This window comes from Macaca fascicularis, chromosome 11 (assembly GCF_037993035.2).
Source record: "Macaca fascicularis isolate 582-1 chromosome 11, T2T-MFA8v1.1".
Classification (NCBI taxonomy): Eukaryota; Metazoa; Chordata; class Mammalia; order Primates; family Cercopithecidae; genus Macaca; species Macaca fascicularis.
Window position 1 is genome coordinate 78,624,194 of NC_088385.1, and position 121,896 is coordinate 78,746,089.

At 37.8% G+C, this 121,896-nt stretch overlaps 1 protein-coding gene and 1 pseudogene across 4 annotated transcripts; one reads left to right on the forward strand and one right to left on the reverse strand.

Annotated features, from left to right (window-relative positions):
* Nucleotides 1–30,737: 30,737 nt before the first annotated feature.
* TBC1D15 (TBC1 domain family member 15) lies at nt 30,738–118,530 on the forward strand. 4 transcript variants are annotated; one of them, XM_005571550.5, is made up of 18 exons: nt 30,738–30,790; nt 70,783–70,881; nt 71,641–71,715; nt 77,309–77,447; nt 81,636–81,846; nt 89,763–89,865; nt 90,863–90,913; nt 91,225–91,422; nt 92,483–92,611; nt 93,209–93,312; nt 94,381–94,475; nt 103,578–103,694; nt 108,579–108,679; nt 112,417–112,516; nt 113,176–113,273; nt 115,449–115,565; nt 116,091–116,177; nt 117,735–118,530. In XM_005571550.5, the coding sequence occupies exons 1-18, from the start codon at nt 30,761–30,763 to the stop codon at nt 117,954–117,956; spliced, it is 2,076 nt and encodes a 691-aa protein (XP_005571607.3). In that variant the 5' UTR covers nt 30,738–30,760; the 3' UTR covers nt 117,957–118,530. The 4 variants fall into 4 exon arrangements, with proteins under 4 accessions (XP_005571607.3, XP_005571608.3, XP_073863527.1 ...); XM_005571551.5 differs by lacking the exon at nt 90,863–90,913; XM_074007426.1 differs by lacking the exons at nt 81,636–81,846; nt 90,863–90,913.
* Nucleotides 40,166–45,109, reverse strand: LOC107126683 (magnesium transporter MRS2 homolog, mitochondrial pseudogene; annotated as a pseudogene).
* Nucleotides 118,531–121,896: the final 3,366 nt, after the last annotated feature.

Consider the following 121,896-nt stretch of genomic DNA (forward strand, 5'->3'; position numbering starts at 1 on the left):
CTTTTCCTCTTACCTTTTTGTGTTTGACATTCACCACAGATGTTTCACAAAAATCACTCTCAAAGCTGTTGACAAAACCTGCAGTATTCCTTCAAGAAACCCAGAACACACTCCTTAGAAGGGAAAGATTTGCAGTCTTGTGAGGAAAAATCTTTTTAATTTTTTATTTTTTTTAAAAAAAGCTTGTATTCTATATGGATGAACATGGTGGAATTATGTTAAGTGTAATAAGCAAGGCACAGAAAAACAGGCTGGGCACGGTGGCTCACGCCTGTAATCCCAGCACTTTGGGAGGCTGAGGTGGGTGCATCACCTGAAGTCAGGAGTTCAAGACCAGCCTGGCCAGCATGGCAAAACTTCGTCTCTACTAAAAATACAAAAATTTTCTGGGTATGGTCATGGGCGCCTGTCATCCCACCTATTGAGGAGGCTGAGGCAGATCACCTGAGCTCGGGAGGCAGAGGTTGCAGTGAGCTGAGATTGTGTCCCAGCATTCCAGCCTGAATGAGAGTGACCCTGTCTCAAAAAAAAAAAAAAAAAGAAAGAAAGAAAGAAAAAGAAAAAGAAAAAGAAAAAGAAAAGGCCCAGCGCGGTGGCTCACACCTGTAATTCCAGCACTTTGGGAGGCTGAGGTAGGCGGATCATGAGGTCAGGAGTTCGAGACCTGCCTGACCAATATGTTGAAACCCCGTCTCTACTAAAAATACAAAAATTAGCCAGGCGTGGTGGTGGGTGCCTGTAATCCCAGCTACTTGGAAGGCCGAGGCAGAATTGCCTGAACCCAGGAGGTGGAGGTTGCAGTGAGCTGAGATCGTTCCACTGCACTCCAGCCTGGGCAACAAGAGCAAGACTCTGTCTCAAAAGACAAAAAACAAAAAAAAAAAGGGAAAAACAAAATACTGTGTGATCTCACGTGTAGAATCTAAAAAAGTTGAACACATACAAGTAGAGAGAAGAACGGTAGTTACTAGGGTTGGGGGAAAGGGTACTGTGGAGATATTGGTCAAAGGGTACAAAATTCCAGTTAGATAGGAGGAATGAGTTCATGTGATCTATTGCACAACATCTTGACTATAATTAATAATGTAAGGTATTTTGAAAATCCCTGAGAGTAGATTTTGAGTGTTTTTATCACAAAAAAGATAAGTATGTGAGATAATATGTATGTTAATTAACTCAATTGAACCATTCCACAATGTACACATATTTCAAAACATCATGTTGTACACCATGAATATATACAACTATTTGTTTCTCAATTAAAAATAAACTAATTTTCTAAAGAATTTTTTAAAAAACTTTTCTTACTCCCTTAGTTCACCCATGTCCTGTCTTACTTTCCTTCATATCATCTTGACTTTCAGAGATCAGAGAGAGAGAGCGTTCCAATTGCCTGCAAGCCTGAGGAGGACAAGAAAACTGATAGAAGGAAAAAGATTGACTACATTTCTCAGCAACTTTTCACATCAGGGAAAGCTAGTAGAGCTCTATTAAACCAGCAAGGCTGTTAAACGGGGACTTGAAAGTTTACAAGGTACACTGGTGTGTAAAGGATGCGCAAACTGCCATAAAGTGGCTAAGGTATACATTACTGTCACTCTGGGCATCTGACAGATCCAAATCTAAGATTGCCACAATCATTTCTGTTCTATGAAACTGGCATTTTAGTTCAAATGCCATTCTATAAAGTGAGATTTTGCTATGAATTTTATGAGAAAAGCTTAAAGATACTAAGTGTTCTAAGTAGCAAAACTTTTAGAGCACTTGGCAAGTGAATAACTGTCCCTTTATTTCTGTTCAGTTGTCACCAAACTCTGGACATCACAAAAGATGATCACGAAAAGAAATCCATGGGCTGGGCGCAGTAGCTCACGCCTGTAATCCCAGCACTTCAGGAAGCAGAGGCGGGTGGATCATGAGGTCAGGAGATCGAGACCTTCCTGGCCAACATGGTGAAACCCGGTCTCTACTAAAAACACAAAAAATTAGCCAGGCATGTTGGCAGGTGTCTGTAATCCCAGCTACTCGGGAAGCTGAGGCAGGAGAATCACTTGAACCAGGGAGTCAGAGGCTTCAGTGAGCTGAGATCATGCCACTGCACTCCAGCCTGGAGACAGAGTGGGACTCCATCTAAAAACAAACAAACAAACAAAAAACAACAACAAAAAAAGAATTTATGAAGAAAATCACAGAACAATGTAGTTTGGTCTTATTTTACAAAATAAAAAACAAAGACCTAGAGAAATTAAGCTCTTTGATCAAGCCTTCTTGGCTTTGATTCTCCATTCAAACCTTTTTTGAAGTAACACATAAAAACCTGTTAATAGCCACTCTGCTAGGAGGTGGCAGAACAGAACCTGGAACTGAAACAAGGATTCAGGTTTCCTTGTTTCAAGAATAAGACTCTTCGTATAACTTCATAGAAAACCACTGTGGCTGTTAAAGCTCCCATGCCCTAAAGGTAAAGAACTACACATCAATAATGAAATCTTCTGTAGACTCTCCTGCTGTATTACACCAATAAATGAGTAGACAAATTCCATGGCCAAGAAATAACACGGCTGAAGCAAATGTAATTTGAGTTGTTTTATAATTTCCTTGCTGTATTACATAGGATTCCTTGGTTTCAGTTGGAAAACAATCTCAAACTCACTTAAAATGTATATAATTTGGCCGGGCGCGGTGGCTCACGCCTGTAATCCCAGCACTTTGGGAGGCCGAGGTGGGCGGATCACAAGGTCAGGAGATCAAGACCATCCTGGCTAACATGGCGAAACCCTGTCTCTACTAAAAATAGAAAAAAATTAGCCGGGCACGGTGGTGGGCACCTGTAATCCCAGCTACTCAGAAAGCTGAGGCAGGAGAATGGCGTGAACCCGGGAGGCGGAGCTTGCAGTGAGCCGAGATCGCGCCACTGCACTCCAGCCTGGGCGACAGAGCCAGACTCCATCTCAAAAAAAAAAAAAAAAAAAAAAAAACATATATATATATATATAAAAATTTTTTTTTTACAGGTTTATATAACTGAGAAGTCCAGTGTCCCCAGGACCTTGCTGTATCTGCCAAGTCTACCCACCATTTGACTTTCTTCTTGAACTCAGTAATGAGGTAGTGGTTAGCGATTCTGACCCAATATTCCAACAGACTCAAATCCAGCGAGAAGGTGACGGGTTTTCCGGGTTTCTGTTACATCAAGTCCCAATTTTGCCTCTGATTGGGCAAAACTGGTTATGACATGTCATTCCTCTATTCAAAATCCTCCAATAATAGCTCCTTATCTTCCTGAGAATGAAAGCCAAAAGGTCCTACACAGTCTGGTGCCCAATATTCTCTGAACAAACCTCCTTCTGTCCACCCTTTGCTCATTCTATTCAGTCACATTTGACCCCTTGCTATCACTTGGACACACCACACATAACCCCACTTTAGGCCTTTGCATTGACTTCCCTCTGTGCGGCATGTTCTTTTTTTTTTTTAAGTCCAAGGAAACATTTTATTCTGGAAATAAAGAATTTCTACATGCATAAAAGAACAGAAACAGAAAACATTCACTAGGACAAGGTAGATCTAATGCATTCTTACCAGGTGTTCTGGTAAGGCTTTTAATTTTGCACCCCCCTGCCCACACCAAAGCTTTATTAAGGTGTATTTGACAAATAAAAACAGTATATAATCAAGGTGTGCAAGGTAATGATTTGATACATGTATACATTGAGAAATGATTACCACAATCAAGTGAATTAACATATCCTTCACCTGACATAGTTACTATCTGTGTGTGTGTGTGTGTGTGTGTGTGTGTGTGTGTGTGTGTGTGGTGAGGACACTTCATATCTACTCAGCAAAGTTCAAGTATACAATGGAGTACTATTGCCTATAGTCACCATGCTGTACATTAGATCCCTAGAACTTACTCCTCTTATAACTGAAAGTTTGTACCCTTTGGCCAATATCTCTCCAACCCCACCCCCCACCCCTAGCCCCTAGAAGTCACCATTCTACTCTTGGCTTCTATGAGTTTAACTTTTTTAGATTCCACATGTATGCAAACCATATAGCATTTGTCTCTCTGTGTTTGTCTTATTTCACTTAGCATAATGTCCTGCAGGTTCATTCATGTTGTTGCAAATGGCAGGATTTCCTCCTTCTTTTACGGCTGAGTAACATTTCATTGTGTGTGTGTATGTGCGTCTACCTATCTATCTATCATCTATCTATCTATCTATCTATCTATCTATCTATCTATCATCTGTATAGATGGATAGATATAACATTTTCATTATTCATTCATCTGTTGACAGAACTCTTAGGTTACTTTCATCTCTGGTTATTGTGAATAATATTGTGCTGCAGTGAACACGGGAGAGCAGACATCTCTTTGAGATACCGATTTCATTTTCTTTGATTATATTCCCAGAAGAAGGACTGCAAATTATATGGCAGCTTTATTTTTAATTTTTTGAGGAACCCATACTGTTTTCCATAATGGCTGTGCCAATTTACTTTTCCACCAACAGTTTACAAAGGTTCTTTTCCATTCTTTCATACCCTTGCCAACACTTGTTATCTCTGGGGTCTTTTTTGTCATAGCCATCCTAATAGGTTTCAGGGTATACTCTTCTTCTAAATATCCATGTGACTGTATCTCACCTCCTTCAAGTCACTGCCCTAGGCACTTGGCCATAAAATAGACGTCTTTTCACTTTTCTTTATTGTCTTAGTCTTTCTTCCAGGCTCCCGTGTTCAATCCTCCAGACCCCATACATGTCAGAAAGATTCTTGAATTTTGGTGAGTAGGTCAAGGAGGTTTTTTTCTTATATGTGTGTGTAATAGGCATGTTCATGAGCCACTGCCTAGCCCGGGGTCTTGAATTTGCTCAGTTCAAGGCCCCCTATACTCCTCATGACCTTGTTAGGTATCTGGGTCATAAGGGAGGTCCTTGTATGGGATGGACTAAGAGCAGGACAAAATTGAATCATCTGACTCGGCAATCAGCCAGTGCTTCTCTATGTGGAGCGTAATTCTCTACAAGGCTTAGACTGAAGACTAACTCCCCTAGGCTCTGGACGCAGCAATGAGAGACTTCTACTCATCCACAGGCCAGGAGTTCAACAAAATAGCACACTTTACCTGGCACTTTTTAGGCAATGTAAGCCCTTTGTCTTGGGCAATTCTGTAGGATCTGTTTCCACATCTAACTATCTCCACCCATGTGTCCACTCACCTATACATCAGTTTTCACCTGAGTTCTTGCCACATAACTTCCATATTTCTATCCTACATCACAAAATTCGTATTTTATTTATTTATTTATTTATTTATTTATTTATTTATTTGAGACGGAATCTCGCTGTCACCCAGGCTGCAGTGCAGTGGCATGATCTCGGCTCATGGCAATCTCCACCTCCCAGGTTCAAGTGATTCTCCTACTTCAGCTTCCCAAGTAGCTGGGATTACAGGCACCTGCCACCACACCTGGCTAATTTTTTGCATTTTTAGTAGAGACCGGGTTTCACCATGTTGGCCAGGCTGGTCTCAAACTTCTGACCTCAGGATGATCCACCTGCCTCAGCCTCCCGAAGTGCTGGGATTACAGGCATGAGCCACTGTGCCCGGCATGTGCAATTTTTTTTTTTTTTTTTTTTTTTTTTTTTTTTTTGAGACGGAGTCTCGCTCTGTCGCCCAGGCTGGAGTGCAGTGGCCGGATCTCAGCTCACTGCAAGCTCCGCTTCCTGGGTTTACGCCATTCTCCTGCCTCAGCCTCCCGAGTAGCTGGGACTACAGGCGCCGCCACCTCGCCTGGCTAGTTTTTTGTATTATTTTTAGTAGACACGGGGTTTCACCGTGTTAGCCAGGATGGTCTCTATCTCCTGACCTCGTGATCTGCCCGTCTCGGCCTCCCAAAGTGCGGGGATTACAGGTTTGAGCCACCGCGCCCGGCCCCATGTGCAATATTTTTAAGTGTTTAGTTTTTATCTGTATTCTACAAATGGAAGGTAACATACCTTGTGAGATTTTTAAGTGTTCTTGGGCCGGGTGCAGTGGCTCATGCCAGCATTTTGGAAGGCCAAGGCAGATGGATCACTTGAGGTCAAGAGTTCGAGACCAGCCCGGCCAACATGGTGAAACCCCATTTCTACTAAAAATACAGAAATTAGCCGGGTGTGGTGGGGCAGCCCTGTAATCCCAGCTATTCAGGAGGCTTAGGCAGGAGAATTGCTTGAACCCAGGAGGTGGAGGTGGAGGTTGTAGTGAGCCAAGATTGGGCTACTGCACTCCAGCCTGGGTGACAGAGTGAGACTCTGTCTAAAAGAAAAAAAAGGACCAGATGGTTAAAAGATATTTAGGATCCTTTAAAGGCAGCATCCTCATTTGTCTTATTAGTAGTATTTACCCCATGTAGAAGAGTTGTCAAGAAATATCAACTTCCTTACACATCAGACTGGGAGTAACACATTTTATCAGCAACATAGTTTTTCATTATTCTTTTACAATAGCATTTGCCAAAATGCATTTATGGGACTCCTGTCCTATGGGGCACTGAGAGATCTAAAGGCTAGTCCATGAAGGAAAGGTTTTATAGTAGGATTTCTCAGGACAATAATGTGCTAATTTTCATAGTAAATCTCTGGGAGAGTAATAGTATAATAAGAATTTCCCAAATGTATTTGACTACCAAACACTAGTGTTAGTGAAATACATTATGGGAATATGTGTTTTCTCCAGATAAAGGCTCAATTTTTAGATAAAGTGCTTTGTACCTGACACTTAATGCTCAACATAATCCTGTTCATACAATAACTGTTTCTGTCACTTGAGCTAATTCAATCTTGGCCATCATTACAAGTATGAATATTGAAGGGAAAAATTAAGGATTCAGAAGGGCTAGAATTAGGCCTGGAATTACCAGGTGCAATAAATGTTCATCTAGATTTATTCTAAAAAATAAACTAAGGCTATCAATAGTTTTACTTATCATCAGGTTTTCCTAGACACACAGTTCTCCTAGACAGCACAGTTATGCTCAAGCAACGAATAGCAAGATACTTTTAGGACACAAAGAAATGCTAGAAATTTTGTTATATTTACACTTTAAAATAAAATTTGAAATATTTTTATAAACGTTTTACAAAAATTATGTATTATTTCTTTGGACTTAATCCTATTTCTCTCAAGCTCTTAAAATGGATTAACTTCCAGATTTATTTGTACTTCATTGGTTATTCTTTAGAAATAACTGGGAAATTTCACTCATCATATCAAGAAAGATTAGGGATCCTTGCACTTCACAACTGGACACTGACTAAACCATACAATTTGAGGCATTGCCAATCACATAGAAGGTACTTGAGTTCTCCAGGAGCATCCACCCTCACAGACTAACAAACACACCTGAGTTGTGTTTACAATAGCCAAGATAGGCTGGGTCTGGGGAATCAGGACTGCAGAAAAGGAAATCAAGATGCAGCAGCAGCAAGTCTGACCAGCAGGTAATCTACCTAAAAGACCGAGAAGTTAAGGGCCATGGTTGCTGTGTCCATATACCAACACTGCTGTGGAATACTGAATTTGGGAATGCTGAACCACAGACTTTAGCACCAGCCCAAAATGTCAAGAACAGCCTGTAGGGGTCCTGACTGGTGTACTCTAACTATAGGAAAAATTAACTTCCTGGAAGGAAGCTTTCTAAAGTTTCTTGTGAGATTACAAGGTATTTACTATGATCTAACTGTGCCCTCCAAAATTAATATATTGGAATATATATTAATTCAGAGTCTCGCTCTGTTGCCCAGGCTGGAGTGCATAGGCATGATCTCGGCTGACTGCAACCTCTGCCTCCCAGGTTCAAACAATTCTCCTGCCTCAACCTCCTGAGTAGCTGGGATTACAGGTGTGCACCACCATACCTGGCTAATTTTTTTGTATTTTTAGTAGAGAAGGGGTTTCACCCTGTTGGTCAGGCTGGTCTCAAACTCGACTTCATGATCTGCCTGCCTTGGCCTCAGAAAGTGTTGAGATTATAGGCGTGAGCCACTGTGCCCGTTCCAACATGTTGGAATACTAACCCCCAAGGTGATGGTGTTAGGAAGTGGGGCCTTTGGGAGGTGATCATATCATGAAGGTGGAGCCCTCATGAATTCGGGAATAATGTTCTTATAAAAGAGGTGTGAGGGAACTTGTTTGCACCTTTTGCCATGTGAGATGCAGTGAAAAGGCACCATTTATGAGAAACAGTCCCTCAGTGGACACTGACTCTCCCCGCCACCTTGATATTGGGTTTTTCGGGTCCCAGAGTTGTGAGAAATAAATGTTTTCTGTTTATAATCTCCCAGGTTATGATATTTTTGTTATAGCGGCCAGAATAGACTAAGACAACATTTAAACAAACAATAAGTTCACAGACAGAAAATACAGAATACACTAAAAGTCAATCCATCTTGAGATAGAGAATAACAGATTTAGACTCATAGATTTTTGATGTTGGAACTGTCAGTACAGATTGTTGATAATTAGTTAACAAATGTTTAAAAAATATAGAATGCAGTGACAATGATGAATGTCCATAAGAAATTATCTTATAAAAATATAAAAAATTTTAAATTAATATAAATATACCATTACAAACAAATGAAATGTACATGAAAAATACATAATTGTTGAAATAAAAATCACAATGTATGACTTTTTTTAAAAGTAGGTGAGACACATTGAAGACAAGCTTAGTGAGCCATTAGTAGAGCCACATAGAAGCCAAAAGAAAGAGAGAAATGAAAAATACGGATAAGTGACTGGGAGACATGAAGATTAAAATGAGGTGTAACATAGACAATGGTCATAAATTTTCCAGAACTGAATGACAATACGAATTCACAAATCCCTGAGGCACAACATATCCCTAATAGGATAAATAAGACATTTATTTCTGGGCAAATATTTTTGAATGTTGTTGTTTTATTTTCCTCTTCTGTTTTTTAAAATAACAGCTTTATTGAAGCATAATTTACATACCATACAATTCATCTATTTAAAATGTACAATTCAATGGTGTTAGTATGTAGATTTTTTAAAAATTAGAGTTTGTTTTTTAAGTATTGAAATAAAACAAACTTTTAATTGAGACTATGTACTCTACAAAAATACTATGCAAGAATGAAACCAAAATGCCAAATCAAGCCATAAAACCCCCAAATAACAACAAAGGAATTACAAGCAAAATAAAAGAACAGATTAGAAAAAAGCTTGCAACTGTTATCACAGACTAAGATTTAATATGTATATGCTGTTGTAAAAATTCTAACAACAAAGGCGAGCCCTACTTTAAAAAGTGGACAGAAAGGTTGAATAGGAAGATCACAGAAAAAGAAATACAAATGGCTCTTAAACATATTAAAAGATGTTAAATCTCATTCATAACAGAGGAAGTACAAATTGTAATAAACTGAAGTACTAGTTCTTATATATCTTCTTATATACCAGATTGACAAAAACCCAAGGTTGACAAGTATATCAGATAAGGTTCCACCAGAAAAACTGACAAGTAGGGTATAAACATAAACAGAAATAGAAACAATACACACATTCCATAGACATACATAGATAGGTAGATTTATTGCAAGGAATAGGTTTATGTGATTGTGGGGACTAGCTGGGCAAATTCAAAATCTATTTTGGCAGGTCATCAGGAAAAGCAAGCTGGAAACTTTGGGGCAGGAGCTGACACTGCAGTTCACAGGTAGAATTTCTTTCTAGAGAAAACATCAATTCTGGTCTTAAGATCTTTCAAGTGGTTAGATCAGACCCACCCAGATTATCCAGGATGATATTATTTACATAAAGTCAAGTGATTGTAGATATTAATCATATCTACAAAATACCTTGGAAGCAACATCTAGATTGATGTTTGATTGCATAACTGAGTACTGAAGCCTCGCCAAATTGACACAAAAAACAAGCCATCACAATACACTCTGTTGGCAAAGTTATGAGAAAATACACACTCATATATTATTGGTAGAAACACAAAATGCTAACATCCTTATGAAGGGAAATTTGGCTATATCTAGCAAAATTACACAACATTTATCCTTCAATCTAATATTCCCATTTCTAAGGTTATATATCAAAACATGCTGAAGAAAATGTAAAAAGATGTGAGCACAAGCCTATTTATTGCAAAGCTATATATAATAGCAAAAGACTGAAATCAACTCAAATATACATCAATAGAAGACTGGCTGAATAAATAATGACAAATAATGGTAACTACAATATAAATTATAAAATGATGATAACGATGTTTTCTTAGGGTTAAAACAATGTTTTATGGATTAAAAAAAGAAACAGAACTGCAATATTGGTGAGAAATATGTAAACTGGGTGTGGGGAAGCTGAAGTGAAATTTTTCTGAAATTACTGTAATGTTTAATTGTTCTGTTAAATTATGTATGCAGGGTACCATTTTAAGGATAATCAATAAAAAAGTGAAACATAAATCTCAAACCAGTAGAGACAGAAAAGCAAGAAAGAAAGGCAAAAAAAAAAGAGAGAAAAAGAAATGCAGAACAAATAGAATTAAGAAAGTAAAGCAGTAGAAAAACAGACAAACCTTGCCAGTTAAAAGACAAAGACTGCCAAATTAATTTTTTCTTAAAAAGCCGTATTTCAATGACAAGATACACATCTAAAGCATAACACAAAAAAAGTCAAAAGTAAAAGAATGGGAAAATATATATCTAGCAAACACTGACCAAAATAAAACTGTTATCAGTATGCTATTATTATAACAAACACATTTTAACATGAAGCACTTTATACAGAAGATCATTACATATTGGTAAAATAGTTAATTAATCAAGAATATATAGGCTGGGCTGGTGGCTCATGCCTGTAATCCCAGCACTTTGGGAGGCTGAGGCAGGAGGATCACTGGAGCTCAGGAGTTCGAGACCAGCCTGTGCAACACAGGGAAACCCATCTCTACAAAAAATTTAAAAATTAGCTGGGTGTGGTAGTGCTTGTAGTCCCTACAACTCCAAAGGCTGAAGTGGGAGAACCGCTTGAACCCGGGAGGTTGAGGCCACAGTGAGCCATGGTTGCGCCACTGCACTCCAGCCTGTGCAACAAAATGAGACTCTGTCTCAAATAATAATAATAATAATAAAGTTAACACTTTTAAACCTGGGTTCATATCTATTAAGATAATCTCAAGATATATAAATAAAAACATTTTTAGAACTATAAAGTTAAATTGACAAACTTACACCACAAGGTGATACTTAAATTATTGATATGTCAAGCAGACATAAAAATATAAACAAAGATTACACAATTAATATATTAGATCTAATGAAATGATATAGAATTCTGCATAATTAGATAATATACATTTACCTCAAACATACAAAGAACATTTACAAAAATTGATTATATACTAGTCAACCAATTTCAACGAATATGTTTCAAAGACACCATATTTTTTACTATAACACAATTCAATTAAATTAGATGTTATTAGCAAAAGGTAATATTTAAAAATGTTTCAAAATATGAAAAATTTAAAAACACACAAAATAACTCATGCGTCAAAAAAGAAATCATAATAAACTAAAAAATACTTAGAACTGGATAGTAAATGAAAACACTATGATACTAAAACTTGTGAGATGCAGCAAAAGTGGACTTTTTGGGAATTTATAGATTTAAAGTTTGTATTAGAAAAGAAGAAAGGAAGAATATTAATGAGTTTAACTTAAAAAAATTAGAAAAAGAACACCAGAATAAACCCCCAACAAAGTACAAGGAAGCAGATAGTGAAAATAAAAGCAGAAATCAATGAAAGAGAAAATCTCAAGAAACAATAGAGAAAGGTAAGTTCAGAGATTGGTCCTATAAAAATATTAGCAAAATAAATTAAAAAAAAATTTCCAAGGGAAAAAAAGCACAAATAACAAATGAGAAAGAAAACATAACTACAGTTACCTTAGAAATGAAAAATGAAAAAGATAATTAAAACAACTTTTCAACAACTATTATGCCCATACAGTTGAAAAAGATTAAGAACTGAGAATAACTTCAATAAGGCTGTAGATTACCTACATCAACTTGACTTAGCTGTTTGTTCAAGAAAATTTTACCTGGAAAGCATTATGCTGTAAACAATAAATTACTTCACTGCTTCAGAAAATTCCCACAGATCAATTTTTCTGAGACAACAGACTGCTCACTTTGGCAACTGGTTTGCAGGTATCATCAACAGTTTACTTATCAAGAGTCACTCCAAGACCCTCTCTTCTCTGTGTGCACCAATCCTAAATGATTACATCTCAAATTTGCACAATCCTAATCAGTTCCCTGCCTTGAAACACTTTGACTCAAAAACTGTATCAATATTCCACTTCTGACTTCCCCTTCTGAGACAGTGCTGAAATTCTGTCAAGGTAGTGTTCTTTTATTGCAGTAAGTTCTAGCAACAGCTTTGCTCATATATATATATTATATAAAATATATATTATATAAAATATATATATTATATATTATATAAAATATATATTATATATTATATAAAATATATATTATATATCATATAAAATATATATTATATATTATATAAAATATATATAATATATATTTTATATAATATATATTTTATATAATATATATTACATATATATTATATATATATATAAAATGGAGTTTTGCTCTTTTTGCACAGGCTGCAGCGCAATGGCTCAATCTCAGCTCACTGCAACCTCTGCCTCCCAGGTTCAAGTGATTCTCCTGCTTCAGCCTCCCAAGTAGCTGGGACTACAGGCGCCCACCACCACGCCCAGTTAATTTTTGTATTTTTAGTAGAGATTGGGTTTCGCCATGTTGACCAGACTGGTTTTGAACTCCTGACCTCAAGTGATCCACCCGCCTCGACCTCCCAAAGTGCTGGGATTACAGGCGTGAGCCACCATGCCCGGCCCAGCTTTGCTCTTTAGTGACAGGTTTGGTGATGTTTGGGGAGTTCAAAAGGATATATTTCCTCTTTTTGTGAAACTCTTGGTATAAAAAATAAAGACCTTAAAGGCTTTCAAATTTCCCCACATATTTACCTTTTCTAGTGCTCTTCATTCTTTCTGATGCATTCTATACGGCAAAGCAAGTCACAAGGACTGCCTGGTTCAAGGAATAAGGAAATATTAATAAATGTCACCTCTTGATTCAGGAAGCTGTAAAGTCAGTTTGCAAATAGTCATGCATGTAGGAAGGCATGAAGACGTGTGGTATTTTTGCAATCTACTACAGGGATGAGAAAATCATCTAACTCAATCCCTGGCTTTCAGTGGTGAGGAAACCAACGTACCTAGCTTAGAGATTAGTTGATTTGCCAAAGGTTACACAACAGTTAAGTGGTAGCACTTCCCTTGAATCTGTTTCTAGATGTTCCTCATCAGGGCCTCTCTCAGGTGTTACTGATTCTCACAGTGTGTAGTGCAGTATATTGATACAGTAGATATTCAGCAAATACAGCATTAATGGATATCTACGATTTAAAGGGAAGAGCTAAACCAATTATTTAGAATATTTTACTCTGGTATTCCACTCCTCAAGTGAAATATTCAGATTTATTTATATAGAACAAATGGTGTGAGGGTTTGGGGGCTTGAATCCCTTGATTCTCCTCATAAAAGAAGATACAGAAAGAATCACCAAGTATAATGTCTTCAAAAATATTCTGATTATTTTATTATTTGAAAGTAATACAGAGGCACTGCCATAGGAGCCTTTCTCCAGATTCTTCTTTGTTTTTTGGTTATTTTTTTGAGACGGAGTCTCGCTCTGTCACCCAGGCTGGAGTGCAGTGGCGCCATCTCGGCTCACTGCAAGCTCCGCCTCCCGGGTTCACGCCATTCTCCTGCCTCAGCCTCCTGAGTAGCTGGAACTACAGGGGCCCGCCACCATGCCCAGCTAATTTTTTGTATTTTTAGTAAGGATGGGGTTTCACCGTGTCAGCCAGGAAGGTCTCAATCTCCTGACCTTGTGATCCGCCCGCCTCGGCCTCCCAAAGTGCTGGGATCACAGGCGCGAGCCACTGCGCCTGCCTCTCCAGATTCTTCTTAACCTCTGACCCTATGGGAGCCTCGTGGGTTTCCTAGAGGAAAAGCCCAGGGTGGAGCCGGTAGGGCGAGACCTCCCTTTATTGGACCCTCCAGCAGCTTCACACTCTGGAACTGGCCTCTGGTTGGCCTGCAGGAATTCATCAAGATTTCTGGTTTGAACTTCCTGGTGGCTGTGCCCCTGTTAAGATGCTGGCCTCCTGACTCCTAAGAATAAGTTCAGGAGCATATAAACCATCACATTTGAAGGCGAAGCTTCTGATAGACTGAGGAAACAAATGTCAGAAGATCAAGTTTCTTGCCCAGCATCATATTATCACAGCCCAATGGGTTCTTACTGCCTGCTGCCCTGAAAAAAACCGGTAAGAACAGCAGGTGTTGCAGCAAAGAAAGAGTTTGATAATCGCAGGGCCAGCCAAGCGAAGAAAACAAGAGAAACTTCTGCAACTGATATCTCCAAGAATTCAGAGGCTAGGTTTTTTTTTTTTTTTTTTTTTTTTTTTTTAACTACTTTGGTGGGCAGGGGCCTGGGGAACTGAAACAATTGATTGGCTGGGTATGAAATCACAGGGTTGTCTAAAACTGTCTTTGTGTAGCTGAGTCAGTTTCTGGGAGGGGATCTCAGAACCAGGTGGTGTCTCTTGGTCTGCTGAAATGCTAAGTCTGAAAAATATCGCAAAGACTGGTTTCTTAGGTTTCACATTAGTAATGTTATGTATATGAGTAGTTGGGGAAGTTATAAATCTTGAGACCCCCGATTACGTGACTCTGGGGCAGTAAGCGACTTAGAGAAAAATAAATTAAGCAATGGCAGGTCATCGTTTAGCTATGCCTATTCTTTAGCAAAGTTCCAGCCCCTGCCATAATTCTAACCTTGTCTTATGAATCCAACTTCAGTCTCTGAACAAGGAGAGGGTTAAGTTTTACTTGTCTCAAAGTTTAATTATAAACTAAATTATTCTCATAGTTACCTTGGCCTCTGCCCTAGACTAAGAAAAAAAAAAGAAATTTAGCCTATAAGTTCAGAAGCAAGATGGAGTCTGTTATGTTAGATTTTTCTCATTACTTAACATTCTGCAAAGGTGGTTTCAATACTGCTGGTAAGGATTCACACAATATTGTCTCCAGATACCACCCTCCACTGCCAAGAAGGAATCTGACTTCAGTATAATACAATGAAAAATTGTCTCACGATAGAAAAGCAATGTAGACTGATAGTTAAAGTTTCACACAATATAAACTGCCGACAGAGTGGAATTCCTCAGTTCTAGGAGCTTGGTGTTTGGTATAGAATCTACTACACTGCAAATCCTTATGGCTTTTTATTTTTTCTCTTTTATCATATTATGCCCCTAACTTGTAAGGAAATAAAATAGTTTACTTAAGTCATTGCTCCCATGCATTCTTAAATTCCAATAACAGGCTTAGATGGCAGAATTCTCAAATCTTATCAACTAATTGAATCAGGTTCCTTGTTTACTGTATGTCTTCTCTTCATGTTTAATATTAACTCAACATTGGGGATGTGGAATAGGGGAAACTACACAAATTATGCATGCGTATGCTGTTATGTAGGGAACATTCATACCATGCTTAAATAGCCTTTTTCAGGAAATATAACCCCTTAAACTTTGTATGGAGTAATTGGACTGTAACAGCTATTATTTTCAAGGGTTCAGCTTACGCTGAATTTGAATTCGTTAGTTTTGTCTTCTCTTAGCATTATTAGAGGACAAAATGCTGTAGATTCATGCCAATATAAATTTAAATGATTACATTGATATTCCGTTTTATCCTAAAATAGCTTTTAAATTTCCCTTTTCCTTTTTTTCTTTCTTCATTGTATACAAAATTTAAAAAAAAGCTTTTAACGTAAGGCTTCATGACATACTAAAGGAGAGAAAGATGTGAGTGGGTAAGCAATAAAGTTGAAAAGGACAAATTTGATACTGGAGAATATGTGCTTGATAAAGAAAACAAGAATACCTTCACAGGCTTGAAGAATAACTCCATTTCTCAATAGTTAGCTATGGTATGATTCAGAGAGAGTGAAGCGAAACATTTCATATATAATCAGCAGTTTTGGAAGCTATTTTTTTAAAACTATTTGTCTAATAGGTCTTTCATTTCCAAAACATCATAGCATCAGACAAAAAAACATGGTATGTATAGGCCGTCACTGAGATACAATTGACATTCAAAAATTCACTACTTATGTGGGTTTGAAGTTTTTGTTACTTTTTTAATAAGTCTTTATTGCTTCTGTAGCTAACTCCTACCATTCCATCAGTGGAGATTCTTTTGCTAGTTACTACTGTGATGAAATAATTGTGTAGGATGGAATTTCTTTCTTCTTTTGAAAAGGAGAGTGAAGATAATGGAGGGATTTTTTTCCCCCCTTAAAATCACATTTCCAGGCTGGGTGCAGTGGCTCACGCCTGTAATCTCAGCACTTTGGGAGGCCGAGGTGGGTGGATCACGAGGTCAGGAGTTCAAGACCATCCTGGCCAAGATGGTGAAACCCCGTCTCTACCAAAAATACAAAAATTAGCCGGAGGCAGTGGCAGGCGCCTGTAATCCCAGCTACTCAAGAGGCTGAGGCAGGAGAATCGCTTGGACCCCGGGCGGCAGAGGTTGCAGTGAGCCAAGATCACGACACTGCACTCCAGCCTGGGTGACAGAGTGAGACTCCATCTCAAAATAATAATAATAATAATAATAATAATAATAATAAATAAAAATAAATAAATAAAAATCACATTTCCAGTTTTTACATCTTATTCCAGTCTTCCATTTATTGTTTAAATAGCTATTGAATACTTACTGTGTGGTTGATATTAGGATCAGAAATCACCACCCTCAAGGACATCAATGTCTATATAGCAGAGGTATAGAGACAGATTTTCAGATTAATTGAAAATATCCAGCCCTAGTTAGAAATGTGGACATTCGCATTTATATATTTAATTCTTCAATAATTGGTATTTATTTTTCAATTTGAAAGTTTTATAACTTAACTTTTAAGGGACAGTGATCTTATTTCAGAGTTTTTTTTGAATGTTGAGAAACTTGAATATTTGCACTCTACGATGTTCGTTTACTGGAGAGACCACAAATATTGGGTGTATTCACTTCCTTATTGGACACCTGACAACCCTAAAAGAAATAGGTACAGGCACGGTGGTGGTTGTGAGGAGGAGCACCTGATACTTTCTGGGGACTATGTCACCAGAAGCCTTGCAGGAGAAAGATTAATGTCCAGGCTGATTCTAAAGAATGAGGAACCATTTCCTAGTTGAAAAGGGTAGGTTTGGGAGTGGAAAGCAAGGGCATGCTAGGCTGAAGGAACCTCATAAGCAAAGAAACAAAGAGCACAGAAATCCAAGAACCACAAACAGTTTAGGGTCATTAGAGTATAAAGTCCTGCAGAGGATGGTGGAAAATAGACTGAAGAGTTAGGCTAAAGGAGCCTGGACTTCATCAGTCAGTGTTGACAGAGAAGTAGGAAATGATCTTAAGGGGTTAACGGTCATATTTGTGATTTAGATAATTTTGTTAAAAAGCATAAAGGCCGGGCGCGGTGGCTCAAGCCTGTAATCCCAGCACTTTGGGAGGCCGAGACAGGCGGATCACGAGGCCAGGAGATCGAGAGACGATCCCGGCTAACACGGTGAAACCCCGTCTCTACTAAAAAATACAAAAAAACTAGCCGGGCGAGGTGGCGGGCGCCTGTAGTCCCAGCTACTCGGGAGGCTGAGGCAGGAGAACGGCGTAAACCCGGGAGGCGGAGCTTGCAGTGAGCTGAGATCCGGCCACTGCACTCCAGCCTGGGTGACAGAGCAAGACTCCGTCTCATAAAAAAAAAAAAAAAAAAAAAAAAAAAAAAAAAAAAAAAAAGCATAAAAAGACCACTGTGCTTCATTGTGGAGAAAGAATTAGAAAGGAACAATATTTTAGCCAGGAATTACAAGGAAGCTGCTGCTGTCATTCATGGGAGAGATGATAGTGAACTTAGATATGATGGATAACTGTAGAGCTATTATTTTTCAGTTGCATTAAGGGTTAAACAAACTTTGAATCCCAGCTGTTTATATTGTGTTGAAGAGGTATAGATTGTTTACCCAATAATCACTCTCCACTCCCTTTTTTTTTTCTTCTTCTAAGTATTCCCTGGTATTAAGTGACCATCTGCTTCAGGAGAGACTGGACATTCTTGCCAGCCACATGGGGGCAGGGGTAAATCTTGATTAGTTGAAGCAAATAATGATATTTCCATTCCCAGAAGTGTACTAAATTCGAGTATGAGAATGAGATGCAATTCTGGCCAATAAAGATTTGAGGAAAAGACTCCTGAGGTCTTTTCATTAGTCTCAAAAAGGAACTGTCTCTTCTGGATTTTGAACAGTTTTGTAGATGTGATGAATGGGGATGCTGCAACTATTTTGACAACAAGAGTGGACAATTTTAGGATAAAAGGCGGCATTCTGCAAATGAAAGAGTGGAAATATAGTGTGAAGCTGGGTCTTTGATTACTATGTTGAAGTGGTGAATTAGTCAACCCTAAAACTGCCCTCTCTTGAATTGTTATGTGACACAAAAACATCTACTTATTATTTAATTCATTTTATTTGGATTGTCTGCAACCTTTAGCCAAAGGCATTCTAAATGATACAAATGTGAAAAGATGTAGCTGAATTTCAAACATATCCAACATAAGTAAACATTGGAAAGCTGCAAAAAAAAAAAAAAAAAAAAAAAAAAAAAAAAAAAAAAAGGACAGGGAGATCCCATGTAACTCCAGCCAGTTTTTCCCAGTGATAGCATGTTAGATAATGATAGTACAATATCAAAACCAAGAAATTAACATTGGTACAATCCACAGAATTTAATCAGATTTTAAAAGTTTTATACGCACTTACTTGTGTGTGTATGTGTGTAGTGTGTAGAGTATCCAATTTTGTCACATATGTAGATTCATGTCACCACAAGGCTCCTTTGTGCTCTCCCTTTATGGCCACACCCATCCTCTTTTCCTTGATCCCCAATCCCTAACTCTTGGAACCACAAATCTGTTCGCTATGTCTATAATTTTGCTATTTTGAGAATATTATACAAATAGAATTATATAGCATGTAACCTTTGGGATTTTTTTTTTCACTCAGGATCTTTCCCTTGAGATCTGTCCAAGTTGTTGCATGTATCAACAGTTCATTACTTTTTATTGCTATGTGATATTCTGTGGTATGGATATACCACAGTTTATATTAAGCACATACCTCTGTTAGAGGATGTTTGGGTTGTTTCAAGTTTTGGCTACAATAAGTAAGGTTTCCGTGAGTATTCATGATTAGTTTTTGTGTGAACATAGTTTTCACTTCTCTGAATAAACGCCCAAGGGTACAATTACTGGTTCATGTTCATGTTTAGTTCGGCAAGACACTGCCAAACTATTTTCCAGAGAGGCTGTATCATGTTTCATTCTCACCACAATGTATTATTGATTCAGTTTCTTATGTCCTTGCCAGCTTTTGGGGTTATTATTACTATTTTTGATTTTAGACATTCTGATAGTGTACAATTCAGTGTCATTAAGTGCGGTCACATTGTTGTGTGACCATCGACCCCTATTCATCTCCAGAACTTTTAAATTATCTCTAGAACTGTTATCAATTTCTAGAATTTTTTCATTATCTCAAACTGAAATGGTAGAGTTAAACAACAACTCTCCATGCACTCAGGCCCTGGTAACCACTATTCTTTCTGTCTCTATGAATTTGACTTTTCTATGCACCTCAGATAAGGAATCATACAATATTTTTACTTTCGTGTTGGCTTCACTTAGCATAATTTTTTTTTTCTTTTTTTTGAGACAGAGCCTCACCCTGTCGCCCAGGCTAGAGGGCAGTGGCACAATTTTGGCTCACTCCAACCTCCACCTCCTGGGTTCAAGCAATTCTCCTGCCTCAGCCTCCCGAGTAGCTGGGATTACAGGCACATGCCACCACGCCCGGCTAAAATTTTTTGTATCTTTAGTAGAGACAGGGTTTCACCATGTTGGCCAGGCTGGTCTCCAACTCCTGACCTCGTGACCCGCCCACCTCAGCCTCCCAAAGTGTTGGGATTACAGGCGTGAGCCACCGCGCCTGGCCAGCATAATGTTTTTAAGGTTCATCCATCTTGTACATTTTGAAATGTACAATTCATTTTGAAATGAAATAAAAATTTCATTCCTTTTAAAAGCTAAATATTATTCTGTTGTATGTGCATACTACATTTTGCTTATCCATCTGTCAATGGTCACTTAGCTTACTTGCACATTTTAGCTATTGGGAATAGTGCTGCTATGAACCTGGGTATACGAATATCCTGCTTTCAGTTATTTTAGGTATATATTTCAGAAGTGGAATTGCTGAATTTTATGGTAATTCTAGTTTTAATTTTTGAGGAATCACCATACTGCTTTCCACAGTGGCCATACCACTATTCTACATTCCCAGCAACACTGCCCAAGGGTTCCCATTTCTTCACATCCTCACCAACACTTGATATTTTCTTTTTTTTTTTTTTTGGTAGTAGCCATTCTAATGGGTGACAATATCTCTAATGAGATAATATTTTGTTGAGGTTTTGATTTATATTTCCTTAACGATTAGTAATGCTGACCATCTTTTACATGCTTTTGGCCATTTGTATATTTTCTTTGGAGAAACATATATTCAGATCCTTTGCCTGTTTTTGAATGTTTGCTTCTTGTTGTTGTGTTTTAGGAGTTCTTTATAGATATTTATAGATATTAATTCCTTATCAAATATACGATTGCAAATATTCTATCTCATTCTTTAGGGTGCCTTTTAACTCTGGTGATAGTGTCTTTTGATGCACAAAAGTTTAAAATTTTTATGATATCCAATTTGTGTATTTTTGCTTTTGTTGTCTGTGCCTTTGGTGTTATATCTAAGAAATCATTGCAAAATTCAATGTTGTGAAATTTTGCCCTATGTTTTCTTCTAAGAACTTTATAGTTTTAGCTCCTATGTTTAGATCTTTGATCCATTTTGAGTTATTTTTTTTTTTTTTTTTGAAACGGAATCTCACTCTGTCGCCAGGCTGGAGTGCAGTGGCGCGATCTTGGCTCACCACAATCCCCGCCTCCCGGGTTCAAGCGATTCTCCTGCCTCAGCGTCCTGAGCAGCTGGGACTACAGGCACGTGCCACCATGCCTGGCTAATTTTTGTATTTTTAGTAGAGATGGGGTTTCACTGTGTTGGCCAGGCTGGTCTCAAACTTATGACCTCGTGATCCGCCCGCCTCGGCCTCCCAAAGTGCTGTGATTCCAGGTGTGAGCTACTGCGCCTGGCCCATTTTGAGTTAATTTTTATATTATATAAGTTAAGGGCCCAATTTCATTCTTCGCATGTGGATAGCCAGTTTTTCCAGCATCATTTGTTGAAAAGATTGTTCTTTTCCCACTGAATGGTATTGGCACCCTTGTCAAAAATCACTTGATCATATATGCAGAGGTTTATTTCTAGGCTATCTACTGTATTCCATTGATCTATATGTCTGTCTTTATTCCAATACTACACTGATTTGATTACTGTAGATTTGCACTGTGTTTTGAAATCAGAAAATGTGAATCTTCCAACTTTGTTCTTCTTTTTCAAGATTGTATTGGTTATCTGGGGTCCCTTGAGATGCCGTATGAATTGTAGAATGGGTTTTTCTATTTCTGCCAAAAACATCATTGAGATTTTGATATGGAGTTGCATTGCATTAAATCTGTAGCTTGTTTTGGGTGGTATTGACACCTTAACAAATATTAAGTCTTCCAACCCATGAACACAGGATATCTTTCCATTTATTTACATCTTTAATTTCTTTCAGCAACATTTTATAATTTCCAGTGTACAACACTTTTAAGTCTATTTTTAAGTATTTTATTTTTTGATGCTATTGTAAATTGAATTAGATTGTTCATTGGTAGTGTATAGAAATGCAATTGATTTTTTAATGTTTTATATCCTCAACCTTGCCAAATTTGTTTATTCTTTCTAACAATTTGTGTGTGTGTGTGTGTATGTGTGTGCAGTTAGGATTTTCTAAATATAAAATCACGTAATGTTAAAACAGAGATAATTTTACTTCTTCCTTTTAAATTTGGATATACTTTATTTCATTTTCTTGCCTAATTCATCTGACTAGAACTCGCAATACTATGTTGAATAGAAGTGACAAAAGCGGGCATCCTTGTTTTGTTCTTGATATTGGGGAAAAGCTTTCAGACTTTTACTATCGAGTGTGATATTAGCTATGGGTTTTTTCATATGTGGTCCTTATCATATTGAGGTAGTTTTCATCTAGTTCTACTTTGTTCAGTGTTTCTTTAAATCATAAAAGGATGTTTAAATTTGTCAACTGCTTTTTCTTAATCAATTAAAATGATAATGTGGTTTATTCATTCATTCTGTTAAAGTGGTGTCTTACATTGATTGATTTTTGTAGGTTGAAACGTTTTTGCATTTTTCCAAGAATAAATCCCACTTGGTCATGGTGTATAATCCTTTTAATATGCTGCTGAATTCGGTTTGCTAGCATTTTTTGCAAATACTAGGATTTTTGCATCAATATTCATAAGTGATATTGATTCACAGTTTTCTTATAGTGTTTTTGGCTATGTGTATTAGGGTAATGGTGGCTTCATAGAATGAGTTTGGAGGTGTTCCTTCCTTTTTTATTTTTGGAAGTGTTTGAAAAGAATTGATATTAGTGCTTCTTTAAATGTTTGGTAGCATTCTTCATCTGGTCCTGGGCTTCTATTTGTTGGGAGGGCTTTGATCACTGATTCAATCTCCTTACTAATTACAGGTCTATTCAGATTTTCTAGTTCTTCATGATTCAGTATTAGTAGCTTGTATGTTTCTAGGAATTTGTCCATTTCATCCAGGTTATCCAATTTGTTGGCATAGAATTGTTTAAAGTGCTCTCTTATCCTTTTCATTTCTGTAAAATCAGTAGTAATGTCCACATTTTTATGTCTGATTTTATTCTCTATTTTTTTCTTAGTCAATTTTGTCAATGTTATTATTTTTAAAGAACCAACCCTTTGTTTCATTGATTTTCTCTATTGTTTTTCTATTTTCTACCTCTCCTCTGATCTTTATTATTTCTTTTCTTCTGCTAGCTTTGGGTTTAGTTTGCTCTTCTTTTTCTAGTTCCTTAAGGTGTAAAATTAAGTTGTTGAAATCGCTTATCTTTAAATTGATGTTGATTTTTATCAAGGGTTGTGTATGTTTTGGTGTGTGTATTTCACAGATTCTAAGACACTTTTTCATGTTATAATCTTTGAAGTCTGGATGTATTTTACAATTGAAGTGAAAGAAAATATGTCTTCATTTAATTGGCAGAATTTTATTTCTTAGAATATCATTAAAATAATATAACAAAATAATAATATACCTTTCAACTGTGGCATCTTAGATTTGATAAATACAACAGCTATATGAAGCTTATCATGAAAAACATCAGTCACAAGCTTTTCCCTTTCCACTCTGGTTTCTGCTTATCAGGGGCAACCACTTAGAAGTTGTTTTGCTGCTAATTCTACTTATCTCTAGACTTCCAAATGACATCATCATACTGTTATTTCTTGATCTCTCAATTATCCATTGACAGCGGAAGATTAGTTAGGTCATTTATTTTCACAGCCCTACTATATAGATGCATTCTCCCCTTTCAGTGTATTTACTATACATTTTTATTAGACCAATATTTGGTGTTTATGTCATTATGACTATGGTAATATTGTTCACAGCTGAGACTTGTTACATATTACAAAAACATTCTTTTCTCTTTTGTTTTCCCTGTAGTTAAAGTTGTCTTGGTTTTGTTTTGCTCAGTTTTTGGTGTACATATCACCAATTCATCTATAGACTCCACCAAAAGTGTAAATACATCAGTATACTCAAATTAATTAAGTAATCTATCTCTATTTTCCCCCTTGGTGACATCCTTCTTGGAACCCCACGTTTCTGTTCCAATCTGAACTAGCTTCTCTCTATTCCTGCCACACAGCTGTCACCCAGGGATTTCTCTCTGCTATTGTCTTTGGTGCAAAGAAAAGTTAAAATTTAATTCACCAATTTTCTTAACTTTTCCCCCTTATTTCTATAACTTTGTCTTCTTGCTCTAATTTATGGAAAAATTTCTGTTTACCTTCCAATCCATTTAGGAATTTTTCACATATATTATCTTTTTTGTTTGTTTGTTTTTTGAAGCAGAGTCTTGCTCTGTTGCTCAGGCTGGAGTGCAGTGGAGCAATCATGGCTCACTGCAACCTCTGTCTCCCGAGTTCAAGTGATTCTCCTGCCTCAGTCACCAGAGGACCTGGGATTACATGTGCGTGCCACCATACCCGGCTAGTTTTTGTAGTTTTAGTGGAGTTGGGGTTTCGCCATGTTGGCCAGGCTGGTCTCGAATTCCTGACCTCAAGTGATCCGCCTACCTTGGCCTCTGAAAGTGCTAGAATTACAGGCATGAACCATTGCACCTGGCCTATTATCATTTTTTTTTTTCAAGAGTCAAAGCAGAAGTTTATTAAAATTCATTTATATAGTGTTTTACAGAAAAAAGTAGTCGTCAACATTCAGGCAATGACCTCTATTTTCAGAAGCACTTCATGAGAAGATAAATTTCTCTGCCTTCCCCACAGTAAGAGATTTCTGTTTATATTTCTAAAAATGATGCATTTAATTACACCACCTGCATAAGAAAAATCCCTTTGTGATCCCAAAATCTTTGCAGAGAGTGAAAACAGACAAACAGAACCTTTTCTAAAATGCAAGTCCTTATGACAGAGGTGTAATGCAAGAGATTTATAAAATGGCAGCTCTTCAGGGGAGTGTGTGGGCACCCAGCAGGTAGGCCACTGGGCAACCCTTAGCTGCAGGGTGTGGCCAGCCAGGACTGCAAGGCCTCCAGAGCCTCTTCTTCCTCCTTGTCCTCTGAGGCGGCCATCGCTCTTGAAGATTCTGGCTCCAGAAGGACATCAGTCACTTTACTTTGCCCAAGGCCCCTGCTGTAATTTCAGATGAAATCAGGTGCATTCAGGGTGGTATGGCCGTAGACCCCTGTAATTTCAAACAGCATTTTGTCAATTTCTATTTCTGCTTCTTCCTCTATTTCTTCCTGATTGTCCATGCTTTCAAAAGTGCCTTCTAACATCTCCTCTATGATCCCAGCCTTCACCATTTCTTTGGACAGCTCCTGCATGGTGGCCTGGACTTCTTTAATCTTCACAAGACTTAGCATCATATTTTTAGTTTCTAACAGCTTACTTTTGTTCTCTGAATATTCTTCTTTCATGGAAGTAAAATCTCCTCTTACGTCTCTAAAGACATTTATTCTAATTAAAAAGCTTTCTTCTTCTGTTCTCTGTGTTGTTAGTTTGCTTTGAATCACCTTTTTTGCTTGTTTTGGTCCCTGATTTTCAAATTAAAGATTTTCTTAAATGTGGAATGATCTATGGTTAGATGTTCATGTTTAATAGTTGGGCACCTCAACTTCTTCTGTTCTGAAAAAAAAAAGTTGGGTACTAGAGGCTGATTGGAAGTTTTGGATATAAAGGTGGGAACTTTGATCTTCACTGTAGCATGATGTGGTTGTGTCATTTCTCTCTCTCTCTCTTTTTTTTTTTTGAGACAGTCTTACTCTATCGCCTGGGCTGGAGTGCAGTGGTGTGATCTCGGCTCACTGCAACCTCTGCCTCCTGGGTTCAAGCAATTCTCCTGCCTCTGCCTCCTGAGTAGCTGGGATTACAAGCACATGCCACCATGCCTGGATAATTTTTTTACTTTTAGTAGAGATGGGGTTTCATCAGGTTGGTCAGGTGGGTCTCGAACTCCTGACCTCATGATTCGCCCGCCTCAGCCTCCCAAAGTGCTGGGATTAGAGGTGTGTGCCACCATGGCTGGCTGGTTGTGTCATTTGAATGAGGACCCCCAACTGTAACTAAAGGTCTGATTTCCTATTGGGGGAACCAGCCCCCAATATTTCAACATAGGTCCTTTCTATTTTCCCTAAGTGTCAGCCGGTCTAGAAATAAAGAGAAAGAGTACAAAGAGAGAAATTTTACAGCTGGGCCTTCGGGGGTGTCATCACATATTGGTAGGAACATGAACGTGATGGTGACACCGAGCCGCAAAACCAGCAAGTTTTTATTAGGGATTTTAGAAGGGGAGGGGTGTACGAACAGGGAGTAAGTCACAAAAATCACATGCTTCAAAGGGCAATAAAGATCACAAGGCAAGGCAAAATTAGAATTACCGATGAGGGTCTATGTCCCACTATGCACGCACTGTTTTGATTAACATCTTAACAATCTTAACAGGAAACAGGGTTTGAGAGCAGACAACTGGTCTGACTAGAATTTACCAGGCAGGAATTTCCCAATCCTAATAAGCCTGAGGGTACTGCAGGAGACCAGGGCGTATTTCAGTCCTTATCTCAACCGCATAAGACAGACACTCCCAGAGCAGCCATCTATAGACCTACCCCAGGAATGCATTCCTTCCCCAGGGTCTCAATTATTAATATTCCTTGCTGGGAAAAGAATGCAGCAATGTTTCTCCTGCTTGTACGTCTGTTTATAGGCTCCCTGTAAGAAGAAAAATATGGCTCTATTCTGCCTGATCCCACAGGGAGTCAGACCTTATGGTTATCTTCCCTTGTTCCCTGCAAATCGCTGTTATTCCGTTCTTTTTCAGGGTGCATTGATTTCATATTGTTCAAACACACATATTTTATAATCAATTTGTACAATAGTGGTCCTGAGGTGACGTACATTCTCAGCTTATGAAGATAACAGGATTAAAAGATTAAAGACAAGCATAAGAAATTATAAGAGTATTAATTGGGGAAGTGATAAATGTCCATGAAATCTTCACAATTTATGTTCTTCTGCCTCGGCTCCAGCCGGTCCCTCTGTTTGGGGTCCCTGACCTCCAGCAACAATTTCCTCAGCTAATCAACTCTCCAGAAACGAATCTTGTAATCTCTTGGCTTTCATCGAAATCCATGCTCTCTCCATGGTACTATCTTGATAAATTAAGCACTAAAAGTCTGTAGTCTAACTGCTTTAAGAATTCAAGAGAGGTAGAGATCAATTAGTGGAAATGCTGGGGAAAACTTAATAGATCAAGTGGGACATGGGATAAGCTCAAAAGACAAATAGGCCAGCCAGAAACTGAGGTGAGAGAGAATCAAAGAGAACAGTAATTAAATGCTGTAGTTCAGAAATAGGAATGATCACATTTAGCTGATAATGTAGCACAGCTAAATAAGACATGTATATGGAATGAAGTCTCTATTCAGCCATCAAGCAGCTTGTGACTTCTGCAAGGTATTACTCTAAGACACTCAATTTCTTCACTTGAAAAAGTTGGGGAGATTATCTTCAGAGTCCTTCCTAGGCCTAAGGTTTCTTTATGGCATTTACTACTAAGATTCTTTTGCATTATATGACTTTTCCAGTAATAAATTATAATTAGTGACTATATAGTTTATGGGAGTGAATCTAGGAGCTTTGAAATTACTGTCATGATAATATTAATTTATAGGGAACTTAAGGACTTTATTTACATTGAATCTCTTATGCTTTAAATCTCATATCTCATACTGCTTTAAAACAATCTGTCCACTTGCTATATGTAAGTGTACTCTGATTATTCCCTCTAATAAAGTAAAAAATTAAAACCTGAAACTAACCCTTCTGAAATCCTGACCTTGTTTCTTCCCTTTGCATGTAGACAGAGGATATCATTGAAGAAGGAAAATAGGTCTCTTTCCTCTATTAATGTATAACTGTTCCATTCCTAAATGGGATAATTGATTCAAATTAATTTGTAACACATGATAGCAACACTTCCTTGACAAATTGAGTTCTAGCTACATCTCTTGTACAGCAAAGTGTACTAATTTTCAGAGAACAAAAGCAAAATAAAATTTCACTTAAGACTATGCATCTCAAAGTTTAATATACAGACAAATCAGGGATCTTGTTAAAATGCAGATTTTTCTGTAGTTCTGGGGTGGGATCTGAGATTCTGAATTTCTTTTTCTTTTTTTTTTAGACAGAGTCTAGCTCTGTTGCCCAGGCTGGAGTGCAGCGTCATGATCTTGGCTCACTGCAACCTCCACCTCTGTCTCCCAGGTTCAAGCGATTCTCCTGGCTCAGCCTCCTGAGTAGCTGGGACTACAGGCATGCACCAACACTCCAGGCTAATTTTTGTATTTTTAGAAGAGACAGGGTTTTACGATGTTGGCCAGGCTGGTCTTGAACTCCTGGCCTCAAGTAATCTGCCTGCCTTGGCCTCCCAAAGTGCTGGGATTACAGACATGAGCCACTGCGCCCAGCCAGATTCTGCATTTCTAACAAGCTTCCAACTGATGCTGGTGCTGCCGGTCAGTACACGTACACTTTGAGTAGTAAAGGCTTATACTTTTTTGACGCATGATTAGGTCATTCAAGTCAGGAGTCCAGTGGCAGTGGACACTGGGACTAGAGTTTAGGAAAGAGAGACTTGGGCTGGGAATACTTGGGAGTCATCAGCACATAGGAGATTTTGATGCCAGAATATGAGGATAATGGCCCAGGAATAGTGTTTGGAGAAAAAGGAAGAGAGGCCCAAGGCTAGCCCATGGGTAGCGCGATTATTTATGGCGCACTTGGAGAATGAAGCGTAAGAAGGTAAAGAAGTAGCAGATGAACCTAAGAGGGGAATGAGGCTTTTCAATGAGAAGTTTGTAGTTCTCAAACTTAATATATTAAAATATAAGTAATAACTACCACTCATTGAGCCTTTTATTCCTGGCATTGTGCTAAGGGCTTCAACGTTTCTCTAAAACACAGGGTGTAAGAAATGTGACGTCACATTTGAATTTTTCTCTAACCACATCCCAATGCTCTGATCTGGTGGAAAATGTAATTTGGGTCATTAGTAGGATTTTCCCCTCCACACCCAAGATTATACGAAGATTCTAGGGGTTTTAGTCTCAGTCCAGTACATGTGGAAAAGACCCTCTAGTCTTCACTCAGTGCTGATTACTGCTAATATTCTCATTTTCTCACCTCATTCATCCCTTGTAGGTAAGCTGCTTTCTTGATTCAATGCCAAGCTTGGGCATAAGGATCTCAGTCATGGTTGGAATCTCAGATACCTAGGATGCAATCTCCCTAATATGCCACACATTCATTCCCACCTAAGGTTCCACCACTTTCCTCACCTACTGGGTTCCTGATATTCACATAACTAGCAACTCTCCTTTTCTGTCGTTGAGCTTGTTGCCACCTACCTCAACCAAACTCAAAAGCCTCTAACCTCTCCTCACTGTGTGAAAACGTAAAGTACCTCAATGCGCACAAGTGTTTTTGGTGAAAGGGACTTTTTATTCTGCCCTGGAGCCAGGGAAATCCCAGATCTGTGCCAGAGTTATCAAAGGGGTAGTACACAATCATTCTCTGCATTCTTTTACAGCACTGAGAACAAATACAATTCTTATCTTCTTATCTTTACAAATCATTTTACCACACATGTATTGTCCTATGAAATCTCTACAACCACTCCACGCAGGAGTAATTCCCAGTTTACATCCTGAAGCTTTGATAAATTTACAAACCTGCTTTAAGTCACAGAGCTATTAAGTAATGTGTAGGTGCTATAAACTATGTGCCTTGGACTCTGCAGCTATGAGGGCATGGTATTATCACAGTTCCCATTGAAATACCTTGCTGGAGGTCATGTGTGAGTGGCAGTGACCAGACAAATAGAGAAACCTCATATATAGAGGGGAAAAGTCTCCATGTTAGTTCCTGGAATATCTCCTTGTTAGTGCTGGGCTTTCTTGGATCTTCACGGCAACGCTACTATCTTTATTTTACTATAAGAAACTGAGGTTTCGAGCGTGTTGGTCATTTGCCTACTGCCACAAAACCAGGCGAATGGGTCGGGCGCGGTGGCTCAAGCCTGTAATCCCAGCACTTTGGGAGGCTGAGGCGGGCGGATAACCTGAAGTCAGGAGTTCGAGGCCAGCCTGGGCAACATTGGCGAAACCCCCTAATTTAAAAATTCGCTGGGCGTGGTGACGCGCGCCTGTAATCCCAGCTACTCGGGAGGCTGAGGATCGAGAATCGTTCGAATAGGGAGGCGGAGGCTGCAGTAAGGCGAGATCGCGCCACTGCACTCCAGCCAGAGCGAGACTCCGTTTCTACAACAACAACAAAACAACCAGGACAATGCTTGCGCGCTTCCAGTATGGTATTCTTTTCATCTCACCAAAGCGACGTGGCCTGCGCTAGCTTCAGAGTCTCGACAAACTCCAATACAAATAAGGTACACGTTATTTTAGGAATCTTCCCCCGGGAGGACGTGGGGTAAGCACAAGCGTAGCGTTGCGGCTGAGACTCAGCCCTACCCGCCTCTGAGCCCAGCTCAGCACGCCTGCGTCTGGCGGCTTTTTCCGCCGGGCCACGTTCCTCCACGCCCTTCCCGCCACACCCCGCCCCTTTCCCGCCCGGATGTTATTCTAGTTTTGCCGGATGTTGTTGTAAGTCCGAAAGACACGTGAGGTTCTGCTACGTCATTACCAGGCACGCGCAGGAAACATGGCGGCGGCGGGTGTTGTGAGCGGGAAGGTAGGTAACGGCCTCCAGGAAGTCCTCGGCTTTTCTCTGGGACGGGGATGCTTTTGCTCTTTGGCAGTTGGCTGGGGGAGGGACACGAGGGGATTTCTATGTCCGGACAACCCGTGGTGTCTGTAGGAGAAGATTGGGTGGTACCAGCTGGTTTCCCGTGAATGCCAGTTCAGCCGCGGAGTTACAGAGCCGGCTCCTGCTCCAAGGCCAGCTAGGCCTCGGCGCTCTTCTGCCCCAGAGCAGAGAGGCTTTTATTCGTATTACCTTTATTAACGGACAGGTGGCTCTCTAGTTCCTTCCCCCCCCCCCCCGATTCACTTTTTCTTGACTCTAGTTCTTTGTGTCTACTCTTCTGACTCCAGCGTCTTTTCAGTCTTTGAAGCGTTAACCCGACTTGCCTCTTGTCTTCTTTGCTACACTCTGTTGAAGATGTTTATGCTTCCTTCGGGAGGACCTGAATAGGTGCTAGGCAGCTAGCCGTGCTTTTAGAAGAAACGAGTGTACTGGGTCTGTTTTTACCAAGGTGCTGAGTTGGTTGGTGGTGTGAGCAGCGGGACTGTTTCCTGAGAGAAATGGAGATTTACACCGTCCTCTGCTTGTCTAGGAAGGCTTCTATTCAAATATTTATTTTCTAGGCATTTCAGTGGGAGTATTGGTCATGCTGGTTTACGGAGGTGGTCAGTGACACTCCTAATTTCGTTGGAAACTAGGATTATGTGCGGAGATTTCGTCGAATAGTGCCTATTCGCGTTCCGAGGGCACATCTTATGTATAGTTAGGGCTATCAGCTTTATGATACGCCACGGGTAGTATTTCCCAGTGAAGGAGTATTTCATCAACAGCTGAAATCAACTGAAGTGACTCATGGAACACTAAGTGTTGTTTACTTATTGCAGATAGCGTCCTCTGTTCCTTGAGTTTCACTCATGTCTCCCTGTTGCCTTCCCTACTCTATTTTGAGTTGTTTAACAGCGTTTGTGATTTGGTGTTTGGAGTATTAGACTAGGTGGCCGAATAACAAATATGGGATTGGTTTTGCTGTTAATCTGAAGTATGACCTTGGAAAATTGGGCAGTTGTGACTTCTGTGTCTTTCACGTTCTTTATCTGCAGAATTGAGGAGATGGCAATCATTATTTCTTGTATTTCTTGTATTGGAGTTGTTAGGGTTATATGAATTTTTTTTTTAAACATAAAATTACATACTTGTACGTGCTGGCTCTTTTAAAGGATAGGTGGGCATCCTTTTTTGGATTATTTGTGCTCTTGGTTTTCTTGTCAGTTTTTTACTTTTTATGTTCAGGGTGGATGCTGATATTCTGCTTGATTTACTGCATATTTGAAGGTTATCCTGTTTGATTTTCCACATAAACTGATCCAGGCTAGGACTTTTCAAGAGGGGATCCCTTCCATTTAAACATCTCCCCCTTTCAGGTTTGGATTGATTTTGAAAGAATCCTTGAGGCAATGAAGCAGAGTTGTGAAATGAAAAACATTTTTCACTCTTTGCAGCCACTACCTTTCATAGTCTGACTTCTTAAAACGAGACTTACATTTAATAATTCTACTTCATAACCTCATTTATTCTCATTCACTGCAAATTCACACCTATTGCCATCACTCCACTGAAACTAGTTTTCCATGTGAAAAGCTACTCCTCTCCGAAGTAATACTATCATGACCAACAAAACCCACGGTTCTTCTCTCAGTATGTTCAGATCTGGTTTAATGGCGTCATCTTTCACCTGTTGCATGTTAAACATACTTGGAGACATTCATTCTTATAATACTCTCTAATCAATAACCATGTCCTACCAGTTTTACCTTAAGAGGTTTCTTAAATTTGCTGCATCTTTACTATCAGTGCATAGTTCAGGCCTTTAGTCTGCTTCTATTCTTGATTTTTTGGCTGATTTTACTCCTTTTCTACAGTCTCTGCCCTTAATCTTCTCTACACCACCACTGGAGTTATTTTTCTAATGCGCAAACCTGATAATCTCTTGATTTAAAAAGCAAATGAAAACTCTATACTTTTTTACCATCAGCATTATAATAATAATACTAATGAAAGCTGGTTAATGTAACATTAAAAGACATGTTACCTTTATGCTTCCCTACTTCCTAATCTTTTTTCTTTAGGAAAGGGGATGGGGAGAAAATGTGTGCGTATGTTTATTCATCTCCCCCTCCCTTCACCAAGTTTTAGCTAAGAGTTCAAGTTTAGAAATACAGGGGAGTGAATGTTAACCAAGGCGCACAAAAATCACTTGTGATACTGTTTAATAGAAGTACAGATGCTGGGCTACCAGCTCCGTTGAATTAGAATCTCTCAGTGTCTCCACCTAGGATGTAACTTTTCTTACAACTCTACTTGCTTTGAACTTGGAGTTTCAGAAAGTGATGGAGGAAGTTAATCTCTGTCTTGTAGGGAAGCAGCAAAAGGTAATGGTTAAGAGCTTGGTCTTTGAAGCCAAACTAGTTTCAGAAATTATTTTCACACATTTACAAGCAACTTCAGTAAAATTACTTAACCTCTCTGTGCTTCAGTCATCTGTGATATAACAGTACCTACTTTATGCTTGGTATGAGGATTAATGAGTAAATATATTGGAAACTGTAGACTGAACTAATCATCATAAGGTCGGATCCTGAAATGTTTCATCTGCACCTAACATAGATTCTGGCACATAATAGCTATTCAGTGAAGAGGAAGAAGCAAGAAGGTACGAGAAAATGAGGAACCAGGTGCAGTGGCTCACGCCTGTAATCCCAGCACTTTGGGAGACTGAGGCGGGAGGATCACTTGAGCTCAGGAGTTCAAGACCAGCTTGGGCAACATAACTAGACCCCGTCTCTATGAAAAACAAAAAAATTAGCTGGTTGTGGTGACACGTGCCTGTTGTCCCAGCTACTTGGGAGGCTGAGGTGGGAGGATTGCTTGAGCCTGGGACTTGGAGAATGCAGTGAGTTATGATGGTGCTACTGCATTCCAGCTTGGGTGACAGACCAAGACCCTGTCTCAAAAAAAAAAAAAAAAGAAAAGAAAAAGAAAATGAGGAGGGATTAGAGTGGGAGAAATGGGTCCATTAATAGCTCTTTTGTTTCAGAGTTGTAAAATCCTATTATAGTACACTTCCATTCACTCTAGGTTTTTCTATTAATGTATTAGAATTTTTTTTCTATTGAAAATTACTGGCCGGGCACGGTGGCTCACACCTGTAATCCTATCACTTTGGGAGGCTGAGGTGGGTGGATTACTTGAGGTCAGGAGTTTGAGACCATCCTGGCCAGCGTGGTGAAACCCTATCTTTACTAAAAACACAAAAGCCAGGCATGGTGGTACATGCCTGTAGTCGCAGCTCTTCAGGAGGCTAAGACAGGAGAATCGCTTGAACCCAATGCAGCGAGCTGAGATTGTGTCACTTGTTCAGACTGGGCCACAGGCAGACTCTGTCTCAAAAAATAAAAACGAAAATTACTTGAAACAATAGGGAAATCAGCTGTTTTTTTCTTAATTAGAATTTGTGATGTCATTTTTAATAAGAATTAAAATTGGCCCTAACCAATTCTTTTTAAATATGCTCATAGTCCTGTGAAATTTTTGTGCTTTGGAAAGATGAGTATTCTTAGTATCTAGATCTTCCTGCAGACTTGTTTTCCTAGACTAGATCTTTTAACATGGTAGTTACCCATGGTATAATAGGAGTATGTCTTATTTTTAAATTTTTCTGCCATTCTTTAGTTCAACAAACGTTTTAGTACCTGCTATGTGCTGAGTTCTTTGGACACAAGGGTGGTTAAACAGAGACTTGTATTGTTATTATTAGTGTTAATTTATTTTGGAGACAGCCTTGCTCTGTCACCCAGGCTGGAGTGCAGTGGTGTGGTCATGGTTCATTGCAGCCCTGACTGTGTATCTCCTCCAGCACCTGAATTATTCCTGTCTCCTATTTGACTTTGCTTGGCACACTAATATCGTTGAGACGCAATAATAGTTCTGCCAGTTGCCCTTCCTTGAGAGTTGTACCATTCTCTAGATCTCAAAGGCTCACTCTTCACTTCAGACTATCCATGATGTATTGCCCTTACAACCACCTGTATTCTGCGTTTTTTTTTTTAGTTCCACAGTCATTACTCATTAACACATCCCAAATAAAACTCAGTTTGCTTTCTTCTTTCTGTTCTCCCTATCTCAGTAAAAAACCTCATCTACACAGTTTTGTCCTTACTGTTCTTCCCTTCACCTTTCACATCTAATCAGTCACGAAGGCTTGTCATTTTGATCTTCTAAATATCTTTCTAAGCCACCTGCCTTTCCTCATCCCCACTACCATTGCCTTAGTTCAAGCAACCATGAGTCTCTCCCTCCCTGGATTACTGCAGCTGTTCGTTCTTGGTCCTGCAGCCACTTTATTGGCTTAGAAAAGGCAAGTTTCTAGTTGCTTTTGTCGGTCTTCAGGATAAATTTCAAACTCCTAAGTTCTTTAGCATGGCTTATGCAGCCCTTTATGATCTGATCTGGTCTCTGTTTTTGCTTCTAAACTATGTAGACTCTACTCTCTGGTATTTGGGTTTCAATCGTGCACTGAACTACTGCTCTGTATAAAACATACCCTCTGCTAAGAACATACATCCTCTGCTTCCCTACGTTCTCTACTATTTAAAATTGCCATTATTCAGATCTGAGTTTATATGTCGCTCCAAGTAAGTTTTCCTCATTCTCACTCTACCTGAGGCTCCTAAATCTAGGTAAGATAGCCTTTATTAGGGCTTGCTGTGGCAGTCTGTTAGTACTTACATGTTGTAATTGTCAGTTTTCTTGTCATCCCCAGTTAGATTGTAACTACTGTGGAGGCAGTGACTGAATCTTACTTATTTACACCTAGTAACTTGCTCTGTACCTGGCACATGGTAGGCATTTACTGTGTATTTATTGAAGAAGTAACTGAAAATGGTATCTCATTCAGGAGTCTCTGCATTCCTCTGTCACACTCTACTCTATACATTGATTTACTGGTTTACATGATACTGCTAGTTTAGTCAGACACTTTTCATTGTGTGTGTTTTTTCCACTGACACCTTTTTATTTCCAGCATCTGGTTGGTGCTCATACATGTGCTGAGTGTATGAGTAAAGAAACTTCTAAATCAGATTAAGTGGAATGGGGAGTAGTTCAAAGAGTTTGGGCAGGCTATTGCTTATGTTCTTTTTTGAAGGGTTTGGTAGAAGTTATTTGCAGAGAGAAAGGACAAAAGGGTGTTCCAGGTAGATGGAACAGAATACACCTGAAAAAAAGCACCAAGCTTTTGGGTAGCAAGAGTTCACAATGGCCCAAGGCAGAAATGTTTTATGTGTTGGGAGTATCAGGAAGTATAGCCTCACTATAGAGGTAAAGGGTGAAGACAGAAGATTTTTAATCCCCTATGTGGTGTAACCAGACGGACATTTTGTAAAGGTTAGTTTGGGCCGTGGTTATACATTATGCACCTTAGATTATTGGAAGGTAACTAGATCACGAGAAGAGAGATCAGAATGTTATTTTAGTGACTTAGGCTAGAAGCGATGAGGGGCCAGTGCTAGAGGAAAAGGTTTGAGGGACTTAGGATATAGGGTCTGGATGGTGAAAGAAGCATTTAGGATAACTGGGTGGATGAGATATCTTTGACAGAATTGGGAATATCGAAGAAGAGCCGGTTTAGATAGAACACATTGAGTTCAAGATGCCTTATTGAAATAGAGATATCAAGTAGGTGCATAGATATTTGAATGTGGAACCTGTTAGGATGCTCAGTCTCGCATTTCCTGGGGATGCTTTCTGAAACCATACGCTCAAATTATCATCTGTATGCCAAATAGTTTTTAAACAAACTAAAGTTTTGAAACTTTGGTTGTTTTATTAGCCTGTAAGTTCACATAATTGCTAAAGTTAAGAATGTATGTTGTGTATGGTAGGTGAAAGGTTTCCAAGTTTGGAGAATGATTTAGGGCAATAATTTTACCCTAAAGTTACGGGTACATGTAAAATATTTGGGTTGAATTTTTCCTTTATCTTCCATTTTTGGAAATAAAGATTATAATAATCATAATGTAAGTAAAAATTCAGTCTTAAGTGAAGGCACAGTATAAAAGTTACTATTGTGAAACTTCCTTAGTTTTTCTAGCTCTTTGTGTCAGGAAGGATGTTCTTGAGTTGGATTGTGCAAAAGTTCATTCTGTCTAACAGTTGAATTTATCTGTTTTTCTGCCTTATTTTTGCTTTTAAATTAAATTGCTAAATTAGGGGTGAGAAAATTTATTCTGAAATGTTTGCTGTGGTCACCAGAACTCTTTTAATAAGTTATATCTGATATAGCTCCTTTGCTAGAGGAGAAAAACAAAATGCAGTTTCTGTTGCTTTTAGCAGGCCATCATTGGAAGTTTTATAAATGTACTTACCTGCTTGGGCATCTTAGCAAATATTTAAGAATAGATAAGAGCCTGGAGGGCATGAGACATTTTTATCCCAAAAGGAAAACTTTCCTCCTTTTTTGTAGTACTTTTACACTTAGCATATTCCTTCTTGTGTAAATATTTTACCTTTTTAATAATTTTGCCAGGTACAGACAAGCAAGGAACTCTAATACCTTTTAATCTCTCTGTTCTTTATGATGTCTGGCACATAATTGCTTCATAAAAGTTTGTTGAATTGAGTTTTATACATTCAGTTTAGCACCACCAAGTGGCAAGTCTTTGAATGCTCTTGATATATTTTGCTTCCTATGGACATCTGATTCCCAATTGAGTGGGAGTGTGATTGTTAATTTTTTTTGAGGCAGAACTAATTTCTTTTTTTATTTTAGTTCTTTATTTTCTTTTTAGTGAGAATGTCCTCATATATGTATGTACTTATTTTTAGTTAGGTTTTTACTGTTTACAACAAGAGACTTTCCATGTAAATTATTTTTTATACAGCTTGTTTCCCTGCCCCCCGCCCCGACATGGCCTTGGTGTGTGGCCCAGGCTGGAGTGCAGTGTGTGATCTTGGCTTACTGCAGCCTCCACCTCCTGGGCTCCAGCGATCCTCCCACTCCAGCCTCTTGAGTAGCTGGGACTAAAGGCATGCACCGTCACACCCAGCTACTTTTTGTATTTTTTGTAGAGATGGGGTGTTGCCATGTTGCTCCATCTCGTTTGGACTCTTGGCCTTAAGTGATCTGCTCACCTAGGCCTCCTAAAGTGCTGGGATTATAGGTGAACCACCGTACCTGGCCTATACAGCTATTTTTGAGATACAATTGATGTGATAGGCCACATGTATTTAGAGTACACAACTTTTGACTTTTGTGTATACCATGAACCCATGAACACAATTAAGATAATGATGTTTTCACCATCTCTGTTAGTTTTCTCATGACTCACCGTACTCCATCACTCCATGTGTCCTCAGGCAACCACTGAGCATTTTTTTTGTCACTATAAATTAGTTTTAATTTTCTAGAACTTTATATAAATTCAGTTATATAGTATATACTTTGGTTTTGTGTGGCTTTCTTTATTTAGGATAATTATTTTGAAATTCATTCATGTTGTTGTATGTATCATTAGTTTTTTTTTTTTTTTCCCCAAACAATATCCATTGGGCTGGGCATGGTGGCTCACGCCTGTAGTCCCAGCACTTTAAGAGGCTAAGGCGGGTGGATCACAAGGTAAGGAGTTCGAGACCAGCCTGACCAACATGGTGAAACCTTGTCTCTACTAAAAATGCAAACATTAGCTGGACGTGGTGGTATGTGCCTGTAATCCCAGCTGCTCGGGAGGCTGAGGCAGGAGCATTGCTTGAATATAGGAAGCAGAGGTTGCAGTAAGCAGAGATCGTGCCACTGCACTCCAGCCTGGGTGACAGAGCAAGACTGTCTCGAAAAAAACCCACAAATAATATTCATTGTATGGGTATATCACATTTTGTTTATCTGGTCTTGTGTTTGATAGATATTTGGGTTATTTCCACTTTGAGTGTTACAAATTAAGCTGCTCTTAGGCCGGGTGCAGTGGCTCACACCTGTAATCCCAGCACTTTGGAAGGCCGAGGTGGGTGGATCACCTGAGGCCAGGAGTTCAAGACCAGCCTGACCAACATGGAGAAACCCTGTCTCTACTAAAATACAAAAGTAGCTGAGTGTGGTGGTGCATGCCTGTAATCCCAGCTACTTGGGAGGCTGAGGCAGGAGAATTGCTTGAATCCGGGAGGTGGAGGTTGTGGTGAGCCGATATCTTGCCACTGCACGCCAGCCTGAGCAACAAGAAAGAAACTCCGTCTCAATAAATAAATAAATAAATAAATAAATAAAATAAAGCTGCTCTGAGCATTGGTGTACGTCTTTTATGAAAATATACTTTCATTTTTCTTGATTGGATACCTGAGAATAGAGTGGCTGGATCATATATATTAGTTGTGTGTGTAGCATTCTAACACAGTGGGAAATTGTTTTCCAAAGTAGGTGTAGTGTTTTACGTTTCCACTGGCAGTGTATGAAAGTTCCAGTTGCTTCATATTTTTGCCCATATTTAATGTCAGTCATTTTAATTATAGCCATTCTAATAGGTGTGTAATAGTGTTTCATTATGGTTTCAGTTTACATTTCTGTAATGACTAATGGTGTTGAGTATTTTCCATGTGCTTATTTGCTGTCCTTGTATCTTCTTTGATGAAGTGTCTGTTTAAATCTGCTTATTTTTTTCAAACTTTTTTTTTTTTTTTTTTTGTTACTGAGTTTTTAGTGTTCTTTTTATGTCCTGGATTTTATGTTCTGGATACAAATCCTTTTAATACAAGTTCAGTTGGGTCTTTTTAAAAAAGTTATTTCTTTTTATTCATCTTATATAAAAGGGGGGGCAAATATAAGAAAATAATGTTATGTCAAAGTTTGGTTTTTAAAGCACAAACTTCCAGAATTTGTTTTAAGGTTCATGCATAGAATGGTAGCTTTTAGTCACCTGAGAATCAGGAAATTCACATGAAGGTAATTCCTTGTAGTGACAAAGAACTATGGTTTCCTATGGGTTTGTCAAGCTCCTATGCTTCATTCAGCCTGAAATTGTACTTTTCTTGTTATGTATAAATTAAATAAAATTTATACAACTCTCTGTTCTTGTGTTGCCTCACATCATGTCTAAAAACAGCATTTAAAGTTTGCAGGAAATAGAATTTTAGCCTGTTACAAAGCAAACACTTTGTTTCTTTAACTCAGAATTCTGGAAATGCAATCAAGTTCTAGTATTGTGACTTCCAAAATATTTTGTCATCAGATATTATTTTTTTTCAAGTGTCTGACTCCATACAAGAAAATAATAAAAGTATCAGAAGTTATTTGTGATTATAAAAAAAAAAAAAAAAACTTCAGTGTCCACAGGGTTGTTCCTCATTGTTTGTTAGGATACTCCTGCCTGATCCAAGTCCATGGGGTCTGAGGCTGTTTTTTGTTCCACGCTTGTATCTGCTAGAAGAGTCTTTTTAGGTAAGGAGGCCGTCATGCGAGGCAGTGGAACTTCTAGCTGTTGTCCCAGGAATGAAAGCGGGCGCCTCCAGATAAGGCCACTTCCCATGAACGTAATTCCTATAATCAGCCAAAACACTCGTTGGGCCTCTTCAAGGGGAGATTCCAAACTCATTCCAAAAGCAACTCCCATTACTCCAAAGAGCAAAAGAGAGAAGGTTCTTACGGTCAGCTGTAGATTCAACTTCATTATCACGTTACGGTGGCTGGCAGGATTGATGAAAATAATACTTTGTGAATCATCAATCAGTACCCTAAGCTCCTAAGCTGCATTGGAGTGATCGTCAGCCAGTTGGTGGTAGTTTTCCATCAGCAACTCCATCTCCTCTGCATGGTCAGTCCCAGTACTGCTCTTTTCAAAGACTTGTGGGTCACTCCATTTTGATAGAACTCTTCTAGCAACTCTTCCTCATCCAAAATCTCCAAGATTGACTCTTTGAAAATTTTAATATCTGTTTCTAACTCTAGTAGACTTTTGCTGTTCTGTAGTAAAATGTGGAGTTTGCTTCTGTCTACAGAAGAATGTTTGGGGTCCACCAAAGCTTCCAACGTCTCGAGGATCAGTGGCTGGAAAATGCTAAGTTTCACCTGAAGGGTGTTGATCAAGTATTGCGGGAGCGCTTCTATAGCTCTAAACTCAAAAAGTTAAAGGGTTTATAACAAGTTGACCCTCTCCAGACAATTGTGAAGAGAGTTCTCGGAACAGCCATTGCTGTGAGTTTAAATTATGATAATCTAAAATCAGAAGACACTCTCGAGTTATCCCAGCTTTCAAATACTCCATTCTCATGATAATCCTATTATTTCTGGCTGTGATACTCATTACATGGTGAAATCTCACATCTCTGGCTTGAAGACCTAACTCTTGGTATAACTCAGTGTTCTTCCCTTCAAAAGAAGTAACATTTCTCTGTCAAATTTTGTCGTGGTAAATACTGGGGCTACACTGGCTAGAGTGGTTTGAAAGACATCAGAAGTTCTAAACCAGTGCATTTCACTTGCCACGTGGAGCTGGCGGGTTTCGCACAGTGGTGCGACCCAGCTCCTTCTGAGCAGGTTGGCTGCACAGCCACAGGCAGCAACGGGAGAAGCCACAGAGTTTTTGTTCTGTGCCCGGGCTGAAGTGCAGTGATATGATCATGACTCATTACAACCTTTAATTCCTGGGCTCAAGTGATCTTTTCGCCTCAGCCTTCCGAGTAGCTAGGACTACAGGCATGTGCCACCATGCCTGGCTAATTTTTTTGTTTTGTAGACATGGGGTCTAGCTGTGTTGCCCAGACTAGTCTTGAACTCCTGCCCTCAAGGTGATCCTCCTACTTGGGCCTCTGTATTAATCAGTTTTCACACTGCTATAAAGAAATACCTGAGGCTGGGTGCAGTGGCTCACGCCTGTAATCCTAGCACTTTGGGAGACCAAGGTGGGTGGATCATGAGGTCAGGAGATCAGGACCATCCTGGCCAGCATGGTGAAATCCTGTCTCTACTAAAAATACAAAAATTAGCCAGGTGTTGTGGCACGTGCCTGTAGTCCCAGCTACTTGGGAAGCTAAGGCAGGAGAATTGCTTGAACCTGGGAGGCAGAGCTTGCAGTGAGCCGAGATTGTGCCGCTGCACTCCAGCCTGGCGACAGAGCAACGCTCCATCTCAAAAAAAAAAAAAAAAAAAAGAAATACCTGAGACTCAGTAATTTATAGAGAAAATAGGTTTAATTGGCTCATGGTTCTACAGGCTGTACAGGAAGCATGATGCTGGCATCTGCTCAGCTTCTGGGAGGCCTCAGGAAACTTACAGTCATGGTGGAAGACAAAGAACAAGCTAACAGGTCACATAGAGCAGGAGGAAGAGGGAGAGGGAGATGCCACACACTTTTAAACCAGATCTCATGAGAACTCACTGTTGTGATGACAGCATAAAGAGTGGATGGTGTTAAACCATGAGAAACCACCCCCACCATTACCTCCCCCCAGGCCCCACCCTCAACAATGGGTATTGCAGTTCAACATGAGATTTGGGCGGGGACACAGATCCAAACCATATCATTCCTCTTCCGGCCCCTCCCAAATCTCCATGTCCTTATCACATTTCAAAATATAATCATACTTTCCCAGTAGTCCCTCAAAGTCTTAACTCATTTCTAGCATTAACTCAGAAGTCCAAAGTCTCATCTGAGACAAGGTTAGTCCTTTCCACCTATGAGGCTGTAAAATGAAACACAAGTTAGTTACTCCCAAGATCCTAGTTATAGGCATTGGGTAAATACTCCCATTCCAAAAGGGAAAAATCTGCCAAAAGAAAGGGGCTATAGGCCAATGCAAGCCTGAAACCCAGCAGGGCAGTCATTAAATCTTAAAGCTCCAAAATAATCTCTTTTGACTTCATGTCCCACACTTAGGGCACACTGATACAAGGGGTGGGCACCCAAGGCTTTTGACTTCATGTCCCACACTTAGGGCACACTGATACAAGGGGTGGGCACCCAAGGCCTTGGACAGCTCTGCCCTGTGGCGTTGCAGGGCTCAGCCCACATGGCTGCTCTCAAGGGCTGGCATTGTGTGCCTGTGGCTTTTCCAGGCTAAGAGTGCAAGCTCTTGGATTTATCATTCTGGGATCTGAAGGACAATGGCCCTCTTCTCACAGCTCCACTAGGCAGTGCCTTTGTGGAGGCACCAATCCTACATTCCTCCTCCTCACTGCCCTAGTAGAGGTTCTTCATGAGGACTCTGCCCCTACATCAGGGTTCTGCTTGGCTTCTCCATACATCCTCTGAATTCTAGGCAGAGACTCTCAAGCTTCAGCTGTTGCGTTCTGTGCACCTGCAGGCTTAAATTAACATCGTGTGGAAACTGCTAGGGCTTATAGCTTGCGCCTTGTGAAGCAGCAGCCTGAGCTTTACCTGGAGCCTTTTGAGTCACAGCTGGAGCTGGAGTGTCTGGGATGCAGGGAGCAGTGTCCTGAGGTGGTGCAGGGCAGCAGGATCCTCGGCCTGGCCAGGGAAACCATTTTTCTCTCCTATGCCTTGGTCCTGTGATGGGAATGGCTGCTGCAAAGGTCTCTGAAATGCCTTCAAGGCCTTTTTCCCATTGTCTTGGCTATCAGCACTTGCCTTTCTGGTAGTTATGCAGATTTCTGCTGTGGGCTTGAATTGCTCTCCTGAAAATGTACTTTTCTTTATTGCCACATGGCGAGGCTGCAAATTTTCTAAACTTTTATGTCCTGCTTACCTTTTAAATATAAGTTCCAGTTTCAGGTCATTTATTTGCATATGCATATGAGCATAGGTTGTTAGAAGCAACCAGGCCACATCTTGAATGCTTTGCTGCTTAGAAATTTCTTCCATTAGATACCCTAAATCATCCCTCTCAAGTTCAAAGTTCCACAGATCCCTAAAGCAGGGGCACAGTACAGCCAGGTTGTTTGCTAAGACATAGCAAAAGTGACTTTTACTCCAGTTCCCAATAGTTCCTCATTTCCATCTGAGACCTCGTCAGCCTGGCCTTCACTGTCATATCACTACCAGTATTTTGGTCACAACCATTCAACCAGTCTCTAGGAAATTCCAAACTTTCCCTCATCTTCCTATCTTTGAGCCCTCCACACTCTTCTAACCTCTGTCTGTTACCCAGATCCAAAGCTGCGCCCACATTTTAAGGTGTCTTTATAGCAGTGCCCATTCCTGGTACCAATTTTCTGTATCAGTCAATTCTCACTCACTGCTATAAAGAAATACCTGAGACTGGGCAAGTTATAAAGAAAAGAGGTTTAATTAATTGGCTCATGGTTCTTCAGGCTGTACAGGAAGGATGATGCTGGCTTCTGCTCAGCTTCTAGGGAGGCCTCAGGAAACTTAAAATCATGGCGGGAGGCAAAGAGTGAGCCAACACTTCACATAGAGCAGGAGGAATAGAGAGAGGATACGTGCCACATACTTTTAAACAACCATCTCATGAGAACTCACTACTGCCAAGACAGCACCAAGGGGAATGGTGCTAAACCATGAGAAACTGCCCGCATAATCCCATTACCTCCCACCAGGCCCTGCCTCCAACATTGGGGATTACAATTTAACATGAAATTTGGGCAGGGACACAGATCCAAACCATACCACCCTCCCACAGTGCTGGGATTACAGGCATGAGCCACTGCACCTGGCCAAGTTGTGACTTTAGTGTCTTGAACATATGGGATAGACTTAAAATAATACTTTAATATCCTTCATTACTGATTATTTGTGTTGCTTTGTGGTCAGTGGTAATTGATTACTTTTTCTTGTTATAGATCATATTTTCCTGGCTCTTAGCATGGCTCTTAGCATGCCTTAGTGGTAAATTTTTTACTGGAAAATGTCAGATATGTTGAATTCTCTTTTTTTGGATGCTAGTTATTTTTGTGTTCTGTAAAATATTATTGAGCTTTGTGTTAGAAGGCACTTAAGTTGCTTGGAGTCAGTTTGGTGCTTTTGGGTCTTGCCTTTAAACTTTGCTAAATGGTATCAGCACAGTGTTTAGTATAGAACTAATTTTGCCTCACTGATGAGGCAAGGGAGTGCTTTGTGAATTATGAAATTTTCCACTCTGGTGCAAACAGCTATGTGAGTCTGCAGATAGTTTCTTCTAATAGTTTCCCTCTTGCCTTGAGGAGTTTACTGACAAACATGCACTGTTCCATACTCTGCTGAATACTCGAGGAAGACTGCAGATTTCTTGAGTTCCCTGTGTGTTCTTCTCTTTTCTCTGGTACTTTCTCCTGTGAACTCTAGCTGTATTGGCATCCCCTATTTCCCACATCCCTCTCCTCACTGGACGCCTTCTGAGTTTTCTCTCCCTTTCCCATAGCTGGGAACTCACAACGGTAAGCTAGACAATTGTATTGCTAACTTCATTTGGTTCCTTTCTCTCAGTAGTCACTATCATTCATTGTTTGATGGGGGGAGTATTGTGAAAACCATTGTTTCATAGGTTGGTCAGTATTTTTAGTTTATTATTATTATTATTATTTTCCTGGTGGGAGGTTAAATCCAGCCTGTCATTCCATCTTGGCCAGAAGTGGAAGTTTTTATATAGGGTTTCTTTTTCCTTTCTGTTTTTGGTGGAATTAATACCTATCTCTTCTGTACATCTTTTTTCCCCTTCAATCGTAGGCTGAATGTTTTCCAAATTTGTTCTTTTTGTTGTTATGAACTCTTAAGATGGCTTTTTTCTCCCAAGATTTTACTATTTCCTTCTTGTTGGTCTGCATTAATTCTCTTTTCTGTTCTGTACCTTCTGACAGGCAACATTATCAGCAAGATAATTCAAGAATTTTAACAGATGGTATGTGTTTAGAGAATGTGCCAGTAGATGTTTGAGTAGCTGAAGGTCATCATCATATACATAGAGTGGTTTTATACTAGTTTGTAATTTGTATTTAAGTGTCTTTTTTTCTCCCATCTCATTGATAGTCTGTATAATCTTCCAAAACAATAGCATTCCTCTCCCTCCAACCTTTTCTTTTGCACATTAACTTGGTGACAGGTGGTGCTACTTCCTCAAATCTCTGCTTGATCTGTTCTTCCCTTTCTTCTTCTCGAGGTATATTTTTTCATTGTTGAATTTGTGTCATGTTTTCCATCAGACAAAATTCCTTCAGTACCGTTGAGATTGATTTAGATCCTATTTAAGACTTTACATTTTGTGTATTACTTTGTTTTCACACTGCTATAAAGAAATACCTGAGACTAGGTAATTTATAAAGGAAAGAGGTTTTAATTAACTCACAGTTTCGAATGGCTAGGGAGGCCTCAGGAAACTTCACGGCAGAAGGCGAAGGGGAAGCAAGGCATGTCTTACATGGCAGCAGGAGAGAGAGAGTGCTCAGGGGAAACTGCCACTTTTAAACCATAAGATCTTGTGAGAACTCCCTCACTATCATGAGAACAGCATGGGGGAAACTGTCCTTATGATCCAATCACCTCCCATTGGGTTCCTCCCTCGACATGTGGGGATTACAATTTGAGATGAGATTTGGGTAGGGATACAGTTAAACCATATCATTTTGTGTTTATCATCAGTAATTTTTAGCATTTTTATTGTAAAACAAAATTCAGATACTGAAAATCACATTTACCATATAGCTCAAAGAGTCATAAGGCAAACCTTCTTGTAATCACCACTTAGATTAAAAAATAGACCTTTGCCAGGAGATTGAGACCATCCTGGCTAACATGGTGAAACTCTGTCTCTACTAAAAATACAAAAAAATTAGCTGGGCGTGGTGGCGGGAGCCTGTAATCCCAGCTACTCAGGAGGCTGAGGCAGGAGAATGGCGTGAACCCTGGAGGCGGAGCTTGCAGTGAGCCAAGATCACGACACTACACTCCAGTGTGGGCGACACAGCAAGACTCTGTCTCAAAAAAAAAAATAGATCTTTGCCAGTAACTCCAGATGACCTTCCATGTACCACCCCTTGTCTCCTAAGAAAATGTTACCCTAACTTTTATCATAATCACTTTCTTGCATTTCTTTATTAGTAGTAGTATTAAAACATAGCTATTGTGTCTTTTTTTAAAAAAAAAGATCTTCCATATCTTTTACTTCGTGTTACTGGGTACTTAAGAGTGTTGTTTTCCTTGGCCAGGTGCGGTAGCTCATGCCTGTAATCCCATCACTTTGGGAGGCCGAGGCGGGTGGATCACGAGGTCAGGAGTTCGAGACCATCCTGGCTAACATGGTGAAACCCCGTCTCTACTAAAAATACAAAAAAATTAGCCAGGCGTGGTGGCAGGTGCGTGTGGTCCCAGCTGCTTGGGAGGCTGAGGCAGGAGAATGGCGTGAACCCAGGAGGCAGAGCTTGCAGTGAGCCGAGATTGCGCCACTGCACTCCAGCCTGGGCGACAGAGCAACACCCGTCTCAAAAAAAAAAAGTTTTGGTTTTCTTAATCAGTTGCACCTTTTGCCTTTTTATTGTATGTGATTTTTTGGGGGGTTATCTTGTTATTCTCTTCAAATTTCAATTTAAATTCATTTACCGAAATACATTATTTCTTGATTTTAAAAGATTGGACCATATAGGAATTATGGTTCACCCCGCCCCCATATTGCCAAACCAACCAAATCTTGATTTTGACACTATGTATCCTTCGAGCAGTTTTCATATTCAGTGTGCTCTGCTAGATGAACTGGAAGATGAAATGAAAACATCATTTATACCCCCATTCGAGATGTATTTTAGGTAAGTTTTTGCCATATAATTTGGTCCCTTGTAAAATATCTCAAATTAGTAAGTTGTTAGGTTTGGGGAGTAATATCTTAGATATGGTTTGGGAAACTGATTAGGCTGTTCTGTTTTTACATATTGATGCCTCTGTATCCCTAAGGTAACAGTCATGAGAATGTGTTGCCTATACATTCTTTTACTATTTGAGATGCATGGTGCTGATTCTTTGTAGAATTTGGCTTCTTATGGAAGGAGTCTCAAACATGTTGCACATCTCTGGTAGTGTAGACTTTTGTTTCGATCTTTTTCTTCTTTTAGGCTTCAGTTTGCCAGATTCCTGATTGTAGTTTCCATTGACCTTTACCTTCTTGGGATATATATTTTTTCTTTTTTTTCCTGACTTGTTTTTTTCTACTGTTCCTATGACCTCTTCATTTTCTCTCAAATCTTAGGTAGTAGAAAGGAAGAAAGGGACTGCTGATGCTCTTTCTTTGCTTCCTGTAGTACAGAGGACCTACTCATGTTCACAGCACTGGTAGTTGGTGAATACTACAGATTGGGATGCAAACAGCATGTAGGATATTGGAACAGTTTTGTCAGTGTCCATATATGCTGAGCCTTAAGTTGATAGCCTTTTTCATTATGTACTCTTTGGACAAATAAAACTTGTAGAGTTGACCTTTCAGTCTCAGCCCTAGAGTAGTAGAAGAAGCTTGAGCAAATCACTTGATTTTCTTGCAGTTTTTTCAGTTACAAGATGGGAATGATAATATCTATCTAACTGAATTTTGAGGGTCAGATTTGATAATGTAGAAATGTTTTTGTAAAGTAATGGGTAATAAAAATATTACATAGCAGATAAAAGCATTTGAAGCTTTCTTTAAAAATTTAATTTTTTTTTTCTTAAAAGATGGGGGTCGGGGGGCATCTTGCTTTACTGCCCAGGATGGTCTTGAACTGCTGGCCTCAAGTGATCCTCCTGTGTTGGCTTCCCAGTGTCCTGGAATTACACTGCGTCTGCCCAGAACCTTTTAATTTTGCGTTAAAGATCATGAATAAAACCAGAGTGAAGCAATTGAAAGCTTATTCTACTAACAAATGTTATCTGAGGTGAAATTATTCACATCATAATTGCTCCCTATAGCAAAATAATTTTTTTGTAACAAATATGCCTGGAGATAGCTTTTCAAATGTCAGTTATTACAGTTGATAAACATAAGAAGCAGAATGTTCTATGGCAGGATACTAAAGAATCAATTCATGATAGAGTCTAAGAAATATCTTCGTTATTATATATTATTGAAGTTTTAATTGGACTTTAAAAAACCTAGATTCTGCTTTTATTTTTTAATTGGCACATAATTGTACATATTTATGGAGTACAGTGTGATAATTTGATATATGTATATAATGTGTAATCAAATCTTAGCCTATCTATTGCTTAGAACATTTATTATTTCTTTGTGTTAGAAGCATTCACAATGTCTTCTATTTGAAAATATACAATAAATTGTTAATTATATCATGTAATAGTGCTGTAGAACATTAGAATTTATTCTTCCTGTCTAGCTGTACTTTAGTATTGATTAACCAACCTTTGTCTACTTCCCTTCCCCCAACCCTTCCCTGCCTGTAGTAACTGCTATTCTCCTTTCTACTTCGATGAAGCCAACTGTTTTAGCTTCTACATATGAGTTAGAACATGTGGTATTTATCTTCCTGTGGCTGGCTTATTTTACTTAACATATTCCTTGATGCTCATCCATGTTACTGCAAATGACAGGATTTTTTTTCATTTTTGTGGCTTAATTGTATACCATTGTGTATATATACCATATTTTCTTTCTTTTTTTGTTTTTTGAGACAGAGTTTCACTCTTCTTGCCCAGGCTGGAGTGCAATGGCGTGACCTTGACTCACCACAGCCTCTGCTTCCCGGGTTCAAGTGATTCTCCTGTCTCAGCCCCCTGAGTAGCTGGAATTACAGGCATGTGCCACCACGCCTGGCTAATTTTGTATTTTTAGTAGAGACAGGGTTTCTCCCTGTTGGTCAGGCTGGTCTCGAACTCCCGACCTCAGGTGATGTGCCCACTTTGGCCTCCCAAAGTGGTGGGATTACAGGTGTGAGCCACTGTGCCTGGCCACCACATTTTCTTTATCCAGTCATCTGTTGATGGACTCTTAGATTGACTCTGTATCTTGGCTATTGTGAATAGTGCAGCAGTAAACTTGGGAGTGCTTCTTTGACGTACTGATTTTCTTTTTTTTTGGATATATAGTCAAAAGTGGGATTACTGGATCATATGGTAATTTTTTTTTTCTTTTTTTTGAGATAGAGTCTCACTTTGTTGCTCAAGCTGGAATGCAGTGATGTAATCTTGCCTTACTGCAACCTCCCAATTTCTGGGTTCAGGCAATCCTCTCACCTCAGCCTCCTGAACAGCTGGGACTACAAGCATGTGCCACCATGTCTGGCTAATTATTTTTGTATTTTTGTAGAGATAACGTTTCACCATGTTGCCCAGGCTGGTCTTGAACTCCTGAGTTCAAACCATCTGCCCTCTTTGGCCTCCCAAAGTGTTGGGATTACAAGCGTGAGCCATCACGCCTGGCCACTGTTTTTAGTTTTTTGAGGAACCTTCATACTGTTTTCTGTAGTGGTTGAACCAATTTACATTCCCACCAGCAGTGTATAAGAGTTATCTTTTCTCCATATCCTCACCAGCATTTTTGTTGTTGTTGTTGTTTTGATGACAAATAATTAGTCATCAGTTAATTAGCCTTTCTGGGATGAGATGGTATCTCATTGAGGTTTTGATTTGCATTTTCTTGCTAATTAGTGATGTTGAACATTTTTTTCATATACCTGTTAGCCATTTGTATGGTTTTTTTTTTGTCATTGTCATTTTTAAATGTAGATATAGAGTTTTATCGAGGGAACCAGCCCCCAGTATTTCAACGTAGGTTCTTTTCTATTTTCCCTAAGTGTTGCCTGGTTTGAGAAATAAAGAGAAAGAGTACAAAAGAAATAAATTTTACAGCTGGGTGTCTGGGGGTGACATTGCATGTCGGCAGGTTCCGTGATGCACCTTGAGCTGCAAAACCAGCAAGTTTTTATTAGGGGTTTCAAAAGGGGAGGGGTGTACAAACAGGGAATGAGTCACAGAGATCACATGCTTCAAAGGCAATAAATATCACAAGGGCAGAGGGGCAGAGTGAGATCACAAGTTCAGGGCAAAACAAGAATTACTGGTGAAGGTCCATGTCCATTGGGCACACATTGTCATTGATAAACATCTTAACAGGAACAGGGTTCGAGAGCAGAAAACCGGTCTGACTAGAATTTGCCAGGCTGGAATTTCCTAATCCTAGCAAGCCTGAGGGCACTGCAGGAGACCAGGGCATATTTCATCCTTTATCTACAATGCATAAGACAGACACTCCCAGAGTGGCCATTTTGGAGACCTCCCCCTGGGAATGCATTCGTTTTCCCAGGGTTATTCCTTGAAGAGAAAAGAATTCAGTGGTATTTCTCCTATTTGCTTTCTGAAAGAAGAGAAATATGACTCTGTTCTGCCTGGCCCTGCAGGCAGTCAGACTTTATAGTTATCTCCCTTGTTCTCTGAAAATCACTGTTATCCTGTTCTTTTCAAGGTGCCCAGATTTCATATTGTTCAAACACACATGCTTTACAAACAATTTGTGCAGATAACGCAAGCATCACAGGGTCCTGAGGTGACATACATCCTTAGCTTACAAAGATGATGGGATTAAGAGGTTAAAGACAGGCATAGGAAATTTATTATAAGAGTATTGATTGGGGAAGTAATAGATGTCCATGAAATCTTCCCAATTTATGTTCAGAGACTGCATTAAAGACAGGTGTAAGAAATTATAAAAAGTATTAATTTGGGGAACTAACAAATGTCCATGAAATATTCACAATTTATGTTCTTCTGCCATGGCTTCAGCAGGTCCCTCCATTCAGGTTCCCTGTCTTCCCTCAACAGAGTTTATTTGTGCCAAGATGGAGGATTGCAGTCCGGAAGCACAGATTCAAGTTGCCCTGAATATAAACTTCCTGTATGTCATCTTTTGAGAGATACCTATTTAACTTATTTACCCTTTTTTAAATTGGAGTATTTTTTTTTTTCTGTTGAGGTTTTTGACTTTCTTGTATCTTCTGGATATTGAACCCTTGTTGGATGTATAGTTTGCAGGTATTTTTTCCCATTCTACAGGTTGTATCTTCATTCTCTTGTTGCCTATGCTATGCAGAAGTTGTTATTTTGATGTAATCCTGTTTGTCTGTTTTTGCTCGTTTCCAGTGCTTTTGCAATCTTCTCTATAAAATCTTTGTCCTGACCAGTGCCCTGAATAATTTCCTCTAGTAGTTTTTGAAGCATTTTCTTACAGTAGTTTCATAGTTTTGGATCTTACATTTAAGCCTTCAATCTTTTTTTTTTTTTTTTGAAATGAAGTCTCGCTATGTTGCCCAGGCTGGAATGCAGTGGTGCGATCTCAACTCACTGCACCCTCTATTTCCCAGGTTCAAGCGATTCTTCTGCCTCAGCCTCCCAAGTAGCTGGGATTACAGGCACCTGCCACCATGCCCTGCTGATTTTTTTTTTTTTTTTTGTATTTTTAGTAGAGATGGGGTTTCACCATATTGGCAGGATGGTCTTGAACTCCCAACCTCAGGTGATGTGCCTGACTCGGCCTCCCAAAGTGCTGGGATTACAAGCATGAGCCACCATGCGTAGCCCTTCAATCCATTTTGAGTTGATTTTTGTATATGGTGAGAGATAGGGTTCTAGTTTCATTTTTTCTGCATATACATATTTAGTTTTCCCAGCACCATTTATAGAAGAGGCTGTTTCTTCCTCAGTGAATGTTCTTGGTGACTTTGTCAAAAATCAGTTGGCTCTAAATTTATTTCTGGGTTCCTTATTCTCTTTAATTGGTCTGTGTATGTTTTTTATGTCAGCACTATGCTGTTTTGGTTACTATAGGTTTGTAGTATATTTTGAAGTCTGGTAGTGTGAGGCATCCAGCTTTGTTCTTTTTGCTTAGGATTGCTTTGGCTATTTGGGATCTTTTGTGGTTCCATATGAATTTTAGGATTGTTTTTCAATTTCTGGGAAGATCGTCATTGGTATTTTGATAGAGATTGCATTGAATGTGTAGATTGCTTTTGGTATTGTGGTCATTTTCACAATATTCTTCTAGTCTATGAACATGGATGCCTTTCCATTATTTTATGTCCTCCTTAAGTTTTCATCAGTGTTTGTAGTTATTCTTGTAGAGCTCTTTCACCTTGGTTAAATTTATTCCTACATTATTTCCTTTTTGTTTGCTTGTAGCTATTGTAAATGGAATTGCTTTCTTGGTTTCTTTTTCTGTTCTTTATTGGTGTATAGAAATGCTACTGATTTTTGTACATTGATTTCGCGTCCTGCAACTTTATGTAATTTATCAGTTTATCAGTGTTAGGAGTTTTTCAGTAGAGCTTTTAGGGTTTTCTGTAAGATTATGTCTGCAAACAAGGATTCCTTACAGTTTGGATGTCCTTTCTTTTTTTCTCTTGTCTAATTGCTCTGGCTAGGACTTCCAGTACTGTGTGTTGACTAAAAGTGGTGAAAGTGGCCATCCTTGTCTTGTACCAGATCTTAGAGAAAAACTTTGAACTTTTCCCTGTTAAGTATATTGTTGGCCGTAAAGTTCATTGTGTTCAAGTATGTTTCTTCTACCAACTTGCTTAGAGTTTTTATCATGAGGGATGTTTAATACTATAAAATGCTTTTTTTTCCTGTCTATTGAGATGATCATATGATTTTTTTTAACTTATTTATTATTATTATACTTTAAGTTCTAGGGTACATGTGCATAACGTGCAGGTTTGTTACACATGTATACTTGTGCCATGTTGGTGTGCTGCACACATCAACTCGTCAGCACCCATCAACTCGTCATTTACATCAGGTATAACTCCCAATGCAATCCCTCCCCCCTACCCCCTCCCCAGGATAGGCCCCGGTGTGTGATGTTCCCCTTCCTGAGTCCAAGTGATCTCATTGTTCAGTTCCCACCTATGAGTGAGAACATGCGGTGTTTGGTTTTCTGTTCTTGTGATAGTTTGCTAAGAATGATGGTTTCCAGCTGCATCCATGTCCCTACAAAGGACACAAACTCATCCTTTTTTATGGCTGCATAGTATTCCATGGTATATATGTGCCACATTTTCTTAATCCAATCTGTCACTGATGGACATTTGGGTTGATTCCAAGTCTTTGCTATTGTGAATAGTGCCGCAATAAACATACATGTGCATGTGTCTTTATAGCAGCATAATTTATAATCCTTTGGGTATATCCCCAGTAATGGGATGGCTGGGTCATATGGTACATCTAGTTCTAGATCCTTGAGGAATCGCCATACTGTTTTCCATAATGGTTGAACTAGTTTACAGTCCCACCAACAGTGTAAAAGTGTTCCTATTTCTCCACATGCTCTCCAGCACCTGTTGTTTCCTGACTTTTTAATGATCGCCATTCTAACTGGTGTGAGATGGTATCTCATTGTGGTTTTGATTTGCATTTCTCTGATGGCCAGTGATGATGAGCATTTTTTCATGTGTCTGTTGGCTGTATGAATGTCCCCTTTTGAGAAATGTCTGTTTATATCCTTTGCCCACTTATTGATGGGGTTGTTTGTTTTTTTCTTGTAAATTTGTTTGAGTTCTTTGTAGGTTCTGGATATTAGCCCTTTGTCAGATGAGTAGATTGCAAAAATTTTCTCCCATTCTGTAGGTTGCCTGTTCACTCTGACTGTAGTTTCTTTTGCTGTGCAGAAGCTCTTTAGTTTAATTAGATCCCATTTGTCAATTTTGGCTTTTGCTGCCGTTGCTTTTGGTGTTTTAGACATGAAGTCTTTGCCCATGCCTATGTCCTGAATGGTACTACCTAGGTTTTCCTCTAGGATTTTTATGGTATTAGGTCTAACATTTAAGTCTCTAATCCATCTTGAATTAATTTTAATATAAGGAGTAAGGGAAAGGATCCAGTTTCAGCTTTCTACTTATGGCTAGCCAATTTTCCCAGCACCATTTATTAAATAGGGAATCCTTTCCCCATTTCTTGTTTCTCTCAGGTTTGTCAAAGATCAGATGGCTGTAGATGTGTGGTATTATTTCTGAGGACTCTGTTCTGTTCCATCGATCTATATCTCTGTTTTGGTACCAGTACCATGCTGTTTTGGTTACTGTAGCCTTGCAGTATAGTTTGAAGTCAGGTAGCGTGATGCCTCCAGCTTTGTTCTTTTGACTTAGGATTGTCTTGGCAATGCGGGCTCTTTTTTGGTTCCATATGAACTTTAAAGCAGTTTTTTCCAATTCTGTGAAGAAACTCATTGGTAGCTTGATGGCAGTGGCATTGAATCTATAAATTACCTTGGGCAGTATGGCCATTTTCACGATATTGATTCTTCCTATCCATGAGCATGGTATGTTCTTCCATTTGTTTGTGTCCTCTTTTATTTCACTGAGCAGTGGTTTGTAGTTCTCCTTGAAGAGGTCCTTTACATCCCTTGTAAGTTGGATTCCTAGGTATTTTATTCTCTTTGAAGCAATTGTGAATGGAAGTTCATTCATGATTTGGTTCTGTGTTTGTCTGTTACTGGTGTATAAGAATGCTTGTGATTTTTGCACATTAATTTTGTATCCTGAGACTTTGCTGAAGTTGCTTATCAGCTTAAGGAGATTTTGGGCTGAGACAATGGGGTTTTCTAAATATACAATCATGTCATCTGCAAACAGGGACAGTTTGACTTCTTCTTTTCCTAACTGAATACCCTTGATTTCTTTCTCTTGCCTAATTGCCCTAGCCAGAACTTCCAACACTATGTTGAATAGGAGTGGTGAGAGAGGGCATCCCTGTCTTGTGCCAGTTTTCAAAGGGAATTTTTCCAGTTTTTGCCCATTCAGTATGATATTGGCTGTGGGTTTGTCATAAATAGCTCTTATTATTTTGAGGTACGTTCCATCAATACCGAATTTATTGAGCGTTTTTAGCATGAAGGGCTGTTGAATTTTGTCAAAAGCCTTTTCTGCATCTATTGAGATAATCATGTGGTTCTTGTCTTTGGTTCTGTTTATATGCTGGATTATGTTTATTGATTTGCGAATGTTGAACCAGCCTTGCATCCCAGGGATGAAGCCCACTTGATCATGGTGGATAAGCTTTTTGATGTGTTGCTGAATCCGGTTTGCCAGTATTTTATTGAGGATTTTTGCATCAATGTTCATCAGGGATATTGGTCTAAAATTCTCTTTTTTTGTTGTGTCTCTGCCAGGCTTTGGTATCAGGATGATGTTGGCCTCATAAAATGAGTTAGGGAGGATTCCCTCTTTTTCTATTGATTGGAATAGTTTCAGAAGGAATGGTACCAACTCCTCCTTGTACCTCTGGTAGAATTCAGCTGTGAATCCATCTGGTCCTGGACTTTTTTTGGTTGGTAGGCTATTAATTATTGCCTCAATTTCAGAGTCTGCTATTGGTCTATTCAGGGATTCAACTTCTTCCTGGTTTAGTCTTGGAAGAGTGTAAGTGTCCAGGAAATTATCCATTTCTTCTAGATTTTCCAGTTTATTTGCGTAGAGGTGTTTATAGTATTCTCTGATGGTAGTTTGTATTTCTGTGGGGTCGGTGGTGATATCCCCTTTATCATTTTTAATTGCGTCGATTTGATTCTTCTCTCTTTTCTTCTTTATTAGTCTTGCTAGTGGTCTGTCAATTTTGTTGATCTTTTCAAAAAACCAACTCCTGGATTCGTTGATTTTTTGGAGGGTTTTTTGTGTCTCTATCTCCTTCAGTTCTGCTCTGATCTTAGTTATTTCTTGCCTTCTGCTAGCTTTCGAATGTGTTTGCTCTTGCTTCTCTAGTTCTTTTAATTGCGATGTTAGAGTGTCAATTTTAGATCTTTCCTGCTTTCTCTCGTGGGCATTTAGTGCTATAAATTTCCCTCTACACACTGCTTTAAATGTGTCCCAGAGATTCTGGTATGTTGTATCTTTGTTCTCATTGGTTTCAAAGAACATCTTTATTTCTGCCTTCATTTTGTTATGTACCCAGTAGTCATTCAGGAGCAGGTTGTTCAGTTTCCATGTAGTTGAGCGGTTTTGATTGAGTTTCTTAGTCCTGAGTTCTAGTTTGATTGCACTGTGGTCTGAGAGACAGTTTGTTATAATTTCTGTTCTTGTACATTTGCTGAGGAGTGCTTTACTTCCAATTACGTGGTCAATTTTGGAGTAAGTACGATGTGGTGCTGAGAAGAATGTATATTCTGTTGATTTGGGGTGGAGAGTTCTATAGATGTCTATTAGGTCTGCTTGCTGCAGAGATGAGTTCAATTCCTGGATATCCTTGTTAACTTTCTGTCTCATTGATCTGTCTAATGTTGACAGTGGAGTGTTGAAGTCTCCCATTATTATTGTATGGGAGTCTAAGTCTCTTTGTAAGTCTCTAAGGACTTGCTTTATGAATCTGGGTGCTCCTGTATTGGGTGCATATATATTTAGGATAGTTAGGTCTTCCTGTTGAATTGATCCCTTTACCATTATGTAATGGCCTTCTTTGTCTCTTTTGATCTTTGATGGTTTAAAGTCTGTTTTATCAGAGACTAGTATTGCAACCCCTGCTTTTTTTTGTTCTCCATTTGCTTGGTAAATCTTCCTCCGTCCCTTTATTTTGAGCCTATGTATGTCTCTGCGTGTGAGATGGGTCTCCTGAATACAGCAGACTGATGGGTCTTGACTCTTTATCCAGTTTGCCAGTCTGTATCTTTTAATTGGAGCATTTAGTCCATTTACATTTAAGGTTAATATTGTCATGTGTGAACTTGATCCTGCCGTTATGATATTAACTGGTTATTTTGCTCGTTAGTTGATGCAGTTTCTTCCTAGCCTCGATGGTCTTTACATTTTGGCATGTTTTTGCAATGGCTGGTACCGGTTGTTTCTTTCCATGTTTAGTGCTTCCTTCAGGGTCTCTTGTAAGGCAGGCCTAGTGGTGACAAAATCTCTAAGCATTTGCTTATCTAAAGGATTTTATTTCTCCTTCACTTATGAAACTTAGTTTGGCTGGATATGAAATTCTGGGTTTAAAATTCTTTTCTTTAAGAATGTTGGATATTGGCCCCCACTCTCTTCTGGCTTGGAGAGTTTCTGCCGAGAGATCTGCTGTTAGTCTGATGGGCTTCCCTTTGTGGGTAACCCGACCTTTCTCTCTGGCTACCCTTAAGATTTTTTCCTTCATTTCAACTTTGGTGAATCTGGCAATTATGTGTCTTGGAGTTGCTCTTCTCGAGGAGTATCTTTGTGGCGTTCTCTGTATTTCCTGGATTTGAATGTTGGCCTGCCCTACTAGGTTGGGGAGGTTCTCCTGGATGATATCCTGAAGAGTGTTTTCCAACTTGGTTCCATCTTCCCCCTCACTTTCAGGCACCCCAGTCAGACGTAGATTTGGTCTTTTTACATAATCCCATACTTCTTGCAGGCTTTGTTCATTTCTTTTTCTTCTTTTTTCTTTTGGTTTCTCTTCTCGCTTCATTTCATTCATTTGATCCTCAATCGCTGATACTCTTTCTTCCAGTTGATCGAGTCGGCTACTGAAGCTTGTGCATTTGTCACGTATTTCTCGTGTCATGGTTTTCATCTCTTTCATTTCGTTTATGACCTTCTCTGCATTCATTACTCTAGCCATGAATTCTTCCACTTTTTTTTCAAGATTTTTAGTTTCTTTGTGCTGGGTACGTAATTCCTCCTTTAGCTCTGAGAAGTTTGATGGACTGAAGCCTTCTTCTCTCATCTCGTCAAAGTCATTCTCCGTCCAGCTTTGATCCGTTGCTGGCGATGAGCTGCGCTCCTTTGCCGGGGGAGATGCGCTCTTATTTTTTGAATTTCCAGCTTTTCTGCCCTGCTTTTCCCCCATCTTTGTGGTTTTATCTGCCTCTGGTCTTTGATGATGGTGATGTACTGATGGGGTTTTGGTGTAGGTGTCCTTCCTGTTTGATAGTTTTCCTTCTAACAGTCTCAGCTGTAGGTCTGTTGGAGATTGCTTGAGGTCCACTCCAGACCCTGTTTGCCTGGGTATCAGCAGCAGAGGCTGCAGAAGATAGAATATTGCTCAACAGCGAGTGTACCTGTCTGATTCTTGCTTTGGAAGCTTCCTCTCAGGGGTGTACTCCACCCTGTGAGGTGTGGGGTGTCAGACTGCCCCTAGTGGGGGATGTCTCCCAGTTAGGCTACTCAGGGGTCAGGGACCCACTTGAGCAGGGAGTCTGTCCCTTCTCAGATCTCAACGTCCGTGTTGGGAGATCCACTGCTCTCTTCAAAGCTGTCAGACAGAGTCGTTTGCGTCTGCAGAGGTTTCTGCTGTTTTTGTTATTGTTTACTGTGCCCTGTCCCCAGAGGTGGAGTCTACAGAGACAGGCAGGTTTCCTTGAGCTGCCGTGAGCTCCACCCAGTTCGAGCTTCCCAGCAGCTTTGTTTACCTACTTAAGCCTCAGCAATGGCGGGCGCCCCTCCCCCAGCCTCGCTGCTGCCTTGTGCGATATCGCAGACTGCTGTGCTAGCAATGAGGGAGGCTCCGTGGGTGTGGGACCCTCCCGGCCAGGTGTGGGATATGATCTCCTGGTGTGCCTGTTTGCTTAAAGCGCAGTATTGGGGTGGGAGTTACCCGATTTTCCAGGTGTTGTTTGTCTCAGTTCCCCTGGCTAGGAAAAGGGATTCCCTTCCCCCTTGCGCTTCCCAGGTGAGGCAATGCCTCGCCCTGCTTCAGCTCTCCCTGGTCGGGCTGCAGCAGCTGACCACCTATCGTCCGGCACTCCCCATTGAGATGAACCCAGTACCTCAGTTGAAAATGCAGAAATCACCGGTCTTCTGTGTCGCTCGCGCTGGGAGTTGGAGACTGGAGCTGTTCCTATTCGGCCATCTTGCTCCGCCCCCTCGATCATATGATTTTTATCCTTCATTCTAATGATGTGATATATCAAATTTATTGATTTACATATGTTGAACCATCCGTGCATCCTGGGATAAATTGCATTTGATCATGGTCAGTGATCTTTTTAATGTGCTACTGGATTCTGCTTATTAGTATTTTGTTGAGAATTTTTGCAACTATGTTCATCAGGGATATTGGCCTATGGTGTTCTTTTTTTTGTTGTGTCTTTGTCTGGTTTTGGCATCAGAGTAATGCTGGCCTTATACAATGAGTTTGGAAAAATTATTTCCTCTTCAGTTTTCTGGAACAGTTTAGGAAGAATTGACATTTGTTCTTCTCCAAATGTTTGGTAGAATTCCACAGTGAAGCCATTGGGCTTTGGGCTTTTCTTTAATGGGAGACTTTTCATTACTGATTCACACTTACTGTAATTGTTTTGTTCAGGTTTTTGGTTTCTTCTTGATTCAGTCTTGATAAGTGTGTCCAGGACTTTATCCATACTTCAGTTTGTTGGAGTATGGTTGGTTGTACTAGTCTCTCTAGTGATCCTTTGTATTTCTGTGGTATGTTTTAATGTATAGTTTTTAAATTTCTGATTTTATTTGGGTCTTCTCACTTTTTTCTTGCTTTGTCTAACTAATGGTTTGTCAGTTTTGTCTGCCTTTACAAATAAATTAACTTTGTTCATTTTTTCTTTTTTGGTCTCAATTTTATTTCTTTTCTGATCTTTATTGTTTCTTTTCTTCTATTCATTTGTGTTTGGTTTGTTACTGTTGTGTTTCTATTTTTGTTTATTTCAAGAAGTTTAAGAAATTTACTAATTTCTTCTTTGACCCATTGGTCATTCAGAAACATGTTTAATTTTCATGTATTTGTACAAATTTGCAAGTTCTTGTTTCTCATTTCTAGTTTTATTCCATTAGGGTCAGAAAAGATACTTCATATGATTTCCGTTCTTTTTACCTTGTTTAGATTTGTTTGTTTACTGCCTAACATGTTCTGTCCTAGGGTATTGGTCATGTATTGATGAAAAGAATGTTTATTATGCAGCTGTTGGATAAAATGTTTTAAAATGTCTGTTAGGTTCATTTGGTCTAAAGTGCAGCTTAAATCCATTTTTTTTTTCTTGTTGATTTTCTGTCTAGATGATCTGTCCATTGCTGAGAGTGGGATGTTGAAGTCCCCAGCTGTTATGTATTGGAGTATAGCTCTCCCTTTAGAGCTAGTATTTTGCTTTATGTATCTGGGTGCTTTGGTGTTGAGTGCATATATTTTTGCAGTTGTTATATCCTCTTGCTGAATTGATCCCTTTTTCATTATATGATAACCTTGTCTCTTTTTACAGTTTTTGATTTTTTTTTTTTTTTTTTTTTTTTTTTTGAGACGGAGTCTCACGCTGTTGCCCAGGCTGGAGTGCAGTGGCGCGATCTCGGCTCACTGCAAGCTCCGCCTCCCGGGTTCCCGCCATTCTCTTGCCTCAGCCTCCTGAGTAGCTGGGACTACAGGCGCCCGCCACCGCGCCCGGCTAATTTTTTGTATTTTTAGTAGAGACGGGGTTTCACTGTGGTCTCGATCTCCTGACCTTGTGATCCGCCCGCCTCGGCCTCCCAAAGTGCTGGGATTACAGGCTTGAGCCACCGCGCCCGGCCACAGTTTTTGATTTTTAAGTCTGTTTCATCTGATACACATAAAGCTACTCCTGCTCGCTTTTGGTTTCAGTCTGTATGTGTCTTTACAGATGAAGTGAGTTTCCCGTTGGCAGCATATAGTTGAGTCATTTAAAAAATTCCATTTATCAAGTCTATATCTTTTATGTGGGCAATTTGTTTACATTCAAGGTTGTTATTGATAGGTGAGGATTTTTTCCTCTCATTTTGTTAATTGTTTCTGGTTGTTTTGTATATCCTTTCTTCCTTTTTTGCTCTCATAGTTTATCATTGAAGTTTGGTGGTTTTCTGTAATGGTAAGGTTAGATTCTGTTTGCTTTATCCTTTGTGTATCTGCTCTAGCAATGAATTTTATACTTTTGTATGGTTTCATTATAGTAATTTTCATCTTTTTTTCCTTCCAGATATAGGACTCCTTTGAGCAGTTCTTGTAAGGCCAGTCTAGTAGTGATAAATTCCCTCAGTTTTCACTTGTCTGGAGAAGACTTTTATTTCTCCCTGATTTCTGAAAGACAGCTTTGCTGGATACAGTATTCTTGGCTAGAAGTATTTTTCTTTCATCACATTGAATATATCATCCCATACTGTCCTGGCCTGTAAGGTTTCTAAGGAAAAATCTACTTTTAGGCCGGGTGCAGTGGCTTATGCCTATAATCCCAGCACTTTGGGAGGCCAAGGCGGGTGGATCATGAGGTCAGGAGATCAAGACCATCCTGGCTAACATGGTGAAACACTGTTTCTACTAAAAATACAAAAAATTAGCCAGGCGTAGTGGCAGGCGCCTGTAGTCCCAGCTACTCGGGAGGCTGAGGCAGGAGAATGCTGTGAAATTGAGAGGCTGAGCTTGCAGTGAGCCAAGATTGTGCCACTGTACTCCAGCCTGGGTAAGAGAGTGAGACTCCATCTCAAAAAAAAAAAAAAAGAAAAAAAAAAAAAAGGAAGAAATCTGCTTTTAATCTAACAGGGACTTCCTTATATGTGACTTCTTGACTTTTTTTCCTGCTGTTTTTAGACTTCTCTTTTGACAGCTGGACTATAATGTACCTTAGGGAAGACCTTTTTAGGTTGAATCTATTTGAGGACTTGTGAGATTTTTGAATCTGGATGATTTTTATATCTCTCTCCAGACTTGGGAAGTTTTCGGTTATTTTATTAAATAGGTTTTCTACACCTTTTCTTGTCTCTTATCCCTTTGAAAGTGCCATAATAGGAATATTTGCTTGCTTAATGGTGTCCCATAAGGCTTATAGGCTTTTGTCAGTCCTTTATTTTTTTCCCCACTGAATGGGTAATGTTTGACTACTTATTTTTAAATTCAGAGATTTCTTTTGCTTGATCAGGTCTGCTATTGAAGCTCTCCATTGTATTTTTTAATTTTATCATTGAATTCCTCAGCTGCAGAATTTCTCTTTGGCTCTTTTTTATTCTATTTCTTTATGGAATTTGTCATTCATATCATGAATTATTTTTCTGGTTTTATTGAATTATCTGTATTTTTTTTGTATTTCATTGTGTTTCCTTAAGGTTATTATTTTGAATTCCTTTTGTTGATTTCTTTTTCACTGGGGTCTGCTACTAGAGAATTGTATGTTCCTTTGGTGGTTTCCTATTTCCCTGCCCTTTTTTTTTTTTTTTGAGACGGAATTTCACTCTGTTGCCCAGGCTGAAGTGCAATAACACCATCTCAGCTCACTGCAACCTCTACCTCCCGGGTTCAAGCTATCTTCCTGCCTCAGCCTCCCGAGTAGCTGGGACTACAGGCGTGCGCCACCATGCCCAGCTAATTTTTGTATTTTTAGTAGAGATGGGGTTTCACCATGTTGACCAGGATGGTCTTGATCTCTTGACCTCATGATCTGCCCGCCTCAGCCTCCCAAAGTGCTGGGGTTACAGGTGTGAGCTACTGCACCTGGCTGCTTTTTGTTTTTGTTTCATGCGTGCCTCTGTTGATGTCCTCGCATCTAGTGAAACGATTCCCTTTTCTAAACTCTGTAGAGTGGCTTTTATAGAAAATAACTTTCACCTGCAGTTGAGTGTTTTCTTGTTTTTCTGTTTTGTTTTGTTTTGTTTTGTTTGAGACGGAGTCTCACTCTGTTGCCCAGGCTGGAGTGCAATGGCGTGATCTCGGCCGACTGCAATCTCTGCCTCCTGGGTTCAAGCAGTCCTCTGCCTCAGCCTCCCGAGTGGCTGGGATTACAGGCGCTCACCACCATGCCTGCCTAAGTTTTGTATTTTTAGTAGAGACGGGGTTTCACCATCTTGGCCAGGCTGGTCTTGAACTCCTGACCTTATGCTCCACCTGCCTTGGCCTCCCAAACTGCTGGGATTACAGGCATGAGCCACCGTGCCTGGCCCACCTGCAGTTGAGTTTTATTTTATTGGTTGAGAAGGGTGTAGTGATTGTTTCCAAATAGGTGCAGTGGTGTAGTATCCATGTAACTTCTTTAGCTGCTTTCAGTATCAGCAATAATTGTGGCACCTCAGTGGCATAGGTTGTAGAAGTTTGTGGCAGCTGTGGTAATGTTCTTGCTGTCGAGGGCTTTTGGGGTCCTCCTCGTCTCGTTTTCCTCACAACAGGAGACTTAGCTGAGGGTGTCTAAGACCTTTTTGGTGTCAGATTTGTCATGGCCCATAAGCAGCTGCAGTGGCACTGTATTCTATGTGTAGGTGCTTGGAGCAGCTGTGGGTTTCAATGTCTAGGCTCCGCATCTCATAAACCTGTTTTGTCATCTGGGTCTTGGGGTGCAGGTTTGCTTGCTCTGGCTGTGTTGGATATAGGTTGCCCACAGAGTCAGGATCTATGACACTGAGACACCCTCTAGCAGCCCGGGCCAGGGGGATTATGGGTTGTAGCTGTGATTCTCTTCCTGGAGGGCAGGGCACAACACTGGCCTGACTCCTGGGAAGAGGAGGTACTTTGAAGGTTTCAGCCTGGGAAGCAGGGTGTGGCTACAATTCAGGAATTTGAGCCAGTAGGGTTCTCATTTGGAGCTTACTTGAAATCTCACTTGGATCTCAGGGGATGAGGTCCTGGGTAGTAGTGACTCTAGACCTTGGGATGGTGGGGCTTGGCAGTATTCAGACTCTGTGAATCCGGGTGCAGTAGCATCAAGTACCCCAGAATGGCAGAACACAGCTGTGATTTGGGCCCCAGGAGAGGAGGTAGGGAATAGCACAGTGATGACTTTATTCCCCAGGGAGAGGAGTATCTCAACAGCTTAGACGCTGGAGGGCTAATCCAGTTCCAGAGAAGCAAGGTACTAGAGTTGTTTGGCCTGTAGGGTGGGCTATCTAGGTCAGCCATAGGTGTTTGTCTCGGATATGGGATACCTCAGCCTGAGGATGTGTAGCTGCTCAGCTCAGGCAGGGCACCAATTTCCCAGGGAGTGATATGCGCTTCCGGCTTTGGCCTGGTGGGGTGTGACTGTTCTGTGCAGCTCAGGCACATTTCCCTGCGATGGAGGGTGCCACTTCAGCTTGGGTACTGGAGTGTGTGACTCCTCTGGGTGGCCAAGGCACTGTTTCAACTTGGGAACTGGGGATATGGGACTGCTCTGAGTGGCCAAAGTCCTGTTTTCCCAGAGGGCAAGATGCCACTTTTAGCTGTGGCCTGAGGGTGTGAGGGCAAGTGTAGGTGGACTGACTCTGTTTCCACTTGGCCTCACAGGCAAGGGTGTACCAACTGTTCACAGTTGTCTTGGGGATGGGCCAGTGGACTGGGGTGGTTCGGTGGTGGCTTAGTCTCAGTGATGAAGGGAATCTGTGGCTACTTTCCCCCAGAGAAATACACATTCTGCCACAGTTCCAGTTCCAAGGTGGCATAGTGCAGTAGTCTTTTGCGCCACAAGGGTGGACACAATATCTTCTTTCTTGGGGGAGCACAGCTATTTGGACTCCAGGTAGCTCCCTCAGCTGGTGTTAGTGCCTGTGAGAACTGCAGGGACCCCACTGGTGAGGTCTGTAGGTATCCAAGTTGTTGGTGGAGGCTGCTGGTATTCTCTTGTTTACATTCTTGCTTAGGAAGAAACTCCTCCTGGTTCCCAGATGATCTCAACTCTGGGATGGAGTGATGAGATCCCAATATTTCCTTCTTTCTCTGTGGCCATCCTGAGTTTCTGTGTGCTCACAAGGGTTTCTGTTATTCCTCTGATGTACTCTAGTGCTCTCCCTCAGTTATTACTTATTTTTATTTTTAGAGACAGAGTCTTGCTGTGTTGCCCAGGCTAGTTTTGAACTCCTAGGCTCAACCAATCCTCCTGCCTCGACCTCTCAAAGTGCTGGGATTACAGGCGTGAGCTACTGCGCCTGGCATGCCTCCTCAGTTATTTTTGTTAAAATGTAGTTGTTGGTTCATTGTTTTGGTTGCTTGTTGGGGGTTGGGGAGAGATGAGCACTAGGGCCTTCTAGACGACCATCTTGCTGACATCAGTCTCTGGACTTCTGTTTTTGTGTTTGGGGCTATTTAAAATAGTTGGTATTTGAGAGTTGTGATTTTTGTATTTTAATAAACACATGTGCTTAGAGATCGGGGTGATGAACAGATATGTCATATGAATAAAAAATAAGATCACACCCTTAAAAAATAGATTGAAGGACTACAATATTCAATGAATGATTTAAACCAAGATGATATTGAAAAGGGTTAAGCTTCTTGTGTAGAATATTTAGGAGTTCAGATGAGAGTAAGGGTTTTTGTTTAAAGGCCAAATGCTCCTGCATTGGTTTATAAATTTAGACATTTAAAAATTGGTTTTTAGTTCTGAAGCAGCATTGTTTTCTGCATTTAAGCCATTTCAGGAACTGTTGTCCTCTAGGGAAGCCATGTGGAAATTTTCTGGTAGTTTTTTTAGGCAGTAACAGTTATGATTTAATGGATGAATGTTTCAGCAAATCTGTAATTGGTGACTTTACTGAAGACCATATATTCATCCAAGGAAAGACTGGATTACAGATTTCCTGACGGCTCTTTCCTCAATTTTTTCTTTTCATAAAATAGAGATGTGGATAACAATATCGGTTTTGACTTATTCCGGGTGGCTGTGAGGATTTATGTGAGATTAGGGTACTTTAGAAACAAGGTGCTACAGGTTGATTATCCCTTATTCAAAATACTAGGGACCCAAAAGTGTTTTGGATTTTGGAATATTTGCAGTATACTTGTTGAGCATCCCCACTGTAAATACCTGAAATCCACAAAGTGTTCATTTAAAAAAAAATTATTTATTTTTTAGAGACAGGATCTTACTTTGTTGCCCAGGCTTGTCTCGAACTCCTGGGTTCAAGCAGTCCTTTCATTTTGGCCTTTCAAAGTGCTGGGATTACAGGCCTGAGCCACCGTACCCAGCCGAGGAAGTGTTCCGAGGTCCATTTCATTTGAGCTTCATTGAAGCTGGTGCACAAATTTTGGAGCATTTCAGATTTAATATTTTTGAATTAGGGTTGCTCAAACTATGTTTAAGTTAAAACAGTTATTACTAAGTTATTTTATATTTGAAGTAAATTATGTACCAATGCAACTATTTTTTTCCTGTGCCCTTAAGTCTTATAAAATATAATACTTTGCAAGATTTATTAGCTATTACAAATTAATAAATTTATTAATTTTATTAATCTGCCATTTCTGGCAGAACTATTACTTTGTATCAGTTAACATCACACCCTTGAAAATTAGAAAGCTAAACATGACTGCTTTCTGAAGACAGTATAAATGTGGTTTGAAATTTGGAGTTTTGGGATGTATAATCTGTTCCTCAAAAGGGGCTGAAGAGTTGAGGAACACAGAATACAGAATGAGTGCAGCTTTGACTTTTTTTTTTTTTTTTTTTGAGACGGAGTTTTGCTCTGTTGCCCAGGCTGGAGTGCAGTGGCACGATCTCGGCTCACTGCAAGCTCCGTCTCCCGGGTTCATGCCGTTCTCCTGCCTCAGCCTCCCGAATAGCTGGGACTACAGGTGCCCGCCACCACACCTGGCTAATTTTTTCTATTTTTCAGTAGAGACGGGGTTTCACCGTGTTAACCAGGATGGTCTCAATCTCCTGACCTCATGATCCGCCCACCTTGGCCTCCCAAAGTGCTGGGATTACAGGTGTGAGCCACCGCGCCTGGCCAGCTTTGACTTTTTTGTAAGGTGTCTGTCACTTTAATTATTTTCCCAGCTGAACTACTTAGGAAACTCTTTCAACTTTTTCTTAAGTGAAAAAAAGTAGGCAACACTTACCCAACAAATGTAATAGGAAGAGTTGCTTAATGTGCCTAAATAAGGTAAAATGTTTTATTTGGTTGTATAGGGTTCACCTCATTAAGGTTCCAGAATTTCTTTAGTGTTAATGGTATCATAGAACTTTAGATTGCATTGTTAATGATAGCAAGCTTTTCTTGCCAAATGTCTCTTTTTCCACTATGAGAATTAGGAAGTGTCCAACTATTCTACTAGCTGAGTCTTATGTGAAAATATGCTAAAGTGTTATTTCTGAGTCTCTGATCCATGTGTCACAAAAGCTTAAGAATATTTTTCTCAATATCTTTTTTAAAAATTAATTTTATTATGTACATTTAAGGTTTACAATGTATTATGGGATACATATAGATAGTAAAATGGTTACTGTAGTGAATTAGATTAACATATTTGTCATCTCACATAGTTTTTTGTGACAACAGCAGCTGAAATCTTATTTAACTGGAGGATAGCATTATGCTACGTGAAATAAGCAGATACGGAAAGAAAAATAATTGTGGGATTTCACTTATATGTGGAATATGCTTAATGAAAAAAAAAAAACTCAGGGCTGGGCGCAGCGGCTCACACCTGTAATCCGAGCACTTTGGGAGGCCAAGGCGGGCAGATTACCTGAGGTCAGGAGTTCAAGACCAGCTTGGCTAACATGGTGAAACCCCATCTCTACTAAAAACACAAAAATTAGGCATGGTGGTGCGTGCTTGTAATCCCAGCTACTCAGGAGGCTGAGGCAGAAGAATCACTTGAACCTGGGAGGCAGAGGTTGCAGTGAGCTGATACTGTGTCACTGCACCCCAGCCTGGGCGGGGGAGCAAAACTGTCTCAAAAAAAAAAAAAAACAAAAACAAAAAAACCTCAAATACAGAGAATTAAACAGTGGTTACCACTAGTCAGGGTTGCTAGGAAATGGAGAGATATAGGTTAAAGGATAGAAAATAGATGCATATAATGAACAAGTCTAGAGATCTAATGTACAGCATGCAGACTAAATAAAATTACATTGCAAAATTGGAGATTTTAAGGGATTTCTTTTCCATAACCTTTTCATATTTTTTTGTGTTCCTAGGTATGATTATCTGGTTCACCCTCCTGTCTTATAAATTAATAGACTGAAATCTAGAAAATTTAGTTTATACTTCTGGACTTTCCTTTTTTCATGTTACTCTTTAAAATTATTTTAAAATATATGACTATATTTTCACTTTGAAATATTCAAATAAGTCAGAGGCGCATCAACATAGAAAGTTAACAGTTCCTCCTTCAACCTTTCCTCATCCTATTCTCCCAAAGTAATCTTTGTTAACAGCTTAAAGTATCCTCCCAGAATTTGTTCTGTATATTTCACACAGATAGAAACTTTATGAAAGTGTAAATGTCAGCATACTATATATACACGATGATTTTTCTGTGTGCATTGTCTGTTTGCTCATCCATTTAATCTGCCTCATTCTAACTCCTGAATAGTATCCCCCATAGAATAGATATCCCAGGATATATTTGATAATTTTCCTATTCGTGGATGTTTAGATGCATACCCTTCCTTTCCTCCTCCCCTTCTCCTCCTCCTTCTCCTTACTCTAAAATTATAAATAATACTGCTGTGAATATACTTATGCATATTTTTGTGCATATATTTATAGGCTTTAAAATTTCTCATCTTCACAGACAATATAGAATTGTTTCTCACCCTTTCTCAGCTCATCCTATCCCCATGTAAGCTTCTGTTTACATGCTGGTCTGATGCTTAACAACTATTTCAGTAAAGACCATCTTACTTAGGTTTTTGAAATCAAAACTTTCTTGGTGATCTTAATTACTTAAAAGACTCTTTCCTGACACAAGTCCATATCACAGTTGATTAACGTAACAAACCCGAGAGAGAGGCAGTAAAAGTAATGTGGAACCTTTATATTGTAGTGGCTAAGAGCACAGTTTTCTGTTGTCAGACTACCTGGGTTTCAATTTCATCACCACCTGTTATTATTTGCCTCATTTACCTTGGGCAGTTATTTAACCACTTTCAGTTTTCTTATTCACACAAATGGGCTCCTCATCCCCATGGTGTAGTAGAATATAGTTATATAATCTATGGTTTAGGGTGGTTGTAAGGATTAAGTTACAACATATGGAGTTCCTAGTATATAAGTGTCCTGTAAATGTTAGCTAAAAACAGGAGGATACATGCCCATTTACAGTTATGAATGAAGGAGTGATAGACTGATGGTGCTTGTCTTGCATTGCTGGCCCATGATATTCTGAAGACTAATATTAATAAAAGGTCTACAGATATAGAATAATAAACTCTATTGACCAGACTTACATATGTCAAAAGTACTTAGGTCTAGAAGTGACTGTTTTTCTTTTACTTATTTTCATAATTAAAAAAAATTTTAAATGGTTTGAAATGGGTCTCAGGAATGGAATCTTAATTTATAACATTATGTCTATGAAAAATGAGGCTTCACTTTAAATGTTTAAACTTAGGAGTTAACTTAAGTCTCCCCTATATTCCCATAGGAATTTATTCAAGGATTATGTCTTTATCATCTTCATGTACTTTGTCTTTTATGTGCTTTTTACATATAGAAGCACTCAGTTAATATTGTGAAATTGAATTAGTTTAGTCATTTCTAGGAGTCTCCATCACTACTCTCTTTAGTTGTGTTCTCATTACTACTCTTTAAAATTCCTGTATTATTTCCCGAATTTCTATGCCATGGTGTTTCAAAAACACACCAAAATGATCTTACAGTAAAAATGTGCTATTATGGGAATAGTTAGAAAGGATTGATTCCTCATTGTGTTTCATTTGTTCTTATTCTTAGATATTTTCAAGGGCATTTTCAATTCTAGCTCAGTATTTTCCTTAATGCTCGTGAAAAAAAAATATTTTTTTGTTTTTTTAGAGAGATGAGTTATTGCAGTATTGTCCAGTGTGGAGTGCAGTGGCCATTCACAGGTGCATAGCACCCTACAACCTTGAACTTTTGGGCTCGAGCCCAGCCTCCCAAGTAGCTAGGACTACTGGCATGTGCCACTGCATCTGGCGAAAAATATAAATTTTAAGTGGATTTTAAATATTGAGACTTGTTGCAATTAGTCTGACATCTTTAAGTAGAAGATCAAGATTGTGATTATCACGAATCTGATAAACTTCATGCATTAACAAAGCAGAATTCATTCCAGTTTATGTTTGCTTGATTGAAGTGCTCTTAAGTCTGAGAGGTATTTTTTTAAATAATACATTTATATATGAAATAATCAGAAACTTGGCCAAGTATGATAAGAAAATATAAATATTTTTAACAAATGTTAAAATAGTACTCAATAGAAATTATATGATTAACTTTATTTTTGCTGTTTTAGATTATATATGAACAGGAAGGAGTATATATTCACTCATCTTGTGGAAAGACCAATGACCAAGACAGCTTGATTTCAGGGATATTACGTGTTTTGGAAAAGGTAAGTTTCTAGTAAGTGATTTTATTTGATAATAGTTTATAGTGGTGATTCATCTTTGGAGAATTATCAGAAAGTTTGAATTTCATGTGTAAGATACAATTATGTAATTGAACAGTAATTGTAAATTTAACATGGATATGATGTAGTAGTCAAACACATGCTCCTTGAGTTATGATGGGGTTATGTCTTGATAAACCCATCAAAATTGCAAATACTATTTATCAAAAATGCATTTAATATACCTAACTTACTGGACATCATAGTTTAATTTCCTTAAACGTGCTCAGAACACTTACATTAGCCTACGTTTGGGCAAAATTATCTAACATAAAGCCTGTTTTATAATCAAGTGTTGATTTTCTCATGTAATATATTGAATATTGTGCTGAAAGTGAAAAACAATGTTTCTTTGGTTACTTGAAGTATGATTTCTACTGCATGTGCATTGCTTTTACACCATCCTGTTACAAAAAACTCCTGAGTCAAACCATCATGACTCAGAGACTGTCTGTACTTTAGGTAAAATGACATGGAATATTCTAAAACTTATGTAGAAGTTGCAGTAATATAAATTTTTCATAATGAAAAATAGGCAGAATTTGAAAAACGTATGTAACATTTTTGGTTTACATATGATATTAGCATATTTGAAATGTAAATACTTAAGAGGCTGAAATTTTATTTTGGGTTCAGGGAATAGAATAATTAAGAATAACATATTGCTGAATATTAAATATAGTTCATAATTTCTTTCTCTAGGATGCTGAAGTAATAGTGGACTGGAGACCGTTGGATGATGCATTAGATTCCTCTAGTATTCTCTATGCTAGAAAGGTATTTAAGAAAAAAAATGTGTGACTAAGGGAATGCCATTTAGAAAATAACAGTATTATCGATATATAATTCACATACCATAAAATGCATCCTTTTAAAGCATACAATTCAGTGGTTTTTAGTATATTTACAAAGTTGTGCAGCCATCCACCAGTATCTAATTTTAGAACATCTTCATCACCCTGCAGAACTCTATCAGCAGTTACCCCTCATTTCACCTACTTTCAGTCACTGGCAATCAATAATCTACTTTCTGTCTCTAAGGATTTGCCTATTCTAGACATTTCATATAAATGGAGTCATGTAATAATGTAATTTTTTTTGACTGGCTTCTTTCACTTTGCATAAGGTTTTCAAGGTTCATTCATGTTATATAGCATATATGGTCCTTTTGTTTTTGATGAATAATATTGTGTATACAGTTGTATTGTGTGATAGTGTATGTATCACAATTTTATTCATTAATTGATGAACATTTGGGTTGTTTTCACTTTGCGGCTAATATAATACTGCTGTGAGCATTCATTTGCAGGTTTTTGTGTGAACATGTTTTTATTTCTCTTGAGTATATACCTAGGAGTAGATATATTCCATAATTCTGTGTTTAACATTTGGGGGAACTGCCAGACTTTTTCAGAGTGGCTGCATGATTTTCTAATCCAGCCATATATGAGGATTTCAATTTCTCTATATCCTCATCAACACTTGTTATTATCCTTTTAATTTTAGTAAACCTAGTGGATATGAATTTCTGTTTGTTTCCTAGGGCTACTGTAAACAAGTCACCACAAACTGGGTGACTTACAGCAGTCTTAATTTATTGTCTCTCAGTTCTGGAGACTAGAAGTCAGCAATCAGGGTATTAGCAGGATGGGTTTCTTCTGAGGGCTGTTAGGGAGAATCTGTTTGTTGTCTGTCTGCTAATTTATAGTAGCATCAGACATTCCTTGGTTTGTAGATTGTGTCCTCTGTGTGTTTTCACATCATCTTCCATCTGTTCATGTCTATCTCTGTGTTTATCCCCTTTTTATAAGGACATTAGTCATATTGGATTAGGGCCCATCCTGATAATCTCATTTTAACTTGATTACTTGTGTTAAGACCCTATTTCCATTAAGTTGATGCAAAGGTAATTGAGGTCTTTGACAATGCTTTAATGGCAAAGACCGCAGTTACTTTTGCACCAACCTAATAAATAGAGTCACATTCTGAGGTAATGGGAGTTAGGACGTTAATTTATCTTTTTGAGAGGGGGCAGCACAATTCAAACCATAACTGAAGTTGTATGTCGTTGTGGTTTTAATTTATATTTTCCGAATGACTAATGATGTTGAACATCTTTTCATGGGATTTTTGGCCATGTGGTGTATACAGCTGTCCTCTGGTATCTGTGGGGTATTGGTTCCATTCGATGTAGCATAGTACTTGGTGCACAGCAAATTTGAGTGTTACCTCTTGGAACTTTGTGGAATTCTTTTTTCCTGAGTATTTTAGATTCCATTTGTTGAATCCACAGATACAGAACCCATGGTTATGGAGGGTCAACTGTATCTTCTTTGGAGAAATGCCTGTTCTAAATCTTTTGCTTATTTATTTATTTATTTATATTTACTATTATTTTTTTTGAGACGGAATCTCGCTCTGTCGCCCAGGCTGGAGTGCAGTGGTATGATCTCAGCTCACTGCAACCTCTACCTTCCAGGTTCAAGCAGTTCTCATGCCTCAGCCTCCCAAGTAGCTGGGATTACAGGTTCCTGCCACCATGCCCAGCTAAGTTTTGTATTTTTAGTAGAGGCAAGGTTTTACCATGTTGGCCAGGCTGATCTCGAATCCCTGACCTCAAGTGATCTGCCCACCTCAGCCTCCCAAAGTGCTGAAATTACAGACGTGAGCCACTGCGCCTGGCTGATTTTGAAGTTTTGCCCCAGGTTTTCTACTTTCTGTCATTGATGTTAAGTCTAATGCATTCTAATTCCTGATTCCATGTTACGTGTTTTTTGTTTTTGTTTTGAAATCTCTCTAGAAGCTTTTAATTATTGTCTTTTTGTTTCTAGTTTTATGTTCTGGTTATGTGCCTTTGTGGATTTGTTTTTTTAATACATTGTGCTGGGTACTTGATGAGCTCTTTTAATATGGAAACTTCTGTCTTTTTTTTTATTTCTGGGAAATATTTTTGATTTATTTTAGTGATGATTTCTTCTTCATTTTCTGTTTTCTTTCTTTCTGGAACTCTTTACACTTTCTGGATTGGTCCTGTAATTTTAAAATCCCCTCCCCTTTCTTCCTTCCTTCCTTCCTTCCTTCCTTCCTTCCTTCCTTCCTTCCTTCCTTCCTTCCATCCATCCATCCATCCATCCATCCATCCATCCATCCATCCATCCCATCCATCCATCCATCCATTTATTGGTCTGTACTGTTTTCTAGGAAATTCACTCTTCATTTTTGCTATAATTTTATTACTAACATCTTTCTTGTTCTGAGTGTCCTCATGTCCCCTTTTAAAGGAATAACATTAGCATTCTGTTCTTTGTGGTTGTAATATATTTTCTTATTACTGAGGAGTTTAAGGATAGCTTCTTAGATGTTTTTCATCTCCCTATGTAGTCCATTTCCCTCTAGTGACCTTTTGTCCCACCGCCACCTCATTTCATTTGAACTGTTTTCTATAGATAACTTGCCTTTGATGTTTGTTGGTTATGTAGTGCGGTGCTCATATTTAACAAATTTAAGAGCAGATGCACAGAAGTGATTATATTTTCTGTAGGTATGGATAGGCCTGGTAATAGTGAGACTCTTCCTGGGGTGCATGGCTAAGCCGTTTCCTTGGGGAATCCCTAATGTCAAAATCCATGTCTTTTTGGGCTAGTAGATTTGAGAAGAATCTGCCGATTCCTGGCTGGAGAGGGTAAGCTTGGATGGCAGTATTCTGGCAAATGAGTGGAGAAAAAGGGCTGGGAGTCTTGCCAACTTCTTTGTATAGGTTGACTTTCAGTTAATTCTCCTGATTTAAAGAAATTATTCCTTTGCTCATTGTGCTTGATTTCTCCTAATTTAGAGATAAATGATGTTTTCCAAAACTCCAGTCTTTGGAACTTAGTTGTCCTGTCTTCAGGTTGACCTTTAATCCTTATTTCCCTGATTATTGGCGTGACCTACCAATTTGAGCCTTTTTGTATGCAGAGTTGGTAGAGGGAGGTAGAAGTCAGAGAGAGAGGTGGGGAACAGAATGCTTTTGTAGATGCTTCTTAGCTTTCCTCACTACTGACGATAGGGTTAATAGGGATGGTGGTGAGGTTTTTTTGTTTGTTTGTTTCTTTGTTTTGTTTTGTTTTTGGAGAAGGAGTCTCTTTCATCCAGGCTGGAGTGCAGTGGTGTGATCTTGGCTCACTGCAATCTCTGCCTCCTGAGTTCAAGCGATTCTCGTGCCCCCCCAGCCTCCCGAGTAGCTGGGATTACAGGTACCCGCCACCACTCCCAGCTAATTTTTGTATTTTTGGTAGAGACAGGATTTTCCCATATTGTCCAGGCTTGCCTTGAACTCCTGACCTCAAGTGATCCGCCTGCCTTGATCTCCCAAAGTTCTGGGATTACAGGCATGAGCCACTGCACCCGGCCTGAGGGTTGATTTTTTAAAAAACTAGTCAAACAAGGAGGGCTCCCTGAGAAATGACATTTGAGGAAGGAACTGGAAGAAAAAACAATCTATTTTATAATTTAGTTTGTTCAGTTTCCCTACTGTTTTTCAGTCTGTTTCCATTTCTTATATCTTAATTTTTCTTGTGCCTTTGTAGTTTCTTTTCATTCTAATTTTCCTTTTTCCCTTTTAAAAAAGAATTATACTGTCTACATACAAATACAATCTTGTTGCAAAAGTTCAATAGAAAGTTGAAGCCCTGCTTGACTAGAACCTTTTCCCTTCTCTCTCTCTCTCTCTCTTTTTTTTTTCTTTTTTTGAGTTGCAGTTTCGCTTCTGTCACCCAGGCTGGAGTGCAATGACGTTGTCTTAGCTCACTGCAACCTCCGCCTCCTGGGTTCAAGCGATTCTCCTGCCTCAGCCTCTCTAGTAGCTGGTATTACAGGAATGTACCACCGTGCTTGGCTAACTTTTTTGTAGTTTTTGTAGAGATGGAGTTTTACCACATTTGCCAGGCTGGTCTGAAACTCCTGACCTCAGGTGATCCGCCCACTTCGGTCTCCCAAAGTGTTGGGATTACAGGTGTGAGCCACCTCGCCTGGCCTCCCTTACCTGTCTCTGTTTAATGTATATCTTTCCAGATTTTTACCTGTGCACATTTTATTTTTATGTATGTATGTGTTTAGAAAGACCTAGTTTGTCCTCCTGTGTCAGTAGTAATGAGCCACTGTCATCAGCAGTGTGAGATGGTCCATTTCCTCACGTTGTCTTCCATATTCAGTATTATCTTTTTTAATTGAATGGAGCAGAAAATAGAAATCTGTCAGCTTGCTTTTCGTTGTTACTGAAGTTGGATGTCTTTCTATGTTAGATTATTTCTTCTTTGACTTACCTATTCATACCATTTGCCTGTTTTTCTGTTTTGATATTTGTCTATTTCTAAATAAATTAATAGGAGTTTTGTAATTTGGATGTTTTTCTTGTCATATATTTTAGAAAAATGTTCTAGTTGTGCTATCTTTAACTTATATATAGTGTCTTTTGTTGTATATAAATTAATTTTTGATTTACTCAAACTATATTGCATTTTAGACTTTTGGTTTTATTCTCTTTAAAAATGGAAGGTTCTGTAGAACTATACATGTAAATATGTTGCTTTTAGCTAATTTTGATTGCCTATAAGAAATTATACAACCATTGATGGCTTAAATAGCCACCATTGGGGCTCTTTTCCTTAAATAACTAAAAGTTTGGAGGTTGGGAGCTTTTTGCAGTGGTTCTCTTGCTTTTTCCCTATAGTCAGAAGATGACTATTTTTAGGCAGCATGGTTACATTCAAAGCAGGAAAAAGGAAAAAAGGGATGAGGCTTTTATTATGAAAGCAAAGCCGTTTTTTTCAGAGTTGACTTCTGTTATATTCTTTTTTTTTTTTTTTTGAGACGGAGTCTCGCTCTGTCACCCAGGCTGGAGTGTAGTGGCCGGATCTCAGCTCGCTGCAAGCTCCTCCTCTCGGGTTCACGCCATTCTCCTGCCTCAGCCTCCCGAGTAGCTGGGACTACAGGCACCCGCCACTTCGCCCGGCTAGTTTTTTGTATTTTTTAGTAGAGACGGGGTTTCACCGTATTAGCCAGGATGGTCTCGATCTCCTGACCTCATGATCCGCCTGTCTCGGCCTCCCAAAGTGCTGAGATTACAGGCTTGAGCCACCGCGCCCGGCCGACTTCTGTTTATATTTCATCGGCAACTCTGACTGTGTGGGATTCTAATGAAGCTTCTCTTGCTTTTTTTTTTTTTTGATAAAGATGATCAAGAGAGAAAAGGATAGGAAATGGTGTTCAGTTTTCCCACCAGTGATGTCGTCTGCAGCCTACCTACAAACATTGAAGCTGAGATGATGATATGGATTGAAATTAAATTTGTTTTAGACTTTAAATATTTTATATGTTGTAATTATTTTAGGACTCCAGTTCAGTTGTAGAATGGACTCAGGCCCCAAAAGAAAGAGGTCATCGAGGATCAGAACATCTGAACAGTTATGAAGCAGAATGGGACATGGTTAATACAGTTTCATTTAAAAGGAAACCACATACCAATGGAGGTATGAATTAAATCTTTTGAAATCTTAAACTGATTTGCTACAATATAATATAGTAATAAAAGTGCAAAGAAGATTCTTGAATGCTCCTCAGTGAGAAGGATGATTAATTTCTTTGGTTAATATGTATACATATCATATTTTAGTGATACTCTCTTTTCATCTCTCTTTTTGTTTTATTGGTTGTGGCTTCAAAAAAGGATTTTAAAATACTTGCTCTATTTTATAGTTATTAATGGCAGAAAATAGAACCACTTTAAAAAATTCCTTTGGCTGTCCTTCATGCACATTTTTCTTAATCTAGTAGAATTTTAATAATCATGTTATTTTATCCCAAAGTAACAGGGAGAGGTGGAGTATACTACTAAACCATACCATTCTAATTTCAGCATTTTGCTGGACTCTTCCTGGCTCATTGCAGTTTTCTCTTAATATGTGTTCAGTGACTATTCTCCTTTCTACATATATACAATCATGTGCCACATAACAGAGTTTCAGTGACTGATCGCCTGTATGTATGTCAGTGGTCCTGTAAGATTATAATGGAGCTGAAAATTTCCTGTCACCTAGTGACATCGTAGCCTTTGTACCGTCACAGCACAGTGCATCACCTTTTCTGTGTTTAGACGTGTTTAGATACACAAATACTTAGCATTGTGTTACAGTTGCCTATGCTATTCAGTATAGTAATATTGCTATACAGGTTTGTAGCCCAGAATTTCATAAAAGAAAGAAACATTACATGGACGAGAAAAGCATAATCTGACAATAAAGATCACTTTGTTAGTAGTTCTCAGCCTTGGCTGCACATTGAAATCACCTGGGTAGGTTAGATTTTAAAAAAATACTACCAAAAATCAGACTCTAGAGATACAGCCTGGGTATCTGTGCTTTTTAAAAGGTCTTCAGATGACTTTAATGTGTGATCAGAGTTGAGAACTTCTGTGTAGCTGTATAGCTTAGCAAAAAATGACAGAGGTAAATCCTGCTTATGGCTTGACCACAGAGTAGACTTATAAAGTGATGAACAGACTTTATTTTGTAGTTATTAAAAGTTAAAGGCCGGGCGCGGTGGCTCACTCCTGTAATCCCAACGCTTTGGGAGGCCAAGGCAGGTGGATCACGAGGTCAGGAGATCAAGACCACCCTGGCCAAAATGGTGAAACCCTGTCTCTACTAAAATACAAAAAATTACCCGGGCGTGGTGGTGCATGCCTATAAGTACCAGGCAAGGGAATCGCTTGAACCTGGGAGGTGGAGGTTGCAGTGAGCCGAGATCATGCCACTGCACTGCAGCCTGACGACACAGCAAGACTCCGTCTCAAAAAAAAAAGGAGGCATTTTCTAAGCCCGTGGGTTCATTTCTAAGCTTGAGGGTTTATTTTGAACCCTCAAGCTTAGAAATTCCAGAGGTTTTAAATGTGTGTCATTATGAAGCTTTTTTATTTTCTAAAAGTTTTTTTCCCCCAAAGAAAAAGCCTTTGTTTTTCTTATCTTTTACCCTTCTCATTTTTAACTTTGTACTTTTTTCTTTTTTGTGTGAGGCACAAAGTCAGTTTGGGACAAACTTTTAAAAAATTGACTGTCAGACTTACTTAATTTTATACTTCTTAAGAGCATTTTCGCTTTATATTTCGTAAGAGTTTCTACTGCTACATCCTTTGTTATATACCAGACAGATTAAATGTTTTGGAAATATTCCTTCCAAGAACATCAGACTGTCTCATGTTCGTTCTAGAGATCCATCCAAATAAAATTTGTCCTTGATGTTAATTCTATTCAAGGCATATAGAGACTTACTGAACTGTTCTACTTACAAGAAGAGTAGAGCTGTTTGTTCAGTTCTTCTGGTATTTAGTATTCTCATGTTAGTGTGTTGGAGATAGTTTTTACATATATTTGGTGACATAGTAAATTCATTAGAACTAAATGATTTTCTTTACATTTGCTTTGAGTAGAAAAATAGTTTGAGTTCACTCTTGATTTCTGTTTTCCTCTGTAACCATTTCTATTTCTGGCCAGCTATTTGCAGCAGACTAATTTGCAGATTACTTTTATGTTGACTTGATACTAGGTTGTTAATTGACTTATTCAACAGATCTTTTGTCTTTGACTACTTACTGACTCTTCTAGCACTGAGGATATAGCTGTGAACAAGATAAAGTTCCTGTTCTCATGAAGCTTTTATTCTAGTAGAAGGCTTAGAATATTTGTTTGTTAGGGTTTTAAATTTAAATATTTCTTTGTCAGAGCTTTAAATGTGGAAATGTGTGAGACATTTTCTTTTGTATGTAATATATGTCTCTTCTGTTAATGAGGGAAAAATCTATTAAAAAAACCTTTATTCTTGAATATGCACAAACTTCTAATAATTCATATAGCATACATATAGTGTTTAATATACTTCATATGATTTTCTTGCAATAATTTAGATAAAATCCTCTGTGCCGTTGAGTAATTTAATTTTAAAAATTGTCTATATGTAGTTTTTTGGGTTTCTTTTTTTTCTTCTTTTTCCCATTGCTGTTTTTCTGTGAAATATTTTTGGTCTTTGCAGATAAGCTAGCAGTATGTATCTGTTTAGGTAGTCTAAGTACATTCACACTTAAATGATTCATGAGTAAGTTGAAATTCTAGAACTGTTCTCACTTAGGTATCAGCTTGAAGTGGTCTTATGAGCTCTATAATATAAACACCAGTGAAACATTATGTAAAGTAGTCAAGTGGACACATGGCACTTAATCTAGTGTATCTTACATGTGAGTTCACTGTCCAGACTGGTGTGAAAGCTGCTAGTCATTGTATATAGATAAGTCACTTTAGCTTCCTTCAAATGATACTTGTTTAAGTGTCCATGAAATAATGATGATGCATGGTTTCCTTGCAGATAGAGGTTCTGTAAGCTGTAGATTTCTTTTTATGAGTTCAAGAGATCTTATTGGAGATGATTGCAGATAGGAAGGTGATACATACATGCAGGTCAACACTGGTTAATATGTCTTCTGATCTAGTCTAGTAAGCAGCTTCCTTCTAAGTAGTTTATCTTTGTGGGATTGGTAGTGTGGGACAGAAATAATAAAGATCTTGAATAGCAGGATAGTATGATACTTCTTAAGAAATAACATTTTAGGAAAGAAATTTCAGAGACACAGCTTACTTATGTTGGAGTTAAATTGTTAAAATGGTGTTTTACATTAGAAGTGAATTGTAAGTACTAGCATCATTAGTGAGAAGAAATTTTTTTTCTCTTTCAGTTTTTTTTTTAAATAAATAGTTGATGTTTAAGTTGCTTGTTATCAATTATGATAATGTTCGCAAACCTGGAATTTTAGCTTCTATAACGAGGCCACAAACTCAGAACATGCTGTATTTTACATAACTATAATTTGGTTTGAACTGAGGTCTTGATGTAGTAGAAAGTTAATTTAGCAATTGATTCATTATTTTTGAAGCATTCACAACTTTTTATCTTTTCATCCTCAATTTCTTGCTGTACTTTGTTTTTCTGCAAATAGAGTGTTGTATATTCACTCCAGTGTTATTTTTTATATCAGTATGCTTACTTCACTACTAAGTGTAGTGTCCTAAAAATAATTACAAAAGGAAATGAAGGAATAAAGGTTTTGTTTTCTTTTGTTTTGTTTTTTTGACTCTTCAAGAGAATTAAGCTATTCTTATTTTGGGGGGAGTAGAAAAGATGAACATTTACTGAGAATTTTCTGTATACTTGGCTTGTACTAGTTAGTTGAAAAGTATTATCTCCTAATTCTTATTAATAGAATTACAATGGGAGGTAAGTATAATTATCTCCATTTTACAAACAAAGTAACTGAGGCTCAGAGACATTCAATTATTTGCCCCATGTCATTCAGTTAGTAAGATGGTAGTACTGCAGTATGAATCCAGTCCACCTGCTTGCAAAGCCATGATCAGTTTTTTTGGTCAAAGCTTATATTTTACATAGGAATAACATTTAAAAAATTTATATGTGGTAGGATAATTATTTTAAAAATCATTTTTTAAAAGAACATATAAGTTGCCATATCTAATACAGGTGGAAGCCATAATAATATGAGTGCTGTACTGATTCCCTGGGTTCAACTAATTTATGTTATGCAGTCATGGAGAGCACTGTCAGTACCTTTTAAAAAGGTGAACAAAAATATTTTGCCCCACTCTCTTGTTTTTAAGATGCTCCAAGTCATAGAAATGGGAAAAGCAAATGGTCATTCCTGTTCAGTTTGACAGACCTGAAATCAATCAAGCAAAACAAAGAGGGTATGGGCTGGTCGTATTTGGTATTCTGTCTAAAGGATGACGTCGTTCTCCCTGCTCTACACTTTCATCAAGGAGATAGCAAACTACTGATTGAATCTCTTGAAAAATATGTGGTATTATGTGAGTAAGTATCGTATTATTTTCTACTTATTGAAACTGGATCATTGTATTAATCCCAAAGCGAACTATTTTTACTTGACCTTGGGCATCAGTGACCTATGTGCATATGAGGACATGAACAGCTTTGTTTTTTCTGGGATATTGATTTATTTGGAATAACGAATCATACTGTGTTATTTTAGTAATTTGAATCTGAGACTTACCACCTAATTACTGTTACAAAGAAAAGAGTAGTTTAATATTTTTTCTACATTTAAATGAATGATAATGTGTTAGTAATTTATGGCCTATATATATTTACCTAATTTACCCTTTATTTTGTATTTTCTACTAAATATACAGTTATACTTGTGATGTTGCAACTTTAAGTCAGGCAAGTCCTAAGTCCTTTATAAAATTATTTCTCAGTTGGACGACAGGGCCTTACCACTTTCCAGAAATCTTGTCTCTCATTTAGTTACCTGTGTGCATCTGTACATACACATGCTTCCTCACTCTTACTCTCAGCAAATATTTTTTGGGTATCTATTACATCCCAACACTGTGGTAGATGCTTCATATTTACTAGTAAAACAGGGGTGTTCCTGGGTCTCAGAGAATTCATAGTCTGGCAGTTAAAACTGAGGAACTAAGATGAAAGAAGTGTCAGCTGCTTTGGGAGTTCCTGGGAAAGAATGAGGGGCACTTAATTGAAACTGGGAGTAGGGATCAAGGAAGACTTCCTGGAGGAAGAAGCATCTAAGTAGAGACCTGAAAAATGAGTGACCATTATGAGGAAAGAGAAGGAGATATTTAGAGGGAAGCATGTTTTACAAGGGAAGAGTACAAACATGATGTAATCACACAGCAAATTAATTCAGTATTACAGGTCTGCAAAGTATGAGGAGGGGAGGGTAATACAGTTAAAGATGGGGCCAAAGAGCTGAGTGAAGTCCAAAGCACAAAGCATCTTTTGGGTCATGTTAGCAGGTTCTTCCAGTTATCCAGGTGAGATTAAAGTGACCTGAACTGGGATAGTGACAGGAAAGATGGAAGTATTGCAGTATTAGATTATAGGATTAGATTTTGTGATGGATTGGATGTATGGAGGTGAGAAGGGAGAAGTTGAGGTTTTGGGCTTGGGAGAACTGCAGGGAATGATTGCTAACTTTGTTTGTTTGTTTGTTTATGATGGAGTCTCACTCTGTCACCCAGGCTGGAGTGCGGTGGTGTGATTTTGGCTCACTGCAACCTGCGTCTCCTGGGTTCAGACAATTCTCCCACCTCAGCCTCCTGAGCAGCTGGGATTACAGGCATGTGCCACCAGGCTCAGCTAATTTTTGTATCTTTTAGTAGAGATAGGGTTTCACCATATTGGCCAGGCTGGTCTCAAACCCCTGGCCTCAGGTGATCTGCCTGCCTCGGCCTCCCAAAGTGCTAGGATTATAGGCGTGAGCCCCTGGGCCCAGCCACTAACTTCATTTATAATGTCCTCACTTTATAGTAGAATTTAACACCTTGCCTGAATTTAGATTCCATAAGGCTAGAAGTGATACAAAAACTGGGAGTCTCGACCGTGTATTTTCTGGCATGAGATTCTCCCCTACTTTGTTAATCATCTCTGGCTGGCAATAGGCAAGCTGTTCAGTGCCAGTAAGTGTAAGAAAGTCAGACCTGCTTGGTGGTATGTGGATCTTGGATCTCGAAGTGAGAACCTGTAAATAAGTTACCATTGAGAGGATGAGTAGATTTCAGGAGAGACAGTGTCATGATTGGAATAGAAGGTTATGGTTATTGAGTAGCAGGCATTAAAGACTAGGGAGTTTTAGCACCATAGTAAGCTCAGTATCAGTGTTGTGACATAACTCACAAATGAGATCATTTGGTCTGAGACTGTTGATTAAAGCTTAATGTCTAGGATGAGGGAGGAGGTAGCCCCTCTCTACTTTTTACTGATTGTATTTTGGAGAAGTAGGCTTGAACTGCAAGTAATAAACACTGCATTTTAAATGTGCTAGACTACCTATTCTGTATTAAAGAGATAACCCAGGGTAAGGAAGGGATCAGAATGGTCCTATGAAAAATATTTCACTGAAGGATGTGGTTTAACTTGAAGAAGAGAAGTTTCAATGCAACATTAAATAAAATCCAAACTTCTTCACTGTCATCAACAAGGGCCTGCCCTGTCTTAGCTCTGTTTATCTCTTAAAACTCATCTCATGCTATTGTCTTTTCCATTCTACTCATGCGGATTTCTTTCAGTTCCTAAAACCCCCTAAACTCTTTTGTGTCTTAAGGTCCTTTATGCATACTGTTTCTACTTGGAATATATTCCCCTCTTTCTGATTCCTGAGGTCTCCATTTAATGTCACTTCCTCAGAGGGGCTTTCCACGATGCCCTCTTTCCCCATCTAATGTAGTTTTCCTGTCTCTGCTCCTCACTGTCTAATTTTCTCGTTTGCTTCCTTCATGGCACCTAACAGTATACAGTAATTTTGTCTATTCTTTTGTGTTTTACTCTAGAATGTAAACTTCTGAAGGATAGGGATTGTATCTATATTGTTTCCATATTATTCCTAGTTCCTAGCTACAGTGTCTGGTACATAATAAATGTGCAATAAATATTAATTGAATGAATAAATGGCATGATAATTATCAATTTGACAAATACTTTTTGAAAGTTTTTTGTGAGAAACAGATTGGAGATTTGCTTTATATAACTCCAAAAAGAAATTAGGAGACAGGGTTTTTCTCAGGAGGTAGAGTTTTCTATCCTGGATGGGTTCAAGGATAGTCTTGATAACCACTTAAGCAGTTATAGGGGTATATATACCTTGAATATGTGTTGTTCGTGTTTTCTTGAGAGTAGCAAGTGAAAGCTTGTTTCCTTTTCTAAATTTGTAAACAGATGACAAGTATGAGAATCAGAGATGGGGATGGGCACACTGGCCCATGCCTGTAATCCCAGCACTTTGGGAGGCCGAGGTGGGCGGATCACTTGAAGTCAGGAGTTTGAGACCAGCCTGGCCAACATGGTGAAACCCCATCTCTACTACAAATACAAAAATTAGCCGGGTGTGGTGGCGAGCACCTGTAATCCCAGCTACTCGGGAGGCTGAGGCAGGAAAATTGCTTGAACCTGGGAAGCAGAGGTTGTAGTCAGCAGAGATCGTGTCATTGCACTCCAGCCTAGGTGACAGAGCGAGACTTCGCCTCAAAAAAAAAAAAAAAAAAATCAGAGATGGTGATGAAAATAATGTTAGTAGAGGGGGTTTAGACATATGGCATTATAATAATTCATCCCAGATTAGTTTTGAACTAAACCTGTTGTTGTTACTTCTTGATACCCACAGGCTTTCCTAATGAGGACAGACCACTGAGGATGTGAATGAGAGCAGAATGAAAGCACCTTCTCTTGTTGATAGGCAGATGTAAGAGAGAGGGGGAGAGAGAGAGCCTGGAAAGAATTATGCTACCCTACTCTTTCCCAATCTCAGCACTTAAGTCCCTGGGAAGGAGAGTTTCTTTAGGAGAAGTGCTTATTTCCATTTGAAAATGTGAAGCCATGGAATGGTGTTCCTTGTACATGTTTTTTTTTTTTTTTTTTTTTTTTTTTCATTTAATTCAAGTATTTTTTTGAATGCCTACTGTGTCTTAGATGCAGCAGTGTTATTTTCTGGAAGGAAAGCAGTAATCAAAAAAGACATGGCCCCTGCCTTAAATTGCAGCTGTAATAAGTGCTGTGAATAAGACATATGGCACTGTAAGAGTATATTAGGATAACATGTAAGTTTTCCATGTGTGGGAGTGATTGAAACTCTGAGAGGAAATGAAATCAACTAAGGGGAGGATAGAGTTGGAGGAGATGTGAGCCTAAGTGATTAATTGCACCCTTTAATGATTTGGTAAAAGAGAAAAAGCTTTGTATACTTTGTTTCTTTTCTCATTAGGCTTAATCATTAAGTTTTTAGTGAACCAGGATGTGGCTGCTGTTCTTGGGGAAGGAGATAGTATCACGTAACTACTTCAAATGCTATTCTCCTAATATCAGCCACTACTTTGTGTATTGTCCTGTGACACTGGGAGGGCAATTTACTTTTTGACCCATGAATGGTCTGAAACGTGTAAAAACAGTGCATCAAATATTTTATCTCCAAGGCCCCTCCATGCTCTAGGCTGAAAATAAGTGCTCCCTCCCTAGTCTCCTTCCTGTCACAAATTATGCCCAATTGTATTATGCCATGTAGCTCACCATAGATTTTATAGAGTCCAAGTAGTAGAATAAAGCTGTTCCAAGTAGATATTCACCAGTATTTAAAAAGTCCCAAATTTATATAAGCCATCCCTCACTATCAGAATCTTTTTTGTTTTAACTTTTATTTTAGGTTCAGGGGTATATGTGCAGGTTTGTTAAGTAGGTAAACTGCATGTCATGGGGTTTTGATGTACAAATAATTTTGTCACACGTAATAAGTATAGTATCTGATAGGTAGTTTTTCTGATCCTCTCCCTCCTCGCACTTTCCACCCTCAAGTAGTCTCTGGTGTCTGTTTTTCCTCTCTTTGTGTCCATGTGTTGTTGTTTAGCTCCCACTTGTAAGTGAGAACATGTAGTATTTGACTTTCTGTTCCTGCATTAGTTTGCTTTAGGAAAATAGCCTCCAGCTCCATCCATGTTGCTGCCAAGGACATGATCTTATTCTTTTTATGGCTACGTACTATTCCATGGTGCATATATACCACATTGTCTTTATCCAGCCTACCATTGATGGACGTTTAGGTTTATTTCACACCTTTGCTATTGTGAATTACAAAATTCTTAAGGAGAAATTTAAAGGCCCTTGTTCTTGTTAGTTAGGATTCAAATAAGTGGAATTCCCAAAATTTTAAGTTAAAGTTCACATAAATGAAAATATCTAAATATTATACCCAATTTTTATTCTACTAGGTGTCAGCCAGGGAGTTCTCATTTCCTGTCCCTGGAACAGTTATCCTAAGCAAAACGATGTTTCCAGAGTCTTATTTCTATGGTCAAAGATTGTTTTAGAGACCACACAGAAGAGTAGTCAAGGAAATCTTGATTTCAGCCTCATTGGGATGCCAGCGGTCACCCTTCCTGTCTTCTTTTGAGTTCAAAATGAAGAGAATTAGACCAGATAACTTTTTTTATTTTTGATTAAGATAAATTGAGGAATGTGGCTTGCTTTTGTGGCCTTGTTGTCTTCCCAATCCACTTCCTAGTGAGTTAAGTTTATTTTCCTAAAGAGCTAAATTTCCTCTTACAGGAGCAGGGCCTTACCATATGGACCAGCAGAGATTGCCAGTAATCTAGGAATGGGCAACCTAGATGACTCACAAGTGCCAGGAAGAGGCCCTGCTAGGCTAGTCATGTGTAGTTCCTTCTTTTAGTCTCAACAACCTGATCTAGTCAGTGCAACATAGGCCATCTTCTTGATGCTTAATATTTTTCAGATACTTTTCTTTTTTACCAGGAAAACTGTCATATTTGTTCGTGTTTGTAAGTATTCTTTGATTTATCATCATTTAGAATGTGATGTTCACTTGGATAAAAGAATGAGCTAGGAATATGTTTTTCTTACTTTTCTGGACCAAGTTGGTTGCTAAGATATGAATAAGACCTGTTGATTCCATTAAGTTATTTTGTATATTGGGCCATTTTTACATTGATATGCAAATATCCAAGCAGTAAAATATTCCCTTAAAAAGCCAAATTGGTTGTATCATCAAACAGCACCAACCATTTAAAAGAGTAGGTTCTAGATGTAAAATTTTGTTACTGTACCTTTCTATTTTTTATTCCCAGTTTTGATTGATAATCTCTGCAATGCTGTTTATTTCTTTAGCCTTACATGTTGGTCATTCTCAATAGAAATATGAAATAATTACTGCTACATTTGGGTGTACAAGCATTGTTCAGTTTATAATTTCTGAGTTTATTATGAGGTCTTTGGGAGAGGCTCACTCCAAAGCCTAGGATATACTTCAGAATTTTCAGGAGATATGCTTCTATAGTTGTGATATTAGACTATAGTTTTCTTCAAATTGTTTAGCAGGCTGTAATAGAATTGCTGGATTAGCATCATTAAACGTTCGTCTTACTACTGCAATGAGTTTGAAAGTCTTGAATAATGTTAGCATGAGAGATCAACTTCCCAGAATACGTATTTATAAATTAAATCAGTGTGGTGACCTGGAAGGTGGAGACATTCTGGTAATATTTTGGAATACCAGTCTTCCTTATGATGAGCTCTTTAATTGCCTAGCAGTATAACAGTGTACTACTTGTCCATTGACTGATGTACTTTTTAAATGTTTTGTTGATTACCTTTGGGGCAGTCAGGTCTTTACTTTCTTCATATCTTCCCTGCTTCTTAGAGCTTCCTCCACCCCCCATCACAGAGTAGTAGTTACGAAAAAGAAAAGAAGGAATTTATTTTTAAAAAATATTTGTGTTTGCTTGTTGGTAAGCCAGTCATTTCATCTTCTGATCTCCAGTTTAGTGGCCACTGTTTAAGATATGGAGCCATAGAGTTATCTGAGCCCAGAGAGCTGAAAGTTGCGTATTAGTTCCTCTTTTATATGTATAGACAGTGGTTTGACTTTCATGAGCATTTTTTTATTTGGGTTTTAAAGAAATAATTTGGCTTAATTTATTGTTAGAAACAAAATGACAGTGCTAGCAGCACTGTGCTATGAATAAAATTTTGTTTTTTAGCTACTTTTCTTTTCTGATGCTACATTTCAAGGTCCATCGTTTAAAAAATGCCTTGTGAGAGAATCTGTAAGTCTGCCTATTAATTGTGACCCCCCAAAATATTCAGAAAAGTGAATGTTTTAAAATGTATGGTTTTTTCCTCCTATATCAAATGACTCAACCTCAGCCCTTTTTAAAAAGCCAAGGGGCTTATTAGCTACTGTTGTTGTATATGCAGATGGAGTGCTGTTTCTGACTATGTAAGAATATAAGGATCCTGTTTTAGATTTCATATTCCCTCTAGCATTACTGTTGCATCCTGTTATGTTAGAATTGAGAAGAGATAACTGTTATTAAAGATCTTATCTCAAACATAATAAACAGGAGGTGTATAGCAGCAAAATAACATTTAATTTTTATTTTAAACATAGAAAAGTTCTCAGTTTATTAGAACGAAGTCATAAAACTCACTAAATAGAAAAAAGACTAGATAATTTGTCAGATGACTAGAAATTAGATGTCTGTTTTGAAAAGATTTTGTTAAATTCTGTCATTACTAAGAAATGTGAAGAGACTTGCTTCTATAGTTTAATAAGCAAGAACTAAAAACATAGTATTACCCAAACCATACGTAATAATCTTTTTAAAATATGTTCATGTGTGTGCATTTGTAATTACGGTTAGCATGATTAATGATCTTTATCAAATAACTAATATATCTTACGTTTTAAACATCTTATATTACAGTATTACTAAGCCGTGAATGAAGGTGGAAACCATTTCAAAATAAGACATATTTTCTATATGTAAATATTACATACTGATGACTCCTAATGTCTGTTTTGGCTTTCTTTAATTTTTATGATAATAAAGCCAGATATCTTGTAATGGTTTTCTACTATAATTCTAGAGAAGAATTTAGGTTCATTCCAATTTAATCCTTTTGGCTTTACCTGGAATAAAAATATACTTTGTTTTATTTATGTTATATGCAGAGTATTAATTTAGTATTTGTTAATTTTGTATTTTATGTTTCATGTAGTTTTGAAGCTCCTTTAAAATAGTTACTAAATATTTGCTAATGTATTAATGGAAAACTGTTCTAGAACTGGACATTAAAATGTTTTGGTTTTTTTTTTTTGTAGGGAGCATTTGTGTCAGTAATTGTTCACGTAGTAATTGATACAGTGTGTTAGTATTTTCTACAAATCCTCTTTTTTATTGTAGATCTCCACAGGATAAAAGAACACTTCTTGTGAATTGTCAAAATAAGAGTCTTTCACAGTCTTTTGAAAATCTTCTTGATGAGCCAGCATATGGTTTAATACAAGTATGTTTCTTAAATCTATCATGTATTATTCTGACTGCATTATTTTATGTGCCCCCTACTTCTCATCTTCTCAGAGTATGCAGAATGAGACAGGTATATATATATATGTGTGTATGTGTGTGTGTCTGTGTAATCTTTTTAGAACTATTCTCTGTAATTTTACAGAAACAATAATATGTTTTCATGTTATTTGCAAGACTCAGAGGCTTCCTTGGTTCTTACTCATAAGGCAGTTTGTCCATTTATTATAATACTAAAATTAGACATCAATAGAGTTGTATCATAACTTTTATTGATTAGGTTAGGGGTGACAGAGCAAGCCAGTTTGAATTCATTAATGATCAATTTAGGCAAAAATCTGGTTTGAATTTAAGTAGGTTGTTTTGACGTCATGACAATCTTATTCCCCTAAGAATATTTGAGTATTGTTCTTGCATTAGGCTAAAAATGTACACTTAATAATAGGCAGAAGTAAATTTAATTATCACTCAGATGACTATGTAAAGTAATGAGATGATTTATTCATTTATTTATTTATTCACTTATTCATTTAACAAATATGTGAGAGCTTGCTGTGTCCCAGCTGTTCTTTTCCTGGTTTTGAAGATGTAGAGATTAATAAGATATAGAGGGAACTTTTTAGGAAAGAGGATGAGAGAGAGAACTAAACACTATTTGAAATAGGAAATAAGAGGATAATTTTACTTATTGTGAAAATAATTATTTAATAAATAACTATTTTTGCTAAATATGAATGAGCAATTAGTTTGGGCTTCAGAAGTTACCCTAGCGCTTAACAGTAGAAAAACCTTTTGCCGTTTTCCAGGGTTGCACTGTCCCAGAATAAATTATTCTTGTTGGCATGATTTACTATTCACGTAATTAGATTAAAAGTCAGCTAATATTTAAATATGAGCTTTTAAATTTAGCAATCAAATATTTTGTGTCAGAATAGCATGGTAGTACACACTTCAAGAAATATTTTTTTTGTGTGAAGGCAGGACTGCTAGACAGAAGAAAGCTGTTGTGGGCCATTCACCACTGGAAAGTAAGCACTGCGTATGTTTTCTGATGTATGCAGATTGAGTGAAGCCTGCAAATCATTTGTTTATCTGCAATTCAATCAGTAGCATTAACTTATCATTTATTATGCTCTTTTAACCAAATGAAATGATTGGCTTAGAAAATTTAAATTTTTCTTCCAAGAAAGAAAATACAAATTTAAGATAATCTTAGAACACTCTGTTTTAGTCCTGATTTCTTTTCTTTTAAAAAGCTTTGCTTTTTTTGCCCATGTTGGAGTATTCATTTTTCTTTATTTGAATTAATAATGCTAATGTTTTTCTTCCTACTGCATAGAAAATTAAAAAGGACCCTTATACAGCAACTATGATAGGATTTTCCAAAGTCACAAACTACATTTTTGACAGTTTGAGAGGCAGCGATCCCTCTACACATCAACGACCACCTTCAGAAATGGCAGATTTTCTTAGTGATGCTATTTCAGGTCTAAAGATAAATCAACAAGAAGAACCAGGATTTGAAGTCATCACAAGAGTGAGTAAAGATTAGTATTAATGTAGCTCTTATGTTTTAACAGGAGAACGTGTACTATAGAAATAGAAACTTAATTTTGGTGATATCTGCCTCTTTCCATAATCTGTTCTTACAACTTTTTGCTGGTATATCTGACAATGAGTGCTTGTCCTGCCACTAAATTCTTCATTTGTTCTCTATCTTATACTCTTTCTTGATTAATGTTGGATCTCTCTTTGATTACATTTTGATAATAAAGAAGTTTGTTTCATTGAGTGCATAGTAGAGTGAAGAGCGAACCTTTCCTATAGCCTCTTAGTTCTGTTCCTTACTTGCATGTTTTCTCATAGGCATCAGAGACAGCTAGTCAGGACACTACTTTTAGGGCTTTTATTCTCATGTAATGCTTCCTTTTTCAAGTAAGATGGGTTTTGGCCTGAATTATGGCAGATCTTTATATGTGCTCAGCAAGACTTAAATTTGCTACAATTCTAGGCTTGTACATAGTTAGAAAACTATACATATCTAAATTTTAGTGCTTAATTAAAGGGTTTATCGTGCAAATAGTATTTTAAAATTATCAACATCTGTTAATTGAATAAAACACTATAGAAAATGCCAAGTGAAGCTAGTGGGTCATGAATCAATTCTGAGAAATACGAACTTTAGAAGAAAAGCTAATTTTAGAATATGATTAATGGAATAATTATATATTCTTTCTTTTTAAATAATACAGCATATCATTTGGTTTGAAGGTTTCTTATAGAATTTACATGTCGAATGTTCTATATGTATGTAATTGAACCCAAAATAGTAAAGAACTTTATTTTAATAACAAATATTTTTAGTCTGTGGGGTTTTCTGTTTCTGAACTTATAACCCAGCTTGTTGTGTGTTTAGTAGAAGGGAAACATATGTAATGCCAACTATTATAGTTAAACTAAACATGGGAAAATGAGGGATGATCTTAGAAGTATTAGAAGGCATGTCTGAAAAATAGTATTTTAAATTTAGTTTCTATATGCCTTTATTTCATTTCACTGGTTAAATATGTACTTGTTATTGCTTATCTTATTTTTAGATTGATTTGGGGGAACGACCTGTTGTTCAAAGGAAAGAGCCAGTATCACTGGAAGAATGGACTAAGAACATTGATTCTGAAGGAAGAATTTTAAATGTAGATAGTATGAAGCAGATGATATTTAGAGGGGTAATTTAAACACTCTAATATGGCTTGTCTTACAAACTCCTAGTATTCAGTATTATAAACTCCTAGTTATTATTATTGTTTTGGTGGGTTTTGTTGTGGTGGTGGTGGTGGTTGTTTTTTGGCAGGGGAAGTGGGGAGGAATGAACTCCGTTATTTCTTGATGAATGATGCCTTAAAATTCCTGGATTGAGTGGGACAGAGTGAGGTGCTTATGATGTTCCTGGGGGTTGGGTAGAGGGATACCCTTAACTCTGGGGGAGGATATTCTTCCGTATTTGAAGTTCTGTAGGTTTTGTGAAGGAGGCCTGCATTCCAGTGGCATTTGCCTTATTCTTTAAGATTGGGCTTAGACTCACCAGTCCCACTGTCTGTCTGCTGTAGGCTGCTGTATTCTGTGTACTGTTTAAACTTTCTGGCAGCTACTTACATCTTTTGGATCTAGAAGTAAAAAACAAGATGGTATTCACTGAATTGAACTATTTACATATATAAAACTACCTCTTAAAGATTAGTTTTCGTTTTTATATGCAAGTTTTGTGAACTTAACAGTATTGCATTCTTTTTCATTCATGTGTTTAATATGCATGCTTTCTTCAGGGACTTAGTCATGCATTGAGAAAGCAAGCTTGGAAATTTCTTCTGGGTTATTTTCCCTGGGACAGTACCAAGGAGGAAAGAACCCAATTACAAAAGCAAAAAACGTAAGTAATGGTCTTTTGTACATTCATTCAAAGAGATTCGAGTAACCCACCCATACAAATTAGTATAGGGTTTCTAGATGAGGATTTGGAATAGACTAGGGAATGGGAAAACAACTTAATTTTTATTGTTTTAACTCAAAAATTATGAGCATTCTAATTATTTTAAATCAGAAACACTTATTAGAAGCACCTCGTTGCATTTATTTTTGTGAATATGTAAAAAGAAGATAAACATACTCTATTTCCCTTATATAAGCCTCGTACAAGCATTTTGCATACTTGAAAGATAGCTATGTAGACATACACTTAAAAACATCTCTCATTCATCTTGATTCACTTTTACAATTCATTATGAAATTATAAAATTGGCTCATAAGAAATATATTTGCTATTTAGATTAATTACCTTTAAGTTACTTTTCTGATATTCTTATAATGGATCCTTCATTCTTTTTGGAAGAGTATTTCTATTTTAAGTTATTTCTAAGACTTGAAACACAGACCAACTTTCCAGGTGCAACTTCTTGTTCTCAGTTGTCAGTCTAGGCTTTGAGTTAAAGCTATTTTCAGTCATTATGTTCATATTTAAGTTATCTGACAGTCTTCTCTTTTCAGCATGTTTACCAGTTCTTCTAAAACATTTTTACATTAACTAGTTTCTGCAATAAACTGCTTGGAAATGGAACTATAATGTCACTTTAAAAAAAAAAATCACTTAGATTTGTATTTACAATTATTTAGAAACTTTAGTGGTTAAGATATTTCATTATTAGAATACTTTAGAGATGATTTTAAGGATTAGATAAATGTTTTTGTAAAAGAATACCTAAAGTTTTTCTAGTAGTGGAACAAAGTTTATCACATAAACTTTGTGATATGTATAGGGTATTTTTTCTTTTGTTTTCACTTATTTGTCTTAACTTTAAACGTTTCGCTGTTGTTTTTATGAACTTACATTCCGTTAGCATCATAAATGCTTTGATATACTGTTTATAGAAAAACCCAGTTAAACAGTGTTAAAAATAAAGTTTTCAAATAGCTTTCTTTGGTGTCAAATTGTTTTCTATAGTGATGAATACTTCAGAATGAAACTGCAGTGGAAATCTGTCAGCCAGGAACAAGAGAAAAGAAATTCAAGGTTAAGAGATTATAGAAGTCTTATCGGTAATTTTTTTCTTAACAACTTTGGAAATGCAAGACGGGATTACATTGAAATCTTGATGAGATTAAAGAAGTGAAGATACACGCTAACAGTGCTAGGGCTCAAAAGAGAAATCAGAATAGAAAAGTACATTGCAATGTGTGTTTAATGTTCTTTGTTGTTCCTCTTCCAATAGGCATATTAATTCAGTAAGTGTATTTATAAGTGTTGATATATTTAATTTTCAGTTCCAAAGTATGAATTTCTAAAAAAGATTATTTACCTGTATTTGCTTGTTGAATTAATTTCATTTTTTAAAAACTTTATTTTCTTTTTTATTATGAAAGTGTTTATTGTAGAAAATTTAGTAACTGTAGATGAGCAAAAAGAGGTAAATATAAATTATTTTTGTTTCTGTCACCCAGAGATAATTATGGTTAATAGGTATTGGTTTATATCCCTTCAGAACTTCTTTAAATATACATATATTTCATTTTTAAAATTAAATGACTCCAGATATAAAGTTTAGTTAGTATTTGAAAATAGAATATTTACCTGGGGATAACTGTTCTCTAAAACATAGAGATGCTTGATAGAATTTTATCATAAAAACATTAGCTGCAATTCATAATCTCCATTTACGAATGAGAAACTGAAGCATGGAGAACATAAATGACTTGTCCAAGGTCACATGGTTTAAATAAGTGCAGAGCCCAGTTTAAGGTTCTTATTACATTGTCTGTGTAATTTTAGGATAGCATTGGATAGTACTGGAACTTAGTTTTGAAATTCCTTTATGGTATCTGGATTTGTGTATCTGTGGTTTCATAAAGAACGATAGAGGGATTTGTTACTGTTGTTAATGCCCTCTCATGAAAGAAAGAATTTTTAAAATTTTATTTAGAAAGCCCAACATAACAAGCTGATTTGGTACCGTTTGTGGACATAAAAACAACATCTTTTTGGCAGTGATACTTTTGATCCAAAAAGAATTTATTTTTCTGAAATGTAAATTATACCAGAATAAACTTTGTCCTTTCTCTGATTAAGGCAAAAGGTTGGGAGTCCTGAGTTTTGGAGTTATCTAAAGTTTCTAACTGAAGCTTCTTGCTGTTTTCAGTTTCAATAGGAAAAACAATAATGGATTCTGGTGTTTTACTCCTGCTTGAGCGTAAAGTATTTGAACTGGAAGGGAAGTTAGAGGTCAACTAAACTTGTATTTTAAGCCTCTTTTTTCTGCATGCCATATCCTCTTCCCTTTATATCAAGCATCAGTGTTGATGTCTCTGATATTCTCAACCTTTCATGTCCTGTTCTCATCCTTTCCAGGAGACTGGTAGAAAAATTTAGATATTTAAAGTCCCCATAATGTAATTTGAATTGAGACATACTTTAGCCTACTTCGTTCATTTTTAGCAGATAAAATTGAAGCCCAGAAAGGTTAGTCAGTTGTCTTAAGCCATCTATCTGGTTAGTTTTATAGCTCAGACTCATTCATACTCAGATCTAATTTTTAAGTGGCCTTTCAGCTATACCATGCTTTCTGCCAGTAGAAGTGTATAAATAAGTTAGTTTTAAAGCATTCTTTTTCTATAATGCTTTTTCCCAAAAGTATTTTGAGAATGATTATCAAAAGCTTTTTAGGTAGTATAAATTTACTTTTATTAAAAACAAAACTACGCAGTAAGCTTTAGGTCTTGCATACATGCCAATAAGCTGGATTTTACTTTAAGTGTGATGAGAATCTATTGGAGTGTTTTAAGGAAGAGTATTTTATTTACATTTTAAAATCATTTTTACTGCTTTGTGGAAATTCAATCAAAGTAAGAGTAGGAATAGGGAGACCAGTTAGTAGAAAGCAGAAGTCCAGGCAAGAAAATAGTAGTAGAGAAGGTAAAAAGAAGTAGGTGAGACCGGCCATGGTGGCTCCCACCTGTAATCCCAGTATTTGGGAGGCTGAGGAGGGAGGATCACTTGAGCCTGGGGAGTTGAGGCCACAGTGTGTTGTGATTGTGCCACTACACTCCAGCCTGGGTGACAGAGTGAGACCCCTTCTCAAAAAAAAAAAAGGTAAATTCAAGTTATATTTTGGTGTTAGAGTTGGTAAGACTTTCTGATGTATTAAATATGGGGTGTGAAGGGGAAAGAGAAATAAAAAATAGGACTCAGTTTCTGACTAGAAAACAGGCAGTTAGTGATACCCCTTACGGAGATGAGGAGAAATGGGGTATGGTGAAATTGAATTAAGTGTTAAAGTATATATACCTTAAGGTGAAAAATACAAATGGAATGTCAAATAACTAGTTGAATAGTCTGGACTAGTCTGGTAGGAGATAGAAATTTGGGTATTATCAGTATAAATATCCATGGAAACAGATGTGCCACCTAGTGGAAAAAGAGACAGTTAAGAAAGCTCAGGAATCCCTGTTTTTAAAGCAGTGGTTTCTAACCTTGGCAACACATTAACTCATTTATGTCTAGTTTTCCATTATTGGAACACTGAGTTTGTGGGAGTTATTTCTATCCTACTGCTCAAGGTCATCTCCAAGGTCTGATTTTTCACACACAGAAATTCGCAACCTCTGGCATAAATGGGTTAAAATCACCAAAGGATCTTTCTGAAAACCAAATTGATTATTTCAAGCATTCATACACTCATTCATTCTTTCAATAAATATTACTTAGTGCCTATTATGTACTAGGCTGTCCTCTAGGCATTGGGGATTCATCAGTGCACAAAACAGGCAAAATTCTTGCCCTAAAGGAGTTTTCATTCTTGTGGAAGAACAGACAGTAAACAAGTTAAGTAAGTGACATATGTGGTATGTTAGTGATACATGCCAAATAGAAAAATAAGGCAAGGAAGAGGGTTAGGATGTTTGTGTGCCATGTTGGCCATTTTAACTTGGGCAAGCAGAGACAGCTTTTAGTGGGAAAGTGATATTTGAATAGAAACTTGAAAAATAGAGGGGGTTCTCTCATGACTCCTGTTCAGTATAGTATTGGAAGCCCTAGCCAGAGCAATCAGGCAAGAGATAGAAATAATGGGCATCCAGATGGGAAGAGAGGAAGAGCAACTGCTTGATGTAAAGGGAAGAGGATATGACATATGGATATTGCTAGGGTTTTTGTCTTGCAAGAGACAGATTCTTGCTTGTCACCCAGCCTGGAGTGCAGTGGCACAATCATAATTCACTGCAGCTTGGGCTCAAAGGATACTCCAGCCTCAGCCTCCCAAGTAGCTGGGGCTATATGCATGCACCACCACACCTGGCTAATTTTTAAAGTTTTTTGTACACATGGGGTCTCACTATGTTTCCCAGGCTGGTCTCCAACTCCTGGCCTCAAGCAGTTCTCCCATCTCAGTGTTACAAAGCATTGGGATTATAGACATGAGCCACTGTGCCCAGCCAATATTGCTGTTTTTTTGTTTTTGTTTCTGTCTAAGATGGGAAAAACTGTGAGAGAAGAAAGTTTGGAAGAGAATATTTAGAATTCAGTTTTAGATTTTAATTTTGAGATGCCTATTGAATGTCCGTAAGTTAATATGTTGAGTTGAATGTGGATATATAGGGCAGGAATTCATGGGACTGGAGATAAATTTAGGGGTCATCAACATAGATAGTATGAGATTACATAAAACTATGAATTATGAAACTAGATTACTTCAACAAACTAGGCGTCAAAGGTACAAACCTCAATATTAAGAGCCATCTATCACAGACCCACAGCCAACATCATACTGAACAGGTAAAAGCTGGAAGCATTGCCCTTGAGAACCAGAACAAGACAAGGATACCCACTCTGACACTCCTATTCAGCATGGTATAGAATCAGGCAAGAGAAAGAAAGAAAAGGCATCCAGATAGGAAGAGAGGAAGTCACCCTCTCTTCACAGGCAATATGACACTATACCTAGAAAACCCCATAGTCTCTGCCCAAAGGCTCCTAGATCTGATAAACAACTTCAGCAAAGTTTCAGTTTACAAAATCGATGTACAAAAATCAGTAGCATTGGTATACACCAACAACGTCCAAGCCAAGAGCCCAGTGAAGGATGTGATCCCATTCACAGTAGGCACAAAAAGAATGAAATACCTAGAAATACAGCTAACCAGGGAGGTGAAAGAACTCTGCAATGAGAATTACAAAACACTGCTGAAAGGAATCAGAGATAACACAAACAAATAGAAAAACATTTCATACCATGGATTGAAAGAATACTGTTTAAAATGGCCGTACTGTTCAAGGCTATTTATAGATTCAGTGCTATTCCTATCAAACTACCAATGACATTTTTCACAGAATTAGAAAAAAAATTCTTATGCAACCAAAAACGAGCCCAAATAGCCAAAGCAATCTTAATGCAAAATGAAGAAAGTTGGAGGCCATACTACCTGACTTCAAAGTATACTGCAAGGCTATAGTAACTAAAATAGCATAGTTCTGGGACAAAAACCAGACACATAAAGCAACAAAACATGTTAGAGAACCCAGAAATAAAGCCATATACCTACAGCCATCTGATCTTTGACAGAGCTAACAAAAACAAGCCACAGGGAAATGACTCCCTATTCAATAAATGTTGCTGGGCTAACTGGCTAGCTATATGCAGAGGAATTAAACTGGACCCCTACCTTTCGCCATATACAAAAATCAGTTAAGATGGATTAAATACTTAAATGTAAAACCTGAAACTATAAAGACCCTAGAAGAAAATCTAGGCAATACCATTGAGGATATCGACCCAGGCAAAGACTTGATGAAGAAGACTGCGAAAGCAATTACAACCAAAACAGAAATTGACAAGTGGGACCTAATTAAACTAAAGAGCTTCTGTACAGCAAAAGTAACTATCAATCAACAGAGTAAATGGCCTACAGAATGGGAGAAAACATTTGCAAAGTATGTATCTTTCAAAGGTCTAATACCCAGAATCTGTAAGGAACTCAAATCAACAAGCAGAAACAACCCCATTAAAAGATGGGCAAAGGACATGAGCAGACTTTTTTTTTTTTTTTGAGACAGAGAGTCTCCCTCTGTCGCCCAGGCTGGAGTGCAGCAGTGCAATCTCTGCTCACTGCAACCTCTGCCTCCCGGGTTCAAGCAGTTCTCTGCCTCAGCCTCCCCAGTAGCTGGGATTACAGGTGGCCGCCACAATGGTGGGCTAATTTTAGAATTTTTTTTAAGTAGAGACAGGGTTTTACCATCTTGGCCAGGCTGATCTTGAACTCCTGGCCTCGTGATCTACCCGCTTTGGCCTCCCAACGTGCTGGGATTACAGGCGTGAGCCACCGTGCCTGGCTGCAGACACGTCTTAAAAGAAGACGTACACACAGCCAACCAGCATATGGAAAAATGCTCAATATTACTAGTTATTGCAGCATACAATTCAAAACCACAATGAGATACCATCTCCTGGTAGTCATAATGGCTGTTACTAAAAAGTCAAAAAATAACAGATGCTGGCAAGGTTGTAGAGAAAAGGGAACGCTAATACACTGCTGGTGGGAATGTAAATTAGTTCAGCCACTGTGGAAAGCAGTCTAGACATTTCCCAAAGAACTTAAAATAGAACTACCGTTCGACCCAGCAATCCCATTACTGGATATATGTCCAAAGGGATACAAATCATTATATCACAAAGGTAAATGCACATGTATGTTCATAGCAACACTATTTGACAATAGCGAAGACATGAAATCAGCTTAGATGCCCATCAGTGGTGGACTGGATAAAGAAATGTACATATACAGCATAGAATGCTATGCAGCCATAATAAAGAGATCCTAGCCTTTGCAGCAATATACGTGGAACTGGAGGCCATAATCCTAAGTGAATTAATGCAGAAAACCAAATACCACATGTTCTCAGTACAAGTAGGAGGGAAACATTAAGTACACGTGGACACAAAAAAGGAAACAGTAGACACTAGGGCTGTTTGAGAGTGAAGGGTGGTAGGAGGGTGAGGATTGAAAAACTACCTGTTGGGTGTTATGCTCATTACCTGGGTGGCAAAACTATCTGTACACCAAACCCCCATGACACACCGGTTACCTGTGTAACAAACTTGCACATGTACCCCTTGAACCTAAAATAAAACTTGGAAGGAAAAAAAAATAGATTAAATTGCCAAGGGAGTAGTACAGTTATAAAAATAAAAGCCCAAGAACTGAGCCCTGGGGCACTTCAATTTATAAGTAGGAAAAATTAGAAGATAGAAGAGACTTAAGTAAAGAGCCACAGAGAAACTGTGGCTATCTATTTCATAGATAGATAGAAAACATGTAAGTTTGATGTCCTAAAAGACAAATGAAGAAAGTATTTCAAGAAAGGGTAATTGGGATGCCAAGTAAGATTATTTAAGTTGACCATTGCATAGAGGAATAAAGAGATCACTGGAGATTTTGATTAAAGAAGAATTTTGATGGATTGGTGCATGTGATAACCTGATTAGAGTGAATTGAAGAGAAATGGAAGACAACTTGGAGACAATACATACAGCTCTTTCAAGGAGTTTTGCTGAAAACAGATGTAGTTTCAGAAAGTGAGCTAGCAGTTAGAGGGAAAAGTAGGATTAAGAAAGGTTTTAATGATGTTGAAAGAAATAATATAAAGTTGAATACTATGGGAATGGTCCAGTAGAAAGGAAAAACTGGTAAAGCTGAAGAGGGAGGTAATTACTAGAGTAACTAGATAAGAATTACTAGAGTCCTTGGGTAGTCAATAGGGGATGGTTCTCATGCACAAGAGGAGGGGTTGGTCTTTGCCACAGAATTAATGAAACTCATTTATAGTGTTAGGAGAGCGGGGAGACTGTATCAGTTCAAACACGGTTGTGTGGTTAGAATAGTGGGAACCTGTGGAAATTCTCTAAATAGTGTCATTTTCTCAGAAATAGGAAGCAGGGTCCTTATCTGAGTTAGGATGTGGGAGAAGATGGAGGCTTGAAGAGAAAGGAAGTATAAAATAATTTTATGAATAGGGAGTGAATGGACAAGGGAAATAGAGCAGGATTGCCAGACAGCATTCAGGATCCACTTGATGTTAGTGATGGTGAATATAAAATGGGGTCAGTTAATGTGGTTGTGTTTTTCTTCAGCCTTTTTTTTAGCTACATCACATTAGATGGAGAGTTAGATTTAATAAGAGCTTTTTGTTTTTAACTGAAGTACTCCTTTTCAGAAATGGGATTTCTAGAAATAATTATAAAATAGCGTTTATATATATTACTTTTTATCCCTTTTCTGATTTTCACCTGGCTTGTCACTATTAAATATTTATACAAGAAGAAATACTGGTAGTTCATGAGAATACAAACAACTTTTTTTTACTATGTTTAAAAAACATATTAAGGCAGATACTCTGTACTGGCATTGTGGGAATATAAATTATGCTTGAGTTAATAAAAATTATGAACTTTATCAACTGTGAAATGAGACAGAAGCAGTTTCATTTTTTTTTTTTTTTTTTTTTTTTTTGAGGCAGGGTCGCACTGTGTCGCCCAGGCTAGAGTACAGTGGTGCCATCTCAGCTTCCTGCAGCCTCAACTTCCTGGGCTCAGGTGATTCTCCCACGTCAGCCTTCTGAGTAGCTGGTACCACAGGCAAGCGTCACCATGCCTGGGTAATTTTTGTATTTTTTGTAGAGACAGGGTTTTGCCATGTTGCCCAGGCTGTTCTTGAATTCCTGGACTTAAGCAGTCCTCCTGTTTTGGCCTCCCAAAGTGCTGGGATTATAGCCATGAGCCACTGTACCTGGCCCATTTTGACATTTTTAATTGTAATTTTATATAAATAGCATGAATTTTTCTGGTATTACTTTTGCTTATTTGAGAACTGTATCCACAATTCTGTGGGTATTTGCTTGCTTTTTAAAAATCAAATGTAGTACATTTTAACAGAAAGCTAAAATATTTGAATAATTTTTAAAATGCCGTTACAGAATCTAATTAAGCTCACATCATATCCTGTTGTTAGATTCCACTCTATTGTATCTCCTTATCTTTTTTTTATTATTACTATTTTTGAGACAGTATCACTCTGTGGCCCATGCTGGAGTGCAGTGGTGCGATCTTGGCTCACTGCAGCCTCCGCCTCCTGGGTTCAAGCCATTCTCGTGCCGCAGCCTTCTGAGTAGCTGAGATTACAGGTGCACACCAGCATGCCCGGCTAATTTTTGTATTTTTGGTAGACAGGGTTTCGCCATATTGGCCAGGCTGATCTTGAACTCCTCACCTCAGGTGATCCACCTGTCTCGGCATCCCAAAGTGCTGGGATTACAGGCGTGAGCCACCACACCTGACCTCCTCATCTCTTTGTAAAGAGTTTTGAGAAAGTTTTCAGATTACTCAGTTTAATTGGGGGGAGACAGTTATCACTTTTAAACAATTGATTCTACAGCAGTTTGTTTAAGTTACTTCTTCCTAATTTACTGAGAGATTCAAGTTTGGAGAATTCCTTGTAAAGTCTCTCACATCATGATGCACTTAGGCATCAGTGTTTGTGAATTGAATTGTCAGTACAACTTTGGACACACTCATGATGATGTTTCCAAATCTGTTTCTCATGAAGTCATTTCCAACTTTAATGATATCTAAATTGTGTAGATAGGAAAATAAGGAAATAATTTGTCCTAAAGATGATTGAGACATGACAAAGAATTTGATGATACTTATAATAAATGCAGTAATTGTGAATGAAACAAATCTCTTTGATTATGCTTGATAAGGTGGTAGCTTTTTAAAATTAGTTTTCAAGTACTAGTATCTGTGACATGCATTAATGACTGGCATTTTTGTTGGTAATGCAGATTATTACTTAGTGTTGCTTTTAATTCATTGAAAATGTTTTCCACTATGCAGTTGAAAGGTTTCTATCTTTAGATAAAAATTGAAAAATATTTTAAAATCTGCCTATGAGGAGGAGGACTGATTCTTGAAAAAATTCTGAAATGTTACTTCATTGCATATTTGAAATAGAATTTGATGAATTTTTTCTTCATTAAATAAAGCTTGGTGAGTGAAATTAATAGCAAGAAAAATGACTCTGTACTTGTAAGATGTGAGCTTTATAAGAGTCTGTTTTTTGGAAGCTTTTCAAATATGTGATGATTTTCCTCTTCAGAAAAAGATGTTAACAGAACAGATCGAACAAACAAGTTTTATGAAGGCCAAGATAATCCCGGGTTGATTTTGCTTCATGACATTTTGATGACCTATTGTATGTATGATTTTGATTTAGGTAAGTTCTCCTCTAAAGTCCTAATTTTAAAAGATGTAAATATATTTACTTTAGAATTTACATTTTTAATCCAGTTAGACGTGGCTAATAGCTTCATAGGCCTAGTTTTAAGAGAATTTGTTCTCCAGGGGACTGGAAACTTACAAGGCTATGGTTCTTAACCAAGGAGCCCTGGGTTGCTGCAGCAGACTAACTGGAGCACCATGGGATATTTAAAATTTTTAAGGGAATTATAGAGACATCTATAGGACACCACTCTAACTACTAGCTGAAATAGCTAAAGGTTTTAACATTAAATCATTACATTCTTTTTGATGAAGTTATGTCTTTGCAAAGCTGGGTTTTTGGCCTTGCTGTGATAAGTAACTACTATGTAAAAATAAATGATAAAAATAAATGAGGATGGTGATAGCCAGTTGAATTTCAAGGTTTGAGAAGTATTGTAGTGCTCAGTAGGTGGTAAGCTCATAGGACATGAATACTTACTCAATTGTTTTGACCTAACAGCTTAATAAATGGAGTTGTTATTTCTTTGAGACTTAGGAGTGCCTTGGGAAAAATTGCCGAGATACTAAGGATGATAACCATGAACTGAGAAAGTTTGCAAACCATTGTTTGATATGCTTTTCCCATTGCAAAGAAAAATACTGATTGGATATCTTAGATAAGCAGTGCAAAAATTTTGTAGGGCATATAGAACTTACTCTTTTTTTGGTAAATCTCTTTACCAGAAATTTGTTGTAAGAACTGATGCCGGGGCCGGGTGCGGAGGCTCATGCCTGTAATCCCAGCACTTTGGGAGGTCAAGGCAGATGGATCACCTGAGGTCAGGAGTTCAAGACCAGCCTGGCCAACATGGTGAAACCCCGTCTCTACCAAAAATACAAAAGTTAACTGGGCTGGGTGGCACACGCCTGTAATTCCAGCTACTCGGGAGGCTGCGTCAGGAGAATTGCTTGAACCTGGGAGGTGGAGGTTGCAGTGAGACGAGATCGCGCTGCATTGCACTCCAGCCTGGGTGACAGAGTGAGACTCTGTTTCATGAAAAAAAAAAAAAGAGAACTGATGGTGGAATTAGAAGTGTGAAATTACCTGGGGAAGGGATGCTAAGGGGTAGAAAACTTAAGGAACCATTATTTTAAGGGGCAAGAGAACTTAAGATGTTTATTTAAAGGACCAACAGCTTGTCTAACCATCAACTTTTGAATAAGTGTAAATACTAGAAATGTTTGAGTTACCTGCTATGTGAGTGGCTTCTAGCTAAAGGATAGTGGAAATAGATGTTTTCTAGATTAGTAACGTTTGAGACATCCTTTAGAGAAGGTGGTTGGATACTTAGCACATTAAAACCAAATGAACCTTGAATTACGGGCACATTTTCTTCACTGTTATTTCTGTGTAAATTTCTCTTGGTTTCCTATATGTAAGTTAGGGGAAGATATACTCTCCGTTTTGATCTTGAGGTATCAGCCTTTTTGGTGACAGTAAGTCAGAAGTTGCAGTTTTCTTTAAAATGTAAAATGTAGTCAGTCCTGTCTATGACACCTATAATGAGCTTCAAGTTGAATTGTTGCAAGAATATTAGTAGAGTGCTTTTCAGGTTACAGAGTGCTTTCATACTTGATTTGATTTTTCATTCTCATAGCAGCCTTTTGAAAAAGGGGGGAAATAATTCTCACTTTATGAGTAAGGTTATTTTGATTTAGAGTGTGACTTATGGTCACACAAGTAAATAATTGGTCTGGGAGTAGAGACCCAGGTCTTTATTGCAGGCTGGGATTCTTACCTCTACACCTTCAGCACTTCAACCCCTTGCCGTTTATTTTAGTTTTGGTTACCACTGTAGGGAATAGGACCATTCTCCTTCGGAACAGAAGGCATTGCTCCATTCTCTCAGATGGTAATTTTGAGATACGAATTCATACGTATTCTGTAGCAGGAGTTCCTGAATGCTTAATTTTCTCAGGGCATTGTCCCAAACCAGCTAACTGGATAACTTACCCTCTCGATTTGTTTATACTCATGTCGCATTCTTTCTATATAGACATTTCAGTTACCTGAAACATAGTCAAGCTTCCTGCAGATAACTGCAGGAAGCCAAGATAACTTATGTGAAGCCAAGATACTTTTTATAAAAGCAATAGACAACATTTCTTACTCTTTACTCATAGCAGAGCAACCTGGAATGTAAATTTACTCTGTCTTGTAGGTGATTTCATTATATGGAGTTTGGCTTCTTAACCCATAGGTGAGGTATAGGTGTATTTGCATCGAATACAGTCTCAGTAGGGAGGAATGAGACAAAAATTACCAAAAGTAGACAAAAGAACTTAAGGAAGTGTGACTTTGAGTTAGTGCAGATACTACAGAAAGTTTCTGTGGGTGGTATCATTACTGGATATGTAATGATGATACTGAATAATCAATGAAAGGTTAGAGTGTGTAATGTTTTTTAAGAATGATTTCTGATCCTCAAGATTTTTGTTTTTTAATTTGATACTCTAAAGGATAAGCTTCAGTAACCTGGAAAATTGAACTATATGTAGTTTAAATTTTCCTTTTTGGTGTAAGCAAGTGTACACTAGGATGATAAGATGTTCATTTCTCACCTCCCTCCCACCCCCTTCCTGCAGTGAAACAAATTTGCTATGGAAGTGATTTTAGGGAAGTACTTTAGAAATTGTACTGGTGCTGATTAAGATGTGCATCATTCAGCAGTAGTGAGGAATCTGAGTATCACTAAATGCCAATTTAAACATCTTTAATCTTTCTTTAATTAAAAGGAATTTGTACATTAATTCCACCTCCCATAACCCATGAGATACCCCAAAGAACATCATGTATAAAATAAAATAGATTAAAGGCAACCAGAACATGAAGATTAATTTGACAACTTGCTTCAGCTAAGACTTAACAGAAGAAATATGGTAGTGATTCCATATGGAAACTGAAGATTTAAAGGATTAAATTGGCTTCTTAGGAATTTTTATTCATTATAACTTAATAATAAAGCACTTTTTTAAGAGGGGAAAGGTGCTTTGTAAATCTTTTGAATAGCACACTTTGAAATATTTCTGATGTAGATCGTACACAGTCAGACTCAGTACTCTTACACTTTGTTGAATTCAGATTAGATTTCCTTCATACTTTAATTGGTTTAACCTTTATTATTTGTCATTGATTTCACTATGTCAGATAGGAAAGTTCTGATGATAACAATTTAGTCTTCCATCTATCTTGTTCTTTTTTAAAAAGTGTGCATTATTTTAGAAACCATCTGTATAAATTCGTAGAAATGATTACATGTAGATATCTTGTCGTATGTCACTTTTGTTTAGTTTTTTTCTCTAAATGTCTTGGTAACTTCATTGTCTGGTACTGTAATAATTGGATGCCCTCCATGAGAACCCAGGTGCCCTTTTATCCTAAAGTGAGTAGAGCTATATTTTCCCATAGGGTACAGTTTAGACAGAGTGAGGCTAATAGGACTGTGGAAAGATGTGGCGGTAGATGATTGGACAGAGGCTCACAGCAAATTGAGCTGAAACTTCATTTGTAAGGAGATTCTGAGGTGATCTGAGTGCCTCTGTCTGTTGTATGTTTGATCTGAGTTTTCTCAAGAGATTTAGTTTACCTGCCTTCTGAGATCATTTTTTAAAGTTTTCTTCCAAAACAGAGTAATGTATAGTTATGTATCATTTATATGATAGCAGAACTATTCCCTCCCTCTCTTATTAAATATTTACTTTTACATGGCTTCAGTGCAGATAGATTTTGTTGAATATAAATGTAAGCTATTGATCTGCAAATGAAAGACTATTTTCCAGACTTCCCAAGCTACCAATAAAGACATTTCTACATGATTTTAATAAATACACAGAAGTTACCAAAGTTGAATGATAATGTTTAAGTAAAAAGGCTTAGTATAAGCTCATGTCCCTTCATTGGTTCAAGAACCTCTTAAGTCTGAAAATTTTTCAAGTCTTGAAAATTGTAAAACAAGGATAATTGAGGGTTTTATAAGAGGAAGTAAAAAAACAAGAAGTTTGACATGTTCAGGTGAAAAAGTAAAACTAACACTTTTTCTTATTTTTAAGCGAGGGATCTGACTCTTTAATTTCCTAGTTTTTCTTTTAATTGAGGGCTCTATTACTGTCACTGTTGAGAAATTATAATAACATCAAGAGATATGTAGGTAAGTGGTCACTTCAGGTACAAAATATTGATTGGATTAAGCCCAGTTGCTGACATTGGTTGGGTGTAGAGAGTAACAAAAAAAGAAAGAAGGACATAGATATGACTATTTAAAAGAGGCTCTTAATTTTGTAACTCCTGTTGTGTGAATCTAAAGGTCTGATTGTTAAAGCAGTTGAACCCAAAGTTCTTATTTTATGTGGCTTGCTCATCATAGTTTGGCATTGCTAACCACTCTGGGCTTGGAACTTTCTGCTTGATTTTTGCAACATTCTTCTCCCTTCATTTTTTTCTTTGCTTCTCTGACTGGTCTTTCTTAAACCTGTCTTTGAGTGTATACTCTTACATTTGACGTTCCTCTTGATTATCTCTTCACTCCTCTTCTGTCTCATGATGCTCTTGCACATTATTTTTAAAATATTACTCACTCTTGATAGTGTATCTGCACTGAGACACATACTAGAAGCTATATATTGCTTGACATCTCAATCTAAAACAACTCATCTTTCTTACTCATGACTAGAGTTCCTCCTTATTTATATTCTTTTCTTGGTGAATATCAATGTCTACCAATTTCTGAATGCAAATGAGAAAGATACAATTTTAAGCGAAGTGGTGGTGATATGCACAACTTTCAGAAGGATACATAAAACTTGGGTTTTCAGAGACTCTTTTTTCTTTTCTTTTTAGGATATGTTCAGGGAATGAGTGACTTACTTTCCCCTCTTTTATATGTGATGGAAAATGAAGTGGATGCCTTTTGGTGCTTTGCCTCTTACATGGACCAAATGGTAAGAACAGGGATTCCTTCCATTAAACTGATTTTGAAAATTTTAGTTGTATAATTTTATAGTGTAAGGTTGATTTTTATGTTTAGCCAACTATGATGGAACTTAAAATAATTACCTCATGCCTTTTGTTACTTTTTCTTTTTAGTAGCCTTTCAAGGTCTTAGAAATACTGGTGGTGTTTTTAATACAGGAAATAGTTTGTGTCTGTAGTATAGGAATAATCAGGATTTAATATCAGTAAATGCTTATGTTCTACTAAAGAGTCATGCGTCATTATAGAATATTGATAAAATAGATGAATTCAATTTTGTGGAATAGTTGAACTTTAATATTATCTGTTTCAGAGATAAATCTTAGTCATGCCAAGTAATATCCTTACCTTTTGTGAAGACTTTGAATTTTATCATTATAGCAACTGATTTTTCTCCAGATGTGTTTGAACTATTTGTAACTCTGACACTTTCTTAGGAATTCATTATTTTCCCAGAAGTATATGATTATTAGAGTTGAACTGTCTATATATACATGTTAGTACAAAGAACATTTTATCTATTATCATTGTTAAATCTTTGAGACAGAGTTCTAAGATAATAGTGCAGAGAATATTGACAGGGAAATAAAATAGAAAAGTCTCTCAAGCAATCTATTAGAAAAAAAAAAAAGCAGAAGGGGTGAGACTAAATAAAGGCATATGAAGTTCAAAGACCTGACTACATAGGTTGCTGTGTTTCTTCAAAATAAGACTAACATACTGGATGCTGGGCCTTTATGTTGGACATTGAAATGGCTTGCTTGCAAGGGGATAAACATTTTGAATCTAACCATCTGAAATATTTTGCTGTAATACAGGGTTTAACTCAGAGTTTTTGGGATACAAATGTGAAATTTGGAAGTGGTACCCTTCTCTTTTTTTCTTTACTTGTATTCTTCCCTTTTGCTTGCCTATTTTTCTTTCTCCTTCAAATTTTCCCTGCTTGTGCCCATTTCCTCAAGTCTCTTGTCCATAGATTCAACTTGTTCTCACTTTCAGTTTTTTTCTAAATGTATACTTGGTAAGATTTGATAGTTTTAAAATGTTCTTTTACTGTTAAATTCATAAATATTCAAATTGGTTTTTTGCCATAAATTATTATTTTTTGATTATTTGGAAGGATTATCAGTGCAGTAATTTGGTAATGTCATTGTTTGTCGTCCTTCCTTTTTTGATTGATTGATTTGTCTACCTTCTTAGTTCCATTTACTCCCAAGTGCTCTAGAAACCTGAGGCATTTATTATAAAGGTCTATATAGCTGATACCAATTACATAAAAACTGTTGTGTGCCTTCCTTGTGTTTTTGTTGTTTATTCTCTTTTCACCAGAGTTAGTATGTTCCTTGATAAAAGGGATTATATGTTTGTTTCACTGGTAGCATACCAGAATTTTCCTAATGCCTGACATGAGGTTGTTCAACAGATTTTTGTAGAACAAACACGTGAATCTTTCCCCAGTGATTAGTTTAAATTGCTATAGTAGATATTCTAAAAAATATAAAAATAAAGCTAAGATGAACATACTGTAGTTAGGATTGTGCAATAAGTTTTCAATAAAACTAAGCCAATATTGGCATGTAAATATATATTGACATATAATGCCACATACATACATGCATACACATGTGTGTATATAGATCTCATATGTAAAGACTGCCTTCTGAACGTGTGTAATAAACACTTTATAGTCTGTCATTTTTTGTGTATGAAGGTTCAGTTTAATCATTTTCACAGTAAATGCTCTCGTGTTTGCCTTTTCCATTAAGGATGTTCTGTGGATTTTTCTAGTCTTTATTCTAAAAAGTTATCTTCTTAGTATATTGTCTGCTAACATCTTTTCTTTCATAATGTTTCAATAATGAGAGGGCAATACGTGGCAATCAAAATAACCTGTATGATTTTTTTTTCACTGCATTGCCTTTGTTTGATGTCCCTAAATCTGTGCTGCTGTTTCTTGATTCTTTGTTTTTGTTTTATAGCTTTACTTCATGTAAGTTTGTACTACTTTTGTGGTGGCTGAACCTAATGTCCATAAATTTACTTTTATTGATGTTTACTTACATCTAATGTAGGTCTAGGCATAGACTTTGTCTGTTATTATGGAAATACAAAGTACAAGTGATCTGATGAACTTTGTTATACCCATCATCCATTTTGCCATATAGTTTTAGTTCCTTTCTCCTCTCCATCTCGCCCTCCCCTGCCCCATACAGAGACATTTATTTACAGACACATTTGAAGCCCTTTGTATATCCATTGTTGATCCCACTCTCCCTTCTCCAGGAGTAACCACTTTTTCAAATATGGTGTCTGTCACTATGGATATGCTTCTTTTTTACAGCAGAGTGGGTAGCAAATGGCTATGCCATGTTAGTTTTCCCAAATCAGCTCTAGTCTTTGGCTGTGTCACAGTAAGAATGATCCTGTTAGTCAGAGTTGATTCTGCCCCTTCTCTATAGGTCTGTCTGGTAAATGTGGAGGAACTATATCCTAAAGCCTTGAGTTAGTCTGTTAATAAACGGTTGTCAAAATTATTAAAGAGAAACAGCTTTTTGAGAATTAATAGACTTAATTTTTTTTAAACTAAAGAATGAATTGTTTCTAATGTGATAGTTGTATAAAGCACTATTGCACTGTAAAAGTGAAAAAGTAAGTGTGAAGGAGGAAATGTTTTTCTAAGGCTTTCACTAGGTTAGGGTTAGGTTACCCCAGAGGGATTGGGATTGGGATTGAGTTGAAGAGATCCAAATCATTTAAGAAGCGTTTAAGAGCGTCTGTTTTGGTGCCTTCTGGCCCCTTGACTCAGGTGTTGGTGGGGAGTCTACTCAACTGTGAAGATTGCTTAAAGCGTATGAACCCCAGCAGTTCTCAAACTTTGTGACCTCAGGGCCCCTTCACACTCTCCCATATTATTGAAGAACTGAAAGAGTTTTTGTTTATGTGGATTCTATCTGTTGATGTTTATGTGAAAAATTAATACTGAGAAACTTGTATTCATTTATTAATTCATTAACAACACATTCTACCTTAACATAGATTACATTTTTTAATGAAAAGTAACTTTTCCTAATGAAAAATTTACTGACACAGAGATTGTTTTAAATTTTTCGTTTTTAAAAATGTCTGGTTTAATAGAAGACAGCTGAATTTTCACATTTGCTTCTGTGTTCAGTCTGTATTGTGCATCATACAGCCTTTGCACTTGTGAAAGAATTTAAGTACAAAATCCAGATAATATTTTAATATTGTTGGTTTTGACTTTACGGATTCTCCAGTGTCAGCAAACCTAAGAAGTAATTCTTTAAAATGAAATACATATTAACCCTAAAATTAATTTTATTACATGTAATTTGAAGGAATATTTAACAGTGGAAAGAATTTGTGTGTTTCTTTCACCAAGTCTTTTATGCTGTGTAAGAAATAAATATCTCAGTCAGTCAGCAGTTGCTGTGTCTACATTTTTCTTTATCTAAGTCAAATGAATAGAGGAAAAAATAATCCTTAGTTTTGAGAGCAAGGATTTTCTCTTTACTTTCCCTTTTAGTATTGCATTAGTTTTTTGGTTAGTTACACATTTTTTAAGATAACCAGTGTGGTATAAGTTCAACATTTGTCCTTGGACATCATGTTTTAGTTATCAGTCATTATGTACTATAAAATATTTATGAAATATTACTTGTATAATAACAATTATTTCCTTTTAAAGCATCAGAATTTTGAAGAACAAATGCAAGGCATGAAGACCCAGCTAATTCAGCTGAGTACCTTACTTCGATTGTTAGACAGTGGATTTTGCAGTTACTTAGGTAAGTTTAGTGAATCAGAACTATACCCTGCAAATTGTAGAGTAATGCATAGAAAAAAATGTAAAGAACTCTTTAAAGAAGCCAGGTGCAGTGGCTCATGCCTGTAATCCCAGCACTTTGGAAGCCAAGGAGGGAGGATTACTTGCACCCAGGAGTTTGAGACTAGCCTGACTAGCACAGTGAGACCCCATCTCTATAAGGGAAAAAAAAAATGCTGGCTGGGGTGATGCATGCCTGTAGTCCCAGCCACTCAGGAGGCTGAGGTGGGAGAATTACCTGAGCCCAGGAGATTGAGGCAACAGTGAACTGTGATCACTCCATGCACTCCAACCTGGGTGACATAGCAAGACCGTGTCTCAATAAAAAAGAACTTAAAGACATATGTAGTCTACTGCACTTTCTTCGGTTCCATAAAAGTGTGGGACCAAACTCTCATTGTATAATTCTGCCTTAAACTTGATTCATAAAATGTATTATTTGTTAGTTTTTAAAAACAAGTCAGCCTTCAAGTTTGAAATGATTCCTTAACGTAGAAGACAAATGTATAGGGCTTGAATTGCCTAAGATGCATAGGAAAATTAGAGAAAAGTAACTGTATTCTGATGTAATTAGCATGAGAATAAGTCGTATATGTGTATGTGTTTTTTTCTTCTGCATAGAATCTCAGGACTCCGGATACCTTTATTTTTGCTTCAGATGGCTTTTAATCAGATTCAAAAGGGAATTTAGTTTTCTAGATATTCTTCGATTATGGGAGGTAAGTCCTTAAATTATTATGCAAATGTGATATTTATTATGAAAAGAAACAATTTATTCTGTAGAGTATAAATGGATTATGATAGCCTTACTGAACTATCTAAGGCAAGTATGTTCCAGAATTCTGATGAACTGGTAGCCTCTTCTTAAAAATTAGTCTCATACTGAATATTTGGTCTTTTGGAACTTCATTCTTCAAATTACAGTCTCTGTGAGATTTGGGGCCAAGAGGTATCCCAGAACAAGTTCTCTAGACCATTTATTTGCTGCCTTTATTCTTCCTTTGAGACACTTGACTTTATGTGAGGCTTTGCCACATCTGTTATAGAGGATTTTCTTATGTTTTTGGTGTACTCCTTTTATTCCATTTTTTACCCAAGGCAACTCTTTATTTTTTCAACTTTTAGGTTCAGGGAGTAGATGTGCAGATTTGTTACATAGGTAAATTGCATGTTGCTGAGGTTTGGTGTGTGAATGATTCCATCACCCAGGTAGTGAGCATAGTACCCAATAGGTAATTTCACATCCAATGTTTCCCTTATACCATCCCCCCATGTGTAATCACTATTGTTTATTTTTCCAGGGCAACCTTTAATGAAAAACCAAATCATTTCACATTTTCTTAAGTATTTGTTAATAATAAATCAGTGTGCTTTTTTTTTTTTTTTTTTTTTTTTTTTTAAGAGAAGGGGTCTTGCTGTGACTGATCTTGAATTCCTGGACTCAAATAATCCTCTTGCCTTCAGCCTTATAAGTAGCTGGGACTACAGGTGTATGCCACTGTGTCCAGCCTGGTGTGCTTTTTAATAGAATGCTGGTATAATGATTGATCATACCTTAGGATAACAGAAATTTTTCCAAGGAAAGAATTGGGAGATAATCCATTTTGATAGTAAATACAACTTTATACAGTGGAACTCTAGTTGTCTCTGAGGTTTTTACAGCTGGAAATGGATTCCTATACTATTGATGGCTGTACTACCATTAGACAAGGCATTGTGCTGGTTACAAGTTAAAAGTGGATTGCTTTGTGCTCACTTCCTCTGTTCTGAAATTAGGAGTAAAACCCACATGCTCTGTATCTGGAATCATACTTAACTGTTTATCAGTTTTGTTAAATTAGTATCTTAATTTGGGAGTTAAAAATGGGTTAATTCATTTATGTCTAGTGTTCCATTATTGGAACGCTAAGCATGTGGGAGTTGTTTATATCCTGCTGCTCAAGATCATCACCAAGTTCTGATTGAAAAATTGAAAAAATTGCAACTTCAGGCATAAATGGGTTTTAAAGGATGAATTAAGAATATTATTACCACATAGCTAGAATAACTCCTCAATCTGTGTTTACTAAATAAATTCAAACTTTTAATGAAACTTTGAGGTTAATTGCATTATAATTAAACTTTCAACAATTGGGTTTAGTTTGAAAATTATTCAACTTGATTTACTCCTTTTGAAAGAAGTAAACACATTTCAGGTATGCTCTAATGGTATGGTTTGTGTGGATGTTTTTATGTTTCCAGAAAAGATGTTATTAGGTACATGAAGCAGGGGGAAATTAAGACCCTAAATTCAAGGATGTTATCTATATTTAGGAACAGCTGAGCTATTGATGAAGCATTTTATATGTTTGGTTATAAATTTGGGGCAGTTAATTCAGTTATTGTCACAAGCAGGGATAAAATGTGATACAAGGGTTTTACGTATTTAGAATGGAGAGCTACCTTTGGGTGTTTCTGATTCCATGTACTATGTAACTGAACCTTTTTTATTTCCAGGACTTAGCTTTAGTCTTTTTTTCAGATCACAGTGAGAAACTGATACTTTGGAAAAATATTGAAAATACATCTAACCCTTACACGTTAACCTTGTGGCTGTAGGTCCTGTATTAATAACATTTATCATACTGGTTAAGCTCAGTAATTTACTTAGTATAGTTATCTTAACCGCATTTAGAGTATATCATATTCATATAATATTAAACTTGATGATAGTTACTTTGTAGGTGAAGGTAAGACTCTCGTTCCCCTCATTTCCTAGCTAGAAAAACCTTGGGCTACCCTAAACAGGCAACATCTACTTTGCATAGAAGTCATTCAGTGTTCAGAATTGTATCTGTGAGGAAAATGTTTTAGAATTGATACAGTTTGCAAAATAGTTCTTCTGCCTTCCATAGGTAATGTGGACCGAACTACCATGTAAAAATTTCCATCTTCTTCTCTGTTGTGCCATTCTGGAATCAGAAAAGCAGCAAATAATGGAAAAGCATTATGGCTTCAATGAAATACTTAAGGTAGTTATTCCTTTAATTCAGATTTTAGTGTTCTGGTTCTTCTATTTGGTGGTCCTGATATACAGAACATTTCCTTGAAACATTATTAAATCTCTTGAATAACTTAAATTGTGTCAGTAACAATGCTAGGAATGACTATCTGAGAATGACAGTTCCAATACACATTGGCCAGTTATTTTTACCTGGCTAATTAGGAAGAAAAGAAAATTCAACAAATGCTCTTTTATGTAGTTTAGTTTTTCAAAAATTAATTGTCTTTTGATAATAACTTTGAGATGTCAGACTTGGGAGAGCTGCTGGATTTAATGTTCCTTATATAAAACTATTAGCTAGTCTTTAGCTTTAAAACTTGGAATAACCTAAAGAAAGATACATTGAATTTCCTATTTATTTGTAGTATATGAATGTTTTTGTTTTAAGGATTTTGTCTGCAGTGAAATATAACTGGTAATCAGTTGTTTGTATAATAGAATATAATAGTGTATTCACTTTTGATTATCATTTTATTTTGTTGATACTTTTTAGCATATCAATGAATTGTCCATGAAAATTGATGTGGAAGATATACTATGCAAGGCAGAAGCAATTTCTCTACAGATGGTAAAATGCAAGGTATACAGTGTTTCAAGTAATTGCAAGATTTGTTTGTTTTTGGTGGGTTGAGATCAAGAAAGATTTTTCTTCTTGGAAATAAAATAGCAATTTTAGTAAGTTGAGGGCAGACAAAGTATTGACTGGCTTATTGTTTGCTGTTCTAGATTTACAGCACTTAATTGAAAACAGTTGACTAATTATGGCAGATAGGAAACAGCTAATAATAAGGCAAAATGATAAAAGTAATGAAAATATTTCTATAACAATTTAAGAGGCTGTAAAATTTCAGCAATGATATATTACCCAGTTGAGCTCATGAATACAGAATAGGTTCTCATATTAAATATGCAGAATCTCTAAATAAAAATGAATGCTAATCAAAAATAATTAAATCAGTATTATTTAGCCTGTGTCACTCACTTATATTAGTCAAGTTATTAATTATTTAAAAACAAGGCAAATTTGATATATTATCTGAATTTGAACCAAAGTAGTGTACTTTTGGTGTGTTTTGGCTTTTTCTTTTTATTAAGAGAAAGGGCCTTGCTAAGTTGCCCAAGCTGGCCTTGAACTCCTGGGCTCAAGTGATCCTCCTGCCTTAGTTTCCTGAGTAGCTGGGATTACCGGTGCATGCACACCACTGTGCCCACCTCATGACTTTGTTTTTTTTTTTTTTTTTTTTTTTTTGAGACGGAGTCTCATTCTGTTGCCCAGGCTGGAATGCAGTGGCGTGACCTCGGCTCACTGCAGCCTTCTCCTCCTGAGTTCAATCAATTCTCCTGCCTCAGCTTCCTGAGTAGCTAGAATTACAGGCGCCCACTACCATGCCTGGCTAATTTTTGTATTTTTAGTAGAGACGAGGTTTCACCATGTTGGCCAGGTTGGTCCCGAATTCCTGACTTCAGGTGATCCACCCACCTCGACCTCACAAAGTGCTGGGATTACAGGCGTGAGCCATCACGCCCGACCATGACTTTGCATTTTTTTTTTTTTTTTTAAATACTTTAAGTTCTAGGGTACATGTGTACAACATGCAGGTTTGTTACATAGGTATACATGTGCCACGTTGGTTTGCTGCACACATTATGACTTTGCATTTTTATGAAAATTCTTGCTTAGTCCTTGCATCATTTGTTCATGGATCCAAACTGTTACTTGGTTCAGTTCTACAAACATTTATTTGATACCTGTTCTCTTCCAAAGCATGTCAATGAGATACTGCTTGCCTTTGAAGAACTTTGTTTACTGAAAGAGACAGATGGTCTAAGTAAGATATTATTACAAAAAGTAGAAAGAGATAAATGCCAAATATTAGGACATGCTATGTTTGTGGGAATGTGGAGGTGGGATGGAGAGTGACTAATTTGGAAGATACCCAAGAACCACTTAGGGAAAGAAAGGTGGTTAGCATTTCATTTGGAGCTGAGAAAAAAGTGAGAAGGGTACATGACATTCACATTGTTAGGACAAATGCTCAGATTCTGGAATCAATGTAGTCTTAAACAGAGGTGTTACTTTTTGGTTATTTTTCCTCTGTAGTGAAATATGGTTTTGAGTTTGATTTTTCATATCCAGGAATTGCCACAAACAGTCTGTGAGATTCTTGGGCTTCAAGATAGTGAAGTTCCAACACCAGATTCAGACGTTGGTGAAGACGAAAATGTTGTCATGACTCCTCATCCTACATCTGCGTTTCAAAGTAATGCCTTGCCTACACACTCTGCCAGTGGAGCCAGAGATGACAGTCCAACACAGATACCAGTGTCCTCAGATGTCTGCAGATTAACACCTGCATGATCACTATTCTTGCTTTTTTGGGAAGAGACACTTTGTTGCAACTCTTTTTCAAGTACTTGAAAGTTGAAAATTTAAAATCTTGGTATTGATCATGCTTTAAGGTTTATGTAAAGAAAGTGTACTGATGTTCTTACATTAAAGCTTTACAAAGATTTAAACTAATTATTTTTGTAGTTACTTCTACCAAATAGCCTTTCCTTTTCGATAACATTCCTGAGTATTTTTATAGCCAAGTACATTTTATTTTCTTGCTGATGAACTGGAATTGGATAAATATTGCAAGTGGATGAGTTGGAAATTATGCACTTTGAAAAACATTCGCTTTGTTTACTCTAAGTTTATTGGGTTTGGGATTTGATTAAATTAAATGTGGAGGCTTTCTATAGCATTCTAAGCTGAGACGTAGATTGTTACCCAGTAATGAAATAAAAAATAAAAATAAAAGGATTTTTTTCTCTATTGTTTACAACAATACTCAGCTTAAATATTTATGCTGGTCGAATGTGATTTAAATTGGACATTTTCATCAATGCAGTCTAATGTGTAGATAAATAATTATTTCAACCATAATAAATGGATTGGCAGTGTATTTTTTACATTGAACTTTTCTTCACTTGTATATAAAGATTATATATAAGTACTTATTTATGAATATAAGAAAGGTTAGGCATATTTTCATTAACTGAATAAACTTGATTTATATAACCTGGTTTATCAAAATTTAACATGGCTTCAATATGAGATCTTTTTCAAAACTATTTTCTTAAAACATTTATTTCATGAGATTATGTTCAACCCTGTACCTGGTATAATTTTAAAATTAATTGCTTGTAACCTCACTTTACTAATAATGTTTATTATCTTTCCTAATAATGCATTAACTGATTAATCAGGTATTTAAATTTTTATAAAGTACTCTTTGCAAAAAGCTTATTTGAAAAATTTCTAGATGCTCTCATGAGTCTCAAAATAATAATTTTTGTATGTGCACAAAGCTGTTGTTTTTACCATGCAGTATTGCATGATTTTAAGTTATGTGGAATAAACATAACTTACTTTGGTTTAATTGTAAGTTGTTAACTCCTGTATATATCATTAAAATAAATTTGAAGTTGAAGTAGTGTTTTTAGTTAAATTATACTTAGAAATAGTCTGCTTTTTTTTTTTTTTTTTTTTTTTGAGACAGTCTTGCTCTGTTGCCCAGGCTGGAGTGCAGTGGCACAATCCCGGCTCTCTGCAGCCTCCACCTTCTGGGTTCAAGCGATTCTCGTGCCTCAGCCTCCCGAGGAGCTGGGACTACAGGCTTGTGCCATCGTGCCCAACCTATTTCTGTATTTTGAGTAGAGACGGGGTTTCGCCATGTTGGCCAGCCTGGTCTCTAACTCCTGACCTCAAGTGATCCACTTGTCTCAGCCTCCCAAAGTGCTGAGATTACAGGTGTGAGCCACTGTGCCCGGCTAATTCTTTAATAGAAGAAAAAACATCCAAGATGGACCTCAATTCATCTCATTTTTATGTGATTAAAATGATCATCTGAATAAGTTATGGAAATGAAAAACATCCCTTTTAAAACTGAAAAAAATTTTTCATTAGCATGGAAATGGGCACAGTGTTGCCTTGAAGGATATAGTTATTTGACTCTGTAAAGCAATTTACTACAAGTGATGCTAATAGTGTAAAGAAAAAAGTTGTGCAGTTCTTTTTTTTTTTTTTTTTTTTTTGAGACGGAGTCTTGCTCTGTCACCCAGGCTGGAGTGCAGTGGCCGGATCTCAGCTCACTGCAAGCTCCGCCTCCCGGGTTCACGCCATTCTCCTGCCTCAGCCTCCCGAGTAGCTGGGACTACAGGCGCCCGCCACCGCGCCCGGCTAGTTTTTTGTATTTTTTAGTAGAGACGGGGTTTCACCATGTTAGCCAGGATGGTCTCGATCTCCTGACCTCGTGATCTGCCCGTCTTGGCCTCCCAAAGTGCTGGGATTACAGGCTTGAGCCACTGCGCCCGGCCAAAAGTTGTGCAGTTCTAAAATGGTCCTAGAGATAGACTTTTTTCCCCCAAGAAAGTTAGGGAACAAAATGAACTTTTTTCCTGGTTGAGCATTAACTGACAATCACAACAGTAGAACTGTTGGAGATTTTAGTTTTTAATATTATGTGTATTATCTTTCATCAGTTAATAATGAGTAAGCCTATTCAGAAAAAGAACATAAACTGATCAAAAACCCAGCATCTCCAGCCTTTCATTTCCTGCTATTCAGGAAATTGCTTGGAACATCTTGATGTCCTCCTTGTTCTTCCTGGACAGTGACTTTTTGGGAGTTTTGCTACTGCATAATGTGATACCCACTTCAGATTTTTTTTTTTAATCTTAATACATTTAGTAAGTTGAACTTCTGTCAAGTTTTATTACAAAACTGCTTGTTAAAACAATTTTTACTAAACTGCATTTCTATCTAGCATATTTTTTATATGGAAGTGATAGTATAGTATAGTTCTAGAGAAAGTCTTCATCAGTCCACAGAGTCTAGTTAGCAAATACTATGTGCTATTAAGATTGCTAAAATATATAGTTCAGGTATATTTACTAGTTTTTTTTAAAGGTTTGTTTTCACAAGATGCTCTGTCCCCACCCTTATAACATGTAAAATATGTGCTATATTATGTGGTAAAGTTGTTAAAATTCAGTTTCTAACATTAACTGTAAAAGTACAGATGATCTAACTTATGATGATTTGACTTACAAACTTTCAACTAAATTTATGATGGTTTTAAAGCAGTACATTGAATAGAAACCATACTTTGAGTACCCATACAGCCATTTTTCACTTTTACTACAATATTCTATAAATTACATGAGATATTTAACACTTTGTTATAAAATAGGCTTTATGTGTTAGATGATTTTGCCCAAATGTAAACTAATGTAGTGTTCTGAGCATGTTTAAGGTAGGGTAGGCTAAGCTATGTTTGGTAGGTTAGATGTATTAAAAGCATTTTTTATTAATGATGTCTTCAGTTTATGATATGTTTATCGGAACATAACCTCAATAGAAGTTGAAATGCATATGTATTTTCAGTTCTGGCATGAATCTATGGGAACCTTTTGCATTTAAGAACCTCCCTATTTTAATAATTTCATGGGTCTAAGATTCTTCATCTGTTTATAAGGAACTTTAGTCTTAGTGATTAGATACTAAATTTCCTTTTGAGCAGTAAAAAAGCCTTTTGGGACAGATAATGAGTGATTATTATGAACTTGACATTGCCAAGAAATTTTATAGGCCGGGCGCGGTGGCTCACGCCTGTAATCCCTGCACTTTGGGAGGCCGAGGCGGGCGGATCACGAGGTCAGGAGATCGAGACCATCCTGGCTAACACGGTGAAACCCCGTCTCTACTAAAATACAAAAAATTAGCCGGGCGCGGTGGCGGGCGCCTGTAGTCCCAGCTACTCGGAGGCTGAGGCAGGAGAATGGCCAGAACCCGGGAGGCGGAGCTTGCAGTGAGCCGAGATGGTGCCACTGCACTCCAGCCTGGGCGACGACAGAGTGAAGACTCCGTCTCAAAAAAAAAAAAAAAAAAAAAAATTTTATAGAGGGAGGCCGATGAATTCTTATGTGAAATTCACATATAAGCATGCCCATTATTAAAGACAGTTTGTATAAAGTAACCCTAAATGTTTATTGAAGAACCTACAGTTCAGCTGACTTATGTGCAGATATGTACCTGGAGAACATCATTCTAGCTTGGGCATCTTTTTGGGGTTTTCAGAAGATCCAGGAACCTCACTGTATGCAAAGTCTTGTGGGCGTACCTCCATGTTTTTGGAGGCAGGTCACATAGTTTCTGAAAGTGTTCTCTGATTTTCCTCAAATGTTGGTAACCATTGTTACAAGTTATTTACCAGAATAGTAACAATGTATAACTTATGCTAATGATTTTGTGT

Excerpts from the sequence above, each read along its gene's own strand:
- TBC1D15 (XM_005571550.5), top strand. The coding sequence starts at position 30,761 with ATGGCGGCGGCGGGTGTTGTGAGCGGGAAG. Across the intron at positions 71,716-77,308 it reads GTATTCTCTATGCTAGAAAG|GACTCCAGTTCAGTTGTAGA; the intron begins GTATTTAAGAAA and ends TAATTATTTTAG. Across the intron at positions 89,866-90,862 it reads CAGCATATGGTTTAATACAA|GCAGGACTGCTAGACAGAAG; the intron begins GTATGTTTCTTA and ends TTTTGTGTGAAG.